This window comes from Hydra vulgaris, chromosome 07, assembly GCF_038396675.1.
Source record: "Hydra vulgaris chromosome 07, alternate assembly HydraT2T_AEP".
In the NCBI taxonomy this organism is placed as follows: domain Eukaryota; kingdom Metazoa; phylum Cnidaria; class Hydrozoa; order Anthoathecata; family Hydridae; genus Hydra; species Hydra vulgaris.
The window spans coordinates 15,947,023-16,091,201 of NC_088926.1; the positions used below are offsets into that span (position 1 = coordinate 15,947,023).

Sequence of the window (144,179 nt, forward strand, 5' to 3'; positions counted from 1 at the left end):
TTTATATAGGCCATAAATTACTTTAAAATAGTTTTACACATTCGTAGTTTCAGCAGATTTAATACATTTTTGATCATTTTTATTAGTATATCAAGGGTAGTATGTTTCTCAGTTTTCTTACAATTTTACTTTCGGCCAAAATCAATTCGACAGCGGTTTTAGAAACCGACTGTATTTTTGCAGTAAATAAAAAATTTGTTGTAAAATGCTTATTTCACTGTGGTACATCGACTCATTGCAAACTAATTAAAAAATAGATTTCGGCATCACTCTAAATTAAAAGAAGACTTTTATCTCTGGATTAAAATAGCCGACGAACCCAGCAAAATAGTCAAACTAGCACAGGGTTTTTTTTTTTTTTTTTTTTTTTTTTTTTTTTTTTTTTTTAAAGTTATAAGTTTGCCGTTAAAAATAATTACAACTCTCGTATTGGTAAAATATACACATGGCGGGGGCAAGAAGAAGACAAAATAGTCTTATCGCCAAGCTCCCAATAATCCGTAAATAATATAGCTATCAAATCTTGTCATTAAAAAAGTTATCAAATATAAAAAGAAAGAAAAGAAAGAAAAAAAAAAAGAAAAATTTTTTTTTTTATTTTTTTTTTTATAATTTTTTTCATAAAAAAAAAAAAAAAAAAAAAAAAAAAAAAACAAACAAACAAAGACAAAAACAAAAAACAAACAAACAAACAAACAAAAAAAAAAGACAAAAAAAATAGAGATAATAAATTATAAAACTTATTTTCAAATATGATTGAACACAAAGCAAAAATGAAAAAGAAACAAACAGACAAAAATGATATTTGAACCTATATATAAATGTTTTTAATTATTGCGATTAAGAATTCTTAATTAGGAAATATAATGAAAAGAATTTAAACTTCTATAGCAAGACCTTTAGTTTTTCATAAAAAGAAAATAAAAAATAAAAAATAAGTTTTTTAGTGAACTAAGTTTTTAAACCTTTGCAAATAAAATGAAAATATACTATACAATATTTTAAAGGCCAACAAATAAATATAGCTCTAGAAGAAGTCCTTCATGTTTTGATTAATTAAAATTATTTCTTTTAGTTTTGATTTAAAAATATTTATGTTTGCAAGCGTTTTGGTGTCATTTCTAATTACTTTACTCCATAGTTGTGGGCCTCTAGTTGTGATGGAAAACTTAGTGGCTTCAAAGTGATTTTTAGCTTGAACATAATTATTTTTTGCATGTCTAGTAAGGTATTTGTGCTGTATTTTTTTAAATAGCGTTTTAAAAATATTTGGCATCGTATCGTTATTGATTTTATGCATAAAAATTAAATGATGATATATATTTATTTGGTAAACATTTAAGATTTTTAGATTAATAAATAGTGGTTGTGAATGAGAGAGACGGTCTGCGTTGGATATTATTCTTATGGCATGTTTTTGTTTGTTAAATAGTTTGTTTAGTTTTTTTTTATTGGTGCTGCACCAAGCAATGTTAGCATAATTGAGATAACAATGAATAAAAGAAAAGTAGATATATTTTAAGCAAGTTTGATTTAGATAAGGTTTTACCTTATAAAGTATGCCAATATTTTTAGAAATTTTATTTTCGATTAGTTTTAAGTGGTTTGTCCAGGTGATATTTTCGTCAAGAAGAACACCTAGAAACTTCATTGAGTGTTCTCTTTTTATAAATTGATCCCCGATGCTAATATTTGGGAGCTTTAGAGGAATTTCGTCTCTTTGATAAAAGCGATGAAAATAATATATACTTAGTTTTGGTTAAGTTTAATGACAATTTATTTGTATTAAACCATTCAGTTACTTTTACCAGTTCTTCGTTGACTGTTTTAAATAGAGTTTTTATGTTACTATGGGAATAAAAAAAATTGGTATCGTCAGCAAACAAAACAGAGTCTAAAATATTCGAAGCTCTGCTTAAGTCGTTAATGTAAATTAAAAACAAAAGCGGTCCTAAAATGGATCCTTGAGGAACTCCACAAGTGATTGTCCTATTGTCAGTTTTACTACCATCATAAGAAACATACTGCTTTCTATCAGACAAGTAGCTTTTAAACCAAACTATATTTGCATTCTTAACTCCGTAATTTACTAGTTTTTTTACTAAGATATGGTGGTCAACTGTGTCGAAGGCTTTGCTAAGGTCTATAAAAATACCTAATGTATACTCTTTTTTATCAAAGGCTCGAAAAATATCATGAACAAGTTTAAGAATAGCATGATCAGTTGAATGACCTTTTTTGAACCCAAATTGTTTATTGTATAAAATATTATTTGTTTCTAGAAAAGAGAATAGTCTATTATACATTACTCGTTCCAGTATTTTAGAGAAGCAAGGAAGAATGGAGATAGGTCTATAATTAGAAACATTAGAAGGATCACCCGATTTGAGAACTGGTATAACTCTTGCAGTTTTAAAACTTTCTGGAAATATTCCTTGTTTTAAAGAAAGATTGAAAATATGCAACAGTGGTGTTATTAAATAATGCATAGATTTTATTACAACATTACTGCTTATTTCATCAACTTCTAATCCTTTGTTTAGTTTTAATGTTTGAAAAGCAATTAATAACTCATTTTTAGTCAGTTTATTGTTGGTCATTATTGTATTGTTAGCAGTTAAATATGACTCTACGCTAAATTTACCAAGTTTTAGATTTAAGGCTAGATTTGATCCTACATTAACAAAAACTTGATTAAATGTTTTTGCAATTTTTGATTCATTAAATATATCAACGCCATTAAAATTTATTGTTTTTGGAAGACAAGTAGTTGATAACTTTTTTTTACCAATTAATTCTTTAATGATATTCCAGGTCTGAGTGTCGCCTTTGAATTTAAGTAATTGATTTGAATAATATTTTTTTTTTTGAACGATTTATAACTAGATCAAAAATACCTTTATATTTTTTATAATTGGATTCGTTATCAAATGATTTTTTTTTAAGAAATTTTTCGTACAAACGTTGATGATTTTAATATTCCGGTAGTTATCCATGGGTTCAAATACATTTTAGATTTAATAATTTTTGTTATTTCTGGAAATGCATTATTGTAATGTTTTTGAAATATTAGAAGAAAATTTTCATAGGCTTTGTTAGTACTATTTATTTGCAATATATTTTCCCAGTTTTCAGAAGATAAAGATTGATTAAAAAGTTCAATAGAAACGTCATTAATGATTCGCTTGGTTATTTTTATTTTTTGCGGGTTTTTTGAAAGATAACATTTTTGAGTTGCAATAAAAATTGGAAAATGATCCGATATATCAGATATAAATATTCCAGTTTTAACTTTTGTGTCTGTAAATTTGTTTGTTATAATTTGATCAATTGAGGTTGCACTATTTTTGGTAATTCTAGTTGGTTTATTTATGGTTGGAATAAATCTATTTTGAAATACTAAATTAAGAAAATTTCTGACGTTTTTATTTGAGTCATATTCTAGTACATTTAAATTCAAATCGCCCACAAGGTAAACGCATTTACTATAAACATCTTTATTTGTAATTAAACTTTTTATGTGTTTATCAAATATTTTCATATTACCTGAAGGCGGTCTGTATAAAACATGCACAATTACGTTTTTGGTAGATTTACTAAATATTTCAATTGACAATGACTCACAATCATTACTTGCTGTACAATAATCACTTCGCGGTTTATAAATTATTGAGTTGTGGATAAAGATGCATACTCCTCCTCCTGGTTTTTCAGAGTTTCTAAGTTGATGAACTACTTTATAATTTTTTAACTGAAAATTTGAATTGTTTTCAATTTCAATATTGTGACACCATGTTTCTGTAAGGCAAATAACTTTAAACTCCGTTTTTGTGCTGAGTAAAAAAAGTTTAAACTTCTCAAAATTTTTTTGAATGCTTCTAATATTTAAATGAAGGATTGAGAATGCATCTATATCTATTTCGGGATTTGAAGTATTTAAGTTGTAATATAATGGACTTATTTTTTTGATTTCATCGCTACTATTATAAAAATTAATATCTGGATCTGAATGACTCTCTAGAAGTATATTTTTGTTTACTTGAAAAGATTTAATTTGTGAGTTATGATAAAAATTTATAGTTTTATCCATTATAAATAGAACAGTATAAAAACCAAAAAACATAATAAATTGAAATGATTAAATTTTAGCGTTCTGATTTTTTCGAAATTCTTTTACTATTAGTTTGTCATAAATTACAACCGAGTACATACCGTTGTTCCTGTTGACTTTCAATTCTTCAAGTAATTTTTTCCGTATCACCATTGTATCGAAAGAATAATCCTCGTTTATGTAAATATTCGTTCCTTTGAGTTTGTGCGCGTTTTTCAATATTTTAATCTTATCTTTATAATTTAATAACTTCATTACAATAGTTCTCGGATTTTTTAAACTTATCTTTCCTGTTCTGTGTGCCCGTTCAATAGTAACTCCTTTTATGTTGAGATTGTTTTCAAATACTTTGATGACTTTTAATTCGGTTTCCTCCCAGCTTTCCGATTCGTTCTCTTTAAGTCCATCAAGTCTTAGATTGTTTCTTCTTTGCCTGTCTTGTCGAATTTTATTTTTTTCTGTTTGACCAATTTCTGTTTTGTTGTGAATTTTTTCCTCTAGGTCATGAACTTTCTTTTCTTGAATATCTTGGGAAAAATTAAGACTCTCTTCAATATCTCTTTGAACGCATTCATATTTTTTTAATCTTTCGTTGACATTTTCAAGTTCTACTTTCCTTGATTCGTTTTCATTAAATAGAGTTTTATACGATTCTTTTATTGATAATATTTCTGAATTCAAATCATCAATTCTGTCGTTAGATAATTTTAAGTTTCCGCTGATAAGTTTTAGAATGTCGTTTTGCTGTTTTTGAAACATTTCTTTGAATATTTCTCGAACAATACTTATTGAAACTTCTTTATCGTCATTAATGCAAGATTCTGTTGATAACTTTTTTGATTTATGCATTATTAGAAATAAACCTTTTAATCCAGCAAGCGAAAAAATAATAATAATAATAAAACAAAAAGCGAAAAAAAAAAAGAAAAAAAAAAAAGTATATATAAGTTTTTTTTTTTTTTTCTCTGCAAAGCAAAAACGCGTCCGTTCACCACGATGTTTTGAGCATGAAAAGGGTTTAAAAAACTTTTTTTTTTTTCGTTGTATTTCATATTTATCTGTTTTAAAAGTTAAAGTAAAAACAAGTCGAAGTTTCAAAGTTTTTGAAACTTCGACAAACTTTTTATATATACCAATATAAAATATTCACATCCTGTTCTATTAACCCCCCCCCTCCCCCTTAAAGTTGCTTTTTCATTTGAAGTTTGATAATTGCAAATTTTTGATGAGCCGGATAATCCCATGAAAATTGATAATTATAAAATTTTGCTCCACATTCTCATTAAATAAATGAAAAAAATGATATAAAAAAGTTTGATCGAAACCACTTGACGATGGAGTCTTATCTTGCTTTTTCATTTTTAAAGCAAACATGTTTGTTTTTTGCATAATTTAAATTTTAAAAATAAATTCTAGTGTTTTCAAATAATTTTAAATAAAAATAGTAAAATAAACACACTCAAATTGAAACAAAAGTAAAAAAATACTAAAGTTAACAGAAACATTTGTATTAATTTTTTTTTAAAAAATTACAAGAATATTTTTCTATATATATTTAACGGACAATTTCCGTGTCAGATAGTTAGACCTACAAAAATCTCGACCTACGAAGTTGTTCTACAAAAAGAACATCTATTAAAAAGTGGAACTAATTTTTAGATAACCTACTGAGGCCTAAATTGTTTTCGACCAATTATAGTCTTTTTTATTTTCAACCGATTTATGACGCTTTCGTTTTCAACCGATTTGAGGTAAGTTAATTTTCAACCGATTATCTGGTCAGTGTTTTAACGTTGTTTTTTTTTAACTCCAAAATTTTTTATTTTTTTTTGAATTAACAATCCATAAGTTTTCCGAACCTTCATAGACACCGCTTCAACTACTACGCCAAAGCTGATCAAATTTGGCTCGTATGCAAATCAACAACAAAATATACAAAACACATTAACCGGATGGCGTAGTTATAAAATTAAGAACACAGTAAGTTGAATATTCAGAACGTTGAAAATAAAGTAGGTCAAAAATACAGTAGGTCAACGATTTAGTAGGTCGGAAAATTTGTAGTACATGTTTTAATTAGGTGTGAATATGAAAATCAAAAATTGTCGGTTGAAAATCAAAAACGTCATAATCTGCGATTTATAAAATTTCAAAATTAGGTTGAGTTATAGGCCTCCACAATTTCGATGCAAATTATTAAACATTAGAGCGTTGCACAGTTTTCAATAGACGGGGAAAACTAAAAAAATCCATTTGTGAAAACTAAAATTTTTTTTCAAACTGTTATTAGTTAGATATATTGGGGACCTCAAAAAATTTTTTATTTATTCTTAACAAAAAATCAAAATTTCAAGTAAAGTTTTTGCAAAAAAAAACAAAAAATAAACGCGGTAAAGTGAGAAAGCGTAGTTTATTTAGTAAAATATTTTCTCCATAATTATGTACAGAAAATTCTTTAGAATATTTTACGTTATGGCCGCGAGTACAATTAGATTTGAAGGACTTATTTTCTTTAAATTCAACTTTATCTTAACCTTTAAAAATTTTATACAGTTGAATTATGTCACCTCGTTGTCTTCTTTTAACTAGTGAGGGCATTCTAAGGCAAGGCCAGCCGATCTTCATAGCATAATTTATTGATTGACGGTATAAGTTTAGTGGTATGCCGCTGTATTTTCTTTCTAAAATGGCAATATCTTGTTTTTTGATAAGGAGTCCATACTAATACAGCAAACTCTAGAAGTGGTCGAACAAAAGAAGGATATAGAAATTATAAATTTAGCAGTTCTGCATTAAGTTGAACAAAAGATTTCTTTATTATGCCCAAAATGCGGTTTGCTTTGTTTGTACTTGATAAAACTTAATTTTTCCACTTCAAGTTATTTGAAAAAATTACTCCTAGGTTTCTTTCAGGATCTGATATATTGAGTTTACAGTCATTTATACAAATTGGATATCTCTTATTTTTATAGCCATAGTGCATGTTCATAACTAAACGCTTGTCAATATTAAAGTTAAGCAACCAATCTTGTGTCCAAGCATACGCAGAGTTCATATCGCATTGTAATTTATTATGTAACTCATTAGAAGAACTAATTGGCATAATTTTTGTGTTATCAGCATATAGTTTTGAAGATGAAGATGTTTTTCAAACTTATTTTCAATTATGCCTTGTGTTTTAAAAGTAACACATGAAAGTGATATAGGTCTATAATTTCCAGAATCAGTCTTGTCACCTTTTTTATATAGTGCAGTTATATTTGCTGAATTAAATAGATTTGGAAGTTGGCTTTTTTCTATTGACTTCATAAAAATTAGCGTTTGAGGAAGAGCAAAAGCAGTAGCACAGTTTTTAAAATAGATGGATGTAACTTGTCAACTTCGTAGGCTTTGTTTTGATCAAGATTATTTAGCCTTTCAAGAACATCTTCATATTGTATATCTTCAGGAGTTAAATTAAGGATGGTATCATTAATTCTTGTTTTGAAAAATGGAGTGCACTTTTTATAACGTTTCCTAAAACAAATTTACTATCAATGGCACTTATATTTGCTGACAGAGTAGTGAATATTAAGTCTAAATTATGTAGAGCAGATTTATTTGTTGTTTGAAATGTTGGTATGTTAACATGCTGAATAGGAATTTATTATGTATGTATTTCGCCATAAAGAATTTTTTTTAAAAATTAGATTTTTACAAAATGTGTATACACGGCTGGGGCAAGAGGAAGACAAATTCAGTCTTATCGCCAAGCCCCTTCAAAACAAGAATATAAATAACAAAAAAAAAAGTATCACCGTTACCAAAATATATTATATGCATAAAATACATATATAAATGCAAATATAAAAAATACTTTTTATGTATATATAATTTTATTTTTTTGTCCCATAGTTTAGGTCCTTTGATTGCAATCGAGAACTTAGTAGCAGAATAATATGCTTTTTGTAATTGTCATTTTTTATTTCATAAAAAACATGGTCAATTTCTGACGATTCTTTGATCGAATTTGTTGAGCCATTGGACCAACTTATCCTAGGAAAATTAAAACCACTAACTATTATTACTTCTTTATAAACTTTTTGGTTAACATATTCTTTAGCAATTTTAAATACATTTTCAATATTTATCGTATCCGTGAAGTCATAAGGTCTATAAATACATCCGATAAGATATTTATTATTGCCGAACTGGATAACAGCCCAGACATGCTCTATTTGACTCATGATGTAAGATTTGATGTAAATCTGTCGTTTTGATGTAAATCTTTTGATGTAAATCTTTTGATGTAAATCTTATCGTTAAGTTCTTTTGATGTAAATCTTATCGTTAAGTTCATATGAAGAAATTTTGCTGTCAATATAAGTAAATACATACACCTTCACCCTGACGACCATCGCATCTGTCTTTTTTATATAAACAATAACCATCCAATTTGCAGAGAAGTAGGTTTAAACCATGTTTCAGTAATGGTATTTTTTTTTTTCCTCTCTCCATTTTTTGCCGTATAAAAATATAAATACAACCAGTATTTCCAATATACAGATGGCCGGGGCAAGAAGAAGACACAATTTGTCTTATCGCCGAGCCCCGATTGATTCCGTAAAAAATAAATAATTTCGTATAAAGTATATAAATGTTACCAATATATATAAAATAAGACTTTATTTTTAAAAAGATAATATTAATCAACGCTCTTCTAACTGGCTTTTCTTTAATTCTTTAGCTCTAATTGTATGAAAGCTTGTTGATTTTTATTTAAATGCACTGCTGCTATGGAATGTAGGTATTCATAGCAACCAAATAAACAATCTAATGGTACTATTAAATTTGCAGAATGAAATATATTGGCATTTATGGGGATAATCTGATTAATATTTTAAAAGTTATTACTTTTGTCCAGCTAATAATGATTTTGTAAATATATATGGGTCATTCCATGCCAAGTGGAGCAAATTTTTATGAGGCTCCTTATGGACGATCTCAAATTTTATTGAAACTTTTTAATTTTGTACAAATATATTAAAAAGCATGTTTTAAAAATTTTAGATCAATATCTTATATGGTTCTTGAGAAAACACGATTTAAGTAGTGGGCTATTTTGCTTGAAACTTCACTTTACAAACAAAAAAGTTTTTTTCATTGTTTTTAACAGCTAATAATTTGGTTTTATACTTCAACTATTTTACGATGGCAATTATGGTATGGATACTTTTTAAAGAGCAAAAAATTTAAAATCTAGCATCTTAACTTTATCCATAATGGCGGGCAAAAGTTGATGTTTTTGTTTTGGGATTGAAATTTTTTGTGATTTTCAAGAGCTTAATGTTTAAAACTAGTCGCCTGTTGATCTACACCTTTTTAAGATGTAATTGTGAACTTGAATAGCTGAAATTAAGGAAAGTATAAAGAATACAAAGTTCTTTGTATTTTGAATTTTGTAGTCCTAATATACTTTGTAATTTAAGGCGGGAAATAATAATATAATATCAATAAAATAGAAAAAGTCATGAAAAAGGCATTTGAGGTTTACGCGGTAAATGGGAAAATCCTATTGGGTGTTAATTAAAACTTTCTTTTATTTTTATTTGTGAAAAATTTAATTGAGATTTCAGATGAATAATAAATAAAACACAAATAATTTATTTACATAAAAGTTTAAAGTTTAAATTTAAACAACGTCATTAAAAATCATATCAATATTCAGTTAAGCACCAACTTGGACGTCTTCCATATTTAAAATCGTTGCGTAATGCGTGGTCGTATATTGTACAACGCGTGCTTAATCACCTTCCATTATTGCATTTTTTGCCGCAGTAACAATTCTTTTTAAATACTGCATGTGTTGTTTCATAATCCTAATCACATTTTAACGTTAATTTTTATTTTGGACCAGATTTTTATTTTGGACCAGATAGTTTCCACTGGGTTTAACATTGGACTTTAGGGTTCTAATCGTAACAACTAAGCCGGTGAATTTTTAAACACCCTTTCCAAACGAGCGTGACATGGAGCATTGCCTGTTACGACAACCAAGTTCTCTAAACGATTCCCGGATGTAACCCACTGGTTAAACAAAGCAAATATCCACTCATTACAAGAATCTGTTTTAAATGATCCTCTGTGATTTTCCATCATAACAACATTTGTTGTTGGTATAGCTGCAATCAAATGTATGTTTGCACCTTTTGAAAAAGGTATTTTCATTATTGCTCTTTTCCCCAGTTTGGTTCGTCCTTGCGTTTTTTTACAAAAAAGATTAAAATTTGTTTCATGCAACCAAACTATCTGATGACCATTTGTGATGTGTTTGTTAATGTTCCTAATATATTCAGCTCTTTTTTGTTTCTTCTCATTACTATTTATTGTAGTAGGCTCCTTGTGCACTTTTTTAAATGAAAATAGTCTGCCTTCGAGGTAATTTGCAATTGTGGTTGGGCTGACGCTAATAATAAACTGTCTTATTATCCTTGTTTTAATGGCCACCAATGTCAACTGACAGTCACTTTCAATCCATGTTAGTGTTTCTTTTTGATCATCGGTTAACTTTTTTGGTTTAAAACCACTTCTTCCAATGAAATTTAAACTTCCGCTGCTGACCCAATTTTATTCTATCTTATATTTGACACCTAAAGTTTGCACCAGAGTCACCCAATTGTCATTTTGCCCAGCAGATTCAATAACTCTTCTTCCATCTTTTGCTGAAGATAAAACATAATGTTTTCTTGGTAACCGATTTAATATATTATTATACAATGCTGCAGCTTTCAATTCAAAGAATATTTTAGATCTTTGTATTCAAATTTTAGATCTTTGTATTCAAATTTTAGATCTTTGTATTCAAAAGATATCTTAGAGTTTATTTAAATATGGCCAAAATGTAAGTAGGGGAGACCGGGGCTAGTTGGCTCGGTTTTTACTCTATGAGCTTTGTAGCCCTAACAGTACATATTTTTTAAAATATTAAAGTGTAGTCTTAAAGAGTATGGATTAGGGTAACTTATAAAATTTGCATTCATTCACAAAAAAAAATTCTTGGGGCTTTTCCGGGCCCTTAAAAAAAAAAAAAATTTGCGCCAACTTACCCCACCACGGGGTAAGTTGGCACAAACTATAAAAATGATTGTTAATGCACTATTAAGTGCAAAATTAATAGAATTCTTTTTACTATTAATTTTTGCAACAATTTTATCCCAAAATTTAATATTACTTGGTACCAAAGTAATACATACGGACTAATATTTGGTACCATTAGCTGGTACCAAATATTAGTCCGTATAAAAGCCAAACAGTAGCCCACTTTTTATCTGTGAAAAGAAAAACTAAAAAAAATTTTTTTTTAATTTTTTTGTAAGAATAAATTTTTTCAATATTGTTAAAAACTAAAAAAAAAAAAGTTATAATTTTATAAAAATATATATTTTTTTCCATAGTAAATGCTATGAGCCAACTTACCCCGTGAAAAATTTGTCAACTTACCCCGAAAGCTTTTTTTTTAATAAACAGTCTATAGATCCTGAAAAACGGCAGCTTAAACCAATTGTGACTGGAACTTTTACAATAATTTTTTTTTCATACGACCAACTATTTTCTTTGTAAAGTAAAAAGGAAGCGATGTTCTAAAAGTTACGTTTTTGTCCAAAAAAGGCATAAATCTCAATATCTCCTATGCGCATGCGCGAATCCTGACAATGCTACAGTGAATGATGAAATGGTCCTTAAGGAAGTTTCTGTGTAATTTTTGTCACTTTCTGATGAAAGGCTCTAAAGATAAACGCAGTTCGTCAACATACCCCTGCGGCCAACTAGCCCCGGTCTCCCCTAATCTTTTACTTGCAGTTAAAGAATAAAAAAAAGCTATATTTAACAGACGTGCGGGCTCTTGAAATAGTTGGTAAAATGGTTACAAAGTGGGTAGTTAAATCACAAAAGGATATTCTTGAAAGTTTTTTCTAACCTTTAAAAAGAAGTTTTCCGATTTGTATAAAAATGCATCATCGATTATGACCTTGAAAACACCAATATTCAGTCCTAGTGATGTTGATATTCATAAAGATATTTTATATGATAAAATGTTTGAAGAGACTAATGACAATAATTTAAATACTTTAACACTGCAGACAAAAAAGATGATTTGTTATTCTTTGTTAGCTTTTCTAGAAAGACAATCTGGTGATCTTGGAGGTAAATATTGGCATCCTTCTGATAATATAGGTAAGTTTTCAGAAAATAATCTTTTAATTCGTAACAAACCTAATGCAAAAATGTTTGGTGGTAAGGGAATAGGCTTAACAAACTATAAGTTGTTCAGTAATTTACAATCAATTATTAGAACATAGAAATTTTTCAGAGCCCATTAAGAAAAAGGGTAATCTTAAAAAAAAGAAAAGAACGAGATATTTTGATTATGAAACAGAGAAAAGAATGTAAAAAATTTAAGAATACAAGACTGTCTCAATTAGCAAATCAACAAAAGTTAAACGCCTTGCTTATTATTCTATTTGATCTTAGTTTTTCAAATTCATTCAGCACAAAACAGTAAAGGTCAACATTAAAAAATACTTTTTTATTAAAAAAGTCAAACCAGATAGTATAAAAATGCAAATTTCTTGATAACCAGAAGTGCTACATAATTGATTGAACCCATTTTAAAACAAGATTAACATTTTGAAAGCAATAAAACTAAAATTTTTCTTTTAGGTTAATTTTATAACAAAATTATATAAGGGACTAAATTGCCGAGTATAGCATAGTATAGTTTTGTAAAAGCATTTTTTTAATTTTATTTTATTTATTCTTTTTTTTATTTACTTCCTCAAGGCCAATGAAGGCCAATGAAGGCCAATGAAGACCAATGAAGACCAATGAAGACCAATGAAGACCAATGAAGACCAATGAAGGCCAATGAAGGCCAATGAAGACCAATGAAGGCCAATGAAGGCCAATGAAGGCCTATGAAGGCCAATGAAGACCAATGAAGACCAATGAAGACCAATGAAGACCAATGAAGACCAATGAAGGCCAATGAAGGCCAATGAAGGCCAATGAAGGCCAATGAAGACCAATGAAGGCCAATGAAGGCCAATGAAGGCCACTACAGTTATCGCGGTGCACTTCTTAAAAAATCTTGAGTAAAATTTCAATTAAATTGTTTTTAACTGCTTTGTTTAATTTTCTTCCGAATTTGATTGTCTTTCATTATATATTAGCATGTTGTATTGTGTTATTAAAATAAAATATTTAAAAATTGGATTTTCTATGAGCTTTCAAAAGTTGTTGAACTTAACAATGTCTAAGCAACAAAAGTAGAACAGTTATTTAACTCTAAGGTCCATGCTTAAGTGGCTTCTTTTTTATAATATAAGCACTAAAAATAGTTTTTAGCTACTCCTGTTTAGAATAAAAATCTTCTAATTTAAAAAAGCTACTCGTTTTATTATTATCACTATTTTTAATTTTCTTTTTAATTTTTGATACAACCACAATCTAATGTTGTAGTAGTACATTTTTAATGATTTTATAAATGATTTCATTCTAAGACCACTTGAAATTAGAGTTTAGTGTCTTTGTAAATTAAACAACAACTTGTACTAATTAACACATATTTACGCTGAACAATGACACAAAATAGGCTAGTAGGATTAGCACAAATTTCCATCGATATTGACTTTGCTTTTGTATTCTACTATTTAACAATTATTGACGATTTTGCAAGCGTGAAAGCAAGAAAAGTAAAATTCGCATAAAGCAAAACTGAAAATGTTAATTTATTCCAATGCTCACTTGGTGTATTGAGGCAAAATAACTATTCTTTGACAACTACTTGCAACTATAAATACTTTGTACATTTAGCGTTGAACAGTTATTAGAAAATGGCGTAAATAATAAAACTTTTTAATCGATTGTAAAATTAATCAATTATATTGTAAAATTTAAAGTATTTAATAATTAGAATAGTATTTTTAAAATATTAAAATAAAAATAAAAAAAATAGTTTTTTACTGACATACTAATATTGATATATCATATATCGCATATGGGTAGAGTAGCTAATATATAACTCTGCATATGTGGACCTGCCACGTGTCTGAAACTAGGCCTGTATACAAAATAAATTTAAAAATTTCTTTTTAAAGAACTTTTTAAATGAATTATATTTAACATGAAAAAAAGAGGATAAAAATTTTTGAAGTTTAACTTTTTGAATTTATTCAAAATGCAAACAAGACATTTGTTTCATTCACAGTTGCAATGATAGAGAGTAGAATGGTTACCCATACTTTTGAATTTTTTTGAGATGGTACACTAAGCATTCCATAATATAATCATTTCTACCAAAGTAGATATGTATTAGTCTACAGATAGTTTATAAGTTTGAATTAAAAATTTCTGTATGATTTACGTTTTTTTTATAAAAAATAAAAAATACATAAGTTATATACGTTCTTTATTTACCTACTTCTATGTTTAATTTCTTTAGCAACCGAGACATTATTTTAATAAAAATCATATTTTTGTTGATTTTGAAAAGTTTTAGTAAATGGACTTGTGCCCTTTTCGAAATGACAGGTTCAATTGTTTGGAACTATAAGTTTTTAAAAATACTTTGATGCACCTGAATTAAAAGGTAAAAGGTTTATTACTCTAATGTATTAATGTCGAGACAACAGCAATTTGTCAATATGATAGCTGTCAATACGATCCAAGTTAATGAAATTAGTCCTTAATTAATGTAACGACATTAATTAAGATAAAAATAATTCTATGTTAAGATCTTTAAAAGTATTAATAAAAATCGACAAAATTATTGAAAGTATACCGTTAATTTTCTACTAAGTTCATCAGTATGAAAATGTCACAAAGATTGCAGTCAATCAATTCATCAAGATCTTTGTTTAATAAGGAGTATAGCGTTATATTATTATTTTTGGTTTAATTTTTTTTGTTCATCTGCTAAAAAAAACAAAACAATAAAAATTGTTTTTTTTTTTGTAGCAGATGAACAAAAAAATTAGTTCAGTTTTTTTTGGAATTTAAACAAACTACATATTAAATTTAACTGGTGGACCTTTTAAATCCGACTTTATACTTTTACCATTTTTTAAATTTGTTTAAATGCAAAAGACTTGTTTTTTCAGTGAGCTTATGAAAAAAAAGATCAACAGGGTTGATTAAATCATAAAAATATATTAAAACAAAAGAATCAAGAACAGAACCTTGAAGTACACCGTTCACAACGGATTTATTGCTAGAATTATGACCATTAATACTTCCAAATTGTTTCCAATCTCTAAGATGAGATCAAAACCTGTCACTTACAACACCTCGAAGGTTATAATATTCTAATTAAGAAGCCAAAATTTATGATTAACGGTAACAAAAAATTTTTTTTATAACTCAATAAAAACAAACAAAATAAGAGCTATTACAGTTTTTTATAAGATTTTTTATAAAGATTTTTTTGTATACTTTTCAGTTATACATATAAATGTGTGGAAAGTAAAATGTTTTAATCAAAAACTAAATTTAAATTCATTTAAACAATCGAAAGAATGCATACAAAAGTTCAAAGAATAAACTCTGAACTTACTTGCACTCTGAACTTACTTTACAAAGTAAACTCTGAATTTACTTGCACTAAATATAGACCTTTTTTTAACGATTAGTTTTAATATATAAGTAATCTATAGTTCACTTTCCCTCCCTATATTTTTGTAAGTGTAAATGTTTATTTATAGTGTAGGTTTTTTTTCTGTAATGTTAAAGATAGTTGATGATAAAATCGAAAAATCTTATCATCAAGAACCGCTCGTAAAATGTAAAAGAAATTTTAGTTATTTAAACCATTTATGTGTGGTGTTCATTATGGTGAGGTGTTCTTTGGTTCTATTTTTGGTAATTTTTTATTTTTAATACATGTTAATGATCTAAAAACTATGTTCCTTTATTCGCCAGTTTAACTTTTTTCCATTTTTAACAGTTATAAAAAGTTAACTATATAATATCAAATAATAATATCAAATTCATATTAGTTTTCAAACAACAACGGATATACACAGTAGGAAAAAAATAAAAACAGAAGAGTCAAAACGTAATAAACTGCCTTAGATAAAAACTGTTATATAAATAAGGTAAAAAATATAAATATAAAAAGTAATAAAAATGGTTTAATAAATATAATTGTTTTATCTAAAATCATAATAAAAACAACCTGTTCACAAATATATCATTAAAAAAAAACCAACAGGTTTTAAAAAACAAAACAGAAGAGTTGTTTTTACACTTTAAATAATCTTTGACCCACAAAATAAAGGAAACAATAATTAAGATTTACAGATAAAAGCCAACAACACTTATATGTAAAAACACACATGCACATATTTTTTTCTTCTTTATTTTAATGTTATTGACCTCCCCAAGGCCGACAGAGGCACTTCAGTCAAAGAGGCTTTTGTTGTGGTAACAACCCTCTCTTAACTCTTTAACTTTGAAAAAGGAACTTTGACGAGCAAGGCCGCTGTTGTATTAACTTGCCTAAGAATCCAATTATTCCCGGTTAATCTTTTTGTTAAAACTTGAAGATTTAGAACAATCAAGTTCAAATATTCAGGTGCAAATTTTTTACATTCCTTGGTAATAATGTTGTATACGCATGATTGATTAATTAACTTAAGAAGTTTACATACGGCAGAAAATTTTAATTTCTCAGGAAAAAAACAACAACGACAAAACTGTTTTATCTTCAGTTGCACTCTGTTACCAGGTAATTTTATTTAAAACTGTAAATAACTTTTAGCACGTTTATAAACGTTACGTCAATTTGAACATTTTTAGATTTTTCAAATTAAAAAGAAAAAAAATTTAAAAATTTTTTGAAATAAAAAATATTATAAAAAATATTAACTTTTTAAAAATTACATTAAACTTAAATAAAATAACCTTTACTCTAAAGAACGTTAAAAAGTAATAAAACTCCTTTAGTAAAATCATTTGGTTCAAAACAGAGGCAATTTAGGGAGAGGGGCGTGGGAGTTGTTTCAGCCCCCCCCCCCTCTCCCTAAATTCTCAATAAATCTCCCTAAAGAAGGTGATTTTTAAGTTATAGTCGGGTTTTTTTTGACGAATTAACTCAGCTAATCGGGTATTTGACTCAATTCAGTTGGGTGAATTTTAGCTTTGAGTTAAGTGAATTTTAGTTTTGAGGATTTTCGTTGTCGTTTATTTGAAAAAAAACAACGAAAAACAGTCGGTTCTTTTTAAGGATTCACCTCCCCACCTCCTCCTTATTTAATTTGTAGAATTGCCTCTGCTTCAAAGCATTGATTTTAAAGGAATTGATAATAACTTTATTTATTAATATAACTAATACTTTAGTCAATTATTAAATTAGTCAATAATCAGTTTAAAAAAAGTCAGTTTATTAAAAAAAAATAGGTGAAAAAATGAATAAGCTGAATACTAACTTTAAGTAAAACAAATAAACGGAATATTATGCGATTAATTTACTCTATAATTTTGAAACTTAAAATTAATTTTAATAAATTTTAAGTTTCTTAAAATTTTATTAAAATTTTTATTTCGGATTAAAAAATGGTAAAAATTTATTTACTTTTTCTGATTTGAAATCGTCTGCAACTTGCAAAATATATTGCTTCCTTCAGTGTTGTTTGTAATTTAGTGTTAATTTATTTAAAGTGTTATTTTTGTAAGTAATTCGTAAATTTAACTTCTTCAGTATAAATTCGTATTGCAAGTCAATATAAGTCTTAATGTATATTACATATGAATCGATGTATACAAAAACGTTCTAAGTCATAAAAACTATTTTTTCGGGGAACGAGAAAAAACTTATTAATTCCAAAATTATTACCTTAATAAATTCAAAAAAAAAACCTGGGTGCTATTTGACATCTTAATATATTAGATTTGTTAAAAAATATATCAAAATTTGTGATATATATATATGTGTTATACATAGTTAAAGTTGTCTGACTTAAAAATAGTTTTTATGACTGAGAACGTTTTTGTATACATCGATTCATATATTGTAAGGTTTTTGACATTTTTCTCATAAAAAGAATGGCGAGACTCGTAGAAGACCACTAGGTCTTGTAATCGAGAACCGCTAGAACGTTAAATATAAATAAAATATCAAGATAAAACATAAATAGGCTTGAAAAAGTAAAAATATCAAGCAGTGGTCAAATATATATAATGTAAAAATAAAATATTTTTTTAAAATAAAATATTTAAGTATTTTAAGAAGTGAAAAAAAAAATATTCAGAACTATTGAAAAATTAGATTAAGTCAAAAGAATGTTCAAATTATTTATTTTTTATTTTAAAGTTTTTTTTCTGTTTTTAATTTTTAAGATTTCTTCATGGCTTTTCTAATTATATTGTATTTTGGGCTTTGCGTTTATTCACACGTCTCGGCTGCAATTTATATTCAGAAAGACTACGCAACGAATACCTGCGTACGAAATCACACAACTCTAGAGCTTCTACTAGCTTCAAGCTTGAAATATGCTTTTTTGAATAATCCTCCTGTGTGCGAATGTATATTTATTTTTATGTTATTTTTTTCTTAATAATTATATAATGCTGAAATTTTTTCAATATAAGAAACTCAATAAATTTACTTTTAGCTAACGATACAATGCCGGTGTCCAACAATGTCGCCACTATTAAAAAATCTTTTAAAAAGGTAATATTTATGTACTTTGTATGTATGCTGAAATTAATTTTTCAAAGAAATTTTTGCAATAAATTAAAACAGAAAACAAAACTAACAATACTGTATATTGTTAGTAGGGTGTGTTACTTTTGTTAATAGGGTGATTAACAAAAGTAATACACCCTACTAACAAAACAGAAAATGAGTAATGAACATTAAATAAAGCAACAGATATAAGGAGCCTAGTAATAAATTATATTAAAAAACAAAATTAGTTACGTCGATGAGAAAAATTCATACTAAATTAAGTTTTTACTAAAATTATGTAAAATGTTTTAAATAAGCATACAAATCATTTTTATAAATTTTTATTTAAATTCAAAAAATAAGTATTTTGATTGTTTTTGTTTTAGTGGTTCAGTTTGATAAAAGTTAACAAGGTTGTTTAAGTGTATAGATTATGTATGCTATATCTTATAACTTGCAGGGTTCTTTAAGTTTATCCTGTTTGCACAACCTAATACAAAAGTTGGTTACGCGTGTCAAATAAAAATTGACAACTGCTTTTTTATAAATATGATTTTATTTCTAAAAATGATGTTTGTTAAAAAGAAGTTAAAAAAATTGAAGTGATTTAACTCAGTAATAGGATATCTGGTCATGTTTTTAGTATGTCGTTAAAATAATTTATTTAGGGCAAATTGCCTAATGTGCGTTAAATAGTTTTCCCTTATCAAAAATTGAATCAATATTTTTGTAGTTTTGTAATAACAGCCTGCATTTCTAATAAATCACGCGTCGATTTTCAAGAGTTCCCATGATTTACTTTATTCTTGGGATCAGATAAGTCTATAAACAGTTGATGTAGCACAACTTCTGGACAAGCTACATACAACCATTGATTATTTTTGTGCCAGTTTAACTCAATCCTAAGAGGAGTTAGGAAAAATCCAAAAGAAGGTCTGAAAGCTGTATCTCCCTAAATAAGACATTAAAGTAGCTTTTGATGTATCTCTGCATAAGTCTAAAGCAACAGTATATATTGGCTAGTATATACGTTTTGAGTTTAATAAACTTAATTCTTTCGAGAAGGTGAAGAAAACTAAAAAAAAATTAGCATTAGTGTCGAGTGCTTTTTTACCAGTGTTTGTTTCTGCAATTAAATCTACTTTAAAGTATTTATATGAGTTTACTAACATGTGTGTTAGCAATCTCTTTATTAAAATCAAAAAAAATAAAAATATCCTTAATCAAAAACGGGTAACCCAATAAGTATTACGAAAGGGTGTCCGTCAGTTGTCTTAGAAGTTTTCTACGTACATAAGACATCCAACAGCGACAAAGTTACGACGTTATAGTTTAATGTTTTTATAAATGAATAAGTTATTTACCGTTTGAGTATTTTTCTTCTGGAATTTTTTAATTATTTATTATAGGGTTTGTTTGCACATTTTGGTATCAAAAAACGTATGTATTTTATTTTTACAATTTTTATTTTAATAAAAAGGGTTGAGCCAGTTCTACTTTAAGGGTCAAACCATATTATTATTATTCAAAATTTGTTTATACTTGAATTTAAAAACTTCATTGTCATCCAAACTTGTTTAAAAATCTTTAAATAAAATGAAAATAATAAAAGGAATTAAAATTTCTTCAAGTTTAACAGGTCATCACAAGCTTCTCCTGCGATTAAGTAAAAATGTATTCTGCTTGTGACACGCAATAGTTTATATATATATAATATATATATATATATATATATATATATATATATATATATATATATATATATATATATATATATATATATATATATATATATATGTATATAGTAAGTAAACGATCAATAAAATGGTCGAAAAATTTTCTTTTTTTCTGATTTTATTGTTTCCAATTGCTTAACTTTTTATACCAATTAATTTCATTGGTCCAAACATAGAAATGTTTGGATAAGATATTTACGCAACTATTTGTTCTTTATGGTTCTAATTTATGTGACTGCTTTGATTAAAATGTATAAATCAAATCTTAATATCCAGTTTTCATAACAAATGTGTCTTGATTGAATCTTTCCTCTTTTATTTCCGCTTACTGTACTTAGGTGTGAAGCGAAAAAAAACAAACAAGGTTTGAGTGCAAGAAATCTTGTGATATTCTGCAACCCATTTTTTCAAAGGCTCACTTTGTTAGAATTTACTCATTTTTACCCCAAATTTTTTCAACCGTATGAACGTATTAATTGATTTAATTCCTTAAATAATTTCTAATGACAGAAACAAAAGAACTCCTTGCCTTAGATTTTTTAAGAGTCTCGATTGCTTTTGTGCATTAATTCTCATATTTTAGGAAGGAGGGGGGGGGGGGGGTTGTTGGGTGGGGGTGGTAAAGAAACTAGATTTGAATTTTGCGTCCATAAAAACTGGTTCAAATTTTTCCTAAAAATATTAAAGAATCCCCTTTTAAATTTAAAATATTTACAGACTTCATCATTAATCCCAGTTTAATTTGAAGAAACAAAAGATTGAGGGATCATTTTGTATATGGTGCTTCTATAAAACAAATAAGTCTTGTAAAAACGACTTTTTTGTCTTTAAGGTTTAAAATACACATGTATTTTTTGTTGTTATTTATTACTTTGAGTATTGCTATCATGGTATGCATTCATTTTGTTTACTTCTCTTTTATTTCTAAGACATCCACAACTGGAATAAAAAATTTTATATAACCATTTAAAAGCAAGACAACTTCAAGGATCTAGAAAAAGTCTCTAACCATCTGTTAAATGCTTAAAGCCAAATTTAAAAAAAAAAAAAAATTAAAAATTATTCAGAAACATATATTAATTTTTTTTCATAGAATTTAAGGAGGTACTAAGGTGGTACTCAAAATAACATTTTCAATCTTCTATGTGCACTATATACTAAAACAACACTTAACTAAAGAAGTTAGCTTTGAAAAAATACTTTCAGAGATGCCACATTACCCTTAAAGATTTGATGAATTATTACATCTTTATTCCATTCTATTTTTAATGCATAAAAAAAGGACGTTTTTAAATAAAAATGAAAAAATAAGCATTTTAACAAGCATTATTTTTTAGTATATATATATATATTTATATATAAAACGATTATTATTTTTGAAATTTATAAAGAATTTGCTTTATCTGAGACCCAACAAGATATACTTTTAAAGTCTTTTTTTTTGATAATACTAGGGACCCGTAAAATTATCTTGGAACATATACCCCTGAATTATTATTTAAATCTAATTTCTTTTTGTTTAGTGTTAATTACTATATAGTACATATAAATGATGCAAAAAAATGCTTTAGAAAAAGTAATTTTTCAAAGTAGAAAATCAATGATTAAATCTAACATTTATAAAAAAAATATCAATAATAATTAGGATTTATAAAAATGCTTTGTTATAAGTTTTATTTACAAATTCCATTTTTACTGATAAAAATATTAACTATGTTACAAACTTACGTATCCAATACATAATCAAGATCTGGCCAAATAAGCTATTGATAAGGAAAAAGACAACTTTTCTGGTTAATTGCTTTTTATCAATGCTCTGTGATAAGTGGCCATGGCGCAGTGGTTAGAGGACTTGCTTTGGAAGCAAAAGATCCATTGTTCGAAGCAAGCTCTGGGCTTATTTAGCGCCATCAGTGAGGAAGAAAGCGTGAACTTCCTTGTTAATTGCTCTTCTGCGGTGCTCAGTGACAAGATCATTAGGTCTTCTTGGGGCACTCAAAAAAAAAAGAATACACATATAGTAGCAAATATAGTAAAAATTAAATAATCACAACACTCGATTTATTTTAAACATAAATAAGAGTTTCACGCATATTAGCGATCATCAAATCAGGGGCAAATCTACGGGGGTGTTATACCCTCCTTTTCCCGACAAAGAAGACGATTTTTAAGTTATAGTCAACTTTTTGAGGATTATAGTCGGTTAGTCAGGTATTTGACACATTTCAGTTGGGTGATTTTAAGTTTTGAGAAACTTTGTTTTTTATTTTGGATCAGTTGGTACTTTTTAAGGGTTCACTTCTCTCATTTTATTTCTAGATTCGCCTCTGCATCAGATATTACAAATCTTAAAAACTTAACGACATAATATTTTATGAACAAGTTTTTAAATACCAAAACTAGGGTAACGTGGAGCAAAATGATTTTTTTTTTTTTTTTTTTTTTTTTGTTAAACAGTTCGCGTTTATCATGATGCCAGCCCTACAAATTATTATTTGCAAGATTTTTAAATATGCAGTTGTGTTCAAAAACTATTTTGTGTCAAGAAAAATATATTGAGTCACTTAGAAATAAAAAAGTTGAATAGAAGTGGAATCATTTCATCCCTCGGCTTCGCGAAAATTACGAATTTTTAAGTACTGTTATTATATTTTTTCCTAGCCTTTTTTGATCACACTGAGTGGAAATTTTAATTAGAATCTTTAGGGCTTTTTCTATCATTTCCATTCTTTGGTATTTTATTTCTTCAATAAAATAGTCAGGAAATTAGCCAATTCGATGCCAACATGATGCGGGGCAAAACGAGACATTCTGTTTGTATTTGTTTTGCCGATATCTAATATTATGTCTGTTTAATGTTTTACATTAAAACAACAAACATAGCAAATATTAATATTTACGTGCTGTAGATTTAAATTTATTATACTGTATTTACTTACTTTTTATTTTATTAATTGAAATGTTTAGTTGTTATCCAATATAGAATTATGTTTTATATTTTGTTAACTTATATTTAAACATAATAAATACTTAATCAAATTGAAGCAAATAATTGCCTGATATTTATATTCACTATGTTTGTATTTTATAATCTTATTGTATTGATATGTAATTGTAAAGTAATAAAGTAAGTAGTATATAAAATATATAGTGAGTAGATTTAAGCATATAGGTTATTGCAGTAAACTATAAACAAAATACAATGAATTTTATGTGTACTTTAAAAACATAAGTTCAATATATGCATGTAGCATGTATGGTTTTATTAATTCTTGTAGTTGTTCTAAATATATAATATATAATATATATATATATATATATATATATATATATATATATATATATATATATATATATATATATATATTATATTATATATATATATATATATATATATATATATATATATATATATATATATATATATATATATATATATATATATATATATATATATATATATATATATATTATATATTTTTAGAAAGTGAAATATGGTTAGAAACTATATAAGAAAAACTGATTGTGGCAATTTTTCTGAGCAGAGCATGTTATAGGCAATCGACTCCGTAAAATTAAAGGAAATGTCACTGAGAAAAGCAGCTTTGACATTTAGTGTAAGTAAAGATGCTTTACATAGAAGGATTCAAAGAAAATTAAAGAGTTTAGAATCTTGTAATATTCATAAAAGATTACTTGGTTCATTTAAAAAAGTATTGCCAGATGATACTGAAAATCAATTAGTTAGCTACATTAAAGAAATGGATTCAGTTTATTATGGATTGTCGATAAGTGACATTCAACAAATTGTCTTCCAGTATGTAGAAAAATAAAACATAGTTCATCCATTTAATAAATATAATGGTGTTGCAGGAAGAGATTTTGTAAGTGAATTTTTGAATAGACATCCAGACCTTTCAATAAGAAAGCCTCAGGGGTTGTCTTTAACCGCTGTTTGTGCTATGAGTGTAACTGGACTATTTGTTCCACCAATGATGATTTTTAAGAGAAAGCGAATGAAATTAGAACTAATCGACCATGCTCCCACTGGAACAATTGGAGGGTGCTCTAAAAATGGATGGATTACAACTGATCTGTTCATGGAGTATATAAAATACTTTACTAAGTACACTAGAGCTTCTATAGAAAGTAAAATTCTTTTAATTTTAGATGGGCACAAAACTCATACAAAAAACATTAACTTGTTGGATTTTGCAAAGTAAAATGGAATAGTTATTATAACCTTACCACTTCATACTTCTCATAAGTTGCAGCCACTTGATCGAAGCTTTTTTAAACCATTAAAAACTTTTTATAATATAAAATGTGGATCATGGTTGCGTGAGCATCTTGGAAGAAAAATAACAACTGATCAACTTGGAGGTATATTCTCCAAAGCCTATCAACTTGGATGATGTATTCAACTTGGAGGTATATCCTCCAACTTGGATCAACTTGGAGGTATATTCTCCTATTGCCTCTGTAGAAATTGCCTGTTCTGGCTTTCGTACATCTGGAATTTGTCTTTTTTGTCTGGATTCTTTTTTTCTAATTCTAGACACTGAGTTTAATAATGACAAAAGATCTAATGTTATCTTACATAAACCTGATAAAATCGATTCACAAGTTAATTCGAGCACCTTATTACCATTGCCCTCAGGATCTTCAGATATTGATTTTAATATAACTGCATGATATATTTTACATTATAATATTGATTTTAATATAACGGCATGCTTTTCTAATATTGTACCAGTTCAAAAGATCATTTTACCACCAAAAAAGGGAGAAGAATTACAGATAATAACAACATCACATTACAGAAAATCACTATTTGAATCCTCTGAAAAATCAAAAAAGTTAAAAGAACGCAAAATAGAAAATAAAAGTGCATTAGGAAAAGGTAGAGAAAAAGTTAAAAGTTTAAGTGTTGAAGACTGGGAATGTTATGTTTGTAATGGTTTATGGAGTAAGGCTGCAAAAGGAGAGAAGTGGAGTCAATATTCAAAATGCACAACCTGGGCTCATTCAGACTGTTGTTCGTTTCAAAATACTGGTCAAGCAATATGTGATTTATGTGACTAGTGACAGTTTGAGTATAGCTGTAATATATTATAAAATGTATTTCTTGCTAATTCTCTTAAAGATCTGTTTTGTCTATCTTTATTTATTTAAATTATTAAAAAAAAAATCTGTCTCATTTTGCCCCGCTATGCCGGGCAAAATGAGACAGGATAGGTGCTGTCAATAAATGATCTTTGGTGACCAAACCACTGCAGTTTTGCAACTCATATTTTGTAAGCTTCAAGTAAGATGGTTATTTTTTTCAAAAGTATTAGATAAACTAGTGCTTAAGTGTCTCATTTTGCCCCTCGTTACGCTATGTTGCTTATTGAATCGTCAGTATATTTTATTTTCCATTTTCTTCAGAATATTTTTTTTGAATTGTTGACAGATAAAAAATTTATTACTAATTATTGGCGCATCTACATGATCCCGTACATATGGTTTAGTTGCTTTAAATTGTTATTTATTTTATACATTTTAGAAGTATATGTTATGAATATCCGTAATTTATCAAAAAAAATTTTACACGCATTTGAAATTTACGAATATCAATATATAGCACTTAGTTAATTGTTTAATTAAACATTTTTGGTTCATAAAACATAATTAAATACATCTATAATGACTTGTTTCGTAAGTTTTCTTCAAATGCGACAGTTCCGCAAGTTACTGTTGCGAAAGAATTTATTTCGACAAACCCCTAATTCCGGATGTAATCTAATTCCGGATGGTTTTAGTAAAAAGTTTCATAACTCCCTTAATATAATGAATTTAAGAATAGTTTTTTTTAATTAATAAACGTCTTTACCAGACAATTCGAAAAATATAAAAAAAATTTATATAAACTAATGCAATCATAAAAGATTTCAATTTGAAATCTCTTATAACTAAAAAAACAAAAAAAAAAAGGAAAAAAATAACTTTGACTTGCAACAAAAAAATTAAAAAAGTAAAAACACTATTTTGTGCAGAATTTTATGCTGATTATTTTAGCCAAAAAAAAATTAAATTACCTTTTGAAATAATTAAAAAAAATGAAAAACAAATTTGCTACCAGCCAAAAAAAAAAGACATCTAATTCTGGAGGAGGTAATTATTATTTTATGTACCTAAAAAAAATAATAAACAAATTAGTCAGCAGCAATAAACAAATACACTTTTGAGTCCCGGATACAGTTAATTACAATTGGCTATTTTATTTTTAATCACTTTCATACACATAATATATTATGTTCACGAAAGTAATAAAAAATAAAATAGCCACCAGAGAAAAAATAATTGACACTAATCCAGATACAGCTATTTTTTTTAGCATCCATAAAGTTAACGCATTTGTGTTAATTGTATTACTGTATTAAAGAATATGGATAATTTTAAACAAAAAGGAGAGCGAGAGAGTCGAATCCAGCTAGCTATTTAAGCTATTACTGAACAAAAGGATCATCTAATAATCGAGGAGCGCCAAGAAAGATGAGCAACATCACTGAAGCTATTATTGTTGACTTATTAAAATTTATGAGTGATATAGGCTTCGGCTTGAATAGAAAAGACGTGTTTATTGTTGCTGAAAACTATTTAAAAGAATCAAACCAACGTAGTCTATTCAAAGACGGCAAACCGACTAGAAAATGGTACTCCGGTTTCATGAATAAATATCGTAAAGAAATTTACCCAAGAAAAGTAAGCGGTATGCAAACTATTAGAGCTGTGGCCACACAACCAGCTATAATTGACAATTGGTTTGAGCAATTAGCAATAGCATATAATGAGCATAATTTAGGCGATAAGCCTTTTCAAATATTTAACTGTGATGAGTCTGGTTTGCAATTTGATCAAAGCAAAGTCAAAATTATTTGTAGAAAAGGAACAAAAAACCCTAAAAAGCTAGCACCATCGAATGAAAAGCAAATGACGACAATCTTGACTTGTTGTGATGCATTCGGTAATTATTTACCTCATCAAATAATTTATAAAGGCAAACATGTTATGAAAGACTGGTGCAAAGGCGTTGCCCAGAATGTTTATTATAACAGTAGTAGTTCAGGCTGGATGGAATCCGAACATTTTTTGTCGTGGTTTAAAACAGTTTTTTTGCCTGACGCAAACAAACTTTCAGGATTTAAAGTTCTAATACTTGATGGCCATGCTTCACATATGAGCTTAGAGTTAAAAAAAAAGCTTTAGAAAATTCTATTTTACTTTGGCGTTTGCTGGCTCATACCAGCCATTTTTTACAGCCACTAGATGTTGGCGCTTTTAAAACAGTAAAAGCACATGGAAGAGATTTGTCGAAAGTTATTTGACTAAAAATCACTTTCAAAGCCTGACTAATCGACATTTTCCGGCCATGTTTAAGGATCTCATCCAAAATGGTGGGTTTAAACCTGAAAATGCACGGAGTGGTTTCAAAAATACTGGTTTATTTCCAATCGATCGTTCGCAAATTTCTTCTAAAAAAACTTCCATTGGTGCTGTGTTTCAAGCTGTCGAAAACAAAAATATTGAAAATTTATTTGATTCTTCAACAGTATCTAGTCCATTAGTTATGGGAAATGCTACCAATACACCTAACACACGGTCAAGAATGTCAAATCGTGAATTTTTGCTTAAAGGTTTTGCTACTTTGAATAATGCTGTTCAACAAGTGGGGAAAGATATAAACAAATCAGTGTTAAATATGCTTCGAGATCAATTGACACCAACTCTAAATATAAGAGTTCAAAAAAGTGAGAGAATAAAGCGACCAGCTAATTATAATATGACTTCGGCGGATGCCATAGCTTACGATAAACTGAACAAACAAAAAAAAAAAAAAATTAGATAAACAAGCTGCAAAGAAATTTACTAGAGAACAAAAAAAGATTTCCACTGCTACTCAAAAAGCAAAAAATGCACAGAAAAGAGAAGAAAAAAAAAAGTCGAGACAAAGTCAGTCGTCTAAAATACCAGGTAAAAAAGGTATAAAGACAAAGAATCAATTAGAAGACCCTCATTTTCCTCAAGCTTCAAATAACGTTTTAGTATCTGATGATCTTCTATGTTATTCTTGCGAAGTTAATTGGACAAATAACTTAGATAACCAATGGCTTGCGTGTGAGCAGTGTTCAAATTGGTCATGCATTGAATGTGTCTTTGATTATCGTCCAACCATGGAATTTATTTGTAACGAATGTGTATAAAACAATATGTATTCTTTTTTTATTAAACGATTTCATTTTTTTAATGGATTAAAATAATTATTTTAATGTTAGTATTATTTGTGTATGTGTTTTTCTGTATTTCATACGCATTCCATAATCCGGAATAAGGGACATAAACACCTAATTCCGGATAAAAACAATATTTTTTAAAAATAAAATAAAAGATAGATTTATATTGCAAAAATATTATTTTTTATATCGTTTGATTTGTCTTGTTATGAAGTTTATTTATTTAAAAAAATTATTTCAAAATTCTTTATATTGAGCTAGTTATGACAATTTAAGTCCTAAACCGTCCGGAGTTAGGGGTTTTTACGGTAAGCTTTTAATTTTATCTCTGTTTCAAAAAGTAAATTTTTATATTGTCAATATTTTGTAATTCTGAAAATAACATTTATTTACAAACATTTTGGTTCATAAATAATCTGGACGATACGTGTAATTTTTTCTTGAAAATGAAGTGGACATAACAAAAACTAATTAAATAGTTTAAGGTTGATGTCTTATTTGAGAAAAACTTTACGTGCCTTTCTGAAGGTGCTTAAAGGGTCAAATTTGGGCCCTTATTCGGTACTGATGACGTCACGCTGAAGTATATTTTTTTTTATCAAACTAAAAAATACATGTTTACGTCAAACGTTAGATAAATTCTTGAGAAAACCTTATAATAAATAACACCATCTTAAGAAAAACTTACAAGCAGTTCTTAAAGGATCAAATTTGGGCCTTTATTTGGTACTGATGACGTCACGTTAATAACTTTTGCAAATATATATATGCATATATATATATATATATATATATATATATATATATATATATATATATATATATCTATATATATATATATATATATATATATGTATGTATATTTATATATATATATATATTTATATATATATATATGTATATTTATATATATATATATATATGTATATTTATATATATATATATATATATATATATATATATATATATATATATATATATATATATATATATATATATATATATATATATATATATATATATATATATGCTGCGTGCTTAGACCACAAGAATACTTTTGTATCAGCCTCTTCGTGACTTGTGTGCTCTCGATCCACCGAAGATTTTATTGCTCCTAAAAGTTGCGAAAATTACTAAACTTATACTGAAAATGTTACCTAAATACTAAAATTTAGTATTTAGGTAGTATTTATTAATTATTTTAGAATAACTAATATGTTTTTAACAAACAAATGATTTCGGCTATTGGCAACTATTTCAAGTTAAACTGCTGATTGAATAAGAAGATTTATCAATACCTATAGTATCAGTAGTAAATTAACTTACGAAGAAGATTCATCTTGTTTGTTTTGACGAGGCTACCATCAGATAATCCCAACGCTCATTAAATAAGGCTTAAAGAATAACATAGTATTTTTTTCTAAGTTAGACCTTCTCTACTTCTGGCAATAACTAGCAACCTCTCAAACATGCTTCTTTCGGCTGAGATAGTGAATAATTTTTCTTTAAGGCAATTAATTTTTTTCAATTTTAAATTATTAAATGATTGCAGACAACAAATTTTGATTGGAACGTAAAAAGAAACTGTTGAAGATTGAATGCATTCTCTAAAGAACCTTTGGAACTCTACCTCCCCGATGGGTTGTGTATTCAATAAATTTTCTTTTAACTCATCAGGTGCTTCTATTCCAGAACAAATATTTACCAAAGAATCTCTTTGCTCAAAAAGACCCCAACTAGTTGTTAGTATCAAAGCTCTCTCTACACATCTGTTGTTGAAATATTATCTTGATGGTTTTAGATCTTTTGGTGTTTGTTTTTTGGTTGTGATTCCCATGTCATTTTTTGAAATTGATATACATTTTGAAACAGTATGATTTGTAAGTACCCAGCGTTGAATGGTTCCTTCAGATGTACTACAACCTTTTATTCCCCCTTAGCGTTTCTGATTACGATTAATTGCTTGTTCGATGGACTAATCAGATGGAACTTTGTTAAACGCACCGCTCTTTCTTCTTACGGAGAAGTTTCCATCCCTGTTTTCAAAAAGATAATAAATTATAAAGATTTAATTTGAAGCTATTTTTAAAACTAAAACTTTTTGAAATCCGAACAAAATATTTTGTAGTATTCTGTGCCCGAGATACTAGCTATGAGTCGAGGGATGCCAGCTTTACTTACAGCGTTTTCTTTTAACATGTTTGCTGCACTTTCCGTTACGCATTTTATAAGCATTTCACTCCGTTCCTATCTTTACTAATCTTTTTGCGATAGCAAATGCAACATTCTTCATCTGCAATCATTTTTCCTGAAACAAGGAAACTATTTTAACTTTGAAGTAGTACATAAAACAATAATTAACGTGAAAAGTGAGGGTAATTTACTTTGTTTGCATTTCCCACCCAAGGGTTTTTTAATTTACCTGATCTATCTCTTTTCGAGCTGAGCTTCTGCGCTCAGATGGTGCATGAAGATGCATCAACCACGACTACACTCTCATTGACTTTTTCGGCTCTATTTTTCTGATGTTGTAGAATGTTTAATATTTTTATATTCACATACTTATCGTAATATCTTTGATGAAACAAGAGAGTTAATGGGCACGTATCAGGTAGAATGTTTATAATTTTAAAGTCATTTCGAATTTGACTTAAGTAAAAAAAAAATATTATTATCAAATCCATGCTTTAAGCAGTATATAAATAAACAAATTGAGTCGGACATTTAATTTGTGACTTACCAAGCATTCTTCACTTTCGCAAGCGCATTTTCAGTAAAACCACGCAGTTTGATATTATTATGGCCAAATTCTCCTCAATGAAGTATGCAAGCATTTTTAATTTCTTATTTAGCAACTAGATTAAGATGCTGCAATTTTTTGCTACTCGTCATTATTTACTTTAATAATAATAAATAAAAATAAATAAAACTCATTTTTTTAGTAAACAGTAAAAGTTTTCCTTTTTTTTTTAAAGTAGCGACCAGACGAAAATATGTTTAATTTTTACATTTCTATCCATTTAGCGATCAAATTTTCATAATAATTCTTGGACTTTTTCAACTTATATTTCGGAATGAGTACTTGCGAAAGAACATCGGCAATTTTAAATGTTTTGATCGTTTCGGTACGAAATGTAAGTTTTACGTTACCAATATCCTTCCGAAAGAACTTTTTTTCTAAAAAGTTGTCGTTTTCAGCAAAATTTCATGAATAAAATGCTTTTTTTTGCTAAAGTAAATTGAGTGTTTATTCTTAAAAATTTAAGAAAACAAAAGAAATCAAGCCTGTTATATAACGTAAAAAAAAAACGAACCCATATGAAGCAATCATAACTAAAATCCATATGAAGTAACCATAACTAAAACAAAAAATAATAGTCAACCAAATATTCCTCAAATATGCAAAATTTTATAAATGATTTTTGAAATTGAAAAACATATACGCTGGTAAAAAGATACAAGGAATAAAAAAATGCTTTTCGGAAACAAATGCTTTAAAAATGTCAAGAAATGCTTTTGCGTAAAACTTTTTTTATTTTTTTATTTTGTAATTAAAGTGATTCATTTAAAATAAAACACTTTAATTACAAAATAAATGACACAATTCTGTAATTAAAGTGATTCGTTTAAAATGAAAATGAAATGTAACGAAACTCTATAAAAAAAAAAAAAAATTAAAAGCATACAAAAAATAAAACTGTAAAGTGTTAATAATTATTAAAGAAACAAGAGAAACTTGCAGAATGATAGATAGTCTAGTTGTACTTACCTAAGAAACAAAGGATCTGTGGTTCAAACCCCACATCCGGGCAAGTTTCGCGGCATCGGTTAGGAAGAAGGCGTGAAGTACCTAATAAATGCTCTTCTGCGGTGCTCTGTGATAAGATCGTACGAATTTCTTGGGGTACCTAAAAAAAAATAATTAAAAAAAGCCCTTTTTTTTTGAACTTTAAAAATAGTTTTAACTTCACAAAATTTTATGCTAACACCTAAGTCACATGCTATAAAATGCAAAATAATCAAAAGCAGGTACATATTATACTTGATACATATTGATAAAAATATTGTTGATATGGTTTATGATTGTTAAGATATAGATGGCGATGTACAACTTATAAATGAAATCAATTTACTATCTATATATTCCTTTTTTGTATTAACAGATAATATTTGAAGTTTTTAAGTTTTAAAGTTAATTTTAGTTTTCAATTTTAGCTCAATATACGTTCATAAAAATATTTATAATTGGAACGAATTTTTAATAATATTTTTAGAGAAATTGTTTTTTTTTTTTTTTTTGTAATTATGGTATTTTTTGATATATATATATATATATATATTAGGGATGTGATTTTTTGGTAAATTTTTGGTATCTCGATATATATATATATATATATATATATATATATATATATATATATATATATATATATATATATATATATATATATATATATATATATTAGTAAAAAATCACTTAACAAAAATTTTTTCCATTTCAAACCCCACATCCGGGCAAGTTTTGCGGCATCGCACAGTGGGACGAAATCCCGATTTCATGGCCATAAGTCAAATTTTTGAGTTTTATATTTTCGTCTTTTTACGTTCAGATCTTGTTTACAGATAGTCCTAGAACAAAATTCCGAATAGGGCAGGTATATACCTGCTCTAGGGTGGCCTGGGCGTCAGTTGACATTTAGCCTCCATTTGGTACGCACTAAACAAGTGGACACGTCGAAAAATTCTTGCCTGTTTCAAAGTGCTTTTAAACTGAAGAAACTATTTCAATTGGAATTCGGCAAAATGGAATCACTTTCTGGAGGCATGTAGAATATATAGTTATGCACTGTTATTGCTAATTTCAATTTTTTTCATATTTAAATCGCGCGACAAGTAAACATAAAAAATTGTAAATTTTTTATCTGAAATCGATTTTCTAATGTCGTTTTAAAAATTTAACCGCGGTTATCCACCTTCTTTTGACAAGGAACTGATCGTGTATAGTGTTAAATATAACATATTAAAAAACTGGCTGCCATTGAGTGCCATTTTAATAATGAGACTAGTTTTTATGGAGGAATGCGTGGTGCGACATTAAACAATGTTAATAGATTAATGTCGCACCACGCATTAATGGTCATGGAAATTAGTGAATTAACATTATTTAACAGCACTAATTACATTTTAATGCAATAACTTTTTATTTTAAATATATGCTTTAAAAGTTACTTCTCATTCCGTTTTATGATAATCTCAAAGTTTTATAAAATAGTCCTCAAAGAACTTTCAGCAGTTATTACTGTATTTTTTTTTACAGAGTTTTCCAAATCTTCAAATATGGAATTTTCAAGAAAAGATATATTCTTTATGGTGAAAGACAGTTTAAAAAATGAATATAAATTCATCATTGATGTTTTGAAAGATGCAATTTTCAAAAAAACGGAACATGTGATCCAAGTAGGCGTGGATGAAATGTCATTATCACGGTTATTTTCAAATTTTTGATCGAGATGGAGAGCAGCAGGAAGATGGGAAGATTTTTTTCTGAAAAAAAATGAAGAATGGTTGAAGGGCACCGTACAATTTTCAAAATTATCCAATACTGAATGCACAACACCTGAGAAGATTGTAAAGAGTGATAATAAAAAAGGAACATGTGGGCGACCCTCGCAATCCTTTGCTTCATCTAGTGAGAGATCAAAGAGGCGAAAGACTCAAGAAGTACGTTCTACTTTATCTACAGAAGAATTGGCATATGCTGCTCAAATGAGTTTAAGGACTTCTGGCCAAGTACATGCTGCTCAAGTTGTTAAAGATGTCACATTAACAACCCCAACAAGAGCCTCAAAATATATATCCGCTGTTAGTTCACAAAATGAAGTACCTTTAACCCCAAATGAAGCACTTTCTTTAATGATCGAGAAAGGAGAATCAAAGCACTCTTATCAACTATCAAGAAATGTAGCTAGAGCACATAAATGCAAATTATACCAATCATACCTTGAAGTAGAAAAAGCAAAAAAACGTTGAAATCCATCAGTTGTGTACACAACTGTTAGTGAGTCGTGCGCACAGATTGAACTACAGGCTTTACTTGATCATACCACATTTAGAATTATACAACTTCAGGCTGATGTCATTGATACTCTAAATCCAGAAATTCTGCAAAAATTAGTACTTTACTGTAAATGGGGATGTGATGGAAGCAGCGGTCAAAGTGTTTATAAACAAAAACTTACTGAGACTGGAAAATCTGATGAAAGCATTTTTTATACTTCTCTTGTACCTTTACAATTAATACACAACAACCACGAGATGGGTGAATCAACTATTGTGTGGAAAAATCCTAGACCATCATCTCCGCGATTCTGCAGACCAATACGATTGCAGTTTGTACATGAAGATGTACAGTCAACATTGAAAGAAGTTACCGACATTGAACTGCAGATTGAGGGTCTTGCACCATATGCTAATGAACAAAATGGAAAATCCATTTCAGTAACTTATTGTATGTCATTTACGATGATAGACGGTAAAGTCTGTAATGCAGTAACTGGTACCACTTCTACACAACGCTGCTTCCTGTGCAAAGCTTCCTCTAAAGAATTTAATGACATCAACAACATTATAAAAATGGACATTACAACAGATAATTTAAGATTTGGCATATCTACATTGCATGCATGGATTCGTTTTTTCAAGTGCTGTTTGCATCTGTCGTATAAGCTAACAACTGAAAAGTGGCAAGCTCGTCGAGAGGAAGATAAAAAGAATGTGAAAATACGTAAGGAAGAAATACAGACTCAATTTAGGATAAAACTGGGGCTTATCGTTGATAGACCAAAGCCAGGATATGGAAGCTCTAACGATGGAAATACAGCGCGCCGCTTTTTTCAAAATGCTGCTATGTCTGCTGAAATAACAGGAGTCGATGAAAAATTAATTCACCGATTTCATGTTATTTTGCAGGTAATTTCGAGCGGGTTTGATATAGATGATGAAAAATTCAAAGACTATTGTGTAAATACCGCCCATTTATTTGTTGCTTTATATCCGTGGTATTACATGCCTACATCTGTACATAAATTGCTGATCCATGGAGCAAAAACTGTAAAGTATGCCCTTTTACCGATTGGACAACTTTCTGAAGATGCCCAAGAGTCACGCAATAAGGACATTAAAAACTTCAGATTACATCATTCAAGAAAATGCTCAAGAGAATCGAATATGAGAGACATTTTTAATTTTTAATTTTTATTTGGAGCCGCCATTTTGAATTTTTTAAAACTGACCTCAGATTCCTAATCAGCGACCTCGAAAACCCTTATGTTGGTAATTTAGGAATTTTGGCCACAAAATCAGGATTTCGTCCCACTGTCCATCGGTTCGGAAGAAGGCGAAAATGGAAAAAATTTTTGTTAAGTGATTTTCTACTAATATATAATTGCTCTGTTCTTTTAAGAACATTGAGCACTCTATTGTGTAGAATACTTTTTAAAGTTGTTTAAATATATATATATATATATATATATATATATATATATATATATATATATATATATATATATATATATATATATATATATATATATATATATATATATATATATATATATTTATGTATATATATATATATATATATATGTATATATATGTATATATATATATATATATATATATATATATATTTAAAAATACGTTTATATTTTAATAAATAACTTTTGAATTCACTTCACAAAGCAATATTATTGTTCCTCAATGTATTTTAGTAAAAAAAAAAAATCTTCGCGAGAAAAGACAAACGCAAACTCCATCTTGGAGACAGCCCACTGGAATGCCCCAAGGAACAGTTATTACATATTGCAACTCTTCTAGTTGTTGTACACCTAAAAAAACACTTATTCCACTCGGAAACACATACAATCTTTGTAGAGAATGTGTTCATCTTGTAACTTTACCAGGAAAGTAAGAAAAAATATTTTTAACTTTGCTTTTTTGTATACCAATTTAATCTATTAATCAAATGCGTTAGCTTTCAAATTAATCTATGGTCTTAATTTGTTTCTTCAGGGACTTTACTTATATTGAAAACTTAACTTTTTATTAAACGTACTGGTGGTGGTATATATACATTATATTGGGAAGTCAGTCTTTTTCGAGTTTTTTTTTAAATATTTTGATAATGCATATTCATAAAGTTATTAGTTTCAAAATTGTTAGAATTTATTATGTATGATAGATTTAATAATTACTTAACGGAGAACAATAAGGATATAATATACTGTATGTTAAACAGTTTGGGTTCAAAAAAAATCATTCAACAGATCATGCAGTAATAATAATTTTAAAAATGCTTCAATAGCATTTGACGCTATTAACCATGAAATACTTATAAAAAAAGCCAGAACTCTATGGAGTATTAAACAATAACTTACTCTGGTGTAAAAGTTACCTATCAAACAGAAAACAATACATAATATATACAGCAAATGAAAGAGAAAAACATATTAAATCTTGTTGTGTTTCCCCAAGGATCAATCTTTGGGCCATTATCATTCCAACTCTATATAAATGATTTATATTTAGCATCAAAAATTTTAAATGTTATAGTTTTAAATCTTAGAATACTTAATGAAGAATTTATAGAAATAAATGAGTGGATTACATGCAATCAACTTTAACTAAATGTAGAAAAAACTAAATTTGTGTTATTCCACAAACCTAGTAAGGATCACCTTTCTTTAAAGTTACCCATCTTCTTTATGAATAAAACATTTGTTATAAGAGAGTCAACTGTTAACTTTCTAGAAGTAACGATAGATGAAGATATGTCATGAAAATATATCAATACTATATTAAATCTATTGAGAATAAAATCTTCAAAAATATTTCAATACTATATAGAGTTAAACCATTTCCTAATACTGAGTCTTTAAAAATTATTTTTCATTTACTCATAGTTATCTTTCCTGATGCAATATTACAAGCAATATTGCATGGAAAAGTCGCACTTTTTTATTTTTAACTTGTAACGTAACCTGAAGGTAATATAAATGATGCAAACAGGGCTCGGAGATAAGACAATAAATGTCTTCTTCTTGCTCCATTTATTATATATGTACGATCTTACTGCAAATTATATTATACGGCAAACAAAATTTATATATAATATTATACATAATATATATATAATATATATAATATGTATAATATATATATAATATGTATCTTAATTATATTTTAAGCTATTCTCCTCGTAATCACAACCATGTCACGTGTCAAGACACCGATTATTATGAAACTTGTTTAACAGGTGAAGGCTCGTGTACGACAAACACAATGGCAAAATCGGTGACATTTAACAATGCTGGTATTTCACAAACAGTGACGTTTATGTTTGGAGCATCGTGTTCATGTGAAATTCGCACAGATTCAATATTTGCAGCTTTTATTTAGTATTTTTCTTAAGAAATTTAATTATTATTTAATTACTTGTAAATACTTGAGTTTAGATTTTTTTTTTTTTTTTCTGTTTAACATAGTATAATAATTTTTACAATGCTCGTTTAAATATATATAAAATAAATTCTGTTACAAGAGTATACACTAGTATTACAATAAAATAAGGTTAAAGCAGATAGGAACTCAAAGAAGATAAGGATAACATTACGTTATCGCAATCTTTTCATAGAGTTCCTTTATAAAAGAATAATAAATCGTAGATTTATATAATAAATAAGAAGAGTAATAAATTGCTTTAATAAATCGTAAATATACAGCATTAATATCGAGTATAATATAAATATAAAACTCATAATAAATATACTAAAGAGACCGTATTAAGAAGTATATAACACATATAATATAAAGCTCGTATTAAGAAGCAAATAAGTAGCAAAGTTACCGGTAAAATAGTCAAACAAACAAAAAATTTATTACCTAAAATAAAAATAATTTTTTAATTATTAAGATCATTACATTTTAAAAATTCCTTTTTTTGCTTGAAACTTAAATGAACTTAAGGACTTCACCGTAAACTTAAAATCTTTTTGACATTCATTCCATAATTTAGGTCCTCGATAAGATATACAATATTCTGAGAGTTTGCTACATTTCCGAGACAATTTATAGTTAATGTTTCTATTTGATCTTAGATTATACTTATCATTTAGCTTTATTTCGAACTTATCATTAAAATTTACAGGTAAAAGATTGTTGTAGTATCTATACATAAAAATTAGATGTTGATAGATATTTATTTCAAATATATCCATCATTTTCATATCTTTCATGAGAGGTTTTGCATGTTCACGTTTAAATTTAGAGTATATGATTCGGCAAGTGTGTTTTTGTAGCTTATAAATTTTTTCAAGTTTTGTTTTATCCATACTTGCCCATGATATATTAGCATAGTTAATGAAACAGTGAATCAGCCCAAAGTATATCAATTTGAGACTTGAAATATTCACGTATGGGCGGACTCGATACATTACGCCAATAGTTCTGGCGATTTTTGATTGAATATAGTTTATCTGGGGAAGCCAGGATAAACTTATCCCTACGGAACTCTGCATACGACATTAAATGTTCCGGATTGTTCATTATGAACATATTGCTTTCTATCTGTAAGATATCTTTTTATCCAGGAATATGTTGTATTATTTATACCGTAATGCTTAATTTTTTCTAAGAGAATGCAATGGTCAACTGTATCGAATGCTTTAGATGGATCTATAGATACTCCGAAAGTATATTTGTTATTGTTAAAACCATTAGTTATATGGTTGACTAGTTCAATAATTGAATTGTTTTGGGTAAAACAAACTGTTTATAGTGAAATACTCGAATATTCTATTATAAACTACGCGTTCAAACAATTTTGAGAATACAGAAAGTAATGATATAGGTCTATAGTTTGTAATGTCCGAATGATCGTTGCATTTATAAATTGGATTATTTTAGCTATTTTAAGAGCATCAGGGAAAATACCAAACTTTAATGAAAGTTTCAGTATAACAAAAACAAAGGTTTGCTTAAGCTAGTTTTGTTAAAAATCACTATATTACTAGATATTTCATCATATCCTGGGGATTTTTTTAAAGAAGAGTATGCTATTTCAAATTCTTTATAACTTAATTCATTATCATATAATATTTTTTTATTTGACGGTTTTTTAGTTTTTAAATGATTCTGATGTGGCCAATATTTTGATGGCAAGTTTAGGTCCAACATTTGTGAAATACTTGTTGAACTCTTTTGAGATAAGTTTTTGACAGAATATATCAGTGTTTTCAATATTAATTCTTTTAGGCAGTGAAGAAGCAATATTTTTGTCTTTTCTGATGATGTTATTAATTATGGACCATGTTTTTTTACTATTAAATTGGCAATTCGAGATTAGCCTACTGAAATTTTTTTTGAAAACTTTTTTTTGCATTTTTGATTAGTGATTGGTAAAAGTATTTATACTTTTTGTAATTTAGTTCATTATTTGTATTTTTATTTTTTAGAAATTTGTTATATAGTTTTTGCTTTTTTTTTGAGCATTTTAATAGCGATTTGGTCATCCATGGGTAAGCAATAGCTTTTGCCTTAACTTTAATATCCTCATATGGACAGGTTTCATTGTAGTGTTTTAATAATGTACTTAAAAAGCTATTAAAAGTTATTAAAAGCTTCGTTAGTATCATTGCATTTATATACATTACTCCATGATTCTTGTTTTAATCTACACGTTAGTTTGTTAATATTAAAAAAATTTAATGTTACGTTTTTTCAAATTAATAACATTTAATTGACTATCAGACGCAGTTTATAAATAATTTACTTTTAAGAAGATAGGAAAATGATCACTAATATCTGTAAGGAAAATTCCAGTTTCAAATGTTGATTTTAGGTGGCTATTAATAAAGATATTGTCAATCGCAGTTGCTGAGTTTTTTGTAACACGTGTGGGTTTATTAATTATTGATAAGACGTTGAGTTTAAATAGCATTTCAAAAAAGGATTTTATTTTAGGAAATTTTTGATAAGCCAGAGCATCAAGGTTTATGTCCCCAATAATATATAAATTTTTATTTTCATTATCAATTTTTATGATAGAATTTTTCATAAAATTTTCAAATGGTTTAATTTTACCATATGGCGGACGATAAATACATCCTACTAATATATTACTATATTTATTGTTTATGGTACGTATTTTTATGATACGTAATGTTCTACTGTCACTTTAATGGTTTAATAATACATGAAAACTTTAGATTTTTACAACATTTTGTGAATTAACTTAAAAGACATGATAATATATTTGATTTAATTAATAAATAAATGCTTATGAACGTAATACAATGTATTTTAAACGACAGATAATAGTTTTATTATAATATAAAAAAAGTAAAGCCGGAAACTAGAAAACTAAAAACAAAAAATTGTGCGTGTAATTAAGAGCTCCTTATAAAATTGTTTAAGTAATAATAATGGAAAGTATCAACTCTATCTATAAAATACAAATAAAAAGATCCAAAACAGAGTCTATTTAAAATCACTCAGAAATCATTTCCAAAAATATTGAAAAAAAAAATTTGGTGTAGAATTTTTTCCCCAAGTTTGCGTTAAAATAAATTGAACAAATAAATAAAACTATGTAGAATCAAAGATCAATATCGTAGATATTTATGTAGATATATTTAACGTGCAGCCGCGGTGTAGTGGTTATTATCACCATTATCCACTTAATGGTGATAATAAATAATGTTACAGCCGCGGTGTAACATTATTTATTATCACCATTAAATGGATGTAAAAAACTAGAAGTTTTTAAAAAATGGAAAATTAACAACATTTTTATTTGAAGATTTCATCTTCTGTCGTTTGGGTTTTCTGATTTTTTCTTTTTTTACAAGGTTTTTCAAAATGCTTAAAAAGTTTTGATACCGATATTTTCGTCTAAGTAATTTTTAATATTGACGACAAATGCGGAGGAGATAAAAGAAAAGGTGTCGGTAAAAATTAGAAAAATTGAGTTTATTAAACTAAATTTGTTTAAGATAAGATGAAGAAAAATAATTAAATGTTGGAGGTAATAGAGCTGGAGGTGATAAAGGTGAAGATGATAAAGCTTAGGCAATTAAAAATTGTGGTGATGTAAACAATGGTGACAATCTTATAGGTGATCAAATTAGAGCCAATAAATGTTGTGGTAAAGAATACAGAGATAGTTTTTTTTTAATTTAATAGTTAAACTTAAATTCCACTGCAAAATTCCATTAAGTCGGATAATTAAATCTAAAAAAATAGGTATAAGCGTTAAACAAATTTATTTAAAAATGACAATTGCAAAAAAATCTTGCAAATAAGGCGAGCGTTCATTTCTTAAATTTAACCAAAAATTTCATGCTATAAAACATTTGTAGTAGTTTCACTTATAAAGTTCCCAAGTAGAGGTTAATAGAAGTTTTGACAAAAGCCATAAAAACTATATACAACTAAACTATTTTCTATTATACATATATTTTTGCATTCCAGTATATATATATTTATACATTCCGGTAAACATGTATTTGCATTTTATTATGCCGTTATTGTACACGCATGACTGGTTAGGTTAATTTAGCAAATGTTTTTGTAAAATTTTTGTTGCTTTAGAAGTGGTGGAGTATTAATTTAATAAGGTAACACGCTAACTGTACCTAAGAACGGTGCATATCAGGTAGTTTTATTATGATTAAGTTTTGTTACTGTTTTTTTCTTTACAGCTTGAATTTAGTTTTTTCCCATTTATTATAAAATTTTGTGTCTAAAACAGATTGTAAAATTTCTTCCTTTAAAATAATTTTTTTGCTTTGTGTGGCCAGTAATCAAATTAAAAGCAGTGAATAATAAGTTACTCTAAAGTTTTGAAAGTAATTTATGGAGAATGAATACGTTAGAGAAAGGATGCGATAAAGAAAATGGTGGAAATATTCTCTTTAAGCTACTTTAATTACGCACACGTTGCTTGGTGTAGCACTAACGCAACGAAAGTTAAAAAAATTGCTCAAAAAAAAGGCTTTAAAGCTATAAGTTTTCAAACGCGTTTTTTAAACTATCCTTATTGCCTTCTTGAATAAAACACTGTTTAATAAACTCCTTTATTTTAAATTTATACAAACTAAATCTTTATCATATTCTTAACTTCATGTTCAAATTCAGTATAAAAATATCAAAAATAAAATAAAATTTAACTCACTTTTTAAAAAAAGTAAAAATTATATACACCCGAGTAGATTTTTAAAATAAATTCAAATTAAAACATTTAATTCCGCTATATAACTCTCAATTGCGAATCGAGGACCTAAGTTGTTGTGGAAGGTGATGTGAAAGAATACTCTGTTAAATAATGTTTAATAAACCCTAAAGTTATTTTTCAAAACAAAACTTAAGCTACTACTTTTTCTTAAAAACTTTTTAAATTAGAAAACAACAATAATTATTAACTTAATAACTACTGTTACTTGTTAATACATTTTTTAAATTATTTTAAATGACAATCTTCTCATTGTAAAATTTTTTATTTTTAAGTTGTTAATTTATCATTTACTTTTTACTGTTTATTGTCCTTTATTAAATTAGAAAAAAATTGAAAAATTATTAAATACAAAAACTTTAAATCGAACCAACAATAAAATGTATTTTTTGGTATATATTATTTTGTTTTTTCATTTTACAAACAAATTCTTAAATTTTACTTTAATTTTTTAAAATTTTATTTCTTATTTTATTAACTAATTTATAAGTTTTATGTGATATTTTTTGTATGTCATTACAAAAGATATATATTTATTAAAAATCTAATTGTCAAACTACATTTTTCAGGGCTTTGTGATAAGACTAAGTTTTCCTTTTTCTAGCCCAGGTCATGAAAATATTTTTTTATAAGTTAGGATTGAAAAAATTTTCTTATTGGTAAATACATACCTACAAACTCCAAGAAATTCCAGGCCTTACTCGTCTTTTTTCTAAGCTGTCGAAGACTAGCTGCTATTAATATTCACTGATTAATACCACTAGAGGATAGACGGTGACGAAAAGACCTCTTTTTTATATTAAATGAAAAAATATTTTTAATTTAATATGTAAAAACATTAAAATTTAATTTGAAAGTTTATTGACTTTTGAGCAATACATACTTTTGACTTTTTTTTATTATTTTTGACTTTTGAGGAATATGTATTTGAAGAATTCTCTAGTTTTTTGCAGCATTCTGGAATTTCGTTACTGAGTGTTTGCTTTCTTTAGCTTGGTTAATCTACACATAGTGATCCTCATGCATTTTAACTATAAAAGTTGGGTTTGGAACCTCTAAAACTTTTTTTGTAGAAGAAATTTGTGCTGCGTAATTTCTTGCTTTTACTCTGATTGACAATAAACTCAGGTACATGATTTCAGCACGAAATTTAGATGTAATTGGAATTCAGTTTGTTGAGTTTTTCGATAAAAATTTCAATGTAGCTAACCAAAAATTTCATGCTCTAGAATATTTATATTCTTTATATTTTTATACAAATTTATATTTTTATATTAAATTTAATTTTGGCCGAAACAGATTACAAAAAATTTCTCTCCTTACAAGAAATTTTTGGCTATGTGCTGCCAATAATCAAATTGATAGCAGTTACTTTAAAGGTAAATGAGAATAAATACGTTAGAGATTTTTTTTAATTTATTTTTACATTTACATTTATTTTTACAGTTATCTTTTTTTTACATTTACCCTTCTTTCACTATGTGGTGAAAATAGGGCCAAAATATGTACAAATAAACCACCCTTAGCCCAAATGTTAGAGCAATAAGATTTTAAAGTTTATCAAACGATCATCAAACGTTTGAAAGTTATGACCAGGTAATATATATAAGCCCCACATTTTGAAGGAGAGTGGAAGTTAATACTTTTCGAACTCCAAAAGATAATTATGTGATATGATAATTATAAAAAACATAATTATATGATATGATAATAATATGATTTGAAACCTGTAGCTGAATTTAAATGAACTATAACTCACTGCGTCGTATTTTGGAGGTTTATTTGCTCCTAGGCTCCAATCGCCGCAAATTTTTTACAAAGTATTTATATTTAATACATAATTACCGAATTATATATAGACTATACATCATTCTGTAATTTTATTGTGGATATTTTGTATTGTGGATATAGCTAACGGAAACTCTAAATATCATCAGAAATTGGATCAAATTTGTGACGTAAACAACCGTAGCAACAACACCATTGCAGCTAACACATGACAATCAAACAAAAACTTTAGTCTGGCTAAATTTTACACCTCGCAGAAAAAGATTTTATCGATCTATCTACATGAAGTTTATAAAAGAAAACAAAGAGATTATCTTTAAACTAAACAAAATATAGAGAAAGAAATATAAATTTTGAACCCTATTAGAATAAATTTGACAAAAGAGAAATTTGCAGACTTTTATCTTAAGTACTATAGATTATTTAAAAAAAGAAGTCGACACGTCACAGACACGTCATCTATGCCATGTTGCTCTATTTGTGGAGCAACACCCAATGTAATGAGTGATATTAAAATTTAAAAATTTTATTACCACTCATTTTCATTTTGATATTTAATATTTTACACGCTTAAGTTTACTTTTAGCGTTAAAAAAAAATCTCGGTTTTTATCAAATCAAACTTTAATTAATAATATAAAAAAAAGTTAAAATAAATCGAAACATTAAAAAAAAAATTGAAACTATAATTAGTCTATAATTAAGGACGTCATAAAGATCACCTGATTTGAAAATTGGAACTACTTTAGTAGTTTTCAACTTTCCCGAAAAAATTCTTTCTTTTATAGATAAGTTAAAGATATACAAAAGCGGAATTTTTATAACTTTTATTGAATTTATAATGATGGTACCACTTATTTTGTCGACCCCTATACTTTTTTTTAACTTACTTAAAGAAACTGCGCCTAATAACTCTTCTTCGATTAATTTATTATTAGACATAATATTAGTATTATTAGAGAATAAATATTTATCAAAGTTGATTTGAGAGGATTCAAATTTTTATGTTAAAGAAGGAAAAACATTAATAAAAATTTATTTAGTGTTTCAGTCACTAAATATTTTTCTATAACATAGTTATTATTTAATTTGAGAAATTTTAGAAAATTATTTCTGTCTGGATTATTTTTCTTACCGATGACATCTGTAATTATACCCCAAGTGCTTTGAGGATCATTTGAGTGCTTTTTTAATTGATCTGAAGAATAGTTTTTTTTTAGATCTTTTTGTAACTGACTCAAAGAGGCGTTTATAGTTTTTGACATAAATGCGAATCAGTTTCAAAAATTGGCACAAGTGCAAACTAGCATGAGTGCAAATTGGCATAAATACGTCAGAAGAATTTGCAAACATTGGCATAATTTAGAATTGGCATAAATTGGAACTGGCATAATTGCAAAGCATTGCGAAAACTGGCATATGTGCGATTCAGCATAAGTGCAAACTGGCAATAGTGCGCCAAAAGAATTTGCAAACATTGGCATAAGTGCGAACTGGCATAAGTACAAAGCAGTTGCAAAAACTCGTATCGGCATAAATGTGAACTGGCATAAGTATGCCAAAAGAATTTTTAACATTGGCATAAGTGCGAACTAGCGTAAGTGCGGTTTGCCAATTTGCACTTATGTTAATATTTACAATTTAATTTATTTATGCCAATTCGCACTTATGCTTGTTCATACTTGTGCCAGGTTTTGTAGCTGCTTTGCACTTATGTCAGTTTGCATTTATGCTAGCTTTTGCAACTGCTTCGCACTTATACCAGTTCGCATTTATGCCGGTTCACAATTATGCCAATGTTTGCAAATTTTTTTGGCACACATATGCCGATTCGTACATATGCCAGTTCGCATTTATGCCAGTTTTTTCAACACTTCACACTTATGCAAGTTTGCACTTTTGAAATTCACGCTTACTCAGTCTCACTTATTCAGATATGATTTCAATACATTATTAAACTCTTTAAAAACTCTTCGATTTTTTATAAAGGTTTTAATTTGTTAAGAAGGCTAAGCCACATACCCTCCTACACCTCTCTTTAAAACACATTAAAGGTAGCCCAGCCACCTTGACTCCCCATTAAGTACAATCTGCCTTGGCGGTTAAAAACAGTATCCAAAACCTAAACCTTCCCATTTCCTAAAAACCGATCACACGGAAAAACGCAAACAAAATCTGTTAATATATTTCTAAATAAATAAGAACACTATTTGATTCAGAAAGTATACTTAGTAAATACAGAAGCAGTACAAAAAATCAGGCGCAAGCCAAAGGGGTTTTTTAGTATCTTAAGATAACACATTTTATGGTCATAACTATGTCATATGAGGTATTTTGCTAAAATTGGACTAAATTTGATGAAATGTAAAATATATTCCCTAAAACCCCGCTTAAATACCCTCTTGTATATAAACGTGAAGGAAATAGGTTTTTATCAAAATTCAAATTATAGTATCCTAAACAGATAAAGATATAAAGGATTTAAAGAAAAGATTTATGGAATTAAAGTTTTATTAAAAATATTTTTATAGTTAGAAATTATATACTCGTAAAATTTAAACCTTATTTTGAGAAGATTGTAAACTATTCATGTTTCTTAAAAAAATTAATTTTTGTTAACGGAAATTTTTATTTTAAAACTAGTTTAAACTAATTTAGGCTTTGTATAACATTTTGTCTAATATTTTTTAAATACATTTAGTGCATTTTATAAAATAAAATTGTTTTAACACATTTTTATTAATAGAGTACAATAGGGCAGTGTTGGTAATAAAGTAGAATAGGTCTGTGTGGGTCAGTGAAGGTTCAGAGTTAATATCATACATGTACATCCACAATTAAATGATCAGGATTATTTTGGCGTAAATCGATTAGTTTCTGAAAGTTCTCAACACATCAAGAAAAAAAAATTCAACAGCCTATTCTCTGATATAAAAGGAGCCGGGATAAAATTAAATCATTTAAAAATATAGACTTTTGATTTTTACTAATGAAATTAAATTAATAAAGTCTTTATTTCTGCCATAAGTACTTTATTGGAATTAAAAAAAAAACATACTATACTCTATTTTACTAACACACAAATAAAAAAAAAATTCATCATTAAATCAAAAAATTTTTTTTTTTTAACGCCATGCAAAAACCACTGTCATAAAAGTTAGAGGATTAAACTCTATACAGTTTTTGTGTGCCCAATCTTTACAAGTAAAGTACTGAATCCAGTCTTTATCAATGTTTTCTGTGCATATTATAGATTCCATTTTTAGAAATTGCAAACAAGCAAGAAAAATTTTTTTTTGATCTATAATCAAATTTTATTTCTGCTTTTAATTGATTTGATATAGAAAGCATCCCATGATGCAACAATGAGTTACCTAACATAAGGAGGTAAGGTGAGACACTTCTTTGACCTTTTTTTTTAATCTAGAACTATTTTATTTTAAAAAAATGCCAAGAATCTAAAATAAAACTGAAAAATGCAGTTGCATTTAAATCCACTTTGAGATATTTCGAAGCGCGCAATTTTTATAAATGTATAATATAAATGAATGCACGACAAGCAGCTTCTTGACTCCCAGACTCATCCACATCCATTTTGCTGTCGCTTCACTAAACGTGAAAGCCTTGAAGGATTTTATGAAAGATCTGCTTAGTGATTGTTGTCTGTCGGTATTGTGTAGAGAAATACTTAGCATATGAATGTAAAAATGTCTAGTATATTCAATAAAAAATAGTTATTTATGTGATGCATGCCCATCCAAAGTCAGTATAATGGGGATGCCTGAACATGCTTCTGAAAATGTTCTAACCACATTATGTATCATGAAATTGCAACACTATCAATAGGGTAGTGAAAATGAAAAATGTTTAGGTCATATTTTTATTTAAATACATTAATTTAAACACTTGCCTTTTTTAGGCAATATTTTGTGGTTTTTGTGAACTCATGAAACATTAATTTCATTAGCTTTATGTATCCTTAATGTTGGAAAATCTTATTTTTAGTCAATTTTATTAACATATTAAAAAAAACTATCTTCTCGAGGTTTAATGTTTATTACGTGTTGAGGAAACAAAATTCAGTTATCTATGTTTTTTACAGGTTTAACAAGTTTTATTTTTATTATAAAAAATATTTTGAAAATATTCTAATTTAGGACATAACTTAAACTCAAAATTTAAAGTTTTATTTCTGTCATAAAGTGAACTTTATGTATCTGGTATTTCTGAAATGAACTTCTAACAGTTAGCTTTTATTCTGTTACCATGGTAATTGCTTTTATCAAACTTTCTTCACTCCATGTACCCCTCTTAGACTTCTTTATTTGATTTTATTAGCATCATAACTGATCAAATGGAATCTATAAAAAATATGTATTCAAAATTTAATTATTAAAATATATATAAATTTACCTTTTACATACATACAGTTTTTTTTTAACAATTATTTATTTAGATTACTTCATGCCTCACCCAATTTTCTTGGACTTTGTGGTTTATATTTCTTCATGCGTTTTAGTAACAAGTTTTATACAAAAAAATTACGCTGTAAATACGTGCACTCGAACTCACAAAAGTAATGAAAAGCTTCTGGCATCAAACTTGCTAGATTCTTTATTGGCTAATCCTCCAGTCTGTACAAGTGCGTTTTTTTTAAATATATATATATGTAATTAATATTTAGGCATAATTTGTGTAATAAAATAACTTACTGTTTTCTCAATGACGCATAAGTATTGAATATTTTTTCCATCATATTTTCATGAATGTCTTTTATTAGTTTAACTCTTGAAAGTTTAACTCTAAATTTCAACAGCTATTTTAATAGAGCTGTTGAATTTTGATTAAAGTATTGAGTCGAGTTCCTTAAACTGCGCTTGTGCAAGAACCTGTGTGGTTAGAAATTAATTGTGTACGTTTAAAAAAAACCACTATAAGGTTTTTTAAAACAACCAACAGATATCTTTCATTTGAATTAATATATATATATATCCCATCCAACATTGACATACGGATACCGTACAGGGCCCATACGGGTCGTCAACTGGGTCCCGTATGGGAAGACCAACGGTATCACGCCGGATCTTGGCCGCGGTTTCCATATGGGGCCCATATGGGTATGCCCGCTGGGTATCCCGTATGGGTCCAAGTCAAATCCCGTACTTTAAAACAGTAAGGGGTCCGCTTGGGTTTGCAATTGGGACCCATATGGGAAACCCATCGGTTCTTGGCCGCAGTTTTCCCCTGGGACCCTATGGGTATGCCCGCCGGGTATCCAGTAAGGGTTCCACAAGGTTCCATTGCAAATCTTAAAAAACTACGTTTAAGTATTTAAGATTTACAGAAAAAGCAAATTTATATATAACTTGATTGGTTTATTTCAAAAAAAAAAAAAATTAATCGAAATTAAGCAAAATTATAAACGATTCTTTAATCATGTATAGAATGCTTTCACGGTTATCTCGTGAATCGGAAGCTTTTCCATTGTTGTTTAAACGACTTCTTTGAAAGCCTCTTTACACAATATCTCGTTTCAATATGACCTGTAAAAAAATTAAAGTTAACTGTTAATCTTAAAATTTATAGGTAACGTAAATTATTTTTAATATGTTATAAAACCCTTTCGATTTCTCCTAAAACTCGTCAGATAAAAAATGTAATTTTCACCATCGAAGGTAGAAAAATATAACCCTTAATTTTATAATCGACATTTACAGTAGCGTGCAAAAGTAACCGGACAAGAGCATAACTTGAGATAACTTTTGAATGAAAAGTCCAATTTCTTTCAAATTTTCACTAAAATGTCAAAAAGTTGATTACAAATCATGAATTTTTACTAAATTTAAGCAATCTAATCTTAAAAGTTCATTTAACTAAAATATGCGCACGGAACTCATGTTAAACATATATGTTAAACTTTGTAAATTTATTAAAAAAATATATAAACAAATTCTTTTATAATGGTAATAAACAAAATTTCAAAACAACGTCTTTTTAATGGAGTTTCACAGTGAAAAAAAAACATCGAAAAAAAAATTTCTCTTTAATTATAATGTAAATATAACGCATACAAAAAATAAAATGCATAAAAGTTAAATTTTCAAATTCATTTCACGCACAATACGTATTATAAATGGCAACCATTGAGTAAGTTTTAATAAGATTTTTTTAATTATCAGTTTAAACCTTCTGGGAACCTTATGGGAAACCCTTCAAATCCTCAGATCTTTCGTCCCTGATAAAAACAAGATACGCATATAATCAAACAATCAAACAAATTAGGTTGATTTTTTTGCCATATGGGACCCGTCCGGAAACCAAAACACTTGCCCGTTAAAATCCCGTTCCCATAAGCCCAGACAAAAATCATACGGTACCCGTCTGTCAATGTTGGCTGGGATATATATATATATATATATATATATATATATATATATATATATATATATATATATATATATATATATATATATATATATATATATATATATATATATATATTAATTCAAATGAAAGATATCTTTTGGTTGCTTTAAAAAAACTTTTTAGTGGTTTTTTCTTTTTTAAACGTACGCACTTAATTTCTGAACACACAGGTTCTTGTATATATTATATATTCAATAATGTTATGAAAAAATTGCGGTAAATGGAGCCAGGGAACAAAAAACGCATCAAAATGTTCGCTCTCTCTACCCTTTACACGAGGGCAATGAGTTAACTAAAATAAAATTTAGCCTAATATACTAAATTTAATTTCATTAACAGGTTCTAATTTTAATAAAGTAAACTTTTAAAGTTCAAAAGATATGATCTTGCAAAAATTCCGTCCTCCCCAAAATAAGGGGGTTGTTAATTACACATGATGATAACTTTGAACACTAAAATATTTTTATATGAAATTTAAAACCTTTTGATAAATTTAAGATAAGTGTAATATGGTAAAATTCATGTTTTATTAATTTATTACCCCCACGCTTGGGACAGAGGAAGCATGCTTTTTTGGATATTTTTGTTCCCAGGCTCCAATAACAGCGATTACTTGCAAAACATTCTATTTGATATAAGTAAGAATATTTGTAAGTTTGCAGTATTCAAAATGCTTTCAAGTGTCATATCTGAAACATCGAAAAATATTGCCAATCGTACAGATATATAATAGGCAAGATCATCAAAAAACATTTAACTTTGAATACTGACAAATAGTTGATTATTTTAGTGTCTTCCTTTGTCGTTAAGGGGCCTTAAAATTCCTTAAATACCTATTGCCTTAAAATTTGTGTATTTTTATGCTTTTTATCATTATTTAATTACTTATTAATTTGGTTATAAAATTTAACTTTGAATAGTGTAAATTGTTGCTAGTGGACGATATAAGATAAATAAGAAAAATAAAGTTGAACATTTTTTGTCTAAATTTGTTGATAAAAGACCTTATTTTACCATATTTGCGCATTTTTAGGCTTTTTTTTATCGTTATTAAATTTAGTAAACTTATTAATTTTTGTTCTAAAACTATTAATTTTCTTTCTGAAATGTAATTAATTGTTGCCATTGAATGATATAGGGAAAATAAAGTAGTAATCAAGTTTTTATTGGCTTTCTTGTTCTGTTAAGGACTTATGTTGTGTATTTTCAGGCTATATGACTTCCTGTTAAGGAAGTCATGTAGCCTGAAAATAGCACTAATCTTTTGTTAAATTACAACTTCCCAGGACTACCAAGTCAAGCACAATAGTTTCTAAAGTACCTGAAAATGTTACCGACATTTGGTTGAAATCTGTCATTCCAACTGTTTTAATACAAAGCGAGCCGCAGAAAGTAGAATCTTTACAAAATAATTCGAGAATGATTTTTAAAAGAGAACGTTAATCAAAAACTTCAGCATTATCAATTACTTAAGATGGAAAGTTTAGTTTTTTTTGACGCAGAATGTCATCGTCTTAATCTACTTATTTTGCATGATAAAATCAAAGGTATCATGAACTGGAATATAAACTTTGAACGGATCAAAGAAATAAAGGGAATATGGTTGTTGGTCTTTTAGGTAAAAACTCTCTCCAAATCTTTTAACTAACAAAAGGTTTGGAGAGAGGCACAAAGACACAGAAATACTATGATTTCTTTTCGTATAGCAAAAGCAGTCTTGATGTATCAGTTAATGTCACTTCAGATAAAGATGCAGAAATTAACTCAGGTGTTGAGGAGTTCACAAACGACACTCAAAGCAATGTCGATAATGATTAGCTGTCAGATTTTTATAAATTAGATAGTGAACCTGGCAGAAACATTAAATCGTTTTTTATTTAGTCAAAGAATGTGACAGATTTTGTGCATTTGATGCTGCTGGTGATGCAATTGCTTTTGCCACCTTTCAGATTACGGAATTATATTAAAAAAACTACAGAAAAGCAATCATAGATCAAACCAAGTTGTAGCTCCAAAATTGCAAAAGCAATTGCTTAAAACTACATTATCACACACATAGATTAGTACCTGTACTCTTTGTAAATATCCATAAAGTGTAGTAACTATTTCAAAAATATATTGATTGACAAAAATAATGAAAAGTTAGACTTCGTGCTTAGTGGCCCAAAACCAATTTTAATATCAACATAATGTTTTATATTTTTGGTTTGATAAGCAAAAATATAAAACATTATGTGCATTAACGACAGGCAGTAAAGACATAATTACTGAGAAACATATCACATTAATAGAAGAACCTCATTCTATTTTCCATGTTTTTCTAAAAAGTGCATCATCGATAAATATCAGGATTGCTGTTATATTTTTTTCGACAAAAACAAAACAAAACTTGATAATGTGCTAGCTATTGGTGTAAATGGAGCAAATGTAAACACTGAATGATGTAATACGATTACTGGAACTGGGGTATCCAGTTAGTGTGTATGTTCCATTTTAATGAACTACCATTAAGACATTTAGTATTGGATTTAGGCAACGAGGGAAAGCACTTGCAAAGTGTCACGATTTGCCAATTTTTAAATTTAATTTCAGACAGAATAATTTACCAGTTTTAATAAAACTAGTTTCTAAATGTTATATCAGGCGCTTAATTCAGTTCTCCTGTTTCTTTTCAGAAAGTAATCAACATATGGTTGATAAATGCATTTATTTTCTGAAAAAGCAGGCAAACACTAACCCTGACCTGGAAAGTTAAAATGAATTACATCATCTTTTTCAACTAGTGCAATTAGTATCAGTCAGATGAGCTTCTGGTAATCTTTTTGTGGTTTACTTTTTTTTACAAAGTTCCTTACGAATTAACCAGAGTTAATTCGTAAGAAACTTTGACATATTTTTCTTCTACTGGTTCAGCCATACACATTTAGCAACTGTAAGTTCAGATTTGGCTTCAATTTCAGAAATTTCAATTAAACTGTATTGGGAAGTGTCAATAAGTTTCCAATGTTCTTCGAACCAACGGAATATTTCAATGTGTGGTCTTAAAGACTAGAAGAACTGGACAAATAATGCAGCCAAAATAATTTCGAGAAAGTGGAAAGAGAAAAACATATATGACTGCTTTGATGTAACAATGGGCAGTTATGACGGAGCAGAGATTTGTGAATTTGTTGGACTATATATTTTAGATTTATTAAGTAAAATAATCAATATAAATAATTTAGGCCTTTATCGTGACGATGTTTTAATAGTAATGAGTAATAAATCTGGTCCACAGCTCGATAAAATTAGAAAATATATTATAAAATTTTTTTAAAATATTGGCTTTCAAATCGAAATGAACATAAATTTAAAAATTGTGAACTTTCTTGATGTCACATTTAACCTCTCTGAAAATTCATATAAGCCTTTCAAAAAACTAAACGATGAGTTATTGTATATTATTATTAACTCAAATCATCCACCCCAGATTCTGAAATAAATCCCGATTTTAATTAATAACAGGCTAAACCAAAACTCCTCTAATGAAAATGTGTTCAATTTCTCTAAGCGAATATTTGAAGATGCCCATAAAAAGTGGTTTTGAAAATTTTAAAATAAAATTTGACCCTGAAAAAAAGCATACAAAAAAACGAAATAGAACTAGAAATGTAATTTGGTTCAACCCCCATATAGCAAAAATGTTTCCACTAACATAGGAAAAGTGTTTTTAAAATTGGTTGATAAGCATTTCCCGCCCTCTAATAAATTACATAAAATTTTTAATCGAAATACAACTAAAGTTAGCTACAGTTGCACAAAAAATATGGAAAGAATTATAAAAGGTCACAATAATGCTTTGTTAAACAAAAACGAAATCCTAAATAAAAAAAACTACAGAAAATTGTAATTGTAAACAAAAAAACAATAGTCCAATGAGTGGAAGTTGTTTATCAAAAAATGTGGTATATAAATGTGTTGTTTTCTCTAAGAATGTACCTGATGAACAATATATTGGCATAACGGAGGGTGAATGGAAAAAAACGTTTTGCAAATCATAAGCAATCTTTTAAAAATAAAAAGTATTCAGAAGACACCATGTTGTCAAAATATATATGGGAATTAAAGGATAAAAATATTGATGATTTTATACTGAATTGGTCCATCCTTAAAACAATGCCTGCATATAACAATATTTCCAAAATATGCATATATGCCTATAAGAAAAATTTGAAATAACTACACATGCAAACCAAGAATGCTTATTAAACAAAAAATCGGAATTAATTTCTAAATGTAGGCCCGAAAATAAGTTTCTCCTAAAAAACTATAAAAATAAATGAGTTCAAATAATATTTACATTAAATCCCATTTTTAAAAAAACATTTAAAAAAAAGCATAAGTAATCATTTCTAAAGAATTCTTTTTATAATAGTGTCAGCAAATTCCACAAATGTGTGAAAATTTACAGTAGTTAAGACATTTGTGACTTTCTGTAATTTAATTTTGGTATAAATTGAAGTTTTATTAACTTGATCATTCATTTCTGATGAGTCTTTGTTTATGAAACACAGTGTAAAATGAAAAAAATTTTTGTTAAGTGATTTTCTACTAATATATGTATATATATATATATATATATATATATATATATTATATATATATATATATATATATATATATATATATATATATATATATATATATATATATATATATATATATATATATATATATATATATATATATATATATATATAATATATAGATATATATGTGTGTACATATATATGCGTGTGTGTATGTATAAATGTTTGCATTACTGATTATTTCATATTGACTTAATTTAATTTATTCAACAGAAGAAGCTGAGAAATAAATAAAATAACAATTTTTAATTAAATTAAAGTAAATTTTTTTAACACTTCATACTTTATTTTTTGCAAATGCATCTGTTACTTTATTTGTATTAACTTAATTAAAAATATTTTTCCTAATATACAAAATCGTCGTATGATATTAACAAAATCTGTCTTCTCCCATAGTACTTCTTATATTTCACACAATTCAGAACAGAAAAGATCTTTTTTCCTATGCATATGTAAATGATAATGGATATGCTTTAAAACTTTTCAACAATACTTCAACATTTGGGAAAGGTACAAGATATTTTTTTTGCTGTTTTGTGGATTTCTAGTATTTTTTTTTATAGCAGCTTTGTATTTCCTTCAGAAACAACAAAAATTATTCAGTTTTATCATTGAATATATCTTGGTGTCAATCAATTTTTTTTTTTTACTACTCTAATTTCACTTCATATGTTTGACCTCTTAGAGATAATTTAAACTAATCTAAATTATCACATACAACAAAAAACCTTTTTAAAATTTTGTTTTGTTGTAAAGTAACGGCCAACATTCCTATTTTCATCATGAAATAGTTTCATAAATATAAATATAATTTTAAAAAGAAATTGTGTACATTTATTTTCTAGTTTCATTTATAGGAAAAAAAAAGTTAGAAAGATTGAATGAATAAACAAAATTGCAAGTATTTCAAAATTTGTTCAAATAAATGGTTCTTCAGTCATAGTTTAAAAATATTTAATATTGCACCACAAGTAATTTTGTAATACTACTTAGTGTATTGAAAACTAATTTGGAATAAGAAACTAACATAAACTGTAAATAAAGTAAACATTTAAAAGTATTATAAAAGGCTTCTCGGCCTAATGGCTAGTATCTGTTCTGATTTTAGCTCTGGAATGCCTTTCGATTAGACACGGTGTTATTAAAAAACAGAAACAGCCAAAGATAGAAACCGTGACAGTTCTTGGCGTAGTCGCTCATTCGTTGTCTACTTCTACGTCCGAAAATCTCAAAGCAATCCATCCACTCCGGACATTAAATGAAGATAAACCATTAAGTTGCTGCTGGGCTTCAGCCTAGTGGCATTTAAAACCTTTAGTGGGCCAAATGGGAGTCTTGGATCTCAAATTGTTATTAGAGAGCCAAGACTCCCGTTTGGCCCACTTCTAATGCCCGGTGTAACTCTGGTTTCAGTTGCAGCTTTCTCTTGTTGGTCGGAAAAAAAATTAAAAAAGGTCTTTAACCCTCTTTATAATAACTAATATTGCACATTACAACATCTAGTGCAACGTCTGTCCGTTTTCTTTAGGCCTATTTTTCTAACTCGACTGCTACTAACTTTTCACCCTTATTAAAATTAGGCGGAGAATGATAAGCTACACTACCAAAGTAAACTTTTGATATTTATATATACTGAAAAATTTGTCACTGTTTTGAAATATCTTTCTTCTTTTACTCTATATTTATTGTGTTCTTTTTAAGTTCACTTACTATTGTTCCGTGGAGGCGAGTTCTGAGGATCTTGGTATGAGGATTCCATATGGCAATTAACTAGAAGAGGATAGACCACATTTTTATTGTTATATTGAATAACTAGTATAAGCATCCTGCTGATTAAATGTTTTGATATCGAGATTTTTTAATGAATTAGCATTAAATTCGGTTAAAGTTAGGGAGTTTAAAGTTTACTTACCCAAGCATAACGCCAAAGTAAAACATATGCAATGTCAACATCAGCCTAATGCCAACACCAGCTTAATGAGCACCTAATCGTATGCCTACGCAACGCTAAAATTCGGCTAACTAGTACGCTTCGTACCCTCAACAAAAACAGATTCATTGGGCTTAGGTTAAGTTAACTAAATTGTGTTGCTCGGGTAAGCTTTAAATGTTTTTTGAAAAGTTTAAAAGTAATTATTACATAGTAAATTTCACATTTAGTAAACAATTCAAACTTGGTTTTCAATCTTTTTGGCGAAATACCCATTAAACAGGTATCTTTAAACATTTTTTTATTTAGCATTTGATTTTTCATAAAAATGAAATATTTTATCTTAATGGTAATTATTACCATTTAAAGATTAAATGCTGGTATTGTTAAAGTTACGCGTTTTGTGTACAGTGATACAATAAAGTATGGACAAAGTTGTTTGAATAAATATTTTTTGCGAGAAATTAAAAAAGAAAACTATAAGAAAGGCGTTATTAATTTTATTTTTTTGTTTATTAGCAAAATTTAGTTAAAAAAAATCAATGAGCAGGTTTTTAAAAAAAAAATGAAACACAAGTTTATTAAATAAAACAAAAGTAATAAAAGTGACTGTACACGATTCTCTCATTACAGAAAAAGCGTTGTGCACGCACGTTAAATGTCATGCGCAAAGTTTGCGGCGGTAAACAAACCAAATCGACTAAAATATAAAGTTAGTTTTTCAATACAATTATCAGATATGGATATCAAAGATAAAGCTTTTTTAAATCAATTAATCTTATAGGGTTTTTAAATTTTTGAAAATTGTTTCTCCAGAGCAATGGGAGAACGAGTTCTTGTAAATATTAAAGCTTAAGAGTAATATAGAGTTACATTGAACGAATATCGGAAAAAAAATAATCTTTGTTAGTGAAACATTTCCTGACCCATTAACCTTAATAAAAACTGAATGGATATCTGAAAATAAAAACGGAATGCTCCGTTGGACCCCAGTTTATTATTTGACAGAAAAGTCCCATAACAAATTCAAAGCATTTGATCCGGGTATGACCCAGTGGGCACAGGACCTAAATAAGATGTCTTTTGAACGTTCAAAAGACGTCCGAAACGTTTAAAAAACGTTTAAAAGACGTCTTTTTTACGCCCTGTGTCCACTGGGGACTGTTGACAAAACTTACCCTTATATATCTGTATCACTTAATTTAGAAACTTTTTGTGAATGCTGTGGTGAAAGAGTGATTGAAAAATAGTCACCATATTCAACTTGTAAAATTTTACCGAAAAAAATATACTTTAATATATAGATATATAAAATTAAAACAGATACATCAAAATTTCAATTACAGATAACAAATAATAGAAACCCTTCAAAAATCGAAAGTCTAACTTCAAACAATATAACTTTGATAACTACACTTAGTATAGGTGAACAAAATGTAAATCAAAAACACAAGATTAAAACCATAAAATAAAATAAAAGTTTTGAAGTCAAACATTTTTTTATGCAATATATTATACAGAATATGTTATACTGAATAAAAAAAATTAAAAATAAATCTAGTCGCCAAATATATGTGGCAACAGATTGCACAAGTCTGAGCAAATAGTAACTATATCATCAAATAAGTAACTTAATAGGAAGTTCATTTGAAAGTATTTTAGAAGTTTTTATTTATTTATGACTTGTTCAACGAGAGTTCTTAGATTAGCAATTTTTTTTTGTTTTAGTCATATCATTCGGTAGCATTTGGTATATACCTCTTTTACCAGGTGGTTTATATAATGTTATTTTATGGCGAAGACATTCATTTTCTATATTAAACCCTTTATCTGCCATTACATATGAGTGCAACGGAATATTAACTAAAAATTTGGAATTATTAACTAATTTTTTTGTCAGATATTGATCCAGTATAAGATTTTTAAATGAAACTAATAAAAGACTTTGTTGTTTCTGCAACTAAAACCTTTACAGTATTTTGGTGTTTATATTCGGAAAATGTAACTTTTTGTTATTCTAGATCTTTCAGAGTTTCAATAAATACTTCTGTTGCATCAAAAATGACAAGTGTATCTCGTAAGTGATCAAATCTTTTTGGTCTTGTGAAGTTCAAACTTTCTTTGTCTGGCATGAATATCAAATGTTTAATAACTGAAGATAATCCTTTAATCCAAATTATAAAGATACGACTAACTAATGGATGTGAAATTTTAAGTTTGTGAGCCAGATCTTTCTCCACCAATCCAAGTCTTAACTTCATTAAAGTGAATAGCATTTCATGTTTGCTACATAATTTGGTTTTGGACTTAACTTTTTTAGCATTTTTTAAAATTTCTTAGTTCTTTCTTTGGGAGCTGAACTATACCATTTTTGTTTAAAAGTGGTGCTGCTAAACCATGTATTGATCTGAAGGGATTTAGATTTCGCATTTCAGTATAAAACATCACATTTTTCTTGAACTTTTAAAGTTTCAATATTTTGTGTTAAACAAAATTTTTTTTGTTTTATGTTTATTATATCATCAGCTTAGGTAGTTTTCTCACAAATTGTAGCAGGCTTCTCAGTAATTTCATCCTCAAACAGTGATTCTGGTATTTTATCAGAAATAATAACATTTTCAATTAATTTTCTTTTACATGCAATGTTTCTTTTATAACCATTAACATAAGAGAGGGAATCTTGAGGAACTGAATTAGAAATTCTTTTGTTACTATCATAACTTAAGTCAACCGTAGGATAGTTAAAGCAACTACTGATAATATGATTGGAACATACTCTTGATTTTGAACTTAGACTCCAGGGCTTTTTATTTTTTTCTTAATTTATAAGTTTCAAAATTTACCTTTTTTCAGGATTTTTCTTTTATCCAGAAAAAGGCAGAAGACTAAAAAAATAAATATTATTATTTATTAATAAAGCATTTAATAAAGTATTAATTGATCTAAGATCTATAATAAACCATAATAATTATAAATACTTTTTATATTTAATATTTAAATGAACAATAATAATTATAAGTATTTTTTATATTTTGTCAATTTTTTTTATTTAGTGAGTATTTTTTAAATTGCAAATTAAGTTATACTCTGACCTGGTTATATTTTGAAAAAAATGGTATATTGTTACTATACCTAAAAGACTCTGTGCCATTACATTTTTTTTCTTCTCTCCTTGTTCCATGAACTTTACAAAGTTCCTGTCTCCGTTTTATAAGCCTATTTGACCTTTTTTACAATCTTTTACTGCACAATGATTAGACATTCTTCTTTTATTTGTTACTTTCTTGCAGCACTTCAAATAATAAATCTTATTTTACCTCTGCAAACTTTGTGCATGAAATTTCACGTGCGTGCGCAACGCTTTTACTGCAATCAGAGAATCGTGTATTGAATTTGGACAACACCCAAATGGTTTTTCCCTAATTGCTCCTCTGATTATATATAAGCTATTTGCTCTCCTCATTATTGAATCTGTAGATTTATCAAGTTGGGCATGACATTTAGTAATGAAAGTAATTCTTATTGATAATATAATCAATCCATGGCAAAGAAAAAAGTTTTAAGCAATAATAAACTTGTATTTTAGATGACTGCAGTAAATATGAGTCTTAAGCTGCTTGAAATGGGCTTTAAAAAAGTTACAAAAAGAAACAAGAAAGCAAATAATAACTTTGTATAGTTTAGGCTCATTATACAACTTTGAAATTATTGAAAAAACGTATGCATTAGAAAAATGTATCTGCACAACAGTTTGAAATATTAAAAACGAAGGCACAGCGATTAAACCACCAAGATCTGGACAATCGGAATAACTTTCTGATCAAGACGAACTTAGTATCATCGTAAACAACAAGAAAAATCCAAAATATTCAATTCAAAAATTACAGTCGGAATTCAACAATATAAAAAATGGATATGGTGTAAGCAGAAAGACTATTTGAAAGTTATTGAAATTACATCGCTTAACGTAAGCAATTTTAAAAGTCGCAAACCGCATTGCAATGTGAAAACGATGTCGGAAGAGACAAAACTCGTCGTTCAAAGATTAGAGCCGAATTATTTTCAACGATGAAAGGAGTTTTCAAAATGTTAATCGTAAATCAAAAGTACACGTGAAAAGTTCGACAAGCAATAAGTATTATACTTGCATTTGTGTACAGCATATGCAAATAGGCGGTGGCTCAATAGGCATTTAGGGATGTATTTCCCAAAAAGGTGCTAGGTCCATAATGATTTAAGAGAGCTCAATTAATCAGTTTTTGTACAAAGACACTCTGAAAACGTGCTAAAAACCGTCAATATCAAAATTCTACTAATTTTAATACCAATAACATGGTGCACTTTGTTAAATATGCAAGAGAATCAAAAAATAATTACAATCCGTGTAATTTCCTTTGTTACCGTGGTGTACCTAATCCCCTGATCAAGTCCCATTAAGAACATTTAGGCTTGGATGAACTTTAAAATATGCAGCGTTTAAATCACAAGCAAAACAGACTTAAAGGAGGTTCTTAAAAGCACTTGGAGCTGAATTCCAAAAGGAATATGCATGAAAATGATAGACTCATTGCTCATGCATGTAAAAATGTATTTTAAAGTCTAGGGTGACTATTTTAAGTACAAAAAATTAATGTTTTTCATTGTTAATTATGGATTCGTTCAAATTAAATTCACTTTATTTCCTTGGATTTTATTTAGTTAACTTTTCATTATTTTTTTAATTTCCTGCTCGTTGATTTTATTTTTATTTTTTTTTAATTTAAATTAATTGGATATTTAACTGAAACAAAACAACAAAACTAATTAAACAGAAAAAAAATTAATAACGCCTTTCTAATGTTTTTGTTTTTTGTTTTCTCACAATAAATATTTATTTGAACAAGTTTGTATTCATCTTAACTTTATTGTATTGTATTAAGCAAATAATTGAGCAAATAGTTAAAACAAGTAACAATTTAAAAAAATATTATTAAGAATTATATCTCATGAGTTCATTTTGCCTAAAACTTGATTACAAATTAAATTCAAATTTAAAGTCAAGTTTAAAAAGTTAGGATAAGTTAATATAATGATTTTTTTTAAATTGTTTTATTTACATTAATATTAAATTATCTGAACTTTATATATATTTATATATATAATATACCATTATCTATTATTTTATCGAGTTTTATATTTTTATCGTTATATATGAGTTATATATTTTATTGAGTTTTTGTGGCTGATGATTATCGCACATTTTTTTTTAGTTATTGTTATATATTAATATAATAACATATAACAAAAACTGAAAAAAAAAACAGCAAATAATCTGCCACAAAAACTCGTTATTGATGAGTATTTTATGGATATATATATTAATTTATAATAAAGCCATAGCTAAAAAGCTCCATAGTTCTATTTAGACCCAAAATTGGCTCTTCTAAAAAACACCACAAATTTTGAATTTTATATCAAAGAATCCACAACCCATCCATAAAGGAAGTTAATTTAAAAATAAGTTAGGTGCAAAGTGTTTTTAATAGTATAAAAAAATGATAGTGTTCGCATTGATCAAATTAGCGTGAACTTAGTTAAAGCAGTCTTTAATATTATTGAGCCGTCACGTTGAGCCGTCACTTTTTCAAATAAGTTTATTAATAATAACTTACTTTGGTTGAATGATTAACTATCTAACAGAAGACAATACATAATATAAAAAGTAAATGAAAACACATGATAATTGCGGTGTTCCACATTTAAGCAATCTAAGGACCACTAATCTTAGGACCACATTCTTGCTTTACATAATCGATTTATATTTAGCATTCAATTTTTTAAATGTTATATTGTTTGCTGATAACTCTAATCTATTTTACTCAAGCAATACTATAAAAGATCTTTTTAAAAGATTTAATTTTTTTTTCAACTAACTTACTCCCAACAAATCAATTAGTAAAAGTTAATGAGTGGATTTCAAGTAATAGACTCTCATTAAAAGTAGAAAAGACTAACTATATGTTGTTTCATAGCCCTAGATAATTCATAGCCCCAGATTTTTTTTAAATATCAAGTCTATTTGTGAATAAAACAGTTATTAAAAAAAAGTTAACTTTTATCTTTCTAAGAGTGATATTTGCTGAGCAAGTCATGGAAGTTTCATATGAATCTATTGAAGATAAAAATATATTTATATGCAATATAGAGTTAAACCATAATATACATTAATAGTGAATACTAGAATAATACATAATATACTTAATAGTCTTTATAGAGACTATTGGGGAAAAATTAATTAAAAATGGGGAAGAATTAATTAAAAACTTTATAGTCTTTTTTTACTTTTAATAAAACTAATATATATATATATATATATATATATATATATATATATATATATATATATATATATATATATATATATATATATATATATATATATATATATATATATATATATGTATATATATATATATATATATATATATATATATATATATATATATATATATATGTATATATATATATATATATATATATATATATATATATGCATATGCATATTAATGTTTATTAAGGTGCTGCAAGTCCTTACGGGCTTATCACAGAGCACTGCGGATTAGCATTTAACTAGGGAGTTCACACCTCTATTCATACCAATGTTGCTTATTTAGCCAGAGCCGGCATTGAACCTCGGAACTCTTGGTTCTGAGCCAGAACTCTAAACGCTGCGTTTAGAGTTATAATAGCAGATAACTTCAGTAAGTCTCTTTAAGTTAGAAATTCAAAAAAATATTAAAAATGAAAATGTGTTATGTAGGTGAAAAGTTAGGAAATCTAATTCTTTATAAAATAAGTTTCTTATTAAAAAGTAACTTAGTGTTAATAGTTTTTAAGATTTTGGAGCTTCTGGTACTAGTTGGAGCTTCTGATACCAGTTTTTTTTTTTTTATAAAAAATGAAACTAGTCTTTTATAAATAAGTTTTTTCCGTAACTAGTTTTTAATATTAAAAAATGTAACACGTTTTTACTTCTTTTTAAAAAATTATTTTTTTATGTAAAGTTAATGTTAGCTTTAGTTTACTTGCTCTAATTGACAAAATTGCCTAATCATGACTTACCTTGAGTAGCTGTGATGCCAAAAAACTTTAAAAGTGTTTTCATCGTTTTGTGTGTGTGTGTGTGTGTTTTTGTAATCCAACAACGTCTGTAACATAGCAAGTTTATTCCGAGGCTTATTCAGTTTTTCCAAAAGCCTCAGTTTACCCAGTCAGGTAAGTTTGCTCAGTGCAACTGTACAAAGTCAACAGATTCACTGACTAGGACCGTATCCCACAAATGACGTCTTACACAATGAGAAGCACTTTATTTGAGTGGATTTTATACCAGAAAAGTGAGCAAAGGTATTTTTATCAACAACATATATTTCTTGCAAAAACGGTTGCTGCAAACACTTGTTTAAACCGCAAAGGATGTGCTGTGTACCTTTGTATGTAAAACTGTTTCCAATCATCATCCAAAAATAAGGGAAAAGTAACCATAAATTGACAATCGAATAAATTTAATTTAGTTTTAAAAGATTATACCACCTGTGAATGTCAAAAAACGGTACAATAATGAGCTAAAGAATTTCAAAGGATTTTAAAAAATGAATTAAAGTTTTTCTAAAAATTCTTTTAAATTAATAAATAATAATAATGAGTAATTAACTTATTAGTTACTATTATTTAATAACATATATATATATATATATATATATATATATATATATATATATATATATATATATATATATATATATATATATATATATATATATATATATATATATACATATACAGTATTGGACAAAACATTTGCAACCAACATCGAACAATGCTAAAAAGTGTTCCTAATTTTACATGTTTTAAAAACGAAACGAACTATACTACCACAGCAAACAGTTCAGGAGTCTGGAGTCATAGCATGCCATGACATGAGCAATCAGCTGACAGGTGACAGCAAACAGGCAGAATTTCGTTGACAAGTGCCATTTTGCAGCGGACAAAACAAGTGCAACTTTTTTGGTTTGTTTCATTTTCTTAAGTCTGCTCCGTGTCAACGGACCAGACTTAAGAAAATGAAACAAACCAAGAAACATTCAGAAGCATCCAGACGCATCCAGAAGCTTCCAAAAGCATCGAAAAGAAGCATCTAGAATCTTCCAGAACAGGTTCACACAGGTTCATTTTACTATATAAGAGACATGTAAATCGACATGTAATTCAGTCAGTATATGGAAGTCAATCAGTCAGTATTATCAAGACAGTTTATCGAAGTGAGCTTTATCAAAGTGTTTTATCGAATAACATCAATACAAGAAGTGAAATACAACGTATTTCACTTCTTTCTGCATTGGACTGTATGACGTAATGTTTCATTACGTCAATACAGTCCACATCCAACCAAGACGTTGTGTTCCACAGAGCATTATTATATCATCACAAGGTAAATGTAACACGTTAAGTCTTGAGAAGCGTGATTATTTATTTTTATTATTTTTATGACTTCAAGTGCAAAAATGGCTCCCGACAGTCTTGGATTGGAACTAAGAAAGAAAATTACTGGCGATTACGTATGTGGAATATCACAAAAAAGTATTTGTGATAAATATCGCGTGAAAAAATGGACCGTATCAAGACCGTACCATTCCAAACATCGTTCTACGGGGAAGTTGGCAGCAGATAACAAAGGTGGAAGACCGCGTTCCACCACTTCTAAAGAGGATTCTATGATCGTCAGATCCGTCAAGAAAGATCCCTAGATATCATCAGTTGAGATACAAAAGCAATTAGAGCTGCCTGTATCGGACCGAACAATCAGACTACGTGCTGTTGAAGCCGGATTGTTTTCTCGACGCCCTGCAAAAAAACCGCTGATTTCACTAAAAAACCAGAAGAAAAAACTCCTGTTTGCTACAACTCATATTGACTGGAATGTGCAGAAATGGCGAACTGTCCTGTTCAGTGATGAATCGAAGTTCAACATCATTGGGAGCAATGGCATTTGCCGCGTACGTCGACCGGTCGGAAAATGCCTCGATTTACATTACTGCCATAAGACCGTGAAGCATGGTGGAGGCAATGTAATGGTCTGGGGGTGTTTTTCTGCTAACGGTCTAGGTCCAATACATCGAAACGATGGAATAATGGACCGTTTCATGTATAAAAATATCCTGAAAGATGTTATGTTACCTCATGCTGAATGGAATATGCCAATAAAATGGGTTTTTCAGCAAGACAACAATCCGAAACACACTGCAAAAGTAGTCAAGCAGTGGTTTCAAGACAACCACCTATCGGTGATGGATTGGCCGCCTCAATCTCCGGATCTCAACCCTATCGAGAACCTGAGGGAGATCGTCAACCGCAGAATTGATCGTGAAGGTGTTCGTATTAAGGATCAACTGTTTGAACAAATCCAAAAGGCCTGGGCAGCGATTCCACAAAGTTTCATTGATCACCTGATCGAATCTATGCCTCGAAGATGCAAGGCTGTGATCGACAACAAAGGATTCGCCACGAAATATTGATGGCGAAATACAGCTTGGTCAACATTTTGTCGAGCTGCACTTGTTTTGTCCAGAAGAAAATCAACTTTTTTTAATACTTTTGATTAATTTATTAATTTTCGCGTACAAATAATGAAATTTGTGATGAATAAAACTTGAAGAACTTTGCCTCTAAACAGTTACATAGTTATTTCCCTAAATTGAAAAAATGTAGCACTTTTATAAAAGTGCTACATTTTTTCAATTTAGGGAAATAACTATGTAATATTTATATCTTTATATATATATATATAACTATGTATATTTGTATATGTATATATATATAACTTTATATGTATATATAACTATGTAATATTTATATCTTTATATATATAACTAACTATACAATTTATATCTATAATATATATAACTAACTATATAATTTATATATATATATATATATATATATATATATATATATATATATATATATATATATAACTAACTATATATATAACTATATATATAAATATATATATATAACTAACTATATAATTTATATCTATATATATAACTATGTAATATTTATATCTTTAAAGTATGCTAAAGTTATATATAATAAATTAATCCCACGGGATTCATAAAAGAAATTCTTTGATCTCATTTCGATTATGAAAAAACAAAAATTAAATGGATTCTAACGAAACCTTAAATTTTGAGTCTAGTTTTTATAATTTTTTTCGAACTAATGATTTCTTATTAGACGATGAATCTGATCCTGATCTTAATTATTTTACTGATTCTGGTGCTTAGCAAAATAAATGCAACTACTTTTATACCCCTGAAATTAAAGGATTTCTAGATCAAAATAATATTAACACAGTTCACATTATTATCCAAAGTTTATAAAAAAATTTGGAATCTTTTGTTGAAGAAACTTGTAATCTTTTTAATATAATTTGCTTAACAGAAACATGGTGCAGTTCGGATGACGTAAATTCTTTTACCAATTTTGAACTGCCGGGTTTTAATGTAATTTCATTGGCACGAAAAACAAATAAGCGTGGCGGAGGCGTTCTTATTTATGTTACAAATAATTTACGATATTTTACCCAGCATGACATGAGCATCACTGATGCTGATAAAGAGGTTTTAACAATTTAAATTTTAACCAATAAAATAAAAAATTAGATTCTAAGTTGTTGTCTTCAGGTGAAATTAAAAATTTTAATTCGTTTTTATGTAATGACGTTATTAAAAAAAGTAACCACGAAAATAAATTTATCTACTTATTAGGTTATCTGAATTTAGATGGTTTTCAATACACATCAACAATAACATTAAAAGGTTTTATAATGGTATTTTTGAAAGTGGTGGAATTCCTTTGATTAGCAAATCGACAAGAATTAATCAATCAAGTGCTTCTTCAATTGATAATATTTTAACCACTGATGTTTTTAACGAATCCTTAAAAAAGGGCATAATTAAAATGACATATCTGATCATTTTCCTATTTTCTTTTCTATAAATATACATAATAAATTACTACCTAATGAAAAACGAGTTTTCAAAAAGCGCATTTTTACAAATAAAAACCTTGAATCTTTTAAAGAACAATTATCTCTAATTGATTGGAGCATTAATAACGCCTCTGATAATACAAACTTAGTTTATAACTCCTTTTTTAAAACTTGCTATGATATTTACGGCACTAATTTTCCTAGAGTTAATTTAAATCTCAAAGCTAAAAGTATTAAATCGTCTTTGATTACAAAGGGTTTGCGGAAGCCTTCAAAGATTAAACAAAAATTACAAATTAATTACTTAAAATGTAAAACAAATGAAAATAAAATTGTATATAAAAATTACGCGAAACTTTTTGAAAGCCTCAAAAAAACAAAAACAAAAAAATTATTTAAGTTTACTAGATAAATATAAATTAAATTTTAAATACACTTGGTTTATAATAAGAGAAATTACTGGCAGCAAAAAATGTACATCTCACCCTTTGCCAAACATGATTAAACATAATAATGAATCTTTATATGATAAAAGACAAATTTCGGAAGAGTTTAATAAATATTTTGTGATTGTAGGACCAAATCTTGCAAAAAAAAATTCCTATAGCAAACAGTTTAATGAATGATCTATGTTTCCCTCTAAACTTTTACTTGAATTCTTTTGAATTATCTTTTGAAGAGTTTGAAATAACCTACAAAATGTTAAAATCTAACAAAGCAGTAGTCCCTGATGGTATTAACGGCAACATTATTATAAGTTCATTTGATGTTTTAAAAGATATACTCTTTAAGATTTTTTCAATATCAATTAAACAGGGAATTTTTTTACAAGCTCTAAAATTAGCAAAAGTCATACCAATATTAAAAGGACATTAAGAATATAAGTAACTATCGTCCAATTTCACTACTTTCTGTATTCTCTAAATTTACAATCATCTTACTATAAATAATTTATTATATAGCAATCAATATGGATTCCAAAAAAACAATTCTACTGAACATGCCATTCTACAATTTATAAGAAATACATCTGACTCATTTGAAAATTCTCAATTTACTTTAGGTGTTTTCATTGACTTGGCAAAAGCTTTTGATACTTTTGATCACGAAATTCTTTTTAAAAAGTTGGAGTAGTACGAAATTACTGGAATATTAATTTGGCTTAAAAGTTACCTAAATAATCGGAAACAATTTGTTTATGCGGATGATAACGCATCATCTAATTTGTAATATATATTAATGATCTACCAAACGCTTCTAACCTAATTACAATTATGTTTGCTGATGATTCTAACTTATTTCTTTCTCATAAGAACATTTTTACACTTTTTAGTAACATGAACATTGAACTAGCCAAAATTTTCGAATGTTTAGATTAAACAAACTATTATTAAATATTGATAAAACTAAATGGATTGTTTTCCATCCTTATGGTAAAAAGCACCAGCTGCCTAGCAACTTACACTTTCTTTTCATCAATAACATAATTATTAAAAGAGTTCCAGAGACAAGATTTTTAGGTGTATATATCGATGAAAATCTTAATTGGAAAAGCCACATTGCTAACTTGTGCAATAAAATTTCAAAGAGTATAGGCATTTTATACAAAATAAGAAACGTTGCAAGACCCACCTATCATCCGTTTCTTTTCGTAACTTGATAGAAATAAATATATTTTAAGGAACGATAATTTAATTCGACAACTATTTTCTCAAACTAATTTTGGAAAATTTTTTATTTCATTTCGCGGACCATTTTTATGGAATAGTATAGTTCTAAATACTTCTAAAGATTTTTCTCAAGAATGTAATTTTGATTCTTTTAAACAAAATCTTAAAAAACTCATTTTTTCAACTGAAAATATACTAATCTACTTTTAAATTTTAAAATTTTTTGAAAATCCATTATCTATATTAATATATGTATATATTTAATTTATATTCTTTTTTATTTGTTTATTTATTTTTTTATCAACAAACAGTAATTTAACATGTTTAGTTTTAGTGAATTATTTAACATGTTTTAGTTTTTAAGTTTTAGAACTCTTCTAATTTAATATTGTATGTTTATTTATATTTTTATTTATAATATTATATTACGAATTTTATATACTTTTATTATTAAATTTAATTTTTTAATAAAAAAAATGAACAAAAATAAAAAAACAACAAGAATAAAAACATTAAAAAGAAAAAAAAAATAACTATAATAACAAAAAAAATAAAAAAAAACAAAAATATTAAAATATATATATAAGAAAAATAAAATAAAAAATAATGTATGTATGCGTATCTACCAATACATGTATGTTGGCTACGTTTGGAGGTGAACCATCTAGTGGCTTGGCGTTTTTGTCTTCAGAAGCGTAAACGTTAATTTATATATTTGGCAGTGTTATACGTTGTCAGAAGCGTAAACGGAAATTTGGTAATTTGGCTTAACACACAGCGATAACCATCGTATGGCTATCTAGGTCCTTTTGCACAACTTTTTGAACAATCTGGAAATGCATTATATTCAGTCTGGAAATGAAATTATATTGATTATATTCAGTGATATATAGTGAATAATATATAGCGATAAATAAGATTCAGTGATTATTTTCGACAAATTAGATTCAGTGTGCGCAAGTGATTTATCTAGCAAATTATGGACATCATTGTTTGCATAAGTCAGCTGTTCGGAAGACAGTAATTTGATTGATGCAAGCCGTAAACACCATAACAAAAGGAAATAACCATTAAAAAAATTAAAAAAAAACGTTCTAATTTTTTCAATGGCGGTTTCTCTGTGACAAGACCTGATGGTCTTCTTTGAGTATTCGCGCTCTTTATATTTATTTTTATTATTTATTTCTTAACAATATCTTTTTATTTTTTATATATATATATTTATATCTGTATCATAAATATTGTAATAAAGAACAAACAAAAAAAAAAAAATTCCAGAGAAAAAGTTCCCTATAAGATATAAAACAAAATTGAACTTTTTTAATTTTGCAAAAGGTTTTTCTTATCGCTACTACTACAAAGATTTTATTTGTTTTAGGAGTTTAATTTTGTAAAGGTTTACAAAAACATCGGGAACATAAGTTCTTTACATTTGTACATAAAACACAAAACATTAAATACATATAGCTGATAAATATTTAAGACGTCCATTTCTTTAAAAAGCGGTACAGATTTCGAAAAACGAATTTTTAACTTTATTATGTGAGTTGCGTGTTTCTAATGTTGATAAAGAGATTTTAGTTTAGTTTTATGTGTACTTCATCATACGATTCTCCATACAATATTTGCATAACTTTTATGAGTATGAATTAAAGAGTAAATTATGTAAATTGTTTTTTGTTTAAAAAATCTCTAGATTTTTATAGAATTCCAATGCTATTTGCAACTTTATTAGAAATAATATTGACTGGTAATTTCCAAGACTAGTTCAATAAAAACTAAAAACTTTATCATTTTTTCCCTTTTTCATTTTTTTTTATCTGTTTTTCATATTGTTTAAATAGAAAAGTATCCATTTTGTTTTTTCAATATTTAAAGATAAAACTTTTTCAGGTTCTCTGTTCATATTATTAAAAAGTATGTTTATATTTTCATGTGACTGAAACAAGTTTGTGTCGTCTGCAAAAATTTTAGTCTTTAAATTTAATGCTTTGTTAAGATCATTTATATATATAATGAAAAGAAAAGGTCAAAGTATAGATCCTTGTTCGACACTATGTTATGATTATTAATGTTTTAGATTAGGAACCTTTAAAAAAAACAAATTGCTTTCGGTTGGAGAGAGAGAACTTTTGAACCAACTTAGAGTTTTATCTGCTATGCCATATTATTAAAGTTATTTAAGCAAAATATTATAATCGACCGTGTCAAAAGCTTTTGGCAGGTTAATGAAGACACCAAGTGTAAATTTTAGATTTTTGAAAGGTTCATTAATACAACAATTGTTAATTGAAGAATAGCATGTTTGGTACAGTTTTTTTTTTTTTTAAACAGAATAGATTTTCATAAAAGAGTTTATTGGCAATTAGGTACCCGTACACTTTGTTATACATTATTTATTTAAACATTTTTGAAAAAAACCGGAATAATGGAAATAGGTCTGTAATTTTTTATATTAGTCGGAATTTGTTATATTAGTCTTAAAGATAGGGATATACTTTTGCTATTTTCAGAGATTCTGGAAAAGAACCTTGTTTAATAGACGCTTTAAAAATTTTGTAAAGAATATCTTTCATGACATCATAAGAGTCCATCAAAATATTTCCATTTATATAGTCAGGTGCTACTGATTTATTTCTTTTTAACGATCTAAAAGCTATATCGAATTCCTGAATCGTTAGGTTTGTAAAATGTAAAGAATTTGATGTTTGAAGTTCATCTGTTAATTAATAATTTGTCAAAGAGATTTTATTTGATAAATTTTCTCCTAATGTGTTAAATTCAGTTGCTATAAAAAAATAAAAATATACTATTTTTGCTTTCCTATAATTTCTTTAATTAATTCCCAGACGAGTTTTAAATTTTTTTTAACTGCGTAAGCAATTTAGAATAATAAAATTTTTTTAGCATTTTTGCCGAGTTTTTCAAAAAGATTTTTGTAGTTTTTGTAATTTTGTTTATGTTTTTCCGTATTGTTTTTATTTCCGTATTTATTATACAACTTTGACTATCCGTAATTATTATACAATCCGTAATTATTATACAACTGTCAGTATTATTAATAATAATACGGAAAGTCTTTGATAACTAAGGGTCTAAAAAATTCTTTAAAAAGTCGTATAAATAAAAATTTACATGACAGGAGCTAAAAGAAGACTATAGTTGTCTTATCACAAGGCCCGTGATATATACCATACTTAGCATAGCTTTTAAAAAAACGTGTAAGATAATACAAAATCTTTTAAATATTAAATAAATTTTCTTAAAAATTATATTTTAAAAAAAGAAAGAAAGAAAATAATAAATAAATTTAAAAAAAATAAAAAAAATAAATAAAAAATATAGATAATAAAAACAAAAAGATAAAAAGTGAATGCACACACTCACATATAAATACATGCCAAACAATTAGGGGTACTTTTTACATAAGATTTCAAGAATATATAGAATAAATTTATTAACATCCCAGAGCCGGAACCAGCTTTTTTTGGTCTTTGAGATAGTTAACTTCCAGACATGGAGCAAACTCCAAACATTTATATGTTTTACTTATGTCAAATAAGGATGCTTTGCAAAAAATTGCGATGATTGGAGGCTGGGAACAAAAAAGCTTCAAATTTTGTTCCCCCTCCCCCTGCCCCAAACGTGAGAGCAACAAGTTGACGAAATATTTTTGTACTGTTTTTAACAAGACTAATATTCATCGATAAATTTTAAATTTCATAGTAAAATATTTTAGCTTTCAAAAATTATAACTATATAAAGTTTAAACCCCCCTCAATTTGAGGGGGTTATAAATGTTATATGGTCATTATTTTTGAACGCTGAAAGATAATACTATGAAACTTAAAATTTATCGATGAATATAAGTCTAGTTGACAGTACAAAAAATGTTTCATCAACTTGTTGCTCTCACGTTTGGGGCAAGGGGGGCACAAAATTTGGGGCTTTTTTGTTCTCAGCCTCCAATCATCGCAATTTTTTGCAAAACATCCTTATTTGACATAAGTATAAACATATAAATGTTTGGCGTTTGCTCCATGTCTGCATGTTAGCTATCTCAAAGACCAAAAAAAGCTGGTTCCGGCTCTGCATCCTTGGTAATAAACAAATGATAAAATTAAATTGTGTAAAATTTACAACAGAATTTTTTTTTTTTTTATATGTGTATATATAAAATTAATAAATATATTCATAGTTATATAATTCAAATCATGAGTACTCTTATTTAACGCCTTAGAAGAAATTTAATTCATTGTCGTTTAGTAGAAAAGTTTGCCTAAGTTTTGTTTTAAATTGGTTAAGCGAAGAGAGTGTTTTAAGATCATCATTTAAAAGTGTATTCCATAATTTAGGTCCTCGATTTGTAATTGAGCATTTAGTGGCTGAATAATATGTTTTGGATTGACTAAAGTTATTTTTTGAGAACCTTGTGCTGTATATATGATTTGTTTTTTTAAATGTTGAGTAATATAATGTCGGTGACGTTTTTTTATCAAGTTTAAACATAAATATAAGAATTTGATAAAGATGTATTTTGAAAACATTTAATATATTGAGTTTACTAAGAAGTATTTTTGTATGAGAGAGTCGACCTTCATTTGTAATAATCCTAATAGCATGTTTTTGTTTGCAGAGAATTTTATTTATTTTTGTAACGTTGGTGCTGCACCAAGCAATATTTGCGTAGTTTAGGTAACAATGTATAAATGAAAAGTATATGTATTTCAAACAAGGTTGGTTTAAAAACTGTTTAGCTTTATACAGTATACCATTTTTTTTGAAATTTTATTCTCAATTACATTTATATGTTCTCTCCAATTAATATTTTCATCTAGAATTACGCAGAAGAGTTTTAATGATATTTCCCTTTTTATTAAATTATTATCAATTAAAAGATTCGGTAGTTTCCATGTAATTTTTTTTTTTTAGAAGCATGATGGAAATACGCGTATTTAGTTTTATTATTGTTTAGGGATAGTTTATTGGATTTAAACCATTGGCTTAGTTTATCAAGTTCTTTGTTTACTGTTAAAAATAAAATATTAATATCTTCATTGGAATAAAACAAGTTAGTATCATCGGCAAATAAAATTGAGTAGAAGATATTAGTTAAATTATTTAAATCATTAATATAAAATAGAAATAAGAGGGGCCCTAAGATTGAACCCTGGGGAACACCGCATTTTATAGTCATAGTATCCGTTTTTCCACCTTCGTATGAAATATATTGCTTCCTGCTAAACAAGTAACTTTTAAACCAAGCCAAGTTTGAATTTCTTAAACCGTAGATTTCGAGTTTGGATAAAAAAAAATATGATCAGCTGTATCAAAGGCTTTGCTTAGATCTATAAAAACACCTAAAGTATACTTTATTTCATTAAACCCTTTAAATATATCATGTACAAGATGTAAGATTGCGTGATCAGTAGAATGGCCAGATTTAAAACCAAATTGTTTATTGCACAAAATATTATTTTTGCTTAAGAAAGAATAAAGTCTATTATACATAATTTGTTCTAAAATTTTTGAAAAACATGTAAGAATTAAGATTGGCCTATAATTAGTAACGTCATAAGGATCACCTGATTTTAAAATTGGAACAACTCTAGCGATTTTTAACTTTTCCGGAAAAACTCCCTCTTTTAAAGATAAATTAAATATATACGAGAGTGGGATTGTAATGAGTTTTATTGAATTTATAATGATGCTACTACTTATATTGTCAACTTCTATACTTTTTTAGGCTTGATTAAAAAAACCGACTAATAATTCTTCTTCAGTAAGTTTTTCATTAGACATATTATATTAGTGTTATTAGAAACAAGTATGCATCAAAGCTGGTTTGTGATGATTCAATTTTTGATGCTAATGAAGGACCAACATTTACAAAAAGTTCATCGAGTGTTTCATTACGAATGGTTTTTTTTAAAACGAATGGTTTTTTTTAAAGAAATTTGTTATACAGTTGTTGTTTTTTTAGAAGATTTAAGAATGCCCTTAGTAATCGATGGGTTTAATAGCGTTTTTGTTTTAACCAATTTTTAAACTTCTGTAAAGGCTTTGTTATAATATTTATAATACTCTGATATGAATATATCGTAGGCTTTATCAGAGTTTTGATTCAGGAATAGGCCATCTAATTAACACATGATAAAAGGTTATGAAAGTATTCAACTGAGGTTTATTATTCTTGTTATTATTTTTTATTTTTTTGAATTTCATTTTCATTACATTTTTGTGAAATAATGAAAATGGGAAAATGATCAAAGATATCTGTTTTAAATATTCCTGCTTCTTCATTTTTATATTAAGGAAGTTATTGGTGATAATTTGATCTATAGAAGTTTCACTTTTTCTAGTTATGCGTATAGGTTTATTGATGACAGGAATGTAACTATTTTCATAGATTACATTGAAAAGTTGTCTAATGTTTTTATTTGTGTTATAATCTAAAATATTGAGATTCAAGTCACCAACCAGATAAACAGATTTTTTAAAAACCGAATTATTTTTAGTTACACTTTTAATGTGATCTTTAAACACTTTAATTGATCCATTTGGTGGTCTGTATAAAGCATGGACGATAATGTTTTCTGAGGTTATATTAACTAGTTCAATACACAATGACTCATAATCATTAGTGGTTGAACTTAAATTTGACTTAACTTTAAACAATAATGAGTTTTTAATAAAAATACACATTTCCCTGCCTACCTTGCCTGATGATCTAATTTGGTGAATCACTTTGTAGTTTGATAAATGGTAATTATAATTGTTCACCATATTTTTGTTATCACACCATGTCTCGCTGAGACAAATAATTTGAAAATTAATATTAATTTTATATAAAAATTATTTTAAAGAATCAAATTTTTTTGAAGACTTCTAATATTAACATGAAGGATCGAGAACGAGTCGTTCCCCATTCCTTCAGTGATATTTTTTGAATTTACATCATAATATAATGGGTTCATATTTTTTATTTGATCATTATTATTATAAAAGTTAATGCCAGGATCATACACTTTTTTTAAAAGTGTTGATTTTTTAGTTAGTAATGAATTAAATTTAAAGTTTTTTAAAGCTGACTCCTCGGCCATTTTAAATAAGAGTAATATAACAAAGAAAAATTAATAAAAATCAAAAAATATTAAAATCTTAAAAAAAAAAAAAAAAAAATCATATAACAAAATCTTTATTTTTAAATTCTTTGACAATTAACTTATTGTAAATGACAATAGAATACTTTTCTATTGACAATAGAAAACTTACCTTTAATTCTGACTTTTACTTTCTTCAAAAAGTCTTTTTCAAATTGCCACAGTTTTGATTGAATAATCTTCGTTAATCGCAGTTTTGATTGAATAATCTTCGTTAATCGCAGTTTCGATTCAATAATCTTCGTAAATCGCAGTTTCGATTATATAATCTTCGTTAATGTAAATTCCCGATCCTTTTAGTTTGTTTGCATTCTTTAAAATTTCAACCTTATCTTTGTAGTTTAGTAATTTTGTTACAAGGCTCTTGGTTTTTTTTGTATCTTATCTCCCTGTTCTTTGAGCTCTTTCAAGTTCATTTTCTAATAAATTAATAATTTTGTTTTCCGAGTTTTCTACAATTCCTTCAATACAAAGATTATTTTTTCGTTGACGGTCTTCAAGTCGGCGTATCTTATTTTTATCTTCTTCTCATAGGGTCGACTTTAAAATCATTTTTTTAATTCCAAATCTTTACTTTTTTGACGTTGTAATCTTGCGAAAAAGTAACACTTTCTTCGATGCCTTGTTGTGTTTTTTCAAAATGTAATAATTTATTGTTTACTTTTAAAAGTTCGACTTTTCTGCCTTTATTTTCTTTTTATAATGCTTCATATAAATGTTGTAAAGACAAAACTTCTTTTTGTAAAACGTCAATTCGATCGTTAGTTAATTTAAAGTTTCCGCTAATCAACTTGGTTATATCTTTTTGCTGTTTTAAAAACATTCCTTGGAATATTTCCTGTACAAGCTTTATTGATATTTCTGAATCTTTGCTTGAATTCATTATGAAGTCTTTAAAAAGTTGTATAATTAATACGGATAATGTTGTATAATAATATTGTACAACATTATCCGTATTTATAATACAACTTTTTAAAGACTTTTTTAATCCCTTAGTTATCAAAGAAGATATGTCCATGGCCTTGAGAATCATTTCACATATTGGAAAATTAGCGTCATAGATTTTTAAGAAAGTTTTAAAAAAAGTATTAGATAATGTTTATGTTGTTAATGTGATTCCAGTAAGGTTAATGTGATTCCAGTTCTGCTGTAAAATTTGACCTTTTAATAATTTTAAGTTGCCATTGTTAATAAATTGTTATTAAATGTTTTTATGATTTGGTTTTCGCTATACTCAAAACAATCCAAGTTAAAGTCATCCGAAATAGAACCTTTTTTTTTTTCACTAGTTTTTACTGTTAGATTGTTTTTCAAAAATTTGCTAAGATTTTCTGTTCTTCCAGTTGGAGACCTATAGCAACCATGGCCCATCTAGAATTTTCTCTAAAAACAAAAACAAAAATGGTAGGGGGGGGGAGAAGGGAAAGCGCGGGCGGCGGTGGCGGGGCACTTTTTTTCTAACCCCGGAACCGTTTATTTTTTTCTGTATCAAGTTAAAGTTTTCAAGCTAAAAAATTGAATGTTTTTTTCAACTTAAATACAAAAATATCTAAAAAAAATTTGATAACAATCTAAACCCAAATAAGTTGCAAACATGTTTTTTTTATAATTTTTTTATTTACATAAGCTCATCTAAATGGATTTTATGTAAAAATACCGATTTACAGGACCCAAACATTACTAAAAATTTATAAAAATTAAAAAATAAATTTACGTTTTATTATACATAAAAGTTCGCAGGAAAATGTTTTACACCAACACTCATTTCAAAAATTCATTAGTTATTACTTTTTATTTATTATAACTTTAGTTTATGCTTCATGATAAATTAAATGTAAAAGTTTAAAATTAAATAAAGATAGAATTGAAAAGGCTTGCAACTTTCAAATTTTTCACATTATAATTTTTTGGTATAATTAAGATACTCCCACTCGAAGCAACTAATTTTTACAAAAAAAGTTGAAAAACGCTGGTGTCTACTAAACTATATTTGGTTGAAAATAAGAGCATACCAATTGAGGCAAATTAATTTCGTTAAAATAATTATGTCTGAATCGGGTTCTTCATCCGATTTAAAATCATTAATTTGATTTTTTTTTTCCTTTCTTTTTTTTCAGTTAAATAAAATCGAACCGTTTCGTAAAAAAAGACAAACACCATCATGGAGACAACCCGATGGAATGCCTTTTGGAACAACAATTGCTTTTTGCAACAATGACGGTTGTTGTAATGCTAAAAAAAAAAAGAATTATCGTGGAAATACTTACAATATTTGCAGAGAGTGTATTCATATAGTAACTCTTCCACGAGGGTAAGAGAGTAGATGTTTTCGTCCATTTAATATATATATATATATATATATATATATATATATATATATATATATATATATATATATATATATATATATATATATATATATATATATATATATATATATATATATATATATATATATATATATATACAGATGCGACAAAAGTGTTTACATGTTTTTGAAAAATATTCTTTTTTAAAATAAATGATTGAAATACATGTTTATATATCAATATATTTATACCAAAATAAAGGTAATTCATTGTAGTTTCATGTTTTGAGCCTGAATTTAAATGAATGAGAAGTGTTTATAGCAAATTATTTATTGAAACAAAATGTCAGATGTAAACAGTTTTGTCGCGATTTATGCTATTATTAATTTTAATGCGAAATTAATATTTGTGCAGCCTCCACGACTTCTAATGACTGCTGCAATTCTCGCAGGCATGCTACCAATCAACTTCTTGCATTCTTCAACAGTTATCGAACTCCAAACATACTCAACTCGTTCCCATAATTCTTGTCGACTGGCTGCACTTGTTTCATAATTATAAACTCGATTCTTCACAATAGACCAAAGATTCTCAATCGGGTTAAGATCGGGACTTTGCGCAGGCCACTCTAGAATCTTAAATTTCTTCGAATTTAGGAATTCTAATGTGATTTTTGCCTTGTGCTTTGGATCATTGTCTTGCATAAAAAGTGTCGAACGAATTTGCTTTCGCCATCCTCGTAAACTAGGCAAATAGCCATTGTTTAAAATGTCAATATAATGTTTCGCGTCCATTATTCCACCAATTTTTACGATTTTACCAACACCAGACGAAGAGAAACATCCCCAAAACAACAACTTTCCACCGCCATATTTTACTGTTGGAATAAAGTCACGATCAGATTCCTTCTCCAGCTTTTTTCCATACATATCGAACGCCATCAAGTTAATCTTGCTTTCGTCTGTCCAAATCACCTTACTCCACTCAGCAAAAGTCCAGTTTTCATATTTCTTTGCAAATTCCAATCGTTGTTTACGATGTTTCGGTGTTAGTAGTGGTTTCTTGATCTTCTTTTTTGCCTTGAATCCAATTCTCTTGAGTTCTCTCTGCACTGTTCGTGTACTTACCACTATACCTTGAGCATTATTTAATTGTTTCTTTACATCGTGTGCTGATTTTGCTTTATTTGTCATGATTAATCTAGAAATTGTTCTCTGATCTCGAGTAGTGAAAATTTTCTTGCGTCCATTTTTGTTGCTTTTCTCCTCTATATCGTTTCGCCTCTTAATTTTATAGACTAAACAATAAGATATATTAAGTTCTCGTCCTATCTCACGAAGAGACAATCCTGATTTAAGCTTCTGAACAGCTAAATTTTCAATTTCTTTCGACACTTTCTTCATTCTTTCAATTATAATTTTTCTGTTGTTTACATTACGAATTTTAAGTTTAAATAAACCGTTTATTACTAATTAAGATATGTTTTATTCAAACAAATTAAAAATATAGCCACAAAGTATTAATTTCGCATTAAAATTAATAATAGCATAAATCGCGACAAAACTGTTTACATCTGACATTTTGTTTCAATAAATAATTTGCTATAAACACTTCTCATTCATTTAAATTCAGGCTCAAAACATGAAACTACAATGAATTACCTTTATTTTGGTATATATATATTGATATATATACATTTATTTCAATCATTTATTTTAAAAAAGAATATTTTTCAAAAACATGTCGCATACTGTATTTATATATTGTCGCATACTGTATTCATATATATATATATATATATATATATATATATATATATATATATATATATATATATATATATATATATATATATATATATATATATATATTATATATATATATATGGCAAACTACATAGCCTTTAATACCGTAATAGTAATAATAAATACCGTATGCGGGTTACCGCGGGTAACCCGCGGATAACTCGTGGGTTACCCGTCTACTTCATAGCTATTATACAACATGTTACTACATAACCTGTTATATATCTGCTACATAGCCCGCTTAAAATTGATTATAAACAAAATTTATTTTTGACTTTAGTCTATGCAACATAGTTTTCGAGTTTACCTCGGAAAACTAAAATGTCTACAGACAGATAATACTGATATTGGGACTGACAGACAGATAAACTATGTTTTCTTATATAATATATAATTTTAAAGTTTACAAAAGTTTATACAGGAAATCAAGTAATAGATAATTATATAATAAAATAATTTTTTTCTGTTTGGGAAAGCAAAATAACTATCGTTTCATATGGTGTATGGTAAAATGCAAACTCCACGAAAGCGCAAACTTCTTTGCGTACAAAACCATTTATTTAAAGGACCACAAATATTGTTTTAATTTAATTATAAATAAATTTACATATCAAATTTTTATATATAACTAATTGTTAATATATTCACTGACTACGAGAGAAAACATGCAAGAAAATGTACATACTGCAACTGTGGGTTTTGTTTATTCTATAAAAGATTTTATTTAGACTGATTATGGTCTAAAAAACGACTGAAAAAACTATTAGGTTATCAACTATCAACAAGGTTCATGGCTCGCAAAAACGTTTGTGTTTTACCAGTTCACAGTTCTGGTTCAGATTTTATTTAATACCGTTTCACGTTGCTTTAAAATGCGTGATATAAAAGCAACAACCCTAATAAAAAGTTTTTTTTTGCTGCGTGCAAAAATTTGTCCCAATTAATTTATTAAAGTATGGAAAACATAATTGTTTTTAGGGTTTAAAAACACAGTTATCTCATCAAAGTTTGATGTTTTAACAGTGTTTTTATACGCAAAAACATCACCCAATGAACAACACCCTCACGGTTATCATGGATCCTGATAATGTCTACTTAGTTGACCCAAGAACGCCATTTCTATGGAAAGATGGAGTATACATCAAGGTACCCTGCGATGCAAATTTTAAAATCTTATAATTTTGTCCACTGAAAAAAAATTGAATGTTCAAATTGATTGAAATTTTGATATCATAGTGCTCCTATGAAAGCAGTTGTGGAATAAAAGCCACTATATATAATTTGACAAAAATCAGTGCAAATGTAGCCTATGGCCACACCAAACTCTCTATAAGATTTTAGTATAATTGGTTAACTAGTTTAGAATTTATGGCAGTTTGAATGTTGTTAGTTTTTTGCTACGTATACGTCAGATCGTTACTGATTACTGTGATATTCGGTCACTATTTTCAAAATAATTGTTACATGAGTATTCTACTATGTAATACTAACAATTTTTATTTAACTATTTTATTAATACATAAACCATTTTCATTTTACAGACCAATTCATTGAGTTGCTATTTTGTGCCAACTTTAGCCTGGTTTATGTTGTTTAAGGTGGTAGTATAGTAATTAGCAAAAAAAAAAAAAAAAATCACCTTTTTCAAATAAAAAAAAATTCTACAATGTGTAATATAACATCAATAAGCAAAAAAAAAAAAAAAAAAAAAAAATTATGACAAATCTTCTTCAGCATAATTATCGCTGAAGGCCCATAAATGGGGTAAACTGTGACAGAGATTTTTCAAGAACCCTTATATATTTTTTATTGAAAATTTGGCTGGTGATATATTACATGTGGCATTGCAACATAGACTAGAAGATTTTGATATGGTCAAAAAAATTAAAAAATATTTGCATTTGTGTAAAATTTTGCAATTTTGGGGGTAATTTATGAAAAAAAATGATTAAAAATTACTGAACGAGAGAAGCAATAAAAATTATCCTAGTGTATGTTGTAGATACTAATGTAGTGAGTATGTGTGCCAAATTTCAAGTAAATCTGATAATTGGTTTTTTAAAAAATCCACGTCGCAAACCCCAAATACATGATTTTGAGAAAAACGCAATTAAAAAAAAAAAGAAGAATAAAATAGTTCAAAATTCACCACTTTTATAAGTTACACCTTCCAGTTCTTCATTTTGGTCACAAAAACCTTTTTTTATTGCTCTTAACTTTTTTCTTCTTGATTTTACTTTAGTACTACATTGTTTTTCTGCTTTAATGATTCGTTTATTGTCTTTACGTAAACAGTAATTTTGCGCATTTACACCGAATTCCATTCCAAGCTCATTAAACAATTTATTTAAGAACTGCTGCCCTTCATTAAAATTTAGTACAGCTGAGGCTACTCCTATACTTAGAGCAGTTCTTTCAATAAATATATCTTTTGGGCATCGCTTCCATATCAACTGGTTTAAAGACTCATTGGGATTCTGCGTTTTTCCATGCAAACATTTTTCAAGAAGTTTATCGGAACCAAGGTCTATAAATATTGGTTTGATGGTGTTGCAGACAGCAGCGGGAATACAAATATTTTCTTTATATGAAATTTTGCCAGTCAGTTTGTTAGACTGGAATTTGCACCAAGAATCTTTGGTACGCAAACAAAACTGATGACGCATTTCGCCATCACAACTTTCAGAACAGTGAAAAAGTACAGCTGCAACACTCTTTTTCATTCCATATAAATTTCCAACGTTTTGCCTTATTGCCTTACCATAATAATTTTGCAATGTATTTATAACATGTTCTGTTAAGCGACCTGCTCCTCCTAACTTTTTGCCATCACATAAAGTTTCTTTATTTTGTTTTTTTAAGTTTCTTAATCTAGTACCAACACGTTTTTGAATATGCCCAATGCACTCTGCTTTTTTTATTTCAAAATCTCCATAAGGTTTTGCAGAAACGACATTAACATATGAACTGCTATCTCCATCTCCTAGAAACGTTGTATATCTCAAATTATTTTTTTTTTCAGAACGCAAAAATATTTTTATTGTACCACTTGATTCCATAGAGGAGGCTGAACCGGTATGACTGATTTTGCACTTTTTATAATGTAAGGAGTGAAAATCATTATATTCTTCATGATGTGTGTACTTTTTTAACTCCTATATAGAACACAACTTACAAGTTTTTGTTTCTATTTCGTAATCAACACACTTACCATTTTCTACAGCAACAGCTGTTACTAATCCATTGTTTGAGGTGTATCCACGTTTCTGCCATGATCCATCAAACCCACAAATAATATCTTTAGATGTTTCATTGATTGATAGTAACTCATTTGCTGCATTTGACATGCTTTTGTCAACCAAACTTTGATAGACATCCAACATTATGTGCAATGTGTCATTATAGCAGTTTTTATTCATTGGAGGGTTCATGTTCATAATTCCACAAAATGTTTCTATTGCTGAAAATCCCTTACCCATTTCACGAAATGCAATTACTGTACGAGTGTTTATGTCAAAGCGTTTTCGTCCAACACAATTAATTTTTTTATCCATTTTAGCAGATGAAAAAAAAATCGTTTCCCATTCACAATCACTGCAACAAATTTTTAGTCCAATACTTAGGCCATATTTTTTTGAAGAATCAAACTGCAAATTTACTAACTTGTTACATTCTGGGCATTTAAGGACCATTATTGCTTTTTTAAGTAAACCAAAGTTCATAATAAAGTTAAAGTCTTCATTTATCTGTTGAGGTTCATTTACAACTTCTTGTAGGATGAGGAACATGGTATGTTTTCAACTGAAGGTATGGCTACGGTTTCATTATTTTTGCAGACATTTGTATGTCTGTTTCCATAAAACTTTCTTTTCTTATTTTGGTATACTCTTTTAGAAGATTGTTTTCTTTTCGTTCGACCCATTACACTTTTATTAAAATAAGATATTTAAAAAATTGACTGATGTATACTACACTGTAGACTATTGGTGAACTTATAAAGAGCATAAAATAGCAATAAAGCATGCTCATTCGCGTATAAATCGAGTCAATAAACAAGAAGTAACTGCTGATTAACAATTTTCATTATAAAAGTTTAGCATGAAACTGTTTTTATTGTTTATATATAACTTTGATTGCAAAAACCCGTAGCAACCTGGTAAATAAAGCGTTGCTACGGATAAAAATTGATACTGAACAATTTAAAAGCAATTTCAGAGGTATATACTGATTTTTTTATTATAAAGCAAGATAAGATTTCGACTTTACAATAGTTATATTAGCTAAAAAATGTATTTTTGAAAAAATGAATTTTTCAATTTTAATTACTATACTACCACCTTAATGCATAATGTGAGTATACTAACATTTCACAAGGTAAAAGCTGCTACCAAAATACAAAAAAAAAAGTTAAAAAAGTGGGAAACTTGGTCGAAGGATCACTAGTAAGTAAAAAAAAAAAAAAAGTACGTCTTCCATAAAAAATTTTTAATTTGCTCTTTAAACATTCTTAAACTTATTTAGACCTAATTTTTAACATTGTATTAGAGGTCGTCCATAAATTACGTCACACAATTTTTGACCGTTTCGACCTCCTCCGCCCCCCCCCCAACGCCCCTCGTCACAAAATCGTAACACTTTAGTAGCAAGTTTTGAATGAGTCGTCACAAAACCACTAACCCCCCTCCCCCGCATTGAGCGTGATGTAATTTATGGACAACCCCTTACCATCAAACTGCATTAGATTACTTTTCAAGTCATGTTCTTCAATTTTTTTTTTTTTTTTAATTTTTTAATAAATGACTCAATTTACTCTTTTACCATAAATTTTTAAAAAAAGTTTTTAAATGGATTATCAAAATTTATAGTTTTTAAATTAAAAGCATTTAAGAATTAAGATGGTGAAAATGTTCATTTTAAACAGTAAGCTATGAATTTCTTCTCTAAAATCTCTCATAATTCAAACTTAATTAAGATGAACTGTTAGACAATAATAATTTTTTAACTGATAATTATTAACTTATCATGCTTACAAATATTATTAATAAAACAATATTAAAATCAAGGAACTATTTACTTGAGTTACAAGGAAATAATCATTTTAATAATTTAACTTGCCACACTTAATTACAACTTAGGTGAGATCTTATTTGATGACACAAAACAAAAAACAACTTTTACTGCTCTTCAAAGAACAGTTCTTTGCTTTTGATAAAGATCATTTTTGCTTTTGCATCCCATCTTTGATTTTGATAAAGATTTTCTCCTTTTGTGTCACTGCATTTATTTTGATAAAATTTTTACAAACTTTGTTTCAAAGCAACTTCAATCTGTAAAGATTAATTTTCCTCTGACCCAGGCCCTCCAAATTTTTCAGCGGTCAATCATCTTAGTTATCTAAAATTTCAATTATCTGAGTTAATATAAAAAATATTCGGTTTTCTTATAGTTTTCCATCTTTGAGAGAAATAGATGTTTTTTTATTTTCGATACAGGTATTCCAAAAAATCTTTTCAACCAATTTTTATGCATTTTAACAGCAATTTATATCTTTAAAAAAGGTTTCTTAGAATTTTACGCTATGCATAAGCCAAGACAAGCCGCGCTTTAAATAGCAACTCAATATTTTGGTCTATAAAATGAAAATTGTACATGTAGGGGAGAGTGGAGAGAAGTAGGACGCGGAGAAGTGGGAAAGCTTAAAATTTCTAATTAGGATTGGTGCCTAAATACTGCTATACAATGTAAACAACTAAATTTTTTCCCCTCTATATGGCAGAAACTACTTTGTTTCTCTGCGTGCGCTAAAAGCCCTAAATTTGAACTGTACTTTAAAAAAGTGTTTACATTGGGGTGAAGTGGGACAGAAAAAAGAAATATTTATACCCCGCTTCATCAAGTCGCCATTTGATTATTTCGATCGGTGAAAGCTCTTCAACATTTTGATGTCGATTAGGTGACTTTATTATTTTATCAGCTTCTATTTAATAATTTGTGTTAAAATGTTGATTTAAATTTATTTGTCCCACTTCTACTCACATTTTTCACGGTTTCTCTAGAAGTAAAAAGTTATATACTTAGTTATTATTGTCTGGAAACCTAAGGAGATTAAAGATTTCATTCAATTTGAACATCGAAGTTAAATTTAAAATTTGCATCACAGGGTAATTTGATGTGTACTATACCTTTCCATATAAGTTGCGATTAGGGTCGGCTAGGCATTATCAGGACCCATAATAACGTGCCTAAGTATAACAACCTAAGAATAACATCTAAACAAATTTAACACCATTTAAAGTAGTAACTCCAGGAAAAACAAAAGGAAAAAAAGAGTTCTACAAGTATTTTACAAAGTATTTCTACAAAGCAAATTTAAAACTCATTCATAAATGTTAGAATACGTTTCAAACAAATTTAAAATAAAAGTTCTATGTTTGAAATGAATATTTTGTTAAAGAAGTTTAATTTTATCAAAGCCATAAACCTTTAATGATTTACAAAAAAGAATGTAAACTTTAGTTTTGAAAAAGATTTCAGACTACTTCGTTTAATCATAAATTTGGGAGTATTTATTAACAAAATAAAGATAACGTAACTAAAAAGTAAAAATTTAAATAAGTAAAAGTTACAAGAAAGGTAACACAATTAGTACTTAGGGCGTTAGGAAAGTTCGTAGAACTCCCCTATAAAAAAAAAAAAAATTTTTAATTTTATTTTATTAAATGTTCAAAATAATGTCCATCATTTATCTATACAAAGTTGCATCCTTTCAAGTCATTTGTCAAGCTTTTTTTATACTCTTCTTTGGGTATACTTTGAAGAAGCTTCGTTATGCGAGTTTTTTGACTTTCGACGTCAGTATCGTCATCAAGATTTTTTTTTATCAAGTCGAAAAGCCAATTATCGGATGGAGCTAAGTCTGGTGAGTATAGTGGGTGGCGAATTATTGTAACTCCAGCTTATTTTAGACAATTTGTAACGGTTTGAGTCACATGGGTCGAGCGTTATCATAGATAAATTTGAAATTTTGCGTGCCTGTTTTAGGTCTTTGCTTATTTATGTCGCATATAAGCGGTTTCAAACAATTTTTTATATAATATTTGCTAGTATTAGTGTCTCCCTTTTCAACATAACTCAAATTAACAACACCTGTTGAAGAAGATGTAGAACATGTTTTTTGGCTGAAACCTGTCGTATCTTACTATAGTTCTTGGACTTTCACCTTCACCAACCCAACTAGCGTTAGCTGACTTGTGTCCAGCTTATCTCAAATAAAACCACGACTGTAATAATATCACATAGTCTCTATGGGCCGTTTCTGAAAAGAGCTAAATTTTCCTTACATGCCTCAACTCTATTCTTGCGATTTTGATCGGTTAACTCGTGGAGTATCCAACGTTTTGAATGATTTCGTTGATTGTAAAACAATTATTCGATGTCAGGGCTTCAATTATATCATGTGTTGCAAGCGGACTTTCTTCAATAATGGCTCGCATACTTTTAATATTTTCAGCTGTATACGTGGTTTGAGAATGCCCTGAGCGAGCATCATCTTCGAGATTCTCTCTACCATCTTTAAAAAAGTAGCCCACTTGGCAACTGTACTCTATTTTGGAGCTTGGTCACCATGAACTAAAACCAATTCATCGGTTATGACTTGTGCTGAAACTCCAAGTAGAGCACAGGGGTTAGTATATGCTCGATTCTCAAATTTTTTCATTTTTAAATTTTTCTTTTAAACGTATATAATAAAACTTAAATAACTTTTTTAATAAACATTCAAAATTTTTCAACAAGTACTTAAAATGTCCATAATTTAACTCAGTTTAAAATGATATATAAATATTTAATTATTTCCTGTCTCATTGTATTTTTATAGATGAAGTTCTATGACGATCTAAGTAACATAACCAACACAAAAAATAAATTACTTATACACAACTTATGTCTGCTCCATACTATATAGTAATAGAACTAGTAAGCAGTTTACTACAAACAGCCATTAACGAGTTTATAAACGTTTTGTGAGCCTACTTTAGAATATTAACTTTCAGTTTGTTGTTAACTTGTTTGCGTTAATGGTTAAGCTGAGTCTTTGTGCGTTAGTGGTTTAGCTGAGTCATTGTGTGTTAATGGTTTAGCTTAGTCATTGTGCGTTAATGGTTTAGCTGAGTCATTGTGTCTGGAGTGATTATTATTGTTTTTTACATTTGTACCTTGAAATCTTAAAAGCTAAAAAAGTTAATTTTTTACATCAGTAGAAAAAGTTTTAAGACCTTGACAATCTAAATAAAAAAATAATGGAATAACTATTCGTTGCTACTCGTAATACTCGTTGACAGTCTCTAAAACAGAGCTGTAAAGAAACAAAACACCATACCAAACTTTCTAGAAATAATTTTACTTTTTAGGCAATAATACTCTTAAGTAAAAAAGAAAGAAAAAATTTAATCTTACAATTACTAGATACATGAATACCATATAAACACGCATTAAAACATTCACACAAAATTTTGTTTCTGTGATACTAGGATTACATTCATTTCATCGCAAATTTTTACAAGTATCGTTATTTGACATAAGTATAAACATAAAAATGTTTGGAGTTTGCTCCAAGTCTGGAAGTTATCGCAAACACCAAAAAATCCTGTCACTTATTATTCCTGTTTAATGATTATTTTTATTTTTACGAACAATGTTTTCTTTTACGTAAATCAGAACTTTTCTAACTTGTTTATTAATTTTACTCTCGGACAAAACTTTTTCATAATTTGGAAATTGGAAGATATAGTTATGTTATTTTAGCGCGCAAGTACATGTGCCAACTTGCAACTTCATTGCCATCAATTTGCGTTTTCTCGGTTGCTTGCCATATGGTCAATTGATGGCGTGCATTTTTGGAACACGAAACAACGAACATGATAATATTTTCACTTTAAGCAAAATAAAATTTAAGGAAAAAGAACAACTCCAAATAAAAGAAATCACTGAATAAAAAGTTTCCATTGATTGTTTATAAGAACAACCTTTATAAAAAGTATTATTTTTTTACCGGGTACCTGGTTACCCGCCCGTTCGTTCAACGGATACCCGTTTTCACAATTTTGACACCTCTTTGTATGTTGCAACTAAATCTATTTGTTGGCATAAAGTTTTTGCTTAACCGCTTTATTGTTTAAATTTTGTATTTGTATAGTTTTTTGCAGAATATCTACTGTAACTTTTATTCTTTGTTCTATTTCATTATACACACAAATGGTAAAAACACCTTTAGAATTAGAACAGGTCAAGATTGATTTTTTTTGATCAGATGTTACTGATATGACCAATTTAATTCTTTTTTTTTTTTTTTTATAATTACTTGACCAGAGCAATTTTTTATTTTTAAACCAGTTTTATCTAAATACCAGCGACTGATTTTTCATTCGTATTAAAAGTGTAATTGATTGTTTAAATTGTTTATTTTCTTGCATTATAATTTACATTAAATCAAAGAAATTTATTTTTTTCTTAGTTTATTCTTTGATATCCAGAATGTAGCAACTCTTCTACTTTTAGCATTGAAAGTCACTTATCGTTTTTCAAAATTTTGTTTACTAATCATAGTATACCATTTTAAAGACCTTTTTAAAGTTATGTTTAAGCCTAAAACTATTTTTTTTGCACAACTTTTACATTTCTGTTAAATCTCTTTGTGTTTTCTTGACTTAAAATAGAGTCATGTAACTCATTTAGTCAAGAAAAATGCATCTATGAAAAAACTAGGAAATGAAACTAATAAAAGTATTTTTCTATCAAACCTTAATTAACCCACAGTAACTTTGTGTAAAAAATGCAAAAACTGATCCCAATTCAGTTGCGGTTTAAACCAGAGTTGTTAGTCTTTGGCTTTGGTTTTGGCCTTGGCCTTGCATTAAGGTCAAAAAGTAAGGTCTTGACCTTGAAACTGATGACCTTGGCCTTGAACATTTTGGCCTTGGCTTTAAACGTTTCGGTCTTAGACTACCACCTTTTCTTAACAACTTCAAAACTTTCGTGTTTGCATTTTAAAAATTGTATTACAGTTGGTTTTGTTTACAAAAGTAATTTTTATTTACTTGAAAATTTTAGAACTTAATTTTGTGTTTAATGTCACGGTTTAAATTTCCAATTTTGACCAGCCATTTTAAAACAGCAACCAATGACATGATTGGGTAACGGGAATTTAATATAACTATATATTATATTAGTTAAAACAGTTTTAAGTTTATAAAAGAAAAAAAATCGTGAATTTTTGTTAAAATTAAAAAAAGAATTTCAAAGGTTTTTTAAATTAAAATAATTTTTATTGTATTTAGATTGCGATCTTCTCGTTCTACAGTTGATTTGCTAACAGTAATAACCGATAGCTTTTATCGTGCATTAGATAGAGGTGGAGAGGTTAAGGCTATCGCTCTTGACATTAGTAAAGCTATTGATAAAGTTTGGCATGCTGGTCTTCTCCATAAACTTTCTTCTTACATTGTATCTGGTAACATCTTTAAGATTATTGATTTCTTCCTTTCCAATCGTATACTATAATATAAAAGTTGTCCTCGATGGACAGCACTCTTCTTCATACCCTGTAACTTCACGGGTTTCTCAAGATTCAATCTTTGTCCCTATACTATTTTAAATTTACATTAACGATCTTCTAGATATTCTCACATCTAAGGTGGTATTGTTTGCTGATGATACTACCGTTTATTCTTGTTATGATAAGAAGCCAACACTCTCTAATTACTTGGAGAGGCATCTGAGCTTGAAAAGGATCTCACTTCTGCTACAGCATGGGGCTTATAATGGCTGATGAACTTTAATTCAGATAAAACTTAATTTTTTTCAGCCAATCGTTATAGCAATAATTTAGATCTTCCTATATTTATGAACGCTATATTTAGGAGCCAACCTCCAACCATTATTACATCATCGTAATGTTGCTTCTTTTTCTCTTTTCTCGAATACTATAAAGGCCACTGCTCTAAAAAGCTAGCGTCTCTAGTGCCATCTACTAAATTTCATTCTCGTCTTACTTGTCATTTTATCAAGTCTCATCTTTTCACTGTGACTATTCCTAAGTGCTCTAAAATTTCTTATTCATCTAGTTTTTTTCCCTCGAAAATCAGTTCTTTGGAATTCGCTTCCTTCATCTTGTTTTTTCATATAACATGCAACCTTGTCGTCAGTCAATCGTTATCTTGCTCTATAAACTTAATCTTTTCTCTTCCAGTAACTTCCAACTCTTATAGTGGTTTGCTTGCAACCTTGTTGGAAGTGAAGATGTGAAAAAATAAAACCCTGCAGTTTTGGTAACAATTGGCCTTAATGTAAGGCCAAAATTTAAGTTGTCAACTTTAAAAATGTTTGCATAGGCCTTGAAACTTATGTCCTTGACCATGGTCTTGAAACTCTTGACCTTTGCATTGAAACTTTTGGCCATGGTCTTGGTCTTGGTGTTTTTGGCTTTGTTAACAACTCTGGTTTTAATAACATTTCTTTTTACTCCGCATATATTTATACTCAACATGAAAAGTTGAAGATTTTAAAACTTTTAAATGATCTTTTTTATTCTTTTTGTTTAAAGATAAAATGCGTATATATATTAAAGTCATTAAACTTTTATAGTTTAAATGCAAAAAATGTTTGTTTTTTTCTAATCGTGAGGCAAAATTTACGTTTAAATTAAACTGTTATGTGTTACGCAATATTATACTGATTACGTTTTTTTTTAACAATTCGGTTTTCTTAAATAATTTTTTTTTCAATTGTTATTTTGTTCAGCTTAGTTTAGTTATATTCATTTTAATACGTTTTGTGAAACTTTTGCTAAAAAATTCATGAATTTAATTAGCTATTATTAACAATAGATAGGAAAAACAAAATTTCAATAAAAACAAATCGTAGCAACTTTAACTATAGTCTAAATCAAACTAAAAGTAAATGGTAATTTGGTAATTTCAGTAATGGTAATAATATCGATAATTTCAGCTGCCATCAGAAACTAAATTTTTTGAGTTTAGGATTTTACATCCGATTTAGCTTTAGTTTTAATTTCTGGCGACTACTAAAATTGCTTTATCGTTTCCTGGTGGCGACTAAATTGTTTCAGCGTTAGAATAAGTCTTTGCAGAAAATATATACGTATTTATTTTTCATCAAAACTTTTTTTATTTTTATATTATTTAACACCATTCTAAAACAAGGTTGTTGCTGCAAACAACAGTATTTGTTCCATTAACTTGAATTTTGTAAAATTTAAGTTAATTGAACAAGCTACTTTGCACCATATACCCAAGCATAATGAATAACCAAGCTGAGCAAACTACAGTGCTTTATATATATATATATATATATATATATATATATATATATATATATATATATATATATATATATATATATATATATATATATATATACATATATATATATATATATATATATATATATATATATATATATATATATATAAATATATATATATATATATATATATATATATATATATATATATATATATATATATGTCAGTCAAACTACAGTGCTTTATATATATATATATATAATTACTAATTTTAGATTTAAATAAATTTATTTAAAAATATAAACGTGTATTTTAATTTACAAAGCTACTGTTTGTACTATTCTATACTTTTATGTAATATAAGTTATTTTGTTAAATAAAGGTTTTTAATAATTTATTAGTATTTTGAAAATTAACTTTCAGATATTTACCTCGTACTCACTATCATATCACGTGTCAAGACACCGATTATTACGAAACCTGTTTGACTGGTGAAGGTTCGTGCACCACAAATACAGTTTCAAAAAACGTTACATATTTAAATCTAGTAAAAACATTTGTGTTTGGTTCATCTTGCTCGTGTGAAATTCGGAAAGACTCAATATTTAAAGATTTTATTTAAACCTTAAATATCATCTTTTATTTATAAGAAACTTTTATAATATAGAAAAAAAAATTTATCGGTTTTTTACAATTAGTACAAATTAGATTCTAATATCTAATTTGTACTAATTGTTATTACTTTCTGCATTTCTTCACTACTTCTTCAATATTAGAATCAGTTTTCAAACAAGACTACTTTTTTAAAAGTGATAATTATTACATTTTATATCAATAACATAAATTTTTAATTAAAAAAAACTTTAACTAATTTTGTTAAAATATCGATATTTGTATATATTACATAAACATATTTTCTGCGTGTAATGTCTTGTAATATCGTTGAAACTAGTTATCAAAAAGGGTTTTTCTGGGTTATGAATCAATTAATATCTCATAATCGTATTCATAATCGTATTCTTTTCCTGTAGTGTTGTTCTTATCTTAATTCTTATAGAACTTTCTAGAATTAGAGAAATTTTTCTAGAATTGATAAACCTTTCTAGAATTTTCTGGAGTCTTCTAGAAGCTTATAGAAATTAGAAAGAATTTTACTATACAAACCTCCTGGCTGAGCAACCCTAATAATTATATATGATTTTGTATTTGCAAAATGGCAGTCAAATAATATAAAAGTACCATAGCACCTATATTTGTAATTATTGCCTTTCATAAATATATTCAAGATTTATCTTCAATCATAATGTCTTTTAAAAAAAGTGCTTCAACTACTGACAGAAACAAATAATCTGGAAGAAGAATGCCGTACAATTTTATGATTCACATAGGAAAAGAAGAACTGTTCTACTAGAACAACAATCACTAGAAGATAACAGCAGAATACCATTCAAAATCAAAATTGTTGGTTGCTATCTGTTTCTGGGAGAATCCATCAAAAGAAGACAAGAACACATAAAGCAAATTTAAAAAAAGTAGCAGATTTATGGCAAAAAAAGTTAAATTTTCCGCATTAATCAATTTAAATTGTACAGGCAAAATTAGATCAAGTGTTGATGAAGTACGGTAAATATGTAAAACAAAGAAAATACGATCCATTGTATAAAGTTTTTGACATCACAAAAAAAGATGGTGAATTGCTCTGTAATGAGGAAAAAAAATTGTTTCATCTTCAGATTGAAAGCAAAAGACAAGTTGAGTATACAAATCAGAAGGCTGCTAATTCAAAAACTCTATCTATCCATCCAAAAGAAGAAAAATGTCTTTAGAGCCTACTTTAACAGTACCGGAAACAGAAACAAGTTCAGCTTCCGAATCCGAGACTGAGGCAAATTATTAAGAGTCTAAAGATTCAGAAGAATAGTTCACAAGGACCAGCAGGAACCACAGCAAAATCGAAACTGCATCCAAATTAGTAATATCTACAAAGTTACCAACCAGCAAAGCAGCTAAAAAAACGTTTTAATGAAAAAATCTGGAAGAACCACAATTTATTGGTTGTCAATATCCTGTTCTTGACCGAATCCTTTGAGTAGTAATTGATGAAGAACTTGGAGGAAACAACATTTTGCTCAATATCAAATACCTGTGTATCCTGGAACTTGTAACGAACTACGAACAGCTTAGAAAGAGTTTCAAGAATGGTAAAGAAATAATTACTGGAACAGCATGATGGTGTAATGATATAAAATTTCTATTTCACTTAACTCAGGTAATCCGTATTTTTGAAGAATCTGGAGTATTTCCTAAAATCAAGTTTCAGAAAATACCTAAATTAAATAATACAAGATGGAGTTCGAAAGCAATACTACCTTTTTTGGCATTTATTCTTCTACCAGAGAGAATAGAATGAGTACTCGATACTTGTATATTCATTGCGTAAAGATGGGCTGACTATTGGTTTACTGACCAAATGTACAATGCATTTGACTATCGGAAGATTGCAATGTAGCAACTTGCACGGTCACGAAAAATTGTTGAACTCAGTGAAAAAGTTTTGGAATCAGATAGTATTTAGACTAGAAATTTACAGAACAAATTAGTGTGCAAAGCAAGCATCAAGTGCTTTTAAGATCTTTTTGACATCTGTAAAAAGAAAGAGAACCAGCTTAGACTTTTTTTGTCTAACAAAGAATAAAAACTGTATATTCCGCTTTGATTAAGCTGAATTTTACGCAACATTTTTTCGATATATGGAGTAGCTTTTCGTACTTGTTAAATTGTTATTTAACAAGAAAATTAAACTAATGTCTCTTTCATTAATTTTGAACAAATATTCATCAATTTATGAACCAGCTTTTTGTGTAGCTAAAGCGTTATCTTGTGGAACGTTATCTAGGTTAAGCATGTTACAAAGTTTGCTTAAATGAATTTATTGAATTGTATTTAAGGAAGCTTTTACAATCAAAGACGAATGAACACTTTTTACAACGGTTTATGTGCTCAACAGATTTTGTGATCCACTGATCACATTAATATGTTAAAAAAATTAGAAATTAAAAATTGAAAAAAATGTTTTAAAAGAGTTGCATAACGCCATCAGAAAAGTTTTTATAGGGTGCTTCTATAACTAAAATTACGAAACTACTACTTCACAACTTAAACTTTACGATTATCCTAAAATGAAACCTAAAAAAGAAATTAATAAAATGGGTTGTTTTAAAAAAGCTCAATACTATCTAACGTATTGAGCAATTCTTAAAAAAAACCATTTTATAAATTTCATAACGATTTCTGCTTAACTTTGAACATTGTGGTTTGATAGTTGTTCATGTAGTTTGTGTTGTTCGTGTAGTTGTTGTTGTTTTGACTTAAATTTTACATAAGTATTTTATGTAAATATGTAGAACAAATACTGTAAAATACAGTAAATACTTTAGTTTGGATATTTTGTTTAATAATTTGAATAAAATCTGCTAACTCAGTTTATTAGGCAAACTTATTTATTTAAGTTAAAAATGATTTTTTTTAGTTTAGATTTCCATACAAATAATTTTGCTTAGTTAATCTCAACTCTGGCCAACTATGGTTTAGGTTTGCATAAATGTTTTAAATATTTCAATTGTGTATATATTTAACGTAGTATGTATACATTTGACATGTGTTTAAAACATTTGATCTCTGATATTTAAGCATACTGTTCTTTCAAACTATAATATTTTCATTTAGCTCTTTTAAAAACAGGGCAACCAGTATGACTTTGCACTTGAATAACTAAAGGATAATCAAAGATTGCTGATAAACTGCGCTTCTAACTGACACTGTAAAGTTTAAAAAAAAAAGAAATAAAGTCTTAACTTCAAAATTACTTTTAAATTTACAGTTTCATGAAATTGAAAATAAACCCAGAGCTTTTTTGCATTCCAATGTACATTTCTTTAGCATACCATAATGTACGCATGAATAATTAAGTTTGTTTCGGAAAATTTCAGAGCAGATTTTTGACGATTTTATGAAAAGTGAAACTTCATATTAATGAGAAGCCAAAGATTTCGTTACAACTTGAATAAGGTAGTAACATGCAATCTTTAAATATGTAATAAAAATTATTAATTGCTAAAGTTTAATTTATTTTATATGCTTCAATAATCATTTTTTTAAACTTTAATATTTTGATTCAAGCAACTTTATTTCGTAATACTTTTTGTTTAAATTAGTAACTCAAATTGAATTTTAACCAAAGATAGGGAGTAAAAATAGAATTTTTTTTTAAATCAGTAACTGAAATTGAATTTTAACCAAAGAGTAAAGATAGGAAGGAAATTAAAAAAAAAAAATTTAACTTTATTTGTTTTATTTTTCCTCTTCATATAAAGGGAAATAAAATCTTCATATAAAGTCTTGATTAAAACTTCGTATTTTAACTGTGCTTTATACTTTAAAAACTTAATAATTAGTTGTTATAAAATAAAAAAACCAACTCAAAAAAAATTAAAATTTTTTTAAAAATAACTTATTATATTATTGTATATTATGTTGTTATATATATATATTTATAACTTGTTATATTATACTATAGAAAGGGGCGCCGAGCGAGGGTCGAAAAGGACAATGTCCCGGGCGGCAGATGTCCAAGGGGCGCCAAATAAAAACAAGTTACCTAAAAAAAAAGGTCATTCACTGATAATAAAGAAAAAATTGAGGCGCCGATCAGGGTTGCTGTCCCAGGCAGCGTCAAAGCTCTTGATGCTCCGGATTAAAGCAAGTACACTGGGGCATTAAGAAACAAATGCAAAATTTTCAAATACCGATTACGCAAATTACAGAAAAGTATCAATTACAAGAATATACTTGAAACTCTTGAATGTTTTTAAACTTAATATACAAACCTTACATTTTATGTTCAAAATAAAGCGTAGGGTATCTTCAAAAATTGTTTATATTTTTTATATTTATATTATATTTTAATAAAATTACTCATAATTAAAGTTCTCAATGAATGACTTTATTGTTATGAGATCTGAATTTGATTCAGATAACTTATCAAATTAGAGAATTATTCAGTATTGGAGGCCAATTTTTCAGAAAAACTTTCATAAAAACATTAAATAAAAAGAACTCATTTGTTCTAAAATGCCTTTCACCCAATGGGCACGCGTCGTCCAGAGGTCGTCCGTAAGACGTTGCCTGGACGTCTAGACGTCCGTAAGACGTCCAACAGACGTCTCCCAGACAATGCATGCCCACTGGGCAGTTGAGAAAAGTTCTAAATTGAAACTTTATCAATATTTTTTTATAGAACATTTGTTAAACAATTATTCTATAAAACAAATATAAATTGTAAACATGCGTTAATTTCAAAATCAATCTTAAAGATTAATGACATTAAATTTATTATGAAGTATACCTCAAAATAAATTTGATATCATTAATCTATAAGACTGATGTTAATCTGTTCTCCTTTGAATTTAATGGAACAGGCTCACGCCACACCATGAAAAACAATCACATTGCCACGACCATGTTTTACGGTCTTTAGAGTGTACCGAGGGCTGATTGATAAATATATTGTTTTTTGTTGGACCTAAAATAATTTAATTTAAACTTTTTATTCCAAAGCATATTTTTTTAAAATGTCAGCTCTTATGTAAGTACTCTTTTTCAAACTTCAAACGGCTAACGAGACTGACGTTTTAAGACCAATGGTTTTTGTCGGGTAACCCTTCCAAATAAGTTGTTTTTGCGTTAGCGACTTATGACAGAGCTGACTGGCGGAATAAGCTTTATATTTTGAGCTATTTGTTCTTTATATTTTGGCGCGCCAGCAAAAAGATTTATCATAGCAATACGGAATGGCTGCGTCTTCTATGAAGTTGACTTTTGTTCTTGAAACATTTTACGTTGGTTAATGATAAAGTATTGTTATATAAACTAATACAGTTGTGAATGAAACAAATTATGACAAAAACAGCCAAATCATCAAGCTATTTCAGAATTGTTAAATCCTTGATCTCGAAATGCCGGTACTTGTCCACAAAAGATATTTGTTCCATGTTTTCCACGTCTCATATTTGATAGATAATGAATTTTGCTCAATGAATGACAAGAACATCCTTTAAATACTGAACAGAAGGATTTGCTTTTAATATAATACAATAATTAAGGTTTATTTTAAGAAAAAGTAGATGTGTGCATTTTAAAATGTCAGCAAAAATGTAAACAAGACCGATAAAATGATTAAAATTAGCAATATTGTTATAAATGTCGAATGAGTGTTCCGTTCAATGAGGTAAACTTTGTTGATGCTATAAAAAATAACAATTACTATAAAACATAAGTTTGATACCAAAAGAGTAAAACCAACTGGTCATAAAAGTGTGATATTAATGTTGCTGTCACTGCAAACTTAAAAACATTCTGCAATTTAAAAGAAAAGACTGACTCTTAAATAGATAATGTAATGACGTCAAACAATTTACAAATAAATACATATCATCTAGATGAGAATTTAGGTTTAAGAAAATTCCAATGACGCTGACATTGGATTTCTTCGTCAGTTTATAAACGGACCACAAATTTATTAAAAGTCTTTAAACATATTTTTTTGTTGCAGGAGCTGCAATAAGGTCTTCAGCTAGTTGTGTAAGATGTGGGTAAACTACACTTTGGCTTTTCGAAATTACTCAAGGTGGCATTCTAAATTGTGTATTGAAGTACTTGACAAAGAAAGTGCATTTGCCTCGAGATTATCAGAATAATTGGCAAAACTTTCCTAGAAGATAGACGAAATCTTAAAGCAATATCCACTCGTTATTGACAAATGAATAAATATTTACTTCTCCAACCACTTCGTTGATAGATCACCAGAAGTAAGTTTTAACCTTAAAGTAAGCGCTGCTCCATCTTTTTGAACAGTCTTTAACCACAGTCTTATCACTTTTGTCGGCAATATTCTTCAATGCCACAGAAAATTTTCAAATTTTGCCCATTAATTCACGTATGTTTAAAAGTAAGCTATGATATTTAATATCCAAGTAGCATCACATGCAAGTTTTACATCTAATTATATTCCGCAAGCATACCAATCTTCTAAATGCCACGTTTTTGACTATCAAATCAACTCGTTCCCATTCTTAACTACTTGTCACATTCTCATGTACTTCCGGATTATATGCTCTTCACTAACCTCAAAATTTTATGTCTTTGACCATGTTTCCTCGATTGTCCGAAATTACGAGCAATAATTTTTTCACAAATATTTCAATGTTTTAAGCATTTTTCAAGACGATCAGCAACTTGTTCATATGTATGTAAATGTTTCACAAGATAAAAATAGAGCATGTATTAGTTTGTCAGATTTGCTGTGGAAAAAAAAAAAGTCAAAAAAAGAACTAGTAAGTCCTTTTTGAGTCCACCCAAACGCCTGCGATCAAATACAAGGTCACAAAGTTTTTTCATTAAAACAGTAACTTCAATGCATTGCCAATGACACAAGTTTGAAGTCGAGGAGCACAGTTTTCAGTTTCTAAAAAAACCCTTTTATATTTAGAATTTTCTAAAAAAAAAAAAAGGTCTTATAGAAAAAAAGTGGGGGTCGGGCACGTGCTCCCTAGTCCTCTGGTGTTTTTGGCCCTGCTATAATAAGTAAGCTGTTAGGTTTAAATTTTGGTTCTAAGGAATTAACAAACTTTCTAAAAGTTGCATTACCCACCAATGTAACTAGATTAGATGTTGCTAAAGAATAAACAAGTTCGTATAAGTTAATTGCATAACTATATCTATCTATAATTATCCGAAAATTTTCTATTTATCTACTTATCTATATATTTACCTATGAATAAGTTTGTATAAGTTATTGAGTATTTACTTTAAAATAATAAAGAAAGTCGTTTGTTTTAAAATAAAAACAATTCACCAAACAGATAAATAAACAAACCTTGAAGTTTGCTGGATTTTTTTCACACAACTTTGCTTTGCATACTTTTTCACAATCTAGTATTGTTAAACATAACAATTTGTTGGATGATGCATCGCAACCAAACCATTCCGTACAGTACTATTACTTTTGCAACTCGAACAAAGTTTATTCAAACTCATTCCGTAGATTCTAACTGTTTCTTGCAAGATATGTTCAATTCGCTATCTGTTTTCTCAATTTGTTTGTTGTAGTTTCAATTTGCTAACTCCTATTTTAAGTTTATTTAAACTTAAAATAACTTATTTTAAGTTTTTAAGCTTAACATTTTTTAAAAGGGTATTTTGAATTACATTCATGTTTCCTTTTGAAAACAGAAATCTTTGAATGTAATTTCAAACTAATTTGATTGGAATTTCATTTGATTGCGCGTGCAAATTAAATACTAATTTAAACTTTTGCTTTTGTACACTCAAAAAAATCTTTCCTTATTTTTAAGGGAAAAATTAAGGAAATAATCCCCTAAAATCAGCACTGGTAAAGATTTCCTTAAACAGGATTACTCCAACAATCAAGCTGCATACAAAACAAATATTTAAAAAAATTTAAACGCAATTTAAATTTAGCACAGCATAAAGTAATAGCACAGAAACCTGAAAATCTAAGTTCAGTTTAAACTTAACTATTTATCTATATTAACAGTTTAACTTAACTCCTTTATATACAATGATCTTGTAGATACGTACAACTGATACTCCAACAATCAAGCTGCATAAACTACTTCAAGCATTAAATAATACTCAACTTATTAAATAGTGAACATTTATTTTGTAAAAGTTACTAAATTAGCATTAAGTAGCTAAACAAAGAAATATAGTTTTAAAAAGTTAAATAGTAACATAATTTAATACATCGCATCTAAAACTGAAAATACAATAAACCTTTGTTTCTACATTGCTATTTTAACACCAGAATTGGAATAATATTTTGATTATACAAAGCAAAAGCTACCAATAAATTCCAACACAAGAAGTTCAATAACCATTAGAAAAGTATTTTAAAGATGCTCAAATAAAAAATGCAGGAAAATAAGAAAATTGTTTACACTGCTAAATATTCAAGTTGATACAATGTAATAACTTTAACAAGAGCACACAAAACCACTTGTATAACCAAATATTAATGTAAATAAAATGTAATAAATGCAGCATATACACTGAATTTTATAAAGCAACTTAAACAACTAAATATTCAAGTAAATACAATAAAAAGTAATAACTGCAGCATGATGAGTACACAAAATGAAAAAAACTGAAGCAATTGTACAACTTTGTTGGCACTTATATTCAACTATAGCTGAATATAACTATACTCTACTCTATACTCTATAGTTATAACTATACTCTACTCTATACTCTGTAGTTATAACTATACTCTACTCTATACTCTGTAGTTATAACTATACTCTACTGTTAACCATACAAAGCAACTTTCAGTGCTGATCACTAGTTAGTATTGCAACAGTTGAAAAAGACGAGCTACACTATTGATAGTCCCAACCATTCTTTCTTTGCCAAAAGTTAACTTATATACTATAAATTGCAAAAATTTAAAAAACATCTCTAAACCGCTAGGATACTCCAAATTGAAAATCTAAAACAACTTAAACATGTAATCCAAGCATTCCACCATTGAACATCCAGCCAAGCAAACATTTTTACGTCGCACACAATTCTCCCAGTGATCTTGTCTTCATCGTTCAAGGAATACTCTAGGTATAGCTTTGGATGAGCCAGGTTTTGTGGAACATCTATAGGATTGCCAGTGCCAGGCTAAACATAAACAATTAGTACATGTATTGCAAACTATGACATTTCCAATTATATACAAATTTAAAATATTCACAATTTGTGCTATTAATACTAATTTAAGTTAGTGCAAAGTTAGCGTTAACTTGACAAAATAAAAACTTAATAAGAAAATTCGTCGCATGAGAATTATAGGGTACTATCTGCTTTTTTTATGTTATAATTTATTAATAAAAATGTTTAATTAATAATGTATAATTAAAAAAAATTAAAAATTATATAAATCATATTAACAGCTTAATCATGAAAGATAAATAACAAAAACGACGTATTATTTATAAATATAATGAAACATTATAACAATAAAAAATCGATAGTTAAATTCTCACAACATAGAAAAATATCATCCAGGTCGTATTTTTAAAAAAGATCATCCAGGTCATATTTTTAAAATCCGGAAAATTGTTTGCAGAAAATATCCGGAAAAAATCCGTAATGATTTTCCCCTTAATTTCCTTTTAATTTTCAAAAAAATTTCCCTTAACTTCCTCTGTATAATAGCAAATATTATATCAAATCCTTTTATTTAAACATTATTTTAAAGTTGTATTTTTTAAGAGCAACTCATAGCTCTTATATGCATAATAATAAATTTCAAATATTGTCAATAATGAAGAAAGGGCATCTAAAAATACGGTAGTTAAATTACTACCTAAATTTACCTACTACCTACTTAAATTTGTACCTACCTACTTAAATTTGTATTTACGGCAAACTTTTTAAATATCCGGAAAAAAAATGAGAAAAATTATCCGGAATTCCTGGAATATTAGGAAAAAGATAATCCCTGAAAATGTCACATAGAACACTATAATTCTTATGTGACAAATTGTAGATTTATTTACTAAAAGAGAAAAAGAGCAACAAATTAAAACATTGCAGAAATACATAAGACATTTTTTAAAAATGAAAAACAATGCATCCAAAATGCTCACCGTCCCATATGCGATCAGCAAATCAAACGACTCCTTTGCCGTCATGCGCTTTTCCTGTCATCGGCAACAGGTATAGCAATGCTTTCACAGTAGCTATCAAAGCCTATCCACTTCGCGAAACTCCTGTTAATTGATCGAAATTGCATTCTGGGATGTCCTGCCGGACCTCTTCCGCAACTAACACAAATAGTTTTTTTTTTTAGTTAATCAACTTTGTTGCGAATCTCAATTTTGTATTAAAGATATATCAGTTTCGTAACATTAAGATACATCAATTTTGTTAAGATTACCATTAGAATGTTTCAATAAGAATAAAATAATGGGGAAAAATCATTTTGCAGAACATAAAGTCAGTGTAATTTTTTTTAGAACATAAAATTATTTTATTAAAAATAAAAGTTATTAACATCATACATTAACAAAAGTTATTAATATTATAGATTATAACATAAATAAGTCTCATTACAAAGAATTATATTGAAAAATAGTATCATAATATATCAAAGGGCAAAACGTACTATATTTTTGAAATTGCAATTTGACTTATGGGGTGGGTTTTTGTTCTTGTTTAAAAATTTTATGAAATAAAAAATTCTTGTAATAACAAAAAACATAATTTTTTTAAAAAGTTATTAGCACATCTTAATACAAAAAAAAAATTAAAAAAATAGTATCATAATGTATTAATTATAAAGAATACGTGCAATTTTTTTTGCATTTGACTTATTGCGTGGGTTTATGTCTCTGTTTAAAAATTTTCTGAAATAAAAAATTCTTGTAATAACAAAAAACAGAACAATGTTTTTTTTCAAATAAAGCGCATGTTCTTTATGTTGATTGTGCAAAAACTGAAAATGGCTTTTTTTTTTAATTTTATTGATGAGAATCATGGCCAGTCCATCTCTTTCAAGATATTTATCGATAAATTTCATAAAAGTTGTTTCATTTTCAGAAACTAGTGACATAAAAGCTGATGGATTGTCAGCTGAACTAAGAAAGAGTACATCTGCACACCTATGACATAACTTAACCTTTTGAATAAGCCATCCAGCCATGTGTAAAAGGGCTTGATCCTGTGGTTGCATTAAAATTTTCCCAGTAAACATATAAAATGATCCTGGATGAAAATAAGATATTCTTTTAGGTATGTAATTTTCTGTTTCATAAATTCCACAATTAGTGGTTGTTTGATTACAACACTTCATAAAATCATTTAGATTGAAAGCTGTCTCAAAATTTGAATCCTTTATACAGTTGCTATTGGATTTGCTTTTTTCTACAGATAAAAGTAATAAAGCGTTTCTATAGGCAGCTCGAAATTGTCTAACATTTGGACGGTCATTCCAACCACCTTTGCTTCGAATAATGGAAAAAAAATTCTCAATGCAGTCCTGATTAAAACGAGAAGTACAAACAAACTGAAAACCTTCAGAAAATAGCTCTCTACTTAAGGTTAGAACATTATTTATTGTGACACTTAAACCCCAATGACATGATATACTTGCTTGACCTCTAACAATACAAAATTTCCATTTCTCAATCCAATGCTTTAACTCGTCCAACTGAGAAATACTTTCTCCTTTTAAAGTTAGAGCACAACGACCTGGTTTATCTGCATATAGTTTATATGAATTCAATATATCGAATAAAGTATCCATGCGTTCAACAAATCTTGCTGTTGGTAATACACTTAAAGGAAGTAAGTTTGTATTAGAGCAGCAATATAATGCAGAAGCAACTTGATAACTAAAAACTTGAGTGGCAAGTTTGACCTTCATAGATAAAAGAGGACCAGGATCTAAGTGTCTATCTGTTAGTTTCGGCACTAGACGTACAGAGTTTATTTTGTCTAAATTATACAGAGACTGGATGTGTTGCCAAGAAACAATTTCACCATTAATGTCAATGTTATGTCTTCGTAAATTGTTTCTGATACTTTTTACTAAATGTGGAGGATCAAAAATAACATGAATATTTTTATCATTGGAAGGATTAGGAAAGTATGGTAAATTTTTGGAAAACCCAAACAAACGTAAGGCAGCTATATTAGTAGATCCTTGATCACAAACTACACATCTAATGTGTAAACCAGTTTCTTGAACCTTAGAAATGGTTTCACATAGTAAAAATACCAAGTCAGCTGTTGATACTGTTGAATTATTATAAAAATAAGCTATTGGTTGTATCCATTTATTTGCCAAGCCTCTAACCATAATTACAAGAGCCTGATTTAAAAGTTTTCCATTTTTCATACCATAAACCTTGTCAGAATTTCTATCATACTCTAAATGCTGCTTCAATGACATTTCATCCATAACAAGACTGACATTACGATCATGTGAATTCATTGCATCAGCACATCACTTTAATAAAGAAAACAATCAAGTAGAAAACCCTTCTTGAAGATCTGAAAATACGCGGCACAAAAATAATAATAAACAGGTTTGACTTGGTAAACAGAATACTGTTCGCAAGACGTTAAAAGTTTGAGGACTATGAAACAGAATACGCAAAGCCAAAACTTTGTCACAAACTGCCCAGCGTTTTTCTTTATTGACTAGTTTACTCATTTCTAATTGACTTCTAAAAAAACTAACTTGTATAGGAGATAAATATTTCCTGGATAAATTTAAAATATGTTTTATAGACCCATCACAGTTTTTTGGATTTTTTGTTTGAATTTTAAATGTCAAACTTGTTTACGTAGTCTATAATTTTTGACTTGCAATGATAATAGTAACCTTTGAAGTTTGTTGAAATTTATTTCATTAGTAGACATTTTGTTCTCTAAATACTATCTGAATTAACAGGTAAACAAATAACTTGCTTTTTTGCTGGAAATGAATGACGTTCAACTGGTGATTTCCTTTTGCAACCAACAAGTGGAGGAGGATTTGGGATGTTAAAAATAGTAGGAATTGCTTATTGTAACAAACGTTTTCCATTATTATTTGTAGAATAATACATTGTATGTTCAAAATGATTACTGCACAAATAAAAATTTTTTGTTTAAAAATACAAAATCTTTTTCGTCTAAATCTTTCCTACGACAGTTGATGACTCACTGTTTATATCTAAAAATTAAACAATAAAAGAATATATTTTAAAATACTACAATAATAATTTTATAAACTTTTGATGAAAAAAAAAGTTATTATAAGTAATATATGAATTAGCTTGCCTTTTTCGTCTTTAGGAAAATGAAAAAATTAAATGTCTTTACAGCTTTTTCGACTTTTATTTCCACAGTTTATAGCAGCACAAAATGATGGCATCGTTATAACTTAGATCGAAATTCTTTTAGGTACATAAAAAAATAAGTTTCGCTACTTTATATTATAAAATTCCGAGGTCCGGCAGGACATCCCAGAGTGGTTTGCGATAAAATTACATCGAGATATATGAAATTATGCCTGACTAGATAGGCTTTGGTAGCTATAGTCTTTCCATCTATAAAAAATGCAATAAGTCGATTAATTTCACTGTAATGATGAGCAATTTATCTTTATTAATAACAGTCAACCTCAAATTAATATAAAACACTACTCATACCACTTTTATATTAACTTACTGGATCCTCCAATCATTCCCACTGTGTTGCATTTTTGAAGGTATTCAACTGTTGATTTGGAACAATAAAGTAGCACAGAGGATATCAAATTTTCCATACACACAACAAAGCGATCAGCTGCATCAGGATACATACGACGAAAATCTTGCAGCAGCTAAACATTAAATAAATCTGTAGATCATAGGCTCACTAATAAGAAAAAGCACAAATAATTACGTGAATATAAATTTATATACAGAAAACCGTTTTATTTACTTTTCAATATCTATTTACAAAATATTAACCATTTGTGGCATAGACAAGTAACATGGTATTTGATGTTCACATTCTAAATATGATGGATGACATTCTTCGATCTTTTTCCGTCTGTAGCAGAACGTTTTCTTCGCTGATAGTAAAAGGTCTTCACCAAAAACTGATACCGACAAGGTGGCTAATTTGATCATTTCTATTTTTAAATCATCACCTGTTATACCTGTAAATCAAAGCTAAACTTTATGTTTTACACAACACAATGTGTAGTACTAAATAATATTAAAAAAAAATCACAAATCTACATGAATGCGTTTACACAATATTCATAAGTTAAACAGTTATTTAAAAACAAATAAAAAAAGAAAACATATTTTTGAACTAAGTACATTATACTAATAACCTTCGCAGAATTCACACTCCTCTAATTCTCTACAGCAACCTGTGAAAATAAACTCATCATTTTGTAGAACTGTAGTTATCAATGAATTCCTAGAGAGTGCATCAGACAATGGTGCAGTACTTTGTTGCAAAGTCTGTCTAGCTCTACCCCTTTCCTCTTTTGGATTCCACGTCCATCGTTTCTCATTGCTGCTAAGTTTAGCGCGTGCGTTTTCAATGCACTTAGCTAAAAAACCCTTGTGAGATTTTGGTTCAAAGAAATCTTCCGGTTTGAGACCTGTAATCCCGGCAAGAAATATGCTAACCATTTTCATTTTATCTTTTGGCGGGTAATTCCCGTAACAGTCGATAACTTTAGCAGCAGTCACATATGTTATAGCTTGTCTTTCAGATATTCCATAGGTTCCAGTTTTCAATGTTATCATGTGGTGTTTAGTTTTTGTATGCTGTAACAAGAATGACTCCAGAGACTTTTGATTGGATAATATGCCTGATGCAGAATAAGTAGGAGTATTTTCATTGATACCAGTTATGTCTCTGTTACTAGCCTCGCTAGATGGAGTAGTAGGAGTAGTCACTTGCGAAATCTTGCTACCTTCATTGCTGACATTAGTTCTTGACAATAATATGTCCTTTGTTATGGATTGACATTCTTGTACTTTCTAGACAAACAATAGTAAAATTAAAACAATTCACAAAATTGTTGTAAAAGTGCACAACAATTGATGATTTTGCAGACCCATTGCATTTTTTGTCCAGCATACATATACTCATAAAATATTATGTTTGTACACAGTCACATGAAATATAATACAATACCTCTTTCCAACATTTGCTTGGTTTGAGTATAACCACCGACATATCAGACCTTAAAACTATTGGAAAATCATCAGGATAAATTTCACATCTGTCACTATCCAACACAAACTTTAGACTGCTATCTGCACCAATGTCAAATTTCCGACATACTAAGATAAAATGCAGCTATTAGCCTATTAGTACATAATATTAAATTTGGAAAAAAGAAAAGTCAGAAAAGTTTAACCAAAATTAATTTCAATCATTTAATCTCTGATCAGCTGTAATTAGTCTACCTCTTGCTGTGTATAGTCTTTCCTGGCTGTTTTGTTTTAGATATGTTTTTATTGTCAATAATGACATATTACAATTATTACTATTGTTCTTTAGCATAATAAATTATTGAGAGAATTTTATGGCGCCTAAATTTTCGTATTAAGAAAGGTAAAAATATGTAACTAATCAAAATAACTTAAAGGAAAATATATTCAGAATTGTGGATTCTGAATATATTAAAAAATGTCATAGTAGAAGAATGAAAAATAATAAACACAATAATATAAGTGTTTTAACTAATTTACATTTACTGTTATGCAAGAAAAGCTTTTTTTAGTGTTGACTCATTATCGTCGAAATTGTAATTCCTTATGAATTTGGTAAAAAAAACACGAATGGATAATTTTTTTTAATGCTTAAAAGGCTCAAATTGATACAGTACACTACCTTCCTTTGTATTAAGATTATTTAAATTTGGATTTAAATCTCCATTATATATTTTTTAATATACTGACAAAATAACACAAAAATGAGAAAATTGATTGTCAGCATGATTTAACAGCTAATGTAAAGAAAAAAGAAGATATAGCACAAAGAAAAATAGCTGACTAAAAGATTACATATCTGGGACTAACAAGTTTTAATTTTTTACTCTCATAAAAGATGGAATGAATGTTTAATGGAATGTGATCTTTCAACTCTTCAACTTGAGTGCTAAAAAGCTTTGAGCAGGGATTGTAGTCAATTGCATAACCATGAAAATGGTTATCGAAGTAGTTAAAAATAAGCCGCCTTAACAACATAAATGCAATATTACCAAGGTAAACAATGCATTCGACGTAACCAAACTAGGGTATACCATCACAGAAATCACACACAACTACACTTTTTTTTCAATTCTGTAATGACCAACCTCAATCCATTGTGCAACATGAACTGTTTCTGTTTTGGATAACAGAAAATTATTGAACAAAAACTGGCAAACGTCACATGGTTCAATTTAGCATACAATCTTCTCCTTCGTTGTCCCAATAACAGTGTGACTGCTGAACAGAGAGTGAGCAAGAAAAGCATTTGCTAGTGCAATTTGAGAACGCTTTGTTAATGAAAACGCTATGTTTTTGAAACAATGAGAACCTCTTGAAATTTGTTTAAAAAATGTTATGCCGAGATTCAAATCGCATGCACCAATATCTACACGGTGGACCACATCTTATGAGCGCTGTAGGATAATGCACCAAATAGTGATGCTTGGGTGTTAAGCGCTTTTCAGGAAATAAATTGAGATAAATTTGATGATGTTCACCTATTAAATGTGACAAATAACTTGCTAAGCCATCATTAACCCATGGAGAAACAATATCTACAATTTCCATGAGCAATAAAAAAAAATTCCAATGAGGTTTGTCACGTGGGACATTGTGTCCTATTATAAACGGCAGATTTCGCATTAGACACCAACATTCAGAAGCAGTCATTTTTAAATGTGTCAAAGATGAAAAAGTTGTGGGACGACTATTGACATCTGAAGAACCAAAACTAAATTTTGTCAATAACAAATTAAACTCGTTTAGAGATATGTATCCACCATCACTTAGTTTGCCTAAAATACCACTTAATTCAATAGGAATAATGCCTTCCAATAGATCATGCATTGCATCCACCGCAAAATTCTCCGTCACATGAAAGTACTTTAATTTGTTAAAAATGCATCCATGTTTAATACCGGTATGAGACTCTTTATAACCAAGTTGACCTAATGAATTAACCGACTCATCATATGACTCTTTAGTGTGTTTAATGTAATCAGTCTCATAAATAATGGTACCCCAAATTATCAGCTGAGAAAAGTGCTAATGCTGCTCTTACTTTTATTGTTTGATTACACACAGATACATCTGCCGTCATCCGATTCTAACTTCATTAATGTGTTTACTAGGGGAGCAAGAATAATATCATATGTAAGTGCTTTACCTTTAGCATCTTGGGCATACCACATACCCACAAGAAAAATGGAACTTCCTTTAAAAGTAGCTTGGAAGGTAAATTTCGCACCATCACGTACATACCTTCCATTTTATGTATCTGTTTATGTGGACCAAGTGGATTTGTAGTTTCAAATCCATCGATGTACAAATGTAAAACTAAAGCGTCAGGAAATTTAGAGAAAAAAGGATGTTTCTTGTATGTGTTAGTATCAAAGTAATCTGTAATGCTTCCATCATTGCTAGCATGGCTATTACAATTTAAACTTAAAGAAGTATTTTTGCATTCAATGATAAAACGTGCTAATAAAACTTCAATTGGAACATATTGAGCAGTATCTATAACGTTCTTCATTTCTCGATTGCCTGATAAAACTGATTTACGACTCTCTTTCCTGACTCCTAGAGGTATGGGTTGAGGCTCAATGTACAACTGCTGCTGCTTTAAATAAGCAAGCTGTTTATGTTCTGTATCAACTTTGTCAACAGAAGTAGACATTGTTTCAAGATCTTTATAAAGATTTTGTACACAGAAAACATTTTTAACAATACCTAGTTCTTTAAAAACAGATCAAATACGCTGCATTTTTAACAATACCTAGTTCTTTAAAAACAGATCAAATACACTGCATTGTAAATCTTGCAGCAACTCCTGAACATTCTCAGTTACAAACTTGGTATTTGTCAAAAGAACATTAGAACGTGCTTGCAACTTAGTAATAAATGCAAAAAGAAATTGCATGCTTTCCTGTATACTTATTTGATCAGCAAAAACTACATAATTTACATTATCACAATCTACATCAGCCATAGTTTTTTCATGTGTTTGGATTTCATTTGTTTCACAATCATCACATTGACTAGAGGAGAATGGTACAGATGCAAAATCACCTACACATTGTTCCTGATGATGTTTCGCAATATGTATTCTCAAATTACGAAAACTTAAACATATTTTAGGACAGTCACCTTGCCCACATCAAACATCAGTATGGGGAGAAACTGTGTGCAAACGTTTTAGGTGCCACAACATTATATTAACAGACCCAAAGGACTTTTGGCACAGGTAACAATTCAATGTCATACTAGAATCACTGTCACTGCGTTCTCAAAATATACACCTAATTGAATATAATGCAGACTGCTGAGTGAAGTTGTTATAATATATTTTAACTAGTAAGTCAACAACAATTGCCACTGGAGATAATAATACAGGCTAAAGCTTTTGTTGTTTTTATCCCTATTTACTCTTAAAAAAGAAATACAAGATTTAAAGTGATTTAATTATTTAGAGTTAACTACCTTCACTGGAAAAATACAGTCTTGCATGGACCTTAAAAAGCTGAAATTGATAACCTCTTAAACCTCTTTCTACCGCAAAACAATAGTAATAAATAAATAATATAATATAGGCTAATTGTTGCTGGAGATATTATTTTAGTTAGTTTCAAAACGTGTATAAGCAAAACAGAGTTGTCCATAACAATTAAACTAACTATAAATATTTACAATATAACGTAAAACCATATATTTTTCAAAACAACAATATTTACGATAACAAAAAATAGTTAATACTATTAATAAAATAATATTTGTGTTTAATAATTAGAGTTCCTGACAAAATCAGGTATTTTAATAACGTAAAAAACTTCCATTTATAACTATTATGAAAAATATATATATATATTCACCTACAAAAGTATTTAAATATATAAGGTACTTATGTAAAGTAAAATTCTCAATGAAAAATTGAGCTTAATTAAAATTTCCAAATTTCCTCCAAAATTTTAGTAGATTCACTAATTAACGTAACTGCTACCTGAAATAAATAAATTTAACTCACTCCAAGAGAATAAAATTATAACATTCGCTTTTATAATCAAATCACTGATATATATATATATATATATATATATATATATATATATATATATATATATATATATATCAGTGATTTGATTATAAAAGCGAATGTTATAATTTTATTCCCTTGGAGTGAGTTAAATTTATTTATTTTAGGTAGCAGTTACATTAATTATATATATATATATATATATATATATATATATATATATATATATATATATATATATATATATAAATACATATATATAAATTATATATATATAATATATATATTTTATAATATATATATAAATAAAATTCTGAAACTATATATATATATATATATATATAAATATATATATATATATATATATATATATATATATAATATATATATTTTATAATATATATATAAATAAAATTCTGAAACTATATATATATATATATATATATATATATATATATATATATATATATATATATATATATATATATATATATATATATATATATATATATATATATATAATATTATATTTACTTAATTCGGACAAAAGGAAATAAGTTTCAAATCAAGGAATACTTTTTTTAGAAAGTATACTACCGCGAAGGAAATTTTACGGAAAAATAGATAAGGGAATTTTTTTCCTTATTACGCAAGGAAAGGTTTTTTTGAGTGTAGTTGATACTACGTTTAACTTCGTGTCATGCTTTACATGATTTGTAGGTGAAAAATTAAGAAATATACATCGAACTCCTAATAAAATTAGTTTCTTATCAGAGATAATAAGTACTAATAGTATCTTAAAATTTGAAGGATTTTAGTACTAATCTAATTCTTTTTAAAATTACGCCAAAAATGTTTTTTTTTAATTCGAAAATTAGAAATTATTTTTATTCAGTTTTCGTTTTTAAAATTTTAAAATTTGTTTAAAATTTTAAAACTCGTTTTTGACTTGGTATTGGTACTTAATACTCGGTATTGGTACTCAATAGGGTAGGGCGGGGCGTAACGGGACAGTTATGTCTGAAGCCTTAAATTTTAGCTAAAAACAATTTTTTTTTCAACATTTTTTTTGACAAAACATAGAGTAACCGGGTGCAAACCGCACACCATATCATTACGCACCCAGATCGAAATTATCAAATAAAAACTAAACGGGTATGGCTATAAAAAAAATAAAAATAGATTCAAACACAGAACTTTTCTATTTCTTTTCTATTCGAATTGATAAAATTATATGTCGATTCAACTCCACTTTCCTTTTTTTTATACAACTTTAACTGGAAGACAAAATTTTTATTTATTTTTTATCGTTGTGAACAAAATAGTGCTTGAACCGAAACTGATTAAAAATAATTTTAGCACTATCTTGTTGGAAATTTAATTTTAATTCTGATAGTATAATAGTATAATAGATATTTTTATGCAGCTTGAACAGAAAGTTAAATAAAAAAAGTAAAAAAAACTCTTTTTTCTGATAAAACCGCACACTCGATTATTTACTTAGTTTAGTTTTTCGCAAGTAAAAGCAACAACGGAGGCCGTGAAAGTTGCTAAACTTAACCCAAAGCGTAGACTCTCTATGGCAAGTACTCAAATGCCTGAGCATAACAATGCTGAGTTACCTCTAACTCAATAATGAATACATGTACCAGCAGCCAAACGATTAAAAGTTGCAAAATGTAAAAAGTGTAGAATACAGTTACACATAGAAATGTTGCAATGTGAAAATTCGATGTGTCGGGAATGGTTGTGCAAAGAAACATGTTTACCAAAAAAATATGTAGTTGGAACTAAATTATTTTGTTATACATAGTTTACTAAATATAAATTGTGTTAAAAAAAAATAGTAAAAAAAAGTTAAATTTTAAAAATTTTAATGTTTTCTCAAGTATGCGGTTTTATCAGAATGTCGCCTAAAACCGCACAATTTTTATTTCTTTACATTTAATATTTTCAATAATTTTTTTTATTTTTTTATTTGACGTTTATTTATATTATCTTATGTAGTTTTTTATTACCTATCTAATAAAAAAAACGAAAAAAAGTTATTTAATTTTTATTGATAAGTGTGCCGTTTGACCCATTAAATTATTGTGCTTCATTATTATAAATAAAAATTTAGTTTTAGAAATTTAGTATTTATAAAAAGTTTATACTTTTCAGACAGTATTTTTTTAAAATTCTTTTGGAATCTAGTTTTAAAAAATATCTGGAAATGAACTTTTTGAATAGTATTAATTTCAATAAAATGACTTTTGTGGGGCATAAAGGGACAACAAGTTATTTTTATAATTGACTATATTATTATCATTTCGTGATGCTGTTTATTGTTGGATAATTTTTTTTTATCTAAAATATTATTTTCCTTATTTAGAAAAATAGAATTAGTAATAAACTCAAAGAAATTGTTATTTTTATAACTTAACTTTATGGCCGACGGATTTTGAAGTTTGGAGGGGCACAATTGTCAGTTTCTTAAAAAACGTCTTCTACATCTGGAATTTAAGAAAAAATGGGTAACTGCAACTAAATTTAGAATTTAAAAACTCTAAGTTTAGTAGCAGTTACCCATTTTGTGTATTGGTTAGGGTTAGGGCGAAGCTATTTTATAATAAAACGCAAAAACGTTTATTTTATTTTAGTTGTTATTTCTTTTTTGTGGTGTATGGGTGTATGGGCGTGTAGTTTATATGAGTATGTAACTTTTTTGAGACTTTAATGTCTGAACATGTTTAAATGAAAAATAGCCTTCAATTTTTATTATTTTTAAAGTTTTACATTAAAGGATAACTGCTGCTTTTTTTTACCCACTTTCAAAATGTAAAAATTTTGCTAGTCTAAAGTTTCTTAACTTACTGTTTTCAGACATTCTAATGTTCTTAAGCATTAAGTTACCTTTACACTGTTGAATACTCAATTTACACGTTTGTTTACTGAATTTTTGCGCTTGGTCACCTAGTTTGAACCATTTTATATAATTTCCGCACCAAAAGTGTATTGATCTTAAACACTTAAGCTGTATTTTAAAAGGAATGTGTTGATGAAAAGATATTGCTTCCTCCAAAGACAATTTTTTTCAATAATTCATTAAAAAAGTTTTTATAATAATTCATTAAAAAAAATATAAAAAAAAATCAATAATAAAAGCTTGTGACGTAATTCATAATTATTTAAAATATTAATCTAGATGTCTCAACCAATTTTACTCTATTTTGGAGTTTACTTATGTTTCTGCGTTTCGGTCAAAAGTTCAGCAACGACTTTTATACAGAAAAACTACGCTGTGAATACATGCGTCCGAAATCACACTGTTCTTGAACTTTTTATTGCTTCAACCTTGAGATACTCCTTTTCAAATAATCCTCCAGTTTGCTCATGTAAGTTTTTTTTTTATTTGATTAATATATGTTATATTTTAAACTGTAATTAGCACAACTTTCAGGCACTCATAATATTTTAAGACTTGATGTTGGATTAAACAGGGCTTTGAAATTGGATCTGAAAACTCCTTAATTCCAACTCAATCTTTTAAATTTATTCCTAGAAATTCAGTTTAAAGGCAATAAAGGCAATATATGAATACATACATACATACATACATACATACATACATACATACATACATACATACATACATACATACATACATACATACATACATACATACATACATACATACATACATACATACATACATACATACATACATACATACATACATACATACATACATACATACATACATACATACATACATACATAAATACATACATACATACATACATACATACATACATACATACATACATACATACATACATACATACATACATACATACATACATACATACATACATACATACATACATACATACATACATACATACTATAAAAATCTTTTGATTTTCTTTTTAACAAACAAAACTCAAATTTAAACTTGTTTTTAAAATTTTCAAAATTTTTTCTTAACATCCCTCACCCCAACTTTTTTACTTCGAATTCACAACCTTAATAGTAAGCACTGCTTAAGCGACTTAATAAATTTTACATTTAGATAATAGTTCAATCTCACCAGATATTACCACTACCTCGAAGAGATTTTCTCAAAAGGTATCTGTACACTTTATTATCAAATGGTATCTTTACATTTTATTAGCAAAAAGTATCTGTACACTTTTATTACCAAAAGGTATCTGTACACTTCTTTATCAGAAGGTATCTATCACTTTATTACCAATGACAGGTTGTTAGATGAGGTTTCAATGTTTGATGGTTTTAGGATTTTTGAAAATCTAAATGTTAAAGATTTATCTTAGCTGATTTTTTAAAATATTTTTAATTTACGCGAGTTTCCATTCACAAACTTAAGTTTGTAATCAATTGATTGTAGTTGGAAGAATTCAAACCTGTTTTCAATCACAATCTGAATTTATATTAGCATAATAATGCAAGGATTTTTTAAACAAAAAAAATTTTAAGTGTCACGCTATACAAACGTTTTTCAATAAAATCTAGATTTTTAATGTTGCAACTAGTTGATTTAAATTTCATTTAAGACCTTATACAGACTTATCTAAAAAAGTCTACGAGCAGTAAAATCAGGTTTGTTTGGCTTACAGAGATTACATGTTAAATGAAGATATATTAAATAACTTCAGATATATTTTATGATTTTAAACATCAAAGTAACCTGCTTTTTTAATATAATATTTGAAATTATAAATATTATAAATATAAAAATAATAATCATAATAAATAAAAAATAATAATAAATTAAATGAATTTAAAATTTAACAAAAATTAAAGAAGCAAGTTGAAATATCAGTTAAATGAGGAACGCAAAATAAAAAAATAATAGAAAACAAACTAGATAACGTAAAACATATTATAACATAAAACATATTACAATATAAAACATATTTTCTATTCATATTGGCCAAGCCTAATGTTGAGTTTTTATTTTACTCATTGTCATACACTTTAACAAACTGCACGCTTAGGGCTCATAATGAGGCCACCCTGACTGAATACCCTTTCAACAGGAGCACTGCTTGCAGGTACCACAAAATCATAAATGGCAGCACTTTTGAGAATTGGTAATTTTTTCCCATACTTTTTCCAAAATTAGAGACAGTCTATGTATAGGGTGTCAGAATTAGAAGCAAATACTTAGTTGATCAGTTCCTCATAACAATAAAACTGAGTATTAAAAGTTTTAAAAGGTGGTTGTGATATAGTTCCATTCTGACTGACAGGTCAATATGAGTACAAAGATAAATTATTCCTTTATTATTATTCTACAATATGAGTACAAAGATAAATTATAACTTACTGTTTAATTATAACTTAATTATAACTAAAATTATAAAATATAACTTATATAAGTTTTATCACCGAAATTGTTATTCAAATGTTAGGTCAGAAGATAGTTCTTTTTGGCAAATCCAATTATCCATCGGTGTTAAAAAATTAGTGAACATAATTTGGGTATTTGGAATTTTATTGGCCAGTTTGGCACTGATATGAATAAAAAATTTGTTGAACTCATGAGCAATTACTCAAGTTTTATAAATATTTTTGTTATCCACTGTAATCACCTGCGGTAGGGAACTTAAGAGGGTGTTTTGGTTATCACCAATTTCTTTTAATACTTTACAAGGACGTTTAGAACCATTCTTCACATTTTTAAGTAATTTAAAATAGTTAATCTTTTTTAAATTTTACGAGTTTTTTGAAATAGATAATTGTAATTTTTGAATAATTTTATTTATAAATCTCTTTGTTTTAAGGTATTTTATATATAATTTTGCATTGGTCTTTAGAGATTTTTAGAACTTTTAGTTATCCAAAGAGCATTCAAACTTTTTTGATTGATTTTTTTTCATAGATAGAAAAATTGGCATTATAAACAGAAATGTTTAAAACTTTATGTTTTTTAAATGTTTTAAAAAACATAGATTTTATTTGCGTCGTCTTTAAAATTAAAAATCTGAGTTGCTTAATTTTGATTAAATAAATAATAGACTAACAACTAAAAATATACTTTCAAATGTTGGTTTTTAAGCTGAGGCAAGTTCTTCTTTTATTGTCATCGAAACACATTCTTGTTTACAATTTTCAAGAATTCAAAGCCATAGCACTTCAACTGGATTATTCAATGAACAGGCAATAAAATCAATGCGTTCAGTATTCACAGATCACTTTTTAATAATTATATTTGAGTTTTAATAAAAAGTTATTTACTTCAAACTTCATTTAAAGTCTGTTTTATTAAAATCTTAAAAATTGATTATCTTTTTGGAAAAAACTAAAGGATTTTTATATTTTTGCAGAGCTACTCTACAATATGATTAAATTCGTACTATTTATTGTCGTTAGAACTGCCAGATATCTTTCTGCTAGTTGGATTACAGAACAGAATGATGTAATAAAGTTTTCAGCCTTTTCTTTTAAAAACAAACATTTTTATACCTGAATAAAGTAACAAAAATAGTTTATATTGCTTACTTACCAGCATACACTTGGACGTACAAAAAACGTACAATGAACGTTCAGACGAAATATCTCGGACGCGTTCTAAACTGATTCTAGATTAGACGCTCAAAGACGTCCTTTCAGGACGTTCTATAGACGTCGTAAAAAAACCCAAATACAACTTTCCGTTTAAGTGTAGTTATACAAAATCGGTCGAGAAAAGACGTCTTTTAAACGTTCAAAAGTCGTTCTGAACGTCTCTTGAACGTTCAAAAGACATTTGTTATACAATGAGCGTATTTTACCTGTCACAGAATTTTTAGGGTTTTGGAGACAAAAATTAAACATTCAGAAAACATAACAGAAAGGATAACCAGTGTGCCTTATTAATTAAAACAAATAAAACACAAAGTTAAAATATATATGTATATATATATATATATATATATATATATATATATATATATATATATATATATATATATTATTTTTTAAATTAATTATTAATTAAAAAAAATAAAACACAAAGTTAAAATATATATGTATATATATATGTATATATATATATATATATATATATATATATATATATATATATATATATTATTTTTTAAATTAATTATTAATTAAAACAAATAAAACACAAAGTTAAAATATATATGTTTATATATATATATATATATATATAAACATATATATATATATTTTTATATATATATATATATATATATATATATATATATATATATATATATATATATATATATATATGTATATATATATATATATATATATATATATATATAATATATATATATATATATATATATATATATATATATATATATATATATATATATATATATATATATATATATATATATATATATATATTACAAGGCTATAGATAACTTTTTTGATATTTGAGCTAAGCAACTTTGAAATATAAAGAAAAACAAAATAATCATCAACGAATTTCAAATTTGATTCAATAATCTTTTGCTGTTTGGCTTTTTTATTTATTATTTCATATTTATTATTTCATATATACTAAAACAAAATAAAAATAAAATTGTTAAAAAAATATAAGAAATAATCTATTAACGTAATAATAGTTAAATTAATAACTTACAATCTAATAACTCTTTATGAAACCGTTAGTTATTATTATTTAGATTTTCAATGTAATTTCGAAATAAAGTATAAAATGGCGCGCGCGTTTAACAACTACCGAAAAAAACATACGACAAGTTAATCATAAAACAACATATTTTTAATCGATATAAAACGAGATTTTTATTGTAGTTTATATGTTTGTTTGATCTGTGTTTTATTATGAAAAGTCTTCCGAATGTAATTCAGACTTATTCAGTTCCACCCTGACTAAAAAAAATACGTAAACTGAACGTACATTGTACGTTTTTTGTAATTGCAGTGTTTGCTGGGTTGCCTGATGAACTGCTTTAACGAATTGCTCAGGAATCTTTAACATAAAATGCTCTCAAAACAAACGATAATTTAAAAAAAAACTATAACTTTTTTATAAATAATAATAGACCAACTTATCTTAAAGTAAACTTAAATATTTTCGGAACACATTCGTCTAAAAAAGATATAATTTAGAAGTTAAACTGCAAGTAAGTGGTTTTTATTTTTTTTTTATTGTGAATATTTCTGACTTCTGGACAGAGTTTGACAAAGAGAAAGTAAAATTTTGCATTTGAAAAATTAAATTTTTGCAATTTTAAAAAATTGGTGATTTTTAAAACTAATCTGATATTCATTACAATTAGGAGATTTACATTTAAATTTCTCTTTACCTTAATTCTTGAAAAACAAAAATCAATTGTAAAATATAGATTTGGAAACTATTTACGTATGCGCTAAAAAAAATTACCCTCCTTCAGTCACCTATTGGTGTTAAAGCATTTTAATATTGTGCTACTGGTTACCCGAATAGACGCGCAAATGAACGTGACAAATGACGAATAGACGCGCAAATGAACCTTTTTAAGTGGTTACAAAAACAAGCATAAGAACATAAAGAACAAAAAGCAAGGAAATTCGATTTCTAATTATAATAAGTTTTTTCTTTAATAAGATTTTAACTTTGTTTAAACTTTTGAATGTTTAACATAAAGTTAAAATTTTATTAGAGAAAAACATTTATTGCTAAAAACTTTATTTTTATAATAATGTAATTGTTTTGTTTATGCGACACAAAGATCGCAAAAAGTGACCAACGGAGCCGTCCAGTTTCTTAGATCTGGGAAATGTAAAAATAAATACAGATTGTAAATGGTGTCATTAAATAAAATAATATAAAATATTTTATATTTGCTTTGTGTTATTTCTATATATTAAAATTGTATATTTTAATACATGCGCATACATGCATGTGTACACGTTTGTCTCTTCTAACGTAAGTGCACATGATATTTATATATATTTACATATTTGTTTATATTCACACCATGCGCATCCCTCACCATCCTCATGAGATCTCTAAGAATGTTGGAGCTGTATTAAAAACTGGGATAGGGATTGGGATTTTTGGCTTTTATAGTGTAGTCCTTTTATATTGCAATATTGACTAGCATGACGTAGAGTGCAGGCAGTAAGATCTGTTACAAGGGCATGCCCCTGACGAGTGGCGATAATGCAGGTTTTGGGCTCTCCAAAACGTCATTGGTGATCGCATTTTGCCATTGATAAACCAGCGGATCTATATTGACTTGTTTACTCATTGACCATTGTTTTAACATTTGTTTAGGATGACTAGAGCGTGAGTTCACCCAATCCTTGAGTCCTAAAATTTTATTCCTCATACAAAATAGTCTTTACATTCATTTATGATTCTCACCCAATGACATCATCTACAATCTACTTCTATTTTCACATCTCCCAGGTCTACGTAACTTGACGGCTCCGTTGGTCACTTTTTGCGACCATTGTATCGTATAAACAAACAAATTTGTTCTTTGTGGCTGGTGAGCCACAACTTTTCCCAATGTACACCACAACAACAAAACGAACATTAGGCTATCCCGCTGGATGTGGTTACGGCGCTCAATAACCTAATGACTAAGCTGACACTCATTGTGGAGCTTACAAATGAACACGTTCATTTGTAAGCTCCACAATGCACGTCGAATTAGCGCTCGCTGGCTATGTGCTCGAATCTAAAATCTCACTCCATAGCGCATCATTTCACACCAGCACGGGGCATTAACTCTTTTGGCTAAGAGTGATGGTTTGTGGTCTACGGTGACTAATGTGTGTATTTGATCAATTGAAATCCATTCTGTAGGTCTTACGTCAACCTCTGATATGCTAGCCCATAAGCGCAAGGAGTGAGTATATTTAGCTTTCTATTCACCCGATTTGAAAGTGGACGAAAACATAACGAGACCATACTAGACGACCAAACGGAACATGCTAATGCACTACATCATCACACCAGTTGACATCAACAATCTCTAAAATCAGTATATCAAATACTTGTTCTTTGTTGCATATGTTCTACACACAAAGTGACTAGAGCGTTAGTTGTTTCTTCCCATGCCCCCTAATCGTCTCTTCTTCGTTTTTCTACTTCATCAAAGTCTTGCTACACATTTTATATTTTTAAATGGTTTTTATTTTTTATTCAATGACACCATCTACAATCTGTTTTTATTTTTACATCTCCCAGATCTACTTAACTAGACGGCTCCATTGGTCACTTTTTGTGATCTTTGTGTCGCATAAACAATTAAACTTTTGAATGTTTAAAATAAAGTTAAATTTTTATTAGAGAAAAACATTTATTGCTAAAAGCTTTATTTTTATAATATATGTCATTGCATTAAAAAATATCTATTTTATGAGAGCCTCTAGTAAAATATTGTCAAACTCTTGTTGGTCTGGGCTTGCAAAGCACTATGAGGTAATTCCGTGTCAAAACAACAACAAAAATTGAAAAAAACAACCCACTATCTCTAAATTTTTGCAACAAAGATACTTAACTAGGCTAAAAAGAATTCCCCAAGGTTGTTTTAAACAAATTGGAATATATTAGAAGTTATGCTTGTTTAAAATTCAAAACTTAGTAACATTTTTACTTATCATACTCCCCTAGCTACACCCTTAGTAACAAGTAAGTGTCGATACATACGTTTTTACCTTAACTATATTATTTAATAATTTAAAATTTTCCACCTATGATTAGATGCTAAACCATAAAATTATACTAAGAAATAATAATTTCTTTATATTTATTAATAAATCAATAAGAGTAAATTTGCGTTTTTAATAAAACTTAAAAGTAAACATACTTACTATAATAGGAATTATAGTAAGTATATATTTTCCACCTATGATTAGATGCTAAACCATAAAATTATACTAAGAAATAATAATTTCTTTATATTTATTAATAAATCAATAAGAGTAAATTTGCGTTTTTAATAAAACTTAAAAGTAAACATACTTACTATAATAGGAATTATAGAAAAGATTATGATCTATATATTTATATTTTCAAATATATAAAATATTTTATATATTTTCAAACTTCATATTCTTAAAGAATATATTAATATCTGAAAAAAAACAACAACTGAGCTGTATTTTGACTTACTAATCATATTTAATGAACTCAATTTGAAATATTTAAATATTAAAAACAGGTATTTTTACTTAGAGCTAGTCAAAAAATAAGAGGTATTTTCACTTAGGTGTAAAGCTGCAATATCCATGACATGCATGTCCATAAATAAACTCAATTTTAAATATCAAGACACATTAATTCTTTGAATTCCGTGTTTTTATGAATTGACAATTTTTTATACAACTTAGTGAACTTAAAATATTCCTTTGTTTTTCTTTGGACTGTAAAACAAAACAAAATTAGGTAATATTTTTTAACAAACGCAAAATATTGTCATATACATATCATAGACATACGCAAACTGTCGATTCTAAGTAATAATTGATAAAATGAAGCAAGCAAAACATCACCATGCATCTCACAATTTTTAAACTTGTAAGTCAAGATAGGGATAGTGTCATCACTGCAGTATTTCATTTTAACATCATTTTGTCATACAGGATTAAATTCATGAAAGTCTCTTGTTCCTGGTATCATTTTAACATTTTTAAATCGTTCAGGTTGTAATAATTTTGTTTCCATCAAACTTTCACTTGAAATAAAAATAAAGTTTATACTTTTGATGTTGTTAGTGCAATATGTAAACATATCACGTGAGTTTAATATTTGATTTGTAGAAATTCTCTGCAAACTAGCATTGGCTACAAGTTGTTTAACTGCTCCTCCTTTACCATCACAAAGTTGCTTTTCATTGCAGGTTGCAATGAAAATCCATTTTGCATCTATTCCAAAGTCTAATTTATGCTGACATAAGTTAAAAAATTTTTTGCAGTTTTAATATTGAGATGATCCGCTATCAGAAAAGTAGATCACGTTTACAGTGCTGGGTATCATTTTCTTCAGATTATTGATGATTGATTTTTGTACCTCGTAAACCATTGGTACATCAGGATTGTTATTGTCTGATATAATGCAATATAAAGTGGAATGCACCACTTGATTTTCTTTATAGTACACAAATACTGGAAAAAGTGTGGACTGAATATTACTCCAATGGAAACCTTGTACTTCATCCTGCACAACAAAACTATAGTTTTCTGCAAAAACTCCTAGAATTATTGCGCTATTTGATGGCGGTTCTTCTTTAAGATTTTTTAAATATTTAGATTGGCATTTAGAAACATATGAATGTGCTATTAGCTCGACTAGTTTTTCCATCACAATATTTACATAATCTGGTATGCTTACAAGCTGTATAACTAAATCTGATCTATCAGTAGTAACCATTCGGTTAAATTTGGTAGTATCTTCTACCTCAAACTGCCCTTTTAGTTCGAATAGCTTTTCTTATAATTTAGATGTATTTATTGAACATTGTTTACATGGATGTAACATGGATTCTTTGTTTTGCATACTACAAACAATAAATTTATAAAGTTCATGGTAATCAATTTTAATGGATAAGGGAATTAGCTTCATGTTTTGATGGTAGATACAAACGCACACAGAATGGGTTCCTAATGAATTTGGCAAAACACACCATTTAGGTCTTGAAGCACAAAACTTGGAAAAACCTAACTTTACATGTGGATATAGAATTTTAAATGAGAAAAAAAACTCTTTTAAGCTGGATAAAAGTAGTTGCTTTTGCATATGAGCTTTCCAACTAACACTTACAAAATCATTTTGACCAGACATCTGGCAAAAGTTTTTGCCATCTTCATAAAATTTTTTCACTAAAGTATTAATTTGATCAGGGAGCATTTTACCTCGCTTAGTTTGTGGAACTGCAAGAACTCCTTCCTTCTTTGCTAAAGATCTAGATTTTATTATTAGATACTTTTAAACATCAAAATACTCACTAGCTGCTTCCATTGACCATTCTTGCGGGCACAAAATCAATACTTGAATTTTGTCCCTAAATGAACAGCATTTTTCAAGTTTATCTTTTATCAAAACTAATATTTTTTTAAACGACTTTTTTTTTAAACCAAGAATATATTTATTATCGAAAGCTTCAACTTCTGAAAATGGAATTTTTAAAGAACTTGATCTTTTCTTAAAAAACTGTTGTAATAGTTTTAATTTTTTTCCAATACTCATACGATTCCCGTGAAGCTCAGTATAATTAGCGTGACACGCCAATTATATTGAGACAAAAGTTCTTGTCTGTTTTTATTTATATCAGCTTCTTGTTAAACGTTAAATACGTTTTCTTCATTTATACTTTCATTTGTGTAATCATCAGCAATATCAATGTTATCAGTATTAATTTCAGTAGAAGCTTTTAATTTGACTAAGCAATTTGTACAAGTTTTTTGACCAGGTACAATATTGAACCTGTTGTTTAAAGCTATGGTTCTTAACGTGACTTCTCTGAGATGCTAAATTAAAAAATAAAACATAATAAAATAAAATGTGCCTAGTATTAAAAAACATAAAGAGCTTAAAATTATAACACATTTATAAAAAACTTTATGACAAGTTTTACTAACCTTTGAACGGCCTTTTGTGTACTAACAGCGGATCACAGTATTTATTCTGAAACACAGAGAACTTCTCAAGATAGAACTTTTGATGATGAAAACATAGGTCAATAATCAAAGCAGGAGAAATACCACACCTCAGCGCAACTAAGTTTTGCTCATCTGGAGCTAAATCTTGAAAAAAGTTTACTCCAATGTGGTTTGTAAACGTTTACTGGTTTGTAAACGTTAACTGGTTTGTAAACTATTTGTAAATTATTTTAAACTAAATAAGTGTAATCATAGATATGATTACACTTACTTAGTTTAAAAAAAAAATGAATTTCTGGTTTCTTGTTTAATTAATTAAATGGAGCAATTGGTTCAAACATTAGAGTATTAACAATAATTATGCTTATGTAAGAAATTATTATTTTTTTGTGTGAAATTATTTTAGTTATAATCTCTATATGGAGATTATAACCAAAAAGGTAAATAAAAATGCAAAAATAAAATTGCAAAAATAAAACAACAATAAAATAGATATGTGCATTAAAAAGCAGTGAAATAATTTTTGCCTCTTACATGTATTTATATATAAACTATTATTGTAAAGATTTAAAATGAATAGATCAATACCTTTTTTGCAATTAAACTTAAACTAGACATGTTTACTGAAAAATTATTGTATAAAAACCCGGTTTGCATTTCAAAGTTTTTAATCAAATATAAGATCTAATAACTTTAAGTAATGATTTTTGATTTCTTTCTTCAAAAGTTTCTAACTATTAAATTTTGTAAACGTTAATGTAACTGTGCATACTTTACCATTGAAGTGTTGCTATAGACGTTGCTAAGAGCGCGGAGTATAAAAAAATGTAAAAAATCTCAAACCTCAAAGACCCATTACTCTTAAAATAAAAAAATTGGCTCCAAATTATTTTTGATTATTCCTAACGACAGTATTAACTGTACTTGTGCCAAAAATCAAGTATTTCTGAGATAATGGGTTATTTCGGCTTGTTGTTTTGACATGGAATTACCTGTCTAAGCAAAGTGCAAAGTTAATGGCTTGTTGATGGATTTTATGGTAATTTTTTGGTGTGTTATATTTCAAACTATAAAAATTAAGGGTCAAGAATATAATTTTTACACCGAATGGTTAATTTGACTACTCTGCTTGACTAACGTGCTACTAGATTGCTAATGGATATTCTGGACAACTAGTCTAGATTTTAGTGTTAACATTTATTACTTAAAACTTTTTTTATAGTTGATTACGTAGAGTAGTTTAAAAATAAACTAATTGATATCAACACACTAAACTGCATAAACAATACATACAAACACAATTATCGTGAAAAAATGCCTTAATAAATTGGCAACAACAAGCATAATGACGTTGTCACGTTAAATAAGTAGATCGTTAAATAAGTAGACAAATTGAACAATCAAGGCATTTTTTGTTAATCCAGACAAACAAATTTAAAGAAAAACATACGTTAACCGAACTAAAAGCATTTATTTTGTCAAGCGAATTGTTATTATTTTACAGCATTTTTATAGTGATAATTTACTACTTCTAATAATATTTAACTCACGATGTATATTCTAGTCGTAATTTATATCTTTATAGTATAGTATGCCAAAAAACATATTATTAAGAAACAGCTTTTTTTAGGTCGTTCACCTAATGATGTATTAATGATATCAAATAAAATAGTCATCTCACAAGGAAGTTTATTGTATTCCTAAATAATTTAACTGTTCATTTAGCAAAATGTTTCACGTTAAATTATTTATCTTTAACCCTTCAACCTAATTGTAAAATTTGTAATTGCTACTTGATTCTACGCAGATAAATTGTAAGGATTGTATTCTGATGTTATTGCAAAAGAAAAGAATTTATTAATTCGTGTCTAGCCTTTTTTTGTGTGTTAATTTACCTCCTCAAGGCCGAAAAAGTCACTCGAGGAGGCTGCTTTAGTAGTAGTTACATTCCTCTCTCAATTCTATAACTCCGAAACACAAACCATGACGAACAAGACCGCTACGCGGAGAAACAAGTTGAGCGCAGTACTACCAGGGAGGTGGTGGTGATCGAACTCGGAACTTCTCGATTATGAGGCGAGCGCTCTACCACTATACCACTACTGTACTACCGTTAAATAACAACCAGACGGGTAATATTCGACAATTTTAGCGATTTTAATATATGTATAGCATAATAATATTAAAGTGTGACCTAAACTTAGTTTGCTTTTTCTTACTATGTGAATGTTTTGAATAAAAACGACATTAAAGAAATGACGCACTTTATGCTACACTAATACTTTATTTTGAAATAAGATCAAAATATCCTTACACAGTATAAATAGCAAAATAACATGGTCTTTAAGACCTTTTGAAAAAATTTAACTTGGTTGAAACTCGGACATTTTCGGAAGAAATTTGATTTTTCCACATGGAATTACAAGCCTATTTTGTAGAGAAATATAGTATAATATAAATAGTATCATAAAATTGTTCTTTTTAAAATTGAAATTTTGTTCCAGAAGAGTACTTAATAAATGCATTGATCAATATATGTCATTAAATTGACTTACAAAATGAACTCAACTGGTTGCCAGAAAGATTTAAACTTTTAAATTATATAACTGTTAAAAATCTTAAAACAGCCATGGATCAACATGCCAGAATAGTCTATACTTTCACAATATTCTATAAAAAATTGATCAAATATCTCATTATAATTAAAAATAGCCATATTTTTAAATACTACTTTTGGTGTAGTTGTAATAGTAGCTATAGTTAACTGCAACTGCAACAAATGTATGTAAACAAAGAACTGACTTTAATAGCTGTATCTATTAACTATATCTTATATCGATAACCCTAGCTGATAAAATGAATAACTTATGACAGTAAGAAAAAACAACTACAAAGTGAGCAAAACAAATCATCATGTCTTTAACAAAATAAAGAACAAGAGATAGTTAACCTAAATTAGCCAATTATATAACTTTATACATATTTAATACACTTACAAAAATAAAATAAGTAATGAACTTTTTAGATATTAACTAAAACATAAGTATATTGATTGAATTTAAATATCCAAATAAGTCATAAAAACAAAAATAAAAAAAAAGCAGAAATAATCACAATAATGAGTACTAAAGGTCTTTTATGATGATACAACACAGTAACAAAAGGAAACATTTCTAATTTACCATTCTCAATACATTTCAGGTAATGTTACCTTATGTCATTAACTTTTAATAAAGTTAAAATTAGGTTGATGTCGCTACACAAAGCTATTGTATTTCCTTTTAAGAAAAGGTCACAATCATTTTCATGCACAACTCTATGCTTTCTGAAAAACCACTTGAATTAAAACAACTAAAAATGCAAAAAACCCAGATATTTTAAACTTGGAAACCCATATATTTTAGAAAACTGATAAAAAACAAACTTTGTGCTATATCAATCAAGGTGTCATTAAGCCATCCAGATGAGTCTCTTAAAATATCTAAGGCATTGTCTTAAGACTGTACTGACAAACTTTAAAGAAAACATCAGAAAAATTTCAGCTTTACCAGCCCTTTTTTTACAATGATACTATAATTAACATACAGCTTTTTTCAAAGCTTTACCATTACCAGTTTAAAGTCTGAATCTTTTTCTCGTTGATTGGTTTGAGGAAAATAAGCAGACTTTATTGAATAATCTAAAATTTTGGAGTTTTTTTAAGAGTACCAAAAATTTATAACATGAAGTAGTTACATAAATTGTTAATTTTTCAATATATTTACTTCAATGATCAGTAATTGTAATAATTTTTTTTTTTTACAAGTTTTGTTAATGCAAGAGGTCCAATAAGGTCTAGGGGAAGTTTGTGTACCTATAGCCAGGTTTTTTCAATGCCCAAATTCAAGGCTCCAAACTTGTCTAATGGCAAAACTGATACGATCACATCTCTATACTAATTACTTTGTATTAGTATAAGTATATTGACTATAAAATATAGAATTCTATCAAGTAGAAGGGTTTAAAAATTAGTGGCTCTAGGTACAATAAGATTTTTTTAAACTGTACCTAGGGTCACTTTATGAAAATTAGGTTCAAACCCATAATAAATTTACAGCTAATTTAATCTTAGATTGTTTTCAATAAATATTTTTAGTAATACTTAATTGCAACACTCAAATATATAACAAAATTGACTAATAGTTCTGAGCAAAATTGATAAATAAGTCAATGCATAAAATGGAGGTCCCAAAACAACTGTGGGTTTTGAGATGCTGAGACATACTTAATCATAAATTATATAAAAGTTTAACTTAAATAGTGGGTTATATATACACATACCACAAAGTTGACATTTTTTTATTATAATAATTTGTTATTCCATCAGAGAAATATTGCTAAACATCTTCAATAGAGTAATTATAGACTGGCATTTTAATAATATAATTTAAAAAAATTTAAAAATATGATTATTTTTGTTTTTTGAGTTTATACCTAACGGAAACAAGGCTACTTATTTAACGATAGATTTAACCTACCTATCGGAAGCTTTACACCATATCTGCGCATGAGTGACCCTTGTGCAGAACTGAACTGACCCTTGTGCAGAACTTATTTAACGATCTACTTATTTAACACGACAACGTACTTTTAAGTACGTTGTTACGTACTTTTAAGTACGTTGTTTAAAACAAAGATGGATTTTTGGGTTATTTCTAATTTTAAAATTTAATTCAAAGATAATTCAATCCTTATAGGTTAGGTTCAGGATCATCACGATTACCCTGTTACTGGTATCATGTAACTCAGTACTATCGGCCCCAAGCCCTGCTGCCTTGTGGGACTTATTTTTTTTAAAAAAAAAGCTATGAAAAACAAGTTCTAAATTAAAAATCTCCTGTCGTAGGGCTCTTTTTTAGTAAAGCTTGAGTTGGTGTCTTAATAAAAATGCTCATCTTGGATAGATGTTAACTGCACCTAGATAAAATATCCCTGCCTTGATGCTCTTGGTTGAATAAAGGCTAGAGATAATGTCTCTAAAAACTCTTTGGACAAATATTAGCAGCATCTGTTTTGTAGGCTCCTAGTAAAAAGATATATCCAAATATATCCAAATAAATCAAACAATACAAATATATCAAACACACAGATACGTTAAGAGCTTAAGAGCGTAAGTGCTAAAAGTCAAGAGGCGTAAGTGCAAAGAAAAAGAGTTCAGCGTATGTCGCGTTAGTTTAAATACAATAAGTTCGCGGGCTTGCACAAGAAACTAAACTGGCTGCTGCGTAATCGAACCAACGTAACACCTAGGCTAAGACTTTAGGGGTAAGCAGAATAGTTCTGTTGACCAGCCTCGTACCCCTTCTTCATCTATTAGGCTGACGTAGATGTGAATCTGTGTTACATTGACGAAGACGGGAACCTGTGTTACATTTTTTCCTGCCTAGGATGATGAATGCTGGATCTTTTTGACTCGAATTTTTTTTGCTTGTGCCCTTGTAATAATGGCTATGCAAACATTCTTGTTATCTCCTAATAAGGTTATAGCTTTAAAACTCAGTTTAATGGTTCTGAGACCAGCTGGTAGTAAGGTTTCCCAAATTTGGTGGTAACTCTCAGAGAGGCTGATTCCATCAACAGCTGTAAAATATCAGAACATTAAAAGTGCCATGTTGCACATGGATGGTGTTTTTATTAATGCTTTTGGTTTGCATTGTTAAGGCCTCATAAGGAGCCCTAAGTTACAACTTAGATAGCCTCCCAGTTATGAAGTTGTCTCAGTTCTGTTAGTTATGCCGGATTCTATCTATAAATGAGTCAAGTTCTCTTTAAATCTAAACTATGTTTAAAGTTACCCAAAATATCAAACATAAAAAACATCCCCACCGCATATCTGCTTCAATATATTTTTCACAAATATTTCTAGTCATTGAAGTAACCTTACATCAGTTGAGTCTTAACTCTTGAAAAATTCACCAGGCTTGCTTGCTTATTGTGAGACTAATTAAAACTTTGCTGTTTCTTCTTCAGATCTTGGTATTGATGGATACTATCCTTTGATTCGCAAAGATTCCTATGCTTGGCTTAGGGTTATAAAATGCATCAATTTATCTATTTGTCGAGATATCAGATTTGCATCCTTTGTTCATTCTTTTATGTGCTTCCCCTCAGCACCTCTTTACTCTATAATCTTTTTTTTTTTGTTCTTTATCGTTTTTCTCCTTCTAAAGACTGCACTCTTTTAGATGTAATTTTTGATCAAATTGACAATTTCATTTCGCTTTACTCCTCTGCCAATATTGTTGTTGTTTGTGACTTTAATACTCATCACACTGAATGGTTTGACTCTAACGTCACTGACCCTGCTTATACTAAAGCCCATAACTTCTATATTTCTTAATTTCTTAATCAGATAATTAACTTTGTGACTCTTTTTCCTTACAACTCTAATAATTTACATTTACTCCTTGATTTGTATCTTGTCTCTAACCTTGTGTTCAGTTTATTCTTTTTCTTCTTTAGGTGGTTTTGATCATGTAATAATCTCTATAAATCTTTCATTTCGTACTTTTTCTTCGGCCTCACCCTATCATTGCACTACTTACTATCCTAAAACTGACTAAGATTCTTCTCGTGATTTTCTTTGTGATGGACCTTAAGATGATGTCTTCTTTCACTCCCCCAATAAATGCGCCTCCCACGTAACTTCCTGAATCCAGACAGGAATGAAAACTTTTATTCCTTCTCGTCGATTCTAAGTCAAGTCTCATCTAATGTAACTACTTTTGCATCTTTTTCAAAAAAACAACTCTTTTGGGAACAAACACCTATTTATTATTCCAAGAAAATGATGTAAAAAAAAGCTGTCTGATAATAAGCTCCATTGTTGTAAGTTCTCTATATCTCGTATCTTATCTCAGAAGTTAGGCTCTAGAGACTTTTAGTCTTTAATTCTTCAACAGCTTCATTAATAAGAGTAGGCCTAACATTCAATCTCTTATTTATGAAACTGATCTTATTACCTCTCTCAAGGACAAGAAAAAACTATTTGCAAAGAGCTTTTCTTCTAATTCGACTCCTAAACTTCATGGCCATGCTCTTCCATAAAATTCACCAGGCTTGGATGACCTGTTTAACTTTTTTCGTCTAGTTTTTTCCCTCTCATTTCAACCCTTTGGAATGGGTCTCCCATCTTAATGTTTTCCTAGCAGAACAGATGGCCTTTAGATTAGTTCTCAGTTTTCCAATAAATTCTTTTACAAACCTCTGCAAAACCAAAATGTTCAAACCTTTTAAACAAAAAACGTTATTCTACCCTATCAAAAGCTTTTACCTGATCTAGGCAAAGTATACATCTAGTAAATACCAAAACTCTTTAATTAATACTTTTATGTTTATTTTAATTACGATTTTTTCATTAGTTTTTAAAGCTTAAATTTTTTTTTTTTTTTCATTTTTGCTTTAATTTAGTTTTTTTACTTGTTATAATTTTTGTAGTATTTTCTTTACCCTACTCGCACCATTTTTTTATATTATTAAAAATATACTTTCCCCTTTCGAACCAGCTCGCTTCTACTAAAGTTATATACTCGTTATTTTGCAGATGTTTATAATTAAAACTAGTTCTACCGCTTTCTTTTGTCCAAAAGTAAAGTTATCACTCATTAGTATACCTGCTTCTTAAAATGGTCGGTAAAAGTTGTTGGTTGATAACAGGTTTCTAAATTTTGTCTGCATTTTTTTAGTTAGGTAAATACGGCCTAAAACGCATGCGACTGTAAAAGTTTTCTCATTTGTAAATATCTTATTTTTCAAAAAAAAGTTCGTTGCGGTGATGAAAGGTATGTTAGATTGTGCGTTCTCTTCGGATTATTTCGGAACATTTCTCCATTTTGGAGAGCGTTTCATCATAGTTCCCTCGCAATAAAATTTAACAGGTTGTTTATATTTTTATTGCAAAAAAAAATTATCTTCTTTTCACTTCTTTTTTAACAAATTATTAATTCTATTTTTTAGAAGTGTTTTCGGTGTAGCGGTAAATTAATATTTCAGGAAAATTCGGACTATGAAGTTTTAGTTTCACGATAAATTTGACATCATGATCTTACTTTCCCTATAAATTATGATCGACTCATAATGAGAATTCTTAAAAGGATGACTCGCCATTGATTACACCGAAGTCATTAACATTAATTACATCGAAGTTATTCATATTTAAAACGTTTTGAGAAAATCTTTATCGAACACTAAAAAAAGTTTTTATATAAAGCGAAGAATACAAAAATTATAAAATAAAAGTTATAGTTTGATTTATTTATTGTTAGTTTACATAAAATAAAATTTAGATTAGATCAATAGAGATCAATAGTTATTGATCCTCCAAAAAAATTCTTAAATAAAGCGAAGAATAAAAAAATCTAATTAAAAACTATCAATTATAATTACTTTCTTAAAACTTTTCAAATGTGACAATACCGTTTTTTTCCTCTAAGGTCTCCAATAATTAAAATGAATCCCATAACTTTTTTCATAAGTAAACAAATAATCAATTTTCACAAATAAACAATTCACAAGTAAACGCATGTGTATTGCTTCGTGGCGAAGGAAATAAAGCATTTTGAGTTTGATATGATAGAAGAATATCTTCGAAATAAAACGTATCCTTCTTCTATATTTACACGGGATTATGGATTTGTATCAAGTTTTTGGAGAGTAACAAAACGATTTGAAGTGAAAAATAGACATTTGTTTCATAAGAAAAGAACTACTGCTGGTTACTTAGTGTTTTCTTTCGATTGGTTTCGCAGCCAAGTTTTATTTTTATTTGAGATTTTTTTTTAAATAAATTTTGCTTTTTTTAATTCGGCAGCATCGATTTTATCAATTTTGTGTTGCACAATACATCTATGTTGAGGAGGGTGGGAGTTTCCATAGGTTTTTGCAAAAATTTTCTTATGTAATGCCTTTATTTTATATTACTTTTATTTCTTTAATTTCGCTGTCATCGTATCTTACAAGCAAACTTTGTAACTAAATTGGTGTCTTTATCGTTAATAATGTAGGTAGCTACAGAATTTAAGCAAAACAATAAAATATTATTGTTTCTAAATAATTACAACAGTTTTTTTTGTTACGTATCTTTCATAATTAATTCAACTAAAACTACTATCAAGAAAACCAAAAATTTTATATTGAACCTGGTAATAACTTGGGTAGAATAGGGTAATATGAGCACCTTGGTAATATGAGCATACTTAAAGATTTCTTAGATGTAAGCAGTTAAGTTAAAGTTGCTTGGTATTTTTTTAATCAACTTTATGTGGCGATCACAGATATCAGTACAGTTAGCATAAATTTATATGCAGTAATTAGTGGCTATCATCTAATTAAAACGCTGTTAAATTTTTGCGTTGTTAAAATAATATCATCACGCATGAATAAATTTGTGGCGCGAAATTTTGGCGCTAAAATAATGAAAATAATTTTTTCATAAAAAAAAATATGTTAGCTAAAAATCCAATCCTTTTTGGCTTGAAAAACAATGCATAGAACTATTTAGTTTTGACTTTATTTAAAAATGCCATTTTTGTGTAATATGAGCATGCTCAAATTACCCAGTGTTTTTCATTAAAACTACCTAGTTTAAAGTCCTAAAATAGTAGTGGTTTTAATTCCTTTTTGAATAAAAACAAAAAATTTTAATATTTTAATTTAAAAAAATTTTAATATTTTAATTAAAATAAATTTTAATATTTTAATTAAAAAGTTTTAATAATTTAATAAAACTAAATTATTTTTCTGTAATTTAAATTCAAAAATTCTGAATTTTTATCGTTCAAAGGTTTAGGCTAATAAAATTGAAAAAATAACGAACTAATTTTTTTTTTTTTTTTGCGGAAAACATAGTAGCACTTTTTCAACAAAAAGTGGTTCAAAACTTGATCTTTTAATGATAAGTTTTGTTAATAATGAATCATTATATTCCAAAAATTGGTTCTTATTGTCAGGTTGGTATTTTTTTACTTAGTTAATGTTATTTTTTCGAGCTAATTTAAAGTACTTATATTACCAAGTGGTCTTGGTAATATGAGCACTTTTCCTACTTTTTTAAAACCTCTGTGTTTTTAAGAAAAAATTTCGAGTGTCCAAATATCTATGTGGATCATAAGTAGAGATCTGCAAAAATTTTTTATTCAAAAATTTTAGATCCAGCATAATTATTTTTGAAATTATTCCAATTTTGGATTTGACAAAGGTGCTCATAACGGGTGATGCGGAATTTATCGGACAAATCCTAATTTCATTATTTGAGCATAATAATTAGTTTTTGTGGCTTATCTTTAATTTTATCACAAAAACTGATTATTACTTGAGCATAATAATCAGTTTTTGTGGTAAAATGAGGTTAAATGCAGCTGAACGAGAATCTTTTCGAAAGCAACTGAAAATGTTTTTTGTAAATAAACCTAATATAAAAAAAAAATTAATCGTAAATCATTTTGAAAAGGAAGGATTTGCTCGAAGTATAATATATGATAACCTAAAAAGACTTGAAACTGTTCAATCGTTTTCTAAGCCGAATTAACGAGACTTGTCAACAATCGAAAAGGGGTCAGTCAGAGAAAAATAGGTATTAAATTTGGTGTAAATCAATCGACAATTGGTCGTCAGTTAAAAAAAATGAATATTAAATATAGAAAACGTGAAAAGACTCCAAAATACACTATAGAACAACAAATAAAGGCAAAGAAAAGAAGCAGGAAACTAGCTAACCAACTCTATAACACAAAATCGCTTCCAGTCATCGATGACAAAAAATACTTTTGTTTTGCAGGGGACAACATGCCTGGAAATTCTGGATACTACACAAACAACAAAAAGACATGCCCAGAAAGTGCTCGTTTTATAGGAAAAGAGAAATTTCCAAAAAAATTATTAATGTGGATATCCATATCTGACCGTGGTATGTCCGAGCCATTGTTTCGCACTTCCAAGGCTGTAGCGATCAATTCATTAATCTATATTAATGAATGTTTAGAAAAACGACTTCTTCCATTTATTCCGAAGTATCATGGAGACTTTGACTATTTATTTTGGCCAGATTTAGCAAGTTCTCATTATTCTAAAGATTCTCTAAATTGGATGGACTAATATGTCTATTACGTTGATTAAGAATCCAATCCCCCAAATATGCCTCAAGTCCATCCAATTGAAAATTTTTGGGGACATTTGGCACAGAAGGTTTACGAGGGAGATTAGCAAGCTTCAACAGAGCAAGTTTTGATTGATCGCATTAAACTAAAACTATAAGAAATTGATTTAAACTTTTTACAGTCGCATATGAAAGGCGTCAGAGCAAAATTGAGATCAATTGCAGATGGTGGCGTTTTTTCATATAAAAAATAATATATTTTTATTAAAAGATAAATGCTTTATTTTAAAAAAATATAATAATAGTTTGTTTTTTTATTTATATATAAGTTATTGACGTTTTTATTTTCTCCGATAACTTCCGCATCATCCGTTACAGAGTCAAATGCTTTTTGAAAATCAATGTACACCACGTCAGTAATTAAATTGCAGTCTAAAGCTTTATTCCAGTCATTAGTTGACTCCAGAAGATTTGTGCAAGTTGATCTTTTAGATAAAAAGCCGTGTTGATTAGGTGTTGTTATATTATTTATATTAAGATAATCAGCGATACATGAACTAACAATACTTTCCATTACTCGAAAGCTAGTACATATGAGGGATATAGGTCTATAATTGTTGGCATCTGAAGTAGATCCTTTTTTTAAAATAGGCGAAACCGAAGCTTGAAGCCACTGTTTTGGTAACGAGCTTGACGTAAAACCTGATTCAAATATATAGAGGCTTCGATACCAAACACTACAACGTTACTTTCCCATTTTTCTCTTTCTTTTGCCTCGGCAACAACAGCGTTCATTAAATGAAATTGTTCGGTTGACCTTTTCGGTGGCGTATTTCCATTAACAACACTAGCCCACGATATAGATTTGGAAAGTACAACTTTAGCTTTCTCTAGAACATTTAGTTTCTTGGTTAACAGTAAATTGCAATTTTTCAAAGCGTCGATTGTTTTGATTAGTGATTTTATGAATTTATCTTGATCAGCTTTATATAGATTAAACTCGGTTGATTACACATTTACCATGTTTGCAATTAATATTTTTATTAAATTTTATTTGATTATTTGATAGTTGATCGCGGTAATAATATACCGATAAATATACTTATAAATACATTAAGCTATATTTTACAAATTTTACCAATTAACCAAGCTTAACCCTACATACAAGCAGCTGATATCAAAGACGATAAAAGGAAAAATTTAAACAACATTTTATGAACCTTTAGAAAAGTTTTTGGAAGAAAATACAAAACTAAAATTAAAACATTTTTGTAATTATTAATGACTATAAACAAAATATTTTAAAAAGTATTTAAAATTTTTTGAACAAAAGTTATAATAAAAAAATACATAGCAAATATATTAGTGATAATAAAAAGAGAATATAACACACTGACTGTGTCAACGGCGGCAGATTCGTTCTAACTAAACTTCAACTTTAATTTCTTGTCTTTGTTTATTTTGTTTAATATTGCGATGACTTTGTTTATAATTATGTTTTTACATGTTTTTATTATTATCATTCTGTATTTAATATATAATATTCTATACTTAATATAATATTATTAATTACTATTAAGACTGTTGATGTTATTTATTTTTATATAGAATTTTGATGATGTACACTTTGGTATCAATAGCTGTAAGTAAGTTATTTTACATAATATATAGTAAAAGTTTAATTAATTAATAATTAATTTAAAAATTTGTGCATTAAGCAGATTTATAATTCTATAAAATTAATTTTAATTATGAATATCTGCTTATATCACCCACAACTGACATCAGTAGAAATACAGCCTAAGCTAATATTAAGTAAATTTAATTCTAAATTAATAATTATAATTATTACTGACTATAAACAAAACATAAATTTAATATAAAAATTTAATATCTCATTTTATATATTTTGCTTGTAGCTGATAAAAAGTAGCTAGCAAGTTTCAATGTCAAATCTCCAAATTTAAGTATACTGACGCTTATCTAAAATGAGAGTGTTTTCCGAAAAATTGCGATAAATGGAGCCTAGAAAAAAAAAATACTCCAAAACATTATCACCCCCTCCAAAATGCGAGGGCATATTTTAAATACCTAACTTGTACTAAATTTTTTTTGACAGGTTTCAAATTTCATCAAATAAGCTTTTAATGCTCAGAATTTATGGCTATGCAAAGTTTACAACCTGTCATTTTTAGGAGGGTGGAAACTTCACGTGATCATAACATTTGAATGTCAGATTATTCAATAGGAGAATAAAGATATGAATCAAAACTTTAATCTAAGTCAAATCTTCTTTACATATACATTATGAAAATATAGTTCTAAGTAAAGCGTGGACTCTTTGTAGGGTATATAAGTTCAATCCCAAAGTACTATTCACCAACTAAATCAAGCAAAGGTTAACCTAATATAAAATTTCTGAAAACTAACATTATTACATTTATTACTGTCTCTGTACTCACATATTTGTGTCTCTAAACATTATGTAGACTCAGGGTTTGGTTATGTAATTGAATTGCAAAAAAAATATTCAAAAATTTTTAAAACTATTGAACAAATAAAAAAAATTACATTTTTAAATCGTCTCAGTAGACCGACTGAGAAAATTTAAACCGATAAAGTGGTTTAAAAAAATAACAACAACTTTACCAAATACTATAGCATATAAATATTATAGTATTTGATAAACATTTCTTTTTTTTTTTGATGATATTAGGAACCCGTTAAAAGTCTTAAGGCGTCCTTAAAAGTATCTTTTATCAGAAACATTTTAATATCTAGTGTTTTTTTTGTCTTAAAGGGTCTTGAGACCACTGAAAATTTTTATCATCGTTATATATTTTTCAAATCCATAGTTTTTTTTATTAAATTTAATTCAGTGTATATACAGCCGTAGCGGAATGGCTACATCAGCAATTTCAATATAGTCGATTGGCTAGAGCGATTTCAATATAGTCGATTGGCTAGAGCGATTTCAATATAATCAAGAGTTCCGAAGCTAATTGCCCGTTATGGAAAAACATGCGATATCAGCAAGAAAGTTAGCGTGAACTTCCTCGTCAGTGTGAACTTTTACTGATGAAAACTAAAAGTAAAACTAATGATTTCCACCTCACTGATGAAAATCTTTTAGAAATATCTTTTAGTTTTTATCAGTATTTTTTTTTTATTATTACTGTTTTTATTTATTATCAGTTTTACTCATGTAAATATATATTTACATGAGTCAAATTCATATTTAACAGGCTTCATTGGTTAATGGTGTTTTTGCAGTATTGCATCTGGATATGAGATTTTCTATAAAATTGGTACTTTCTATAAAATTGATACTTTCCCAATTAATCTGCTAGTGATCCTATTCTCATTTATCGGCATTTACAATAGGCAACAGCGGTTTTCAGCGGTTTTTTTTAGAAAAATCAATGCTTCCAGCGGGAGTATCTTTATGAGACCATAAAACAACAATGTGCTAAATTTCAAAATTGCAATTCTTCACAATGCTATTTTGTTTTAATTTAATTGTTTGACATATAATTCATTATGAAAAATAAATTAGAGTTAGTTTTTATAAGAATTTTTAAAAAAAGTGTTGGAGTAAAACATTTTTTTCGCGTTCTTTTATGTATAATGAAATATAAATAATTTTGTTTTTTAATTTTTATGATATTTTAGACATGTTTGGGTCCTGTAAAAATGGGTAGTTTTACATAAAAGCCATTTAATTACCCAGTGGGCGCAGGACGTAAAAAAGACGTCTTTTAAACGTCTTTTGAACGTCTTTTGGACGTTTTGGACGTTTTTTGAACGTTCAAAAGACTTTTTTTTTAGATCCCGTGCCCACTGGGTAGATGAACTTATTTAAATAAAACATTTATAAAGAAACATGGTTTCTTTATAATTATATATATATATATATATATATATATATATATATATATATATATATATATATATATATATATATATATATATATATATATATATATATATATATATATATATATATATATATATATATATAATATATTTCATTATAAAGAAACATGGGAAAATGTTGCAACTTACTTAGATTTAGAGACAGTTAACAAAAGAAAGTTTCAGAAATTTTTGTTTTTAAGTTAGAAAAATAAAAAATTCATCTTTTTATCTTAAAAACTTGAACTTAATGCAGAAAAAGTAAATAAACCGCTTGAAAGTTTTAGTTTTGATTACGTTTGCTTACATTTTAATGACTCGGTTCTTTGTAATTCTACAAAAAACGGCGACTCTAAAGCGTTTTATTTATCTTAATTTTTCAAACTTTTTCAAAAAAGATAGCTACTAGTTATCTTTAGATTTTTTTATTTTTGAATTCACTCTTATTTTCCTATAAACTGTTTACTCCAGTTTGAAGCAACTTAACACCAAAAATTGCTAGTACCTACCGTCACAATAGCAACATCAGTAGTTTCGACCGTTACATAATTTTACAAGAAAAAAAAATCTTTAAGTCAAGATAAAAAAATAAGGTATTTAGATCCAACGACAATGCTGAAGAGTTTAAAGTCAGAGGCGAAGGTAAGCATCAGCTGATTAAGTTGAACGAGTTGAAAAAGTGTTCTTAGATTGTGAAAATTTTCAAAGTAATTATTCTATGCATAAAATGATTATCTTATTGATCCCGATATATATCTGGCTCCTTGGTTGAAATTCTAATGTTCATTACACGTTTATGACAGTATTTAGAGATTTTTTTTTCATTATTTCAACACTTACAACAAAATTGAAAAATCCACTCTCACGAAGAAGCAATCTTCATTTACACAAATAGTTTTGTTAAGAATAATCTTTTTTTAAATGTGACATTTTTGTAATATATTGTAAAATCTATCCAAGTATCCTAGTGTAAAGTCTATCCAGGTTTTGTAATTTTTGTAACCATCGTGTGTTTTTTTGTCATCCAAATCTTCCAACGTCTTTTTTTAACTCCATTATTAAAATAATTCGTCTTCTTTAGTAGGAAGTGCGTTTCTTGTTGCATGAAAATTTGGTGCAAAATTCAAAAATTTTGAACTGTTGTTTTTTTTTGTAAGGACAAAAAGTAACGGAACCCGCTATTTGACAGTATTTTGAGCCAAATGATTTTTTTTTGTTTTAATTTAATTTTTTCACTTTTCAGTAAGGAAATTTAGGACTTCTTGTATCCTGTTCTATGCATTAATTAGCATAAGTGTTATCTTCTAATTTCAATATTTCCAATTTTTCGGAATCACTTTTTATTAACTTGAAACTTTAGGATTAAGCTAAAGATGCCTGGCCATACCGTGGATTGGAAACACTATCTGTGTTGTTATTAACGAGTCATTAGCCTATGAAGCCAGCAATTTTCATTTAGAAATTGATCTTTATTTTTACGAGTTATCACTATCTGTTAGTCGTCTCATTTTCTAACGGGAT

General features: G+C 27.8%; 3 protein-coding genes across 3 annotated transcripts in view; all 3 read left to right on the top strand.

The window, feature by feature from the left end:
• The first annotated feature begins 16,760 nt into the window (after positions 1 to 16,760).
• LOC101241165 (uncharacterized protein T16H12.9) lies at positions 16,761 to 38,421 on the top strand. The gene is made up of 6 exons (XM_065800680.1): positions 16,761 to 16,874; positions 18,485 to 18,670; positions 18,760 to 18,818; positions 20,225 to 20,255; positions 36,597 to 36,792; positions 38,073 to 38,421. The coding sequence occupies exons 2-6, from the start codon at positions 18,493 to 18,495 to the stop codon at positions 38,281 to 38,283; spliced, it is 675 nt and encodes a 224-aa protein (XP_065656752.1). The 5' UTR covers positions 16,761 to 16,874; positions 18,485 to 18,492; the 3' UTR covers positions 38,284 to 38,421.
• A 4,002-nt stretch (positions 38,422 to 42,423) lies between these two features.
• On the top strand, positions 42,424 to 94,951 carry LOC136082117 (uncharacterized). Its single transcript, XM_065800681.1, has 5 exons — positions 42,424 to 42,538; positions 49,358 to 49,543; positions 58,116 to 58,168; positions 79,865 to 80,058; positions 94,604 to 94,951. The coding sequence occupies exons 2-5, from the start codon at positions 49,366 to 49,368 to the stop codon at positions 94,800 to 94,802; spliced, it is 624 nt and encodes a 207-aa protein (XP_065656753.1). The 5' UTR covers positions 42,424 to 42,538; positions 49,358 to 49,365; the 3' UTR covers positions 94,803 to 94,951.
• Positions 94,952 to 98,144: 3,193 nt separating this feature from the next.
• LOC101241794 (uncharacterized protein T16H12.9) overlaps positions 98,145 to 144,179 on the top strand; it is a 47,137-nt gene continuing 1,102 nt past the window's right edge. Inside the window, exons 1-4 of the mRNA XM_065801196.1 lie at positions 98,145 to 98,248; positions 117,219 to 117,408; positions 118,086 to 118,141; positions 140,352 to 140,385. Coding sequence (XP_065657268.1) covers positions 98,213 to 98,248; positions 117,219 to 117,408; positions 118,086 to 118,141; positions 140,352 to 140,385 — 316 coding nt within the window. The 5' untranslated portion in view covers positions 98,145 to 98,212. The remainder of the gene's footprint in view (positions 98,249 to 117,218; positions 117,409 to 118,085; positions 118,142 to 140,351; positions 140,386 to 144,179) is intronic.

Excerpts from the sequence above, each read along its gene's own strand:
- LOC101241165 (XM_065800680.1), top strand. The coding sequence starts at position 18,493 with ATGGCTTTTCTAATTATATTGTATTTTGGGCTTTGCGTTTATTCACAC. Across the intron at positions 18,671-18,759 it reads TAATCCTCCTGTGTGCGAAT|CTAACGATACAATGCCGGTG; the intron begins GTATATTTATTT and ends ATTTACTTTTAG. Across the intron at positions 18,819-20,224 it reads TTAAAAAATCTTTTAAAAAG|GGTTTGTTTGCACATTTTGG; the intron begins GTAATATTTATG and ends TATTTATTATAG.
- LOC136082117 (XM_065800681.1), top strand. The coding sequence starts at position 49,366 with ATGCCTCACCCAATTTTCTTGGACTTTGTGGTTTATATTTCTTCATGC. Across the intron at positions 49,544-58,115 it reads TAATCCTCCAGTCTGTACAA|TAAACAATTCAAACTTGGTT; the intron begins GTGCGTTTTTTT and ends TTTCACATTTAG. Across the intron at positions 80,059-94,603 it reads ATAGTAACTCTTCCACGAGG|ATATTTACCTCGTACTCACT; the intron begins GTAAGAGAGTAG and ends ATTAACTTTCAG.